The sequence below is a fragment of the Pongo abelii genome, chromosome 1, assembly GCF_028885655.2.
Source record: "Pongo abelii isolate AG06213 chromosome 1, NHGRI_mPonAbe1-v2.0_pri, whole genome shotgun sequence".
In the NCBI taxonomy this organism is placed as follows: Eukaryota; Metazoa; Chordata; class Mammalia; order Primates; family Hominidae; genus Pongo; species Pongo abelii.
In genome coordinates this window covers 186,699,632-186,839,035 of record NC_071985.2, presented here as the reverse complement: position 1 = coordinate 186,839,035, position 139,404 = coordinate 186,699,632, and the positions used below count along the sequence as shown (strand labels likewise).

Below are 139,404 nucleotides of genomic sequence, written 5' to 3'. Positions count from 1 at the left end.
TCCCAGTGTGTGCACAGGTGTATGTGTATGAGAGAGACACCACAGTCTGGTCTGTTCTCTCGGTGAGTCCTGACACGAGTGTTTCAGTGCTCCCTAACCCCACTTTTAAGGAAGGAGCTGAGCCTGAGTGTGAGGTCACAGCAACTGTGTGTGACACTGATGCCAATTAGGTGGAGTAGCCCTCTGGGGCCTGTGTTACCACCCTCTTTATCCTCAGTGCCTGCAAACTCACTATTAAAGTTTTTATCCTCAGGAAGGAAGGCACTGCCTCAGATTTGAATAATATAATTATTATATTACATTAATAATGTGATGGGACACCATGAGAACCCAATGTACTGGAGAGGACCCAGGAACCTGGACACAGAGGGTGGCAATGGAGACTTCCTGAAGAAGGCTGGACTTGATGGGGCGGGGTCTTTTAGATATCCCTGTGACTGCAGGCAGGAGGAACGGCCTGGTGCAGTCATTTTAGGTCCCATAAACACCTTTCTGGGCCTCCCATGATGCTGGGAACTGGAACTGAGATCCTCAGCGTAACATGCCACACCTCCCAAGCAGGCCATGGGAGGTTGGTAAATATCATAATCAGATTAGTGGAGCGGAGACAGCAGAAACTATGGTGGGAAAATGCTCTGGGCCAGCCTGGCCCCCACCTCTCTCCTGGGAATCCACCCTCTTGCCCTGCCCACCTCCTCCCCTGTGGGCCCCAGGGCCATCCTGGCTCCTCAGTGGCCCCTGCCAGCCTGGGTGACCCATCTGGCACCTGGCCCTCTCTAAGCCTAGTGGAGGTTTCTGCATCCTGGGTCTCCTCAGCTTAGGAGAGTGATAGGGCAGCAGAATGCCCAGCCCTGTTAACACCCTCTTCCCTAAGAAACTAGCCCTTTGGGCTGCTTTTCTCAAGCCGTGGAGCCCAGGAGAGACCCCTGCCCCTTCCTCTGGCAGTGATGCTGCTCACCTGTGAGACCGGAATGAAGCATCAGGAGTTCAAAGTGGTCATGGGTGGAGACAGTGTCTGGTACACGACACAGGTTTAATCAGGGTCGAGTCAGAATCACTTCCCTCCTCCATCTTCTCATGGCCAAACTGAGCACAGGTCTGGGTCCCTGGGGTACTGGGAAGCCTGGTCAGGTGGAATGGCATAGGGCAGAGTGAGCCAGATGCATCCCATGGAAAGGCAGGGGTGTCTGCCCAGCTCAGGAGGGGAAGGGCTGGGAGAACAGGGCTGGCATTCTGTGGAGCCTGGGGTGGGGAACTGGGGGAGAAAAGCTGGAAGGTTGTGAGATGGAGAGTTAAGGATTGTGGGCTGAGAATCAGGAGAGGTAGATATTGGGTGGCTGAGGGGCTGGGAGTCTGGGGTACTAAGGAATGGGATGATATTGGGAGGGGCTGAGGATTGTGGATATTGGGAAACTTAGGGGCTGAGAATTAAGAACTGGGGTCCTAGTGGGGGCTAGGGTGGTAGGGCCTGAGGAGACCAGGTTAAGGTGTGTGGAGGCTGAGGAACTAGCAGGCCAGTGTAGCTGACACAGGGGGAAAGGAAGTGGAGAAACATGCTCACGGACAGAGAAGGGTGTCCATGGGTGGATGGGAGGACGTGCCCAACAGTCCCAGGCCAGGCCTCCCTCAGCCCCTGTGGCTGTGCTGGGGCCATGGGGGCGGGCAGCGGGCCTCTCCTTGTCGGGCTGTCAGAGCGGGTTAGGCTTGGGGAATTGGTTCTCTGGATCATCTCCCGGGAGCCAGCCCCTCCTGGCAGCTTTGTTTGGCAAAAGCGCAGGGATTAGCAGGGCTGCCCCCACACCACCTCCCGGCCGCTAGCTCCTGGCGCTTTCATCCCTGAAGGTCGCTAAAGCCGAAGTGCTTTGAGATTAGGCCCCACAAAGGGGCCCCTTGTGCTCCAGCCAAGCCTTAGGGGCAGGGAGGGGAGGGGGTCCCGAGAGCTCAGTGCAGGCCGAGCCCCTGAGATAAATCCTTTTCTCTGTCCCTGTCGCATCCCAAAGGGTCCCCCAGGCCAAAGGCCAAAGACCCCTCTGACCCCCCTAGCCCCAGCTCAGAGACTGTGTCCCCAGTCGAACCTGGTAAGGGAGCATCCCAGGCCCAGCCAGCCTGGCCCAGCATATCAGTATCCACCTGTGGTCATTTCAAGGTGGAGGTGGATGAGGGAGTAGAGCAAGAAGGGCTGCAGGGCTCAGGGTAGCAGTTGGAGTGGGTCTAGATCACAAAGTGAGAAGGAACATCAGTCTGCACTGCTCACTGAGCAGATGGGGAGACCAACCAGGGCTCGGGATAAGAAGGGGCTTGCCTCAGGTCACACCAAGTTGCTGGCCAAGCTGAGGCAGGAATGTAGTGAGCTCCCCCTTTTCACCAGGTGTTTGAGCCCAGGCTAGAGGTCAGCAGGTGTTCTTGATGGGGAAGGGGCCGTTTTATGCTTTCTATGTAGAAGAGAATGGTGTTTCACATGTTTGCATTTCACGGGCCAGCAAAAAGTGTTTTAAATGAGTTCCAGAATAAAATTGCTAGCTATTAATTTTGCCATATAAGGGCACAGATGGAAAACTACTAACTGCTGTCAGCATCATTTTATAGAAAAGAGGATATTTTAGAATCAAAAAAGTGAAAAAGACATAATCCCAGAATAGAGAGGATAGACCTTCAAATTGAATAGATGTAGCTTTATGAAAATTTTCCTATAAAAACCTTATTTTTCTTATTTATTGGTATTTGGATGAAAATGTTTTGGGGATCCTAGACCAAGCAATCTTGGAGAGGTTCCCTGCCCCGGGGGGCTAAGGCTCCTAGGCCCTATGCACTCAGGTCTCCTAGATTAGAGCTCTGCCTACTCCTCTGTGTCAGGGGTGGAGTGGGGGAGGGGGTACTTGTTTCAGGTCTAGTGCTGGGAAGACTGGGAAAGGGGCTCCTGAGACTGGGCTGCTGCTTTGGGGGCTCTGCTGAGAGGACAGCCTTGGCCTTGGCCCTCTCATTGGCAAGGAGACTTATGGAGAGGAGGGGGAGGGAGCAACCCTGACTGTGGGTCGATAGAGGAAAATTTCTCCCTGTCCTCTTGCTCATAAAATGTTTGTGGCCAACATATTGCACAACATTCCCAGAGAGGCCACAAAAGGCAGTGCTGGGCTGGCAGGGTCAAATGGAGCTCATGGAGCCCAGCCCCTCTGCTTGGCCCCCTGGCTGGGTCAGGCTGTGGGGCTGGTCATAGGGAGGGGTCCAGAGTAATTGGGGAGGTGGTGGTGGGTATATGGGATTAGCCTGAGGAACATCAAAGGTGCTCAAGAAATCCCTTGTGAGAAAGTGTTCACAGGGAGGGGGTTGCCAATGACAGTGAAGAACTGATAGTATTAGCTGATACTTATGTGGCATTTCCCACATACCAGGCATGGTGCTAAGTGGTAACTCATTTAGCACAATCTTTATAACAAACCGAGGGGGTAAGCATGATTATTTCCCCCATTTTCCAAATAAGAAAACTGAGGCACAGAGGTTGACTTGCCCCAGGTCACAGCTAGTAAGTAGCAGAGCCTGGTGAGGGAGCATCCCTCCCTCATCCCCCTGAATTTGAACCCAGGCAGTCTGGCTCCAGAGTCCATGCATTTAATTACCATGCATGCTATAATGCTGTATCATGGTTCTAAGCAAGGGATACTTCAGAGTTCCCACCATTCCTTGGCCCTACCCTTCCAACTTCAAGAGAGCTCCATGGTTTTCCTGGGATTTGGAGACATCAAGAGGTGCTCATCATCTTGCAGACACTGGGTAAAATGGTAATGTCTCCTTGCCTAGTTGTGGCAGTTTAAAAAAAACACGCCCACAAATTCTTTGATACTTCTTCCTTTGAGAGGTGGAGCTTAATTCTCTTCTCCTTGAATGTGGGATGGACTTGGTGACTTGCTTATAATGAATAGAATATGACAAAGTGGCAGGATGTCACTTTTGAGATTAGCCTATAAAAGACTACAGCTTCTGTCCCCCCCGCCTCTGTCCCTCTCTCTCTCTCACTCTCTCTCTGTCTCTTTCTCTCTGATCCATCTCAGCCACCATATAAAGAAGTCCAGACTATACTCCTAGAGGCCACCTGCAAGAGAACTGAGGCATCCCAGCTGGCAGCCAGCACCAACTGCCAGCCATGTGAGTGAACTTTTCTAGAATAGGACCCTCCGGCTCCCATCAGTCAAGACTGAAGATGATACAGCCCTGGACAGTGCAGCTTGACTGCAGCCTCATGAGAAACCCAGAGTCAGACCACCCGGCTAAGCTGCTCCTGGATTTTTGACCCTCAGAAACTATGATACAATAAATATTTGTTGCAAGCCACTAAGTTTGGGGGTAATTTGTTATGCAGCAATGGATAACTGATAAATCTCACCAGTCTCACTATTGGGAATCTCATCATTAGAGTTTCACCCTGTGAGTGGGTAAAGTCACAATCTCCCCCATGACTCTCCCAACCCTGAGTTAAATAACAACTGGGCTAATGCAGATTATCTGAATCAGATAATGGCTAGAGGACACCTCCAATCCAGTTAGGAGATGCCATGCTGAGGATGGCATGTTGCTGCTTAATCATTCTTAATTCTTAATCTTAATCATTCTCAACTCACCCAGGGCTGGGCCAGGTGTCGGAAGCAGGTGTACAAGCAGCTTTGATAGAGTCGTACTTCATAGCTTTCCTATATGGCTGGTTCCTTCCAGGAAAAACCATCCCTTGCTTTAGTTGACAGTGAGAGGGGCAGGGCTGTCTTGGGGATGAGGAATTGAGGAGCACTGGGCTTTGGCCGTAGTAGGGCCCAGGCTCCACAGATCCCATGTTTTGGGCTGTCTCCATTCTCTGCTTGTGGTGGCCACAGCTGCATTTGTGGGACTCCTCAGCATCTTCCAACCTCCTTTCAGAGTCCCCACCCCTCGTTGGCCACTGACCCAGTGTTGGAAGTTAGCACAATGTGACTGTGCACATCTCAGTGTCACAGTGTGTATGTGTGAGTGTGTGCAGACATGGAATGGGAGTTATCTGTGTGTAGTGTGTGCCGGGGGCCTTCAAGTAGCATGCATTTGTGTGCAGGTGCATCTGATTTGTGGGTTTCTGGGTTGGAAGGAGTATGTGTGCAGCTATATTTCTATGTGTATCTGGAAGAGCGTATACGTGTATGAAATATGTGTATCTGCATGATGGCTTTATCAGGGTGGGGGCCCCGTGCACTTTGTGTTTGCGTCTGTGTTTGCTGCGTTTGCGATGTATATCTGTGTGTCTGTGTTTCCATCGCCAGGCAGCAGCCTGAGGTGTGCCTGAGCTGTGGTCCTCAAAGGGTTAAGGGAAACCGGCGCCACCATAACTCTTAATCATAGCTTTGCAAGCTTAGCCAGTGCCCCTGTTGAAAAATGTTTCAAAAAGCAAAATAAATGATCTTTTAGTTACAGAAGTATTGATTTTGCCCACATCTAGTAATAAAGAGCAAGTCACCTGTAGCTAAAACTCTTGTAAAATATATTTTATACTCTAATAGTCTGCAGATAGAGTCACCCGCTGAGCACAGATGACAAATCTCCCCAGCGCGGCCTGCGCCCCCATATTTCACGTCAGGGACGTGGTGGTGGCGCAGGCAGCGACAGAGCTGGGCCTCGCCTCGGGTGAAGACGTGGCCTGGTTGGCTGGAAGAAAAGAAAAAAGCCAGACTCCTGGCACATGGTACATCCCCTTGCTTCTACCCTGGGCCCTCAGCACCAACCTGGGTGGAGATTTAAGACCAGCCGCCCCGAAGATAGAGTGGGCCTCCTCTGTCTGGACCCCTCAGGAGCTCCCCCAGGCTCTCAGAGGGCCATGCCTCTCCCCAGCACTCTGTGGAGGCTGACAGTTTGGGAATGCTGAGGCTGGATTTGAGAGAAGAGTGAACAAGGAGGTGGGGGCTCTTTCCTGGTTTGAAGGCCAGTTACCCCAGGTGTACACAGGCATGTTCACACATGTGCCACACTCAGGCCTTCCCAGGCCTCCTTGTACACACAAGGGACACACTTAGTCCTCAGTGCACACAAACATAAGGCAATCTCTCAGCACACGTATGTAGGGGGACACACTTGACCCCCCTACCATGTGCGAATGTACACACATGTATGACACTTGGCTTTATGCAGACAGACACACCCTTGGGTGTTCCCCAAGTGAAGGGGTGCACATCCAGTCCCTTCACACAGACCTGTGTAGTACATCTAAAGCACCAGGCCACATCCTCTCTACCCAGAGAATTCCTTCAAAAAATTGACTTCCGTCTGAGACCATCAAATAGTCACTCTGCCTTTGGGGATGAGAATGTGTACCACACTCATATTACATATACAGATTCAGGCCGGGCATGGTGGCTCATGCCTGTAATCCCAGCACTTTGAGAGGCTGAGGCGGGTGGATCACCTGAGGTCATGAATTCGAGACCAGCTTGGCCAATATGGTGAAACCCCATCTCTACTAATACAGATCCAGCCAAAAGCCCTCTTACACATCTGCCTCTCCAGGTGGGAGGGGCATTGCTTAGTGGGAACTCCTTATCTCTTGGTCTCCTTTACTTCCCAGAGCAGGTGCAACCGGAGAGGAAGCCCAGGCCTTGGCCTTCCTGCAGGCAGCCTGCCTAGACGTGGGTTGCGGGGCTGGAACTATGCTCAGGAGCGCCTGAGCCATTGCCCCCTAGCTGGCATGGGGTGAGTGGGGTTGAAGGCCACCTTACCTGCCCTTCACAGTACAGTTACTTGTGGGCAAGAGTGGTCAGAAGAAACTCAGCATGCTCAAAGGCACTACAGGAGACCCCCAATTCAAAGCTGCGAATAAACAGGGTTTTCCAATCTCTGCTGGGGGTGGCTGGCGGGAGGAGGGTGGAGAGGGCAGAAATGGGGAGGTCCTCTGGGTGTCAGCAAGTTCTCGAGGTGAGGAGGAGATGGGTCAGGTAGCATTGGGGGAAAGGCTTGGAGTATTGGGGGAAAGGCTGGGAGCACGTGGGGTATTTGAAGAACCGGGATTGGAGGGTGGGAGTGGAGCAGGTAGCAGCTAGAGCAAGGGAAGGAAGGAACGTGCATGCAACTAACAGGGTGTGTGTGTGTGGTGGTGGGGGGTGACTTTTGGGTGGTCGGAGAGGGTCAGGAACAAGCGGGGGTACTCTGAGCGGTGAGGGGGAGTAGCCGTCGGAGGACGGGGACAGAGAGGTAGCTGCCCTGCGCTGGGATTGGGAGTGGGGGTGGGGGTGGGGAGGGCTCTTTAAGCGGCGGCCGCGCTAATAACCTGTCCAGGAGATGGCTCGTGGCAAATTGCTTTGTTAGTCTTGTCAGCGCGGCCGGGGCCGCCGTCAGCGCGCGCCATGGATCAAGATGATGAATCGCCGCGGACGGCGCAGATGCGGGCGGCCCGCGGCCGGGCCCCCGGGTAGGGGTGGGAGGTGGAGGGGGCCGCGGGGGGCCCGGCCGCCGCCATTAACTCCGGAATTAGCTCTAAGCCGCCCACCACCCAGCCACTGCCCCGGGGAGCGCCAGCCGTTGGGGCGGGAGCGGGCCCAGGATGGGGACTGAGACCCGCGTCCCCCATCCGAACCTGGACCTAGCATCCTCTGAACGCAGAGGGCAGTGGGCCGCCCGGAAGGGGCGGGGAGGGGCCCCGGCCCTCAAGCCCCACAGCCCGGTGTTGTTCCCGCTCCTCGAGGACATCCCCTGCCCGCCTGGAGGTTCTGAGAGGGCGGCCCCATGGGGCATTCGCCTACCCCTCTCACCCGCCCCAAACCCTCGCTGTGCGCTGCTAGGGAGCCTCCGTAAGGGTGGAGGGGGAAGCTAAGGAGAAACAGAGAGAGAGAGAGAGACAGACAGACAGAGTTGGGGTGTGAGTAGGGTGGTTGGGTTTGACATTGCTACTCTAAACTGAGCTCAGAGACCAGCGATGGTGGGGCTGGGGCCTGCCCTGGGACTTTAAGGGGACCTAGGCCCCTAAAGTGGTTCTGGGCAGACAGCTGGAACCCTGTGTTCTTTGCATTTCCAGACCAGTTGGAAACGGTGAGCACCGAGTTTTCCCAAGTTCCTAAATTAACTCACCTCTTACCTACTTCCCCCTTGGTCCCCCAAAACACACACACACCACACGCACACCTAGGAATTTACAAACTCACACAATCCACATAAGCACAGTCTACATTCACATGTAAACGTGTATACGCATATATTACACACAAATATAGGAGTATATACTTAAATGTATTCATATACTCATAGCACAGGAAAATGAATTCGAACAAGTATAAAACCACATCCAGAAATGCACCACTGCCTGCACTCCCAGTCCCAGCAGCCCAGGAAAGTCTACTGGGGATGGGTCCCCAGTTCCTCAGGGGATGCCTTTCTTTTAAGCCCTTTGAAGGCGTCAGCAACAGCCCTGGGCAGGCAGGTGGGGAGACTCCGGGAGGAAGGCCCTGAACTATTTCCACTTCTTAATCCCTGTGTAGACGGTGGCACTTTCAAAATGGTTTTGTGGAATCACTAAAACCCACCCACATTGTGGCACATCAAGCTTCCCATCACTCAGGCCTCCCTAAAGGACGTGTTCCCTTTCCCTGTTCAGTCCTGTTTCCCTCCGGACTTTCCATCTCAGCAAGAGAGCTTGCTAGGGATTTTTGTTTTTCCCTCAAACTTTGTCCGCACACCCAGGAATCTACGACCAGCCCTGAATGCAGCCCTTGGGCTGCAATGTCTGTGAAAGTGTGTGGGGGTAGGAAGTGAGTGAGTGACCGCAGCTCTTTTTGTCCGTGGTGTCCCCCTATATGGAGGTCTGTGTGTCTCTGTGAAGGTGGGTCTGGCCTGATAGTGTGGGCTTCTCCAGGTATCTAGGGATCTGAATCTGTGGAGGCCTGGTTGTATCATGAGGCTCAGGGCATACTGCCCACCCAGCCACACACCACTTCCAGACCTTGGGGACGGGGACAGCTGGCACAGGTGAGGGCCTTGGTAGCCTGGGATAGGAGGCAAGCAAGGATTTCCCCAGCTGGACTCAGAATCTGTGTGGCAGACAAGTTCCTTCCAAGAGTGGGTGCCTGGTTGAGCCCCATGCCCTACTGCCTCAGTAGTCCTCAGCCAACGAACAGAACTTGTGCTGTTCTCAGGCCCCCTTCCCCCAGCCTGGGCAGGTCTGGCCCACTCAGGCCCAGGCTGAGTTGAGGTCATCGTTCCTCCAGCCTGCCCAGCAGCTCCTATGCTATCTGAGGTGGGGACCTAGGGAGGAGGTAAGTTGGAGTTGAGTCTCTAGGCAAAGAAACATGATGCCCCTTCCTACTGAAAGGGGAGCCCCAGTTGGGGATGGGGGGCAGAGAGGACAAGGCCTACCTGAGCAAGCCTTCCTCATTTCACCAGTAGGGATGGCAGGGAGGGACTTTGGTGCCCCCTCGTTTGTTTCTCCGTATGTGACCCTTCCACATGTGCACCTGGGCCCGTGTCTGTGTGTGTGACTGAATGATGGTATGTGTGTGCAGGGGGTTATAGCTTTCTCCAGAATCATCTGTGTGCCTGTTTGTGTGTGGAGGGCAGCCAGGTGGGGGCGCATTGTCCTTCCCACCATCTCCTCAGCTTGTGTGGAGCTCTAGCGGCAGTCTCGATTATCTAAGCCAAAGAAACAGCCTTGGCTCCCCTTCCCTCCCCTCCTCTCCACTCCCCTCCCGCACAGGGCCAGGATCCCTGAAGAGAAATTAAAAGGTTATTTAAAGCCCCCGCCTCCGCCTTTCTTGTCCCTTTAAATCGAGCCTAAACGGTTTTGCTTTGGCAGAAGAAATCTTTTCTGGAGCTTTGGGGTGGGAGTGGAGGATCCTGGTGGGAGAGAAGGGTCTAAGCAGCCTAATCCTCTTACCGCCCCCTCCTCTCCTCTCCTCTCCTCTCCCTTCTGAGGCCCACTGCTCCCCCCACCCCCCCCAGGGGCACCCAGCCCCTAACTCTGACTGAAGATCGACCCCGACCCTCAACTCTGCCTGTGGCCCCTTCTGCCCCACCCAGCCCAAAATTCCTGACACCCTCAACCCAGGCTGGGGCTCTAAAATCTACTGGCAGTATTGGCCAGCCAGCACCAGCTCCTCCCGGTGCCTGAGCCCCTAAGCAAGCAGCCCAGCTCCCAAGAGGTAGACCTGAGAGCTTTGCTTATAGACCAGAGGGACTGCCAGAACCAGGGTCCTGCTGCTCTGGTCCCAAGACTGTGTGCCCATCCTGTGCGCAGCCACCTGGATTTGCAGCTACGTTTGAGCTGAAAATTGCACAAGGGCTCGCTACACACACACAAAGGAGTCACCACCATATGAAACCCCACAGCTGCAAATGGATTCGTGGTCACGGGAGCACCAGTCACAAGGGCACACTCAACATGTGAGTCACAGTTGCAGCCACTGAGGCCAAAGGCTGGTTGCACAGTGTCCCCTCCCTGCCCACCACACACACCCCCCACACACTTGGCCAAGGCCTCTCCAGCCACCTCCACACAGCCACATCCACAGAGCCTCCCAGAACCTCTATACAGCAACTTGCCACCCCTGCATCCACTGGCAGTGTGGGCATACACCAGCCCCCTGGCATACAGCTCAGACACACACCTTTTGGGAAGCCTCTGCCTAGTTGAGAGCCAGCCCCGGAACGTCCTCTTCCTATGAGCCGGTTCCCGCCTGGAGTGAGCAGAGCGCTGGTAAGAGCAGGACCACCTCAGGCCCAGGATTTTCCCAAAGTGGACCGGTCGCCAAGTGTGTTTGTTCCCCCAGTCCCGGCGACAGGTGCCTGTGCTGTGTGTGAAGCCGCGAGTTCCAGCCCGCGGCCTCCCGGCCCAGAGGCCAACATCCAGGTGCCAGACAGGTGAGCGGCTGCTAGGAGCGCCAACCAGCGCACCCGCGGGGTGTGTGGGCGGCGAGTTCAGAGTACTGGCTGTGGCGCTGCATGGTGGCGCGGGGGTGGCGCGGGGGTGGCAGCGTTGCAGGTGGTGTGGAACTGATGGGAAGAGATATGTGTGCGCGCGTGTGTGTGCGCGCAGCTCGAGACCAACCTTGAAGGGACAGTGGGGACGGGAGTCCGTCGGGGCTCCCCCAGGTCACCTCTACAGACTCCAGGTGCCAAGCGTCGGGGTGGGACCGGCGAGGGGGAAATTTCTCAAGACCTTTCAACACCCCAGGGATCGGCCTGCGACTTCCGCGGACCCGAGAGAGGCAGAGATCCCTGGACCGGGAGCCAGAGCTCGAGGAGCAGAGATTCGGGAGAGGTGACGGACGCGAGCCCGGCGCACAGACCCACCGACTGTCTGGCCACCTTGGTAGAGAGCTGGGCTGCGGCACCGGCGGGGCGGGGCGGGGCAGGGCGGGGCGGGAGCGACGCGTGATTGGCAGCCACCAGGGCCATTAGGAAGCGCCCGGGCCCGCGCCGGGCGCCCGGGAAACGCAGTTTAAAACTCCAGCCCAGGCCCCGTCGCGCGTAGATGGCAGCGGCGGCGGCGGCGGCGCGGGCCGGGGTGACCAGGTACGAGCGGGCGGGGCTGGCGGGCCGAGCCGGGAGTGGTGCGGGACAGTCGCTGCAGGGAGGACGCGGGCCGTGAGAACCCGGGGACAGCCTCCCCTCTTGCGGTCCTGCAGTCCCGGACCCACTGGGCGGATCAGAAAGTTTGCAGGGAGCCAGGGACTAGGAGACAGACAGCGCAGGGACAGAGAAAGCGGAGGGATGCCAGAAAGACCGAGTCGGGGACAGACAGAGAGACCCAGGGTGAGACAGAGGAAGAGATATCCGGGGCTGAAAACGGTGGCAGAAAGTGAGCAACTTAGGGAGACAGAAAGAGCGCAGAACTCGAAATTCCGAGGCAGAGAGAGCGGAGGGCAAGCCGTGGGTAGAAACGCGCCGAGGCGAAGACGAAGGCCTTGGCCCGCGGAGACGCAGGCACCCGCGGAGAAGGCTTCGGATCCGTCACGGTTTTGCCTCATTTGGAAGATATTACTTCGCCCCTGAAAAAAAAAAATACAAAAAAGGTTTGGATATTAAGCGGAGACAAATCCTTCTCAGTTTGGAAGGGGGCGGCGCGGGGAGGGAGGTGGCCGGCGTAATGCGGAGCAGATGCGGCCTGGGGAGTCGCGGAACCCTGGGCGGGGGCTGGGGAGGGGGCGCGGCCGGCAGCCCAGTTCCCAGCCTGCGGAGCGCAGAGGCCGCCCACACCCTCCCAGCTTCCTGGTCCACGCGAACCCCGCAGTGCTCCGGGCATTGCCCGGGTCTGGCTTTGGTCTCGCCCGCGCAGATCCCATTCAAACTCAGCTGCCACCAAGTGCGCCTTTTCTCTCTGGATTGCGATTCTGCACGAATTTTCCAGTTGAGGGTGGTTCGGCGCTCAGCCAGCCTCTGCCCTCGAAGACGCGGCCTTGGGCTAGGGCCCTCCAGGTGAGTGTTTGGGGGGCAATGGCCCTAGTTCCCTGGAATTCGTTTTGCCTCCCGCGGCCTCAGCCGACGTGGGTCAGGCGAGCTCCGGCGAGGAACGGCAGGCTGGGGCCATTCCCCGGAGCGGCTCTCGGGGCGCTTCTAGGGGAGCTGTCAAAGGGTTGCGAGGACTGCCAGGGTCTTTCCTCCCTGGGCTTCCCACACTGGATGGCCGTAACTCAGTCGTTGACGGCGACAGGCCAGGGGCCCTGATGGACTATGCAGGGTCCCGGGCACCACCGGCTGAACTTTCTGGCGGTCACAAATTCCCGGAACCTGCGCAGGGGCTTCGGTGGCACTGGTGGTGCACTTAAGGAGCTTGAGGGAAACCTCCTCTTCCCCAAATTCGCACCAAATCTAGGGCCTCGACTTTTCCTGGATTCCAGCCACACTCGGTTTGGGAGGCAGTGGGCTCCTCAGGCTTGTGATTTGCGGCAGGAAGGAGTCCCGGAATGGGAGAATGGGGAGGACGAGATCCGAGGCCTTTTCACCCTCTTTGCAAGCATGCAATTCACCAAAGCCGAGAACCCACCGGGCCTGGAGCGCAGCCTCAGCGCTGGTTCCGACCCGGGCCCCAGAAGGTCTTTTTCGTTTGAGAAAAGTCCGCGGAGGCCGGGGCAGAGTGGGCCGGTGTTGGTTTACTAAGGGCGCCTCCGGTTTGAGGGCGTTGGGGAAAGAGGAGGGCTTTATTGACTTGATGGACCTTGGAGGAAAGGGGCTGTCTGTACCGCAAGGGTTGTGTGCTCCACAGCCGAGGAAATTGCGCAAGTTCCTAGCTGGCTGTGGCGATGGCGGGGCGACCAGAGTCCTTTCCCCTCTCTAGTGCTGCGGATTCTGTGCGCTGCAGGCGGGTCAGCGCTGTCCAACCCCTTTCTAGAAAGTTCTATGGTCTATTAGTTTTAGGTGGGTGTAGTGGGGGTTGTTTTCAATTTTTCGGGGATTTGTGTTTCACTTACCCACATCCCTGGTTCTCCCCTCAAATGGAAAGGCACTCTGACCTAAGGACCAATGAATTTAGTTCTTACCTCCCCTTTCTGCAAACCAGCTGTGTTTATGTGTGTCTAGGTGTTCAGAAAAAAATCGAATTTGCTGCCTAGTGAGAGCAAATTATCTGGATAATTGGCTCAAATCTCTCTTCTGTATGGCTGGGGTAGACACACTCTTGGGAAAAGAAGCAGGGCATTGCTACTCAGGAGGGGGGTAAACACCTTACCCCACCCCTGCAGTCTTTGGGGCGCCTACTCCTGCAAGGAGGAGGGAATCTGGCAGCCCAGACCCCGAATGGAATGCAGAACGGAAAAGCAGAGGTGCAGAGGAGTGGATACCCGCCCCAGGCGAAGGCCACGGCGAATGACAAGCACTCGGGCCTGCCAGATAGCGGGCTTACGGGTCAGCTTCATGGGCATCGGGTGAGTGTCTGGAGGATCCCTGCACCCCTATCCTAGCCACTTTCACATGCACAACCCCAAGTGGTCAGGAAATTTGAGCTGTTTCTCTGTTCTCAAACATAACTTGCACTTGAAACCCTGCGGGCGCACACCCACTCACACACTGCGGATTTTGAGCAGGAAATAAAGTTTCCACCCTCTCCTGGGCGTCAGTGCTCTGGGAGTGTACAGTCTAGAATGAGGAGTCCACCATAGCCCTTAGTGCCAGCCTCTCGGAAGCCAGGGTTCTTCTGAGGAGCAACCAATCTGGTTTGACGATTGGAGCATGGGGACATTGCCCGTGGTTTTTGAGGGAAAGGGAGAAGCAGACCCAGAGGCGCAGTCCCCCATGTCTGAACGAATTCTGTGTGCACACACATATTTGCCAGCTGTCTAGATTGATGGTCACACACAGACACACATACAGAGGCTGACAGGCACACAGAGTGGGACTCCTGGGTTAGAGTCACCCGGGCTATGGGTATCACATTCAGACACACTTTGAGAAGTCACACAAGAGGCATGGGCAGATCCACTAACCACATAAAACCCCTCTGATAGACACAGTTCCATATTCACAGGTTAAACTCACGCAGACACTCATGCTCAACACATGCAGACATCCCGTAGGGCAACAGTCCCAAGCATCACAGCCCCACCTTGCGCAGAAGCCCCAGGCAGCCCTAGGGAGGCTGCGTCTACATTTTTGCTTGGCCTCTGCGCTCCCTATTCCCACCACTCTCTCCAGGCCTCGAAGTTACTCCTCCTCCTCCGGCCAGTCCCAGGTCCTCAAGGAGCCAGTCTTCACCTCCCCCACCCCTGCCTTCCCATTTCGCCCCCCACCCCGCCCCTTCCCCACAGTCCCGCTCGGCCGCCCCGCAGTGCCCATGTAAATGACAGCAATAAATATCTAATCAAGGCCCCGGGCGACGCCACTGCTGCCCGCCAAAGCCCATTACCGAATGAGTAGGGAGGGGCGCTGGGGTGGGTTGGTGAGCTTCCAGCGGGGTGTGTGTTCTGGTCTCCATATTCATCCTGCACTAAGTGCCTCTCTTGTCTGACCTTGAGCGAGTCTCGGTTTCCCCTTCTGTAAGAAGGGCACCGAGCTGGGCTCTCCATTGTCCAGCCCTCCTGCCGTTCAGTGGCCTCTCTTTCTATTTAGTCACCTGTCCGTTCTTCCAAGCTTATTTGACTCTGCCCCAGTGTTGCGTGATGGGTGGACATCCCAGCTTGGACAGACCACAGATCCCAGCTCTGGTGGCTCTGGCCCCAACTCTTCTTCTGACTTTAGCCATGTTTTTGCTGGCAAAGGGGAGTTCCCTGGATATGACAGCGGCAGGAGGGAGCACATTTCCCAGACGGGGTCACTCTTTCCCTCTGGTCTACAGCCACTGTGGGCACTGCTTCAATGAGCACCGAGGCCACTGGAGCCCACTGGGTTTCCTGGCCCCTTCCAGCCTCCACAGCTCTATCTCCAGGGTTTGTTTGTGCCCCGGATGAGTTGTACATCTGTCAGTGTGCAGAGCAGGAATCGTGCTTTCTGCGCCCGCAGGACAGACTCTCCTCTGAGTTCCTCCAGCCGTTTGGAGGCCCTAACTTGGGCCTGGAGCGGCTCTGCTCCACAGGGGACTCTGTAGTCCCTGTTTCCCAGCCCTGGCCTGGATCTGGATGGCCAAAAGTGGACCAGGTCGTCCCTGACGGACTTTGGGCCAAGGCTAACTGAGCAGGCAGGGCCACCACTTCTTTTTTTTTTTTTTTTTTTATTATACTTAAAGTTTTAGGGTACATGTGCACAATGTGCAGGTTAGTTACATATGTATACATGTGCCATGCTGGTGTGCTGCACCCATTAACTCACCATTTAGCATTAGCTATATCTCCTAATGCTATCCCTCCCCCCTCCCCCCACCCCACAACAGTCCCCAGAGTGTGATGTTCCCCTTCCTGTGTCCATGTGTTCTTATTGTTCAATTCCCATCTATGAGTGATAACATGCGGTGTTTGGTTTTTTGTCCTTGCGATAGTTTACTGAGAATGATGATTTCCAATTTCATCCATGTCCCTACAAAGGACATGAACTCATCATTTTTTATGGCTGCATAATATTCCATGGTATATATGTGCCACATTTTCTTAATCCAGTCTATCATTGATGGACATTTGGGTTGGTTCCAAGTCTTTGCTATTGTGAATAGTGCCACAATAAACATATGTGTGCATGTGTCTTTATAGCAGCATGATTTATAGTCCTTTGGGTATATACCCAGTAATGGGATGGCTGGGTCAAATGGTATTTCTAGTTCTAGATCCCTGAGGAATTGCCACACTGACTTCCACAATGGTTGAACTAGTTGACAGTCCCACCAACAGTGTAAAAGTGTTCCTATTTCTCCACATCCTCTCCAGCATCTGTTGTTTCCTGACTTTTTAATGATTGCCATTCTAACTGGAAAGGCACAACCGGTACCAGCTGCTGCAAAATCATGCCAAAATGTAAAGGGCCACCACTTCTGTACCCTGGAGAGGCCAGGAACATCCTGGGGTCTTAACCTATGCCCTGCTCCATCTCGGCTCCGCCCAAGTCTCCTCGATCTCCAGTGTGCTAGCTGTATCTCTGCCAGAAAGGAAGCAGAGAATCAAGCAATTACCCAGACAACTCTACTCTCAAATCTTGCAGTCAGGTCCTTTGGCCTACCCCGCCACCTGCCTGCTCTCAAAAGCTGATGGATGCTGGGCCAGATTCGAGAAAAAGCAACAAAAAAGTGGCCTCTCCCATCTTCTTTCCCTTTCCTGGCTGCGTTTTGCTGCCTTAAAAAACCAAAAAATTAACTCCAGCTGCCTGATTTCTCTGCACCCCCAACATTAAGGACCTCGGAAAACTGGAGGACTGTAGGCGGAGGGGCCTCCCTCAGTCTCGGCCCATTAGCCTGCGGGGGGCTAATTACCCCAATTAGTGGCTGATTTATAATTAATGGCTCGGACCAAGGGATAATTGGATGTTAATGGATAACAGTTTGTATAGGGAACTAACAGCCCCGACTCCTTCAAAGGGCCGCTGGCCGGTGGTTGGCCCTGAGACCCACCGGGACTCTGGAACTCTCCCAGTGGGTTCTTCTCCTATCCACTGGGCCCCCATCCCTAAGCCAAGAGGGGAGGTGAGAATCTCCTTTGAGAAATTTATGAGCTCTGTGTGCGCGTTATGAAGTCCAGCACCTCTTCCAATCTGACCCTTGCAAAGCCACATACTTCCAAGCCCACCTGCCTGCCACGCATGGCTCCAACTCCAGGTTCACTCTGGGGGCCCTCAGTGGAGATGAAAGGAGGATGAGCAGATTCTTTGACCCCCACAGTTCGTCCCCTTCCCATATGGATCAGGCAATGTGGGGTTAATGGTGGCGATGTGGGGGTCATGATACCTATGCCACTGGCTGGGGGAGGGAACATGGCCAAGGTGAGGGCAGTGACCAGAGCTCATGTAGGATGAGGTTAGAGCTTAGTCTGTGACAAGGTCAGGTCCACAGCTGTGGCCAGAAGGTGGCTTGGCTTCTGGTGAGGACATTGGATTTTCCCTGCTGGGGCAGGGCAGAGCAGGCAGGGTGAAGAGGAAACTTTGGACATTGGCCCACTCTCATCTCCCAGAGCTGGTTTCCTCTGCCCTAGGGCATGTGACCATCTGCAATTCTCCTAGAATCTGAGCCCTTCAAGCTGGAATTCATGACACCACCCCCAAAGTCCATCACTCAACAGGCAGTGGCTCCATCTTTATTTGTGGAATGAATGTCTGATGTCCCTTGCTCTGGGCACTGGGTCCTGAGTACTAGCTGGGGAAGCAGACTCTGCCCTGCATCAAGGTTAAGAGCTCTGGTGGGCACTGATTTCACAATTTGGAGTTAGACTTCCTCGATTCCATCCCGGCTAAGCTGCTTAGCTGTGTAGCTTTGGACAAGTGACTTGACTTCTCTGGGTCTCAGCTTCCTTATCAGTCAAATGGGGATTATGAGGTTGTGAAGATTAAATGAGATGCTGCCAGTCAGGTCTCTATGAGGATAGCTGGTAATAATAGTTATTTATTATAAAACTCTGGCAAAAGGTAGGCAAATGGGCAACTACAATTTGGTAAGGATAGGAATTTAAAGAAGTCACCGGACTCAACTGGTGACTTCTGGACCGAACCACTGCTAAAATTGGATGATTTTAGCAAATTATCCAATCTTTCTCACCTTCCATTTCTGAATCTGTAAGATGGGGATGGCAGGAGAGGCTTCCTGGAGAAAGGCGTGTCCAGGCTTAATGTGAGTCAGGAGTTCTCCAGGTCATGCTGGTGGAGGGACAACATTCCCGGAGTGGGAGGCAGCCACATAGTAGCTTTGGAGAGCCACGGCTCAGTGGTGGGTGGGAGTGTACAGGAGGGAAGGAAGGGGAGATGACAGATTTGGATATGGCTTTTAAGAATTATGGCTTTGAAGGTATCAGAGAGAACTGGTCTGAGAGATGGGTTCATTTGTTTCAAATGAGGCCTGGCCCACCCCACCCTTTGGTGGAGAGCCCTGGTTGGGAAGAATCTGGCCCCTGGCAGGGGGAGGAAGAGGCCGATCCCTGGGCTTTCTGCACCTTTGAGTGCCTGATACTGACAGGAGATTCGGGGAGCATGGAGGTTTCAGCATAACCCCAGAATGGATCTGGGGCTCTTGGAGGAGCCCCTGTAAAATAAGCAGCATGTGAGAGGTAGTAGCTGGGGATGTCCTCATGTCGAGCTTGCTCTCAAACCGTGTGCCTGCGGGGTCCTTGGTCAAGGTAGGACCGAGATCTCCACAGCCCTCACATCCTATCCTCCCACTGCAGATTCCTGGCAACTAACAACTAAGAACACATGTGGGAACAGGGTACTTACTGGGATTGGGGGCTCAGCTTTCCCCATTCCCAAGCAGGCCAGCCAAAGGGACTCACCTTCCTTGAGCCTCAACTCCTCATCTGCAATGTGGAGAGCGCCTCCCTCATAGACTTGGGGTAAGAAATTAATGAGGTGCTGAAGTTGAGTATCTGGCATGTGCCAGGGACAGAGCTTCTTTTAAAATCTTAGACCCAAAAGCTCAGAGTTGGAAGGCTTCTAGGTCATCTTGTTCAGCCAGCCCCACAACACCCACGCACTCATGCACACACACATGCATACACATGAACGAATCCCTCCTTTTTGGCCTCCCTCACATGTGGCTGGCCAGCCCTGGGTTACACACTTCTCATGACAAGGTCTCTTTCCCTCCTGGTTAGTGTCATATCAGAAGAGGTCAGAGATGGTAGGACACTAGCCAAGGTTACAAAGCAGCCTGGAGTTGGGGCAGGAGCCCTGGCTTGCTGCTTCTGGGTTCGTGTATTCATGATCTTCTACCTGCATGAGTAAAAGTCCTTTTGGACTTCAAACTGTAAAGCAGGAGGGACAGTTGCAGTGGCCTCTCCCCTCAGAGTATCACTGGAGAACCTCCAGAGATAAAGGGGCAGGAGCCTTTCTCAGGGAAGAGAGTCCATGGCAACAGGCTACTCTCGATCTCTCCCTCTGCCATTGACACCCAGGGCTAGTCCTCACCAGGGCCTATCTCTTGGTCACACTGTGAAAATAAATACCAGATAGCTCTTCAGAGACTCAGAGACCTGGATTCCCATCCTGCCTCCACCACTTACTAGCTGTGGGACCTTGGGCAGGAGACTTTATCTCCCTGAGTCTTAGTTTTCTCATCCGTATAATGGGGATAATTATACCTATCTGGAAGGGTTGTGTTGACGTTTATTAGGTGATATACCTAGAATGAGTGAAACAAGACTTGGCACGTGGTAGATATTCAAAGAGAGGTAGTTGTTGTTGTTGTTGTTAATGAGATGATGTGTCTCACCGTGCCTCACCGTGCCATTCTCTCAGAGAATGTTTGTTTCCTCTGCTTCTACTTTTCTTTCCTTTCCTTTAAGTAAAGTTTTTCTGCCTTGTTTCCATTGTGAGTGAGAATGAGAAGAAACAGAGGAAGAATTAAAAGTTCAGAGAAGGAAAGGGAGAGGCAAAGAGTGGTGGGGTAGGCCTGTGGGGTGGCTGAGCAGGGTGTGACCCAAGGAAAGGTCCACTTTCCTTTTAATCAAAGACGTCTTGCATGCATTTTCATGGCACTGCTGCTGTTAATTTATAAAAAATGCTCCCTAATAAAATTCTGCTTGATTCTTCGATTGGCTGGGCATTAGGCCGCAGCCAGCAGCGACGTGGGGACATAACGGATGCATTTGCAGATTTGGAAAATTAAAGCCATCTATATGGCGCCTGTGGCGGGAGATCCGCCGATCTGCTTGCTTAATGAAATATAAAGATTCTTTTAACCAATGTAAGCACAATTCGACAGCTTGTGAAACGCGGCCGCGCCATGATGGATGGCTCTCTTGGCTCGCCAGGAATTGCGGGGTGGCACCTTTTAAATATATAATTGATTCTGTTTGGAGGGTGCAGTGGACTGAGCCCATGCAGGGCCCAGCCTGGGGCCAGGAGTGCAGGGCCTCTGTTTAGAGGCTCCTGCAGGCCTTGTAGGGTTCCAGCCTGGGGGAGCCTCCCTATAGGGGCCACCAGGACTGGACTCAGAACTGGATGTGGAAGGGGTTCCTGCAGCTGGGCCTGGCTGAGGACCTCAGTAGTGCAGGTCCTGGATGCCCCTATTGCTGGGAAAGGGCCCACCCACTGGGCAGGGGTCACCCTCATGAGGCCTACGTCCTGGGACAGAGGAGGTAGTGGGCTAGGACTCTGGGTCTCCGTTTCCTCCCGTGGACCATCCTGGGCTGTGGTGGTCCTGCCTCCCTCACAATCTCTGGGTCTAAAATTCCTTCCCATTCATTCAACATTTACTATTTACTAAGCACCAACTGTATACCAGACTCTGTGCTAAATGTTGCAGAAACTAAAATGGCTAAGACGAATTATTTATTTTCTGTGTTGATCTCCTTGCTTTTTTTTTCTTTCTCTGTATTTTTCTCTTTTTCTCTCTCACACCTTGTTCAGGAGTGGAAGAGCCACAATAAACTGACCTAGCAGCAGGGGACAGGGCCACATGACTTTCCAGGGTACCATTTAGCATACCGTCCCCTGGTCACACACTTACAGACACATCATTCGCACACATGGGCTCACAGGCATGCACACCCACCAAGACACATAAAATAGCCAGATATACACATAAACAGAGACAGATGCACATACAATCATGTGGCCGATCCCAGTTGGGTTGTGTATACACATGGCCGCACATGGACACTGAGGTGAGCTTCAGACCTATGGCTGTGTAGTACCACAATGTGTGCAGCTCAGATGGTAAGTAGCATCCACTGACAAGGGTCCCTCTATGGCCTCAGAGGAGAGCAGGGGCCTTGATGTCCAGTTGTAGTGAGGAACGGGAGTATGAGGCTGGAGGGAGAGGAGCTTAGCAGGGAAGATTTAGGCTTCCACACAGCTTCATCTCACAGCACACACACAGGCACACAGTGTGCACACGAGCATGCATGCCAGAGGGAATGTGCTTTTTCTTTTCTTTCTTTTTTCTTTTCTTTTTTTTACCGAGTCTCACTCTGTCACCCAGGCTGCAGTGGTGCGATCTCTGCTCACTGCAACCTCCACCTCCCCGGTTCAAGCGATTCTCCTGCCTCAGCCTCCCAAGTAGCTGGGATTACAGGTGCCTGCCACCACGCCTGGGTAATTTTTGTATTTTTAACAGAGCTGGGGTTTCACCATGTTGGCCAGGATGGTCTCAAACTCTTGATCTCAGGTGATCTGCCCACTTTGGCCTCCCAAAGTGCTGGGATTACAGGCGTGAGCCCCGCGCCCAGCAGAATGTGCTTTTTCTTGCTGTCCTATTGCCTTAGACCAAATCAGAGATGATAGAAATCAGGGAATGGAATATGCTGGGGAAAGATCCTGTGCGACTGGGGCTGAGAAATACTAGCTAGTGGGAAGAACTTCACCTGTTGACACCTGTTTCACCACTTTCTACCTCCATGGCCTTTAGCAAATTATCCAATCTTTCTCGCCTCCATTTCTGAATCTGTAAGATGGGGATAACATTTTCTACCTCCTGTGGTGTTGGGAGAATTGATGGAGATGTCTGATGTATTAGAGGCATTTAATAAATAGTTGTGATTATTAATTCATCATCTGATCCTTATTTCCTAACCCTGCTTCTGCGTTAGACCCTGTGATCTGGGCTGGGGGTGGGGTGGGTGTCCAGAAATGCATGATATAGTTTCTGCCCTCAAGGAGCTCAGTCTAGTCTAGTTGGGGAGATAGAAGTGTCATCACAGCACTCTGCTGCAGGCACTAGAATTAAGAAAATACATGGAAGGTGCTGAGTGTGGTGTCTGGCACAGAGTGTGTTCTGTACATGATAGCTAGTATTGTTGTTGTTGTCATCATTGTGGTCATCCTCATTTCTATGATCTGAGCTACTTATCACAGCCTGGAGCAGGGAGAGATGCCTTGTCAGAGGCGAGTGGGGAAGGCCCTATTTCTGAAGAGGGCTCAGTTGAGCTAGGCGTTATGGAGAGGGAAGAATTTGTTAGGTGAAGGGAAAGAAGAGGAATGGTGGTTCAGGTAGAGGGCCCAGCAGAGTAAAGTCGTGGAGATGAGAAGGAGTGGCAGGTAGTCTGGTAGTGCTTGGTGCTGGGGAGGGGAGGGCATCAGGCCATACTGGGAAGATCTCAGAGACCTTCGGAGGGCCATGGGGATGGGGCAATTGTGGGGCCCAGAGAGGGATCTCTCTGGCTTCAGTTAATAAAGCTGCGTTGTGCATCAAAAACTGTGAGATCAGCGATAATTAAGTCAATTAAAATGTCACTTACCACATTAACAGCAGTGAGTTCCAAAGCAACAAAGCCCCTGAGTTTGGTGGGGGAGGGGCATTCCAAAAGCAGGAGCTGGGATGGATGAAATTGCTTCTAAACTCTGTTCCCCCTTCCCCACCTGGAGCTTGTGACACTCCGGAGCCTGGTTTCATCCTCATATTCAGCGAAAGACGTGGATACCTCCCCCTAGCCCCTACCCCCCTCCCCCAAAAAAGAAAGAAAGAAATAATATAAATGTGAAAATCACCTGTAATCCCATTTGCTATCTACCAGAGATAACCTCTGTTAACATTTCAGGGTATAACCTTCCAGACTTTTTTCTATGCATATTTATACATACATTACAAAAATGGGATCATATCATGCATACTGCTTTGTTACCTATTTCCCCCACTCATCAGTATATTGTGAACATCAGCACATACAGATACACATCATTGTTTTACATTGCAGTGCTGTAGTCCACTGTGGGACTACCTGTCCCCTCATTTGCTAAACTAATCCTCTCTCGATGGACAGTTAGGTTTTCAATTGTTTGCCATCACAGGCAGTGCTGTGATAAATATTCGCATACACATATCTCTGCATACTTGAAGGGTACATTTCTAGAAATGGAATTGTTGGGTCAAAGATGATATACTCTCTAAAGGCTTTTGATGTAAGGAGTAAATAGCTCTTCTGCCGTCAAGGTAGGAGAAGGACCATCTCCCACTCCCCTAGATAACCCCGTGTAATAATTTTTCTTTATATTTGCTAATCTGATTGGTAAACAATGACCTTTCTTTTCTTTTCCCTCCCCCTGTCCCTCCCTCTCTCTTTCTTTCTTTCTTTCTTTCTTTCTCTCTTTCTCTCTTTCTTTCTTTCTTTCTTTCTCTTTCTCTCTCTCTTTCTCTCTTTCTTTCCTTCCTTCCTTCTCTCTTTTTTTCTTTCTTTCTCTCTGTTGCCAAGACTGGAGTGCAGTGACATGATCTCAGGTCACTGCAACCTCCACCTTCCGGGTTCAAGTGATTCTCTTGCCCCAGCCTCCCGAGTAGCTGGGATTACAGGCGTGGGTCACCACACCTGGCTAATTTTTTGTATTTATTAGTAGAGGCGGGGTTTCACCATGTTGGCCAGGCTGGTCTCGAACACTGACCTTAAGTGATACCAAAGTGCTGGGATTACAGGCGTGAGCCACCACGCCTAGCCTTTTTCTTTCTTTGGTATAAATAAGGCTGAGCTTTTTGTCATGTCAGTTGGCTATTTGTATTTCTTCTTTAATGAGTTGTTTCTTCATTTACTTAGCCTATCTTTTACTAAGGTGACCATCTTTTTATTTATTTAGAGATGGGGTCTTGCTATGTTGCCCAGGCTGAATTCAAACTTCTGGGCTCAAGTGATCCCCTTACTTTAGCCTCCTGAGTAGCTGGGACTACAGGTGTGTGCCACCGCACCCAGCTTTATTTTTTTATTCCTAAGTAAGAGTTCTTTGTATATCATGGATATTCCCTTTTATTTGATTTGTGCTATTTATTTTTTATGAATTCCTCTATGACATATATAGTATATAACAGATATTTTTCCAAATTTGTTGTTTGCCTTTTAGCTTTGTTTATGGTATATTATGTTACACTGAGGTATAAATTCTTCATCTCACCATGTCTATCACTCTTTTCTCTTAGCTTTCTGCCTTGAGGTTATGGTTATGGTGTGTGGAGTGGGCTTCTGCAAGTGAATGTTGTTGGAGGAAGTTAATGTGTGAATGCTGACTCCGAAATCTGTAAATCTAGCCCTCAGCTCCAGACTCGTATATCCAGCAGCCAATTCAACATATGCTTATGTGGAAGTTGAATTCACATGTCAGTCATTCTTGCCATGTCCTCCAAAACCTTGGTTTCCATTCTCTCCCTCCCCAGATCTGCTTCTCCAACTCAGTGCTCTTCATTCAGGAAAAGACCCATCTTCACTCAGCTGTTGAGGATGGAAACCTGAGTTATCCTTTTTTTTTTTTTTTTGCCCTCTTTTCCTCACATCTTATAACTAAGCTATCAGCAATCATGCTGATTCTACCTTCAAACTACCAGAATCTGACCATTTTCAGCACCTCCTCCCACTCTAGTGAAGGCAGCATGGTCACTAGCCTGGACTTCTGCAGTGTCCTAGTGGCCTGGTCGCTCCACTTTTCTTCTTGCATCTCTGCAGTTTGTTCTCTATATAGCAGCCAAAATGAGCTTTTAAAAACAAATCATAGGCCAGGTGTGGTGGTTCAAGCCTGTAATTCCAGCACTTTGGGAGGCCAGGAGGATTGCTTGAGCCCAGGAGTTTGAGACCAGCCTGGGCAACATAGTGAGACCCTGTCTCTACAAAAAAAAAATAAATTATCCCAGCATGATGGTAGTCCCAGCACACCCAGGAGGCTGAGGTGGGAGGATTGCCTGAGCCCCAGAGATTGAGGCTGTGGTGAGTCAAGATTGCACCACTGCACTTCAGCCTGGGAGACACAGCGAGACCCTGTCTCAGAAATAAAAAAACAAAACAAAACAAAAAAAACCCAGATCATATTATGTTACCCACCTCAAGACCCTCCAGGGGCTTCCCATCACACTCAGGGTAAAATCCAGATGGGATTTCCATTGGGCTGTGGGATTAGTGGGATTACAATGGGCCGTGGAGCCCTCTGACTAGCGGCCCCTCTCCCTCTAACCTTACCTCCTTCACCTGCTCCCTCCACCTGTGCTCCAGCCACTCTGGTTTTCTTGTTGTTCTACACACACAAGCTTGTCCATGCCTGAGGGCCTTTGTCCTTGCTGTTCCTTCTGCCTGGAAAGCCCTTCCTGAGAGCTCCACATGGCTGACTTCAAGTTTCTGCTCAAATGTCGGAGAGCCCTTTCCTGACCACATGTTCTAAAACAATCTCTCCTTTCCCTCTTGTCATTCCCCTCCTCTGCCTTATTTTTCTTCAGAGCCCGTATTCCAGTCCGACATTAGTACATATATTTTTATTCGTTGTTATACGTCTCCCTATCTAGGAATGTAAATTCCATGAAGTTAGGGACTTTGCTATTTAGTAAGTGGGTGCTTAATAAATATGTGTTGGATGAATATGTGTAATATACGAATGGATGTGTGTGAGTGTAATGTTTGTGTGTAGATGTCTGTGCTGCATGAATAGATATCTGTGAGCATGTCTGTGTGTGGAACTGTGGGAAATGACATTCAGTTTGTGTCTGTGATTAAGGAGGCTTCTGTGAATGCCTTGCCAAGAATGTCTGCGTACGTATATTTTTGCATGAAACGTTCATGTGCTTGCCTGCAACTGTGTGTGTTTGTGTGTAAGCTGTGGATGTTTGATTATGTATAGCCTGTGTCTGTTTCAGTGAGGAGCTGAGATACCTGCATATGTCTTCCTTTTATCAAATGGACCTGCCATTGCCCCAGCCTTCCCTTTTCACCTCCCACACTTGGGAGATAGGAAACACCTTTGTGTTTTGGGGAGACTCCAGATGAGGAGTCAATTCCAAAAATGACATTTCACACTGCTGCAGAGTGGGTGAGGGTCCGGATGGGACCTTGGCAGCCTCTTGCTGAGGCTGGAGCCATCTCAGTACGATGGATGTCTTCTCTGATGAATGGAATATTTCCTTGGAACAATTGGCCATGAAAGAATAAGGCTGCAGGAATGTGGAGTGGGACAGGCCCTGGACTGGCTGTGTGGCCTCAACTTGTCACTGTTCTTTCTCTGAGCCTCAGTAGACTCAACTGCAAGTGGGGCTCGTCATTCTTGGCCTGCTTGCTTCTTGGAGTTATGGTGAGAATAAAGGGAGGTAATGGCGGTGATGTATGACAGTCATAACAACAGTATTCTTACGCTTGTGCAGGATCTTAGGGTTTATCTCATTTCTTTTTTTTTTTTTTTTTTTGGAGACAGGGTCTCGCTCTGTTGCTCAGGCTGGAGTGCAGTGGCACGATCTCCGCCTCCCAGGTTCAAGCAATTCTCCTGCCTCAGCCTCCCGAGTAGCTGGAATTACAGGCATGCGCCACCATGCCCAGCTAATTTTTGTATTTTTAGTAGAGACGAGGGTTCCCCATGTTGGCCAGGCTGGTCTCGAACTCCTGACCTCAGGTGATCCGCCCGCCTCGGCCTCCCAAAGTGCTGGGATTACAGCCGTGAGCCACCGCGCCCAGCCCTGGGTTTATCTCATTTCAAAGCAAATGCCTCAGTGGGGAATCTAGCTCTGGTCTTGGCTCCAAGTAGGCCTCAATGGGTATTGGTTGAATAAGTAAAAAGTGTGTGAGTGAATCAATGAAGGTAAAAATGAGTAACTGCCTGAGTAATTGAATGAAGAGATGATTGCACAAAGCAGCAAATGAATCTGTAAATCACAATGACTAACTTTTGAGCACATACTATGATCCAGTCCTTTGTAAAGGCTCCTCTTAATCCTTCCAGCAACCCTATAAGATAGGTACTATCATGAACCCCATGTTGCAGATAGAGAAACTATGGGTCAGATAAGTTAAAGCCACAAAGCTCCTGAGTGGTGGACTTGAGGTTGCAGCCTGCCCTGGGCAGTCTGACTCTAGAGCCCAGAGCCCTAAACCCACAATGGCCCTGCTGAGTGAATCAATGAATGAGTGGGTGAATGAAGGAGTGAATGCAGGAACCCCTACACGGTAAGCCACAGGCAAGACAGGCTCCCTTCCGATGGAGGGAGCTTCTGACCCATCAGAAGGTGGGCATCCAGGGTCTGGACTGGAGGTGGGTCTCCCTGAGGGCAGAGTCTGACGGGCCTGCCTCATGGCCCCTCTCCCTTTTCCGTCTGTAGGCGGATGCCGCCATGCAGCACTACGGGGTGAACGGCTACTCACTGCACGCCATGAACTCACTCAGCGCCATGTACAACCTGCACCAGCAGGCAGCCCAGCAGGCCCAGCACGCCCCTGACTACCGGCCTTCAGTGCATGCGCTTACATTGGCTGAGCGCCTGGCTGGTAAGGGCCCTGGGGATGGGACCGTGGGGACAGGACTGTGGGGGTTGGGGGAGAAGGCTCTGGAAGGCAAAGAGGAGAGGGAGCGCTGGCCAAGCTTGTTCTAGGCGGCTCAAAAAGACTCAGGTCACTTAGCAACACAGAGAGATGTCAATTCAAGACTATGCATGTATATCCAGAGCATCTTTTGTTTGCCAGCACTGTCCAGGGCGCTGGAGCTGCCCTATGCTTTCAAATTCTCGTAACAAGCCTGTGAGGGAGGCATTCATTAGCCCTATCTCACAGATGAAGAAATGAGGTAGGAGGGTAAGGGACTAGTCCAGAGTATCATGGCTGGGAAGTAGCTGGAAGAGCCTGGAATGCCCAGGCAAGGAGAGTTCAGGCACAGGGAATTGTAAATAATAGCTTCTATGTTCTGACACCAACTGTGAGTTAGGCGCTGTGGGAGTCTCTGTCTTTCTGTATGCATCAAATCATCCAATCCCCATGTGGAGAGGTTATCATTTCCATTTTATGGACAAGGAAACGGAGGCTCAGAGAGGCTAAATCTGGGCCAAGTGGGGTTGGAACATAACATGGCTAAAAATATGAGCTTTGGAGTCCTAGACTTGAAATCAGCACGGGGCTTTCCCACTCAGCTCTCTTCTCTGAGCCTCAGTTTCTCCTTTTATAAAAAGGAGACAATGGCCATGCCTATCCCCTAGGGTGGTTGGAAGGTGATTTGTGATAACATATGCAAAGTATGCAGCAGAGCCTGGTAGGTGCTCAGAGATCATTATTACCCAAAGCCCAAGGTAAGTACCCATATACGCCTATGAGGGACCGGCAGTCTGGTCCCCCCACACCTGGTTCTACTTACTGTTGCCCTGCCCTGCCAGCCTCTGGGTGGGTGAGAAAAGGATTCAGTGGCATGGATGGGGAGTTTGATTTCCTGGGAGGTGGTGCCACCCACCCCATCCTGTCCCAGGTCCAGCCTTGAGCAGCTGGTAAACCCACATGGGCCCAGCCCTGTGCCAGGCAGGCCTCAGAAAACTTCAGGGAACTCCTAGGGAGAACAGCTGCCCATGACCCATGAGAGGGCACAATAGGAGGGTGTCCAAGGTCAAATGCTGGGGTAGCTCAGAGCAGCAGGATCAGCTGGGGTAGTCAGGGAGAGCTTTCTGAAATCCACAGGGGCAGGAACCAGGCCTCAAAAAGGCCAACACGAGCAAAGGCACAGAAATGGGATGGGATCTCCTCCTGGGTAGCAGCACTGGCCTGGCAGGGAGGGCATGGCCAGTCTCACTCCTTTAGACCCTGCCAGGCCTCTGGGCAGAACTCAGTGGATAGAAGGTTCTCTGGACCAGTGTGGAGGCATTAGTTTCTAGTGTGGGGATGTTGGATACAGTCCTGTGCACAACCTGGTGGTGACATCAGTTCCTGACAGTATTCCAGGACCCAAGGACCAGAGCACAGAGAGGAGTCAGGGACAGGGGCTCATGTCCGCTGATGGAGGCAGAGGAACTGGGGTGTTCAGCCCACCCCCAACTCTCTAATTCTTAAGAAGGAAGGACATGAACTCCAAGTGAGCCTTTGTATGGAGGCCTTGCCTTCCAGCAGAGGCTCTGCCGGCGGTTTACAGAGCCTGGCTTCCCTGTGACACCTACACGCCCCCTACCCCCCACCACCCCTGCAGTCCCTGGAGCCAGAAGTAGGATGCTGAGCTGTTGCTCCTTCCCCAACCAGACTGGGGCTGACAGAGTGATCCCCACTCCTTCCCCTGCCCCAGGATGACCAGCATGAACTCAGGGCTGAGTCAGGCCTAGGATTAAGGTCAGTCTGTGAGGGGTTCAGGACTCCCTTTTTAAACTGAAGAAGAAGTATCTCAAAGTCTGGGGCTTCCTGGATACCCAGCTGCCTCTTCCTATTTTTTTTTTTTGTGGAGGGGGGATGGAATTTTGCTCTTGTTGCCTAGGCTGGAGTGCAATGGTGCCATCTTGGCTTACTGCAACCTCTGCCTCCTGGGTTCAAGTGGTTCTCCTGCCTCAGCCTCCCAAGTAGCTGGGATTACAGGGGCCCACCACGCTCAGCTAATTTTTTGTATTTTTAGTAGTGACAGTGTTTCATCATGTTGGCCAGGCTGGTCTCGAACTCCTGACCTCAGGTGATCCACCCGCCCAAAGTGCTGGGATTACAGGCATGAGCCACTGTGCTGGGCCGCCTCTTCCTACTTAGGGTGCTGTGGATGACTTCCCATTCCCTGGAGGGCGGGGGAAGGACTCTGGCACCCCTTTGCAGAGGCTGAGATGACTCAAGTTCCCTTCAGCACAGACAGGGCAGGATCCACTTATGACATGATGGGAGGCAGTGAGGAGAGAGGTTACTGTCTATCCTTCAGGGGCTAGTCAAGCGAAAGGGCTGAAGGCTATATCCCAGGATGGAGGCTAGACCCCGGCCCTAGGCAGACACCTATCCTGGGTGGTTATCATGTTACCAGACATGTGGACAGGACTTTGGAATCAATGGTCCTGTCTCCCCTACAAACCCACAGTGGTTGGAACCAGGTCTCTTTGTCCTTCTGTCCTTGGGGAGGCAGCCACAAGGGTCAAGACTGAGTGCAACAAGCCTTACCTGAGACATGAGCCCTGCCGCCCCCACACTCCCCGCTCCACTCTTACCCGCTAGCCAGGCTCTCTGTTCAGGAAACAGAAGAGCAGGAGCCTCAGGCCCTGCCATCAGAGACTCTAGGCCAGCTGGGATGAGGGGGTTTACATGCAGAGGACAGAGAATCAAGTGCTGGTGAATTCTGTCTGCCTAGTCAGTCCTCCCTTGACTAGACCTTGAGATGGGTACCAGCCCAGCCTGGCTTCTCATGGGCAGGGACCAGTACTCTGATGCTAAAGAAGTCTTAGTATTCCGAATCTAAGGGCTATAGGGTCTTAGAACTCTTGTGATATGGACTTACAGATTATTAGCATCATGGAGTCTCAAAGTATACTCATAGTATCCATGTTAGGGTAATACCCACCTATTCCCAATGCCAAATAACGAAGACCCCCCTCAATCATATGCCTGACAGCCATTTCTGGAGTTGAGTTAGACCTCTGCAGTCCTGATAGTGCATAATGGGGTGGAAAGACCTTGAAAGCCCACAGCCATATGGAGAGGGGATGGCTGATTTCTAAGGGTAAGGGACCAGGACCAGCTCTGGCAGCAGCCTGAGTGTCCACAGTGGGTCAGAGCAGGATAAGATTCAAAGCTATTTCCCATAATTAAATGGGCCCCCTCTCCTTGCCCTCCAACGGCTGTACATTTCAAGACATCATCTTGGAGGCCCGTTATGGTTCCCAGCACCGCAAACAACGTCGCAGCCGCACGGCGTTCACGGCTCAGCAGCTCGAGGCCCTGGAAAAGACCTTCCAGAAGACTCACTACCCAGATGTGGTGATGCGTGAGAGGCTGGCCATGTGCACCAACCTGCCTGAGGCCCGGGTGCAGGTAGGGCCCAACTCTCCCAACTAGGCCTTGCAGACAAACACCAGCCCATCAGTCTGGCCTCTTGTCCAGAAGCCAGCATGTCATCCCTGTGCCAAGGTCCAACTGATCTCTCCATCAAAGCCTTCAGTGATAGGAGGGGAGTTTGGGAAGGCACAGAGGGTGTGCGTTCCCTAGAGGGGTGGGGGGATGTTATCACATACATCCTCTCCCAGAGCACCCTGCTCCACATCAACCCCACTTTTTTCTTGCCCACCTCGGACTGCTCCTTTCCTGTCCCCAGGTGTGGTTCAAGAACCGCCGGGCCAAGTTCCGGAAGAAGCAGCGTACCCTGCAGAAGGAACAGCTCCAGAAGCAGAAGGAGGCTGAGGGCTCCCATGGGGAAGGCAAGGCCGAGGCCCCCACTCCAGATACCCAGCTGGACACTGACCAGCCCCCACGTCTGCCTGGCAGCGACCCCCCTGCTGAGCTTCACCTGAGTCTGTCTGAGCAGTCAGCCAGTGAGTCAGCCCCCGAGGATCAGCCAGACCGTGAGGAGGACCCCAGGGCAGGGGCTGAGGACCCCAAAGCTGAGAAGAGCCCTGGGGCTGAGAGCAAGAGGCTGGGCTGCAAGAGGGGCAGCCCCAAGGCAGGTGAGGTCTGAGGGGTACCATGGGAGGGCTGGGGTCTGGGGGCCCTGAGCGTGTGAAGCAAGTCAGAGGCGAGTAATCAAGTGCCCCTCAGGGGCATGGCGCATCAGAAAGGACTGACCACAGCAGGCCTGGGCCAGGTTTTCACCCTTTAGTTGCAGAGCTGTGGGAAGGTCCAGGGGTTTCTGAGGAACGGGCTGGGTAGCAGGGGTGGGATACTGCGGGAGCTCGGGGCAAAAATTTTTTATCAACCATTTGGAAGTATTCCAATATTTTAACAACCAGTTGGATGCCCCAGTGCATACTAGGCGAATACTGTATTAGTACCAGAGATTCCCACATGCAGCAGAGACTCCGAGCACATTTCTGAAGGAACAGAGCTCTGGCATGAGACATATCTCAGATACAAACTCTAAGCCCAGCAGGGAGGGGACAGGGGCTGTGAGCTGAAGGTTGGAGTGAAGGAATGGGAGCTCTGGGCAGGTTGGGGGAGGGGGAAGTTACAGCCCTTGAAAAGAAAAAGAGACAGACATGGGGGCCTTGGCAGGGTCCCTGGAGCTTTCCCGGGAAGCCTGGGCCCCTTTCTCCTAGGATTCTGAGCCTTGCTTCAGGGGATGCACTGGCTGAGATGGGATGAATGTGGTTTCAGCCGAAGCCTGTCTTGTCTGTAGTGCCAAGTGGGTGAGAAGGCTGAGTGCACCTCTCCTGGCAGACCAATGCCCTTGTCCTGAGGGCTTTGTTCTTGGGTTCTCTGCTTGCAGATTCCCCAGGCAGCCTGACCATCACTCCTGCGGCCCCAGGGGGTGGCCTCCTGGGCCCCTCCCACTCCTATTCCTCGTCCCCGCTGAGCCTCTTCCGTCTGCAAGAGCAATTCCGCCAGCACATGGCGGCCACCAACAACCTGGTGCACTACTCATCCTTCGAAGTAGGGGGTCCGGCCCCTGCTGCTGCCGCGGCGGCTGCTGCTGTGCCCTACCTGGGCGTCAACATGGCCCCGCTGGGCTCACTGCACTGCCAGTCCTACTACCAGTCCCTGTCAGCAGCCGCTGCTGCCCACCAGAGTGTGTGGGGCTCTCCTCTGCTGCCTGCACCCCCAGCAGGCCTGGCTCCTGCATCAGCTACCCTGAACAGTAAAACCACAAGCATCGAGAACCTGCGGCTCCGGGCCAAGCAGCACGCAGCCTCCCTGGGACTCGATACGATGCCCAACTGACTGTCTGGCCTCCAACCCAGCCAGGGGTCTTAGGTGTCCCCTCCTGGCCCTGTGGTTATCCCTAGGTGGCTCTCAAGGAGTTAACTCCATGAGCCCAGGGATCCTAGGGCCTGGGGTCCTATTCCTTGCTCCGCTTCCTCATACCCCAGCCCGAGGTGAAGCCCACACCTACACACCCTCTGCATGGCCCTGCCTGGACCCCATGGAGGCCAAATAGGGAGGAGGTGAGAGGCTGGGGTGCCCCAAGCTTCCCTGAGGGAAGTCAGAGGCTCTCCCTGGCTAGATCCTCATCTCAATAGCGCCTCCTCCCTTTTCGCCCTCTCCTTCTGCCCCCTAGTAAGTCTATGTGTGGAATGTGAGATATAAATATAAATATATAAAGCTATATTTTCAGGCTCCTGCCTGCCCCAGGCCCCCTGCCCCACTCCCATCTCTTCTTCCCTGCCACCCCTCCCTGCAGCCTCCGCGGCTCACTCCAGCCATCCTTTCTCTTTCTCTCTCCTTCCTTCTTACCTTTATCTCCCTCTTCCTGTGTCTGTCCTGGTCCCTGCCCCTGTCTTGGCCCAACCTCTGTATTCTCCACCCTGGATCTTTCTCCCTGTCTCTCCCGTTGCCCCTGGTTTCTTCCTTTGGTGCTGGCTGTATTGGTATCGTCAGTTCTTGAGCTATGTTTTGTTTGGGGTTGTGGCTGGTTTTGGTTTTAGTAATTTTGCGACTTCCCGTTGCTCTCCTTCTATTCCCTTCCTTCTGCCCTGCCTGCCTTCCTGCACCTGCGGCCTCTCTAGGAAGCTGTTCCTTTCCATGCCCAATAGAAGCAACAAGGCCCTAGCTGGAAACCCTGGGCATCTGGAGCTGCAGGCAGGAGGTGGCACTGGCTCCCACTCCCACCCTTGCCCAGGCTGACATCTAGAAGGCGTCATGAATTACTTTCTCTTCTCTCTTCTCAATTTTGAGGTCCTCATTCCCAAGATTGAGGAGGCAGTAGTTAGGCTGGGAAGGCAGTAGAATGGCCAGCATTCCTGCCTATAAGTCCTCCAAAGACAGACGCCTGGTGTCAGAGTTCAGCCAGGACTGACCACAGGGCTCTAGAGCTCTCTTTGGTGAGACTTCCCTGGATGGAGAGCGGCAGCAGGGGAAGAGGTGCTCTCAGAGACAGCAGGGCTGGTGCTCCTCTCCCACAAGCCCAGCCTCCATGTTCAGCAGATACTGTCCACGGCAGGGGTACGGCTGACCAGGAATGAAGGTTGAACTCTGCTCCTGAGCACAGTGCGTGCAAAGCATATAGCAGCACATAGGCTCAGGCTTCTGTAGGCTTCCTGTCCCAGAGCCAGTTACGGAAGTAAGGGCTTCCCTCCAGCTAGTCACTGGAATGGAAAAGTGTGTTCCTGTTCATAGCCAGGAAATCCAGCTCAGCAAACTCCCTTTCAAAGCTGTGTGACCGGCTGGGCATGGTGGCTCACACCTGTAATCCCAGCACTTTGGGAGGCCAAGGCAGGCAATCACCTGAGGTCAGGAGTTCAAGACCAGCCTGGCCAACATGTGAAACTAATAATAATACAAAAATTAGCCGGGCTTGGTGGCACATGCCTGTAATCCCAGCTACTTGGGAGGCTGAGTTGGGAGGATTGCTGCAACCTGGGAGGTGGAGGTTGCAGTGAGCCGAGATCATGCCACTGCAGTCCAACCTGGGCGACAGAGTGAGACTCCATCTCAAAAAAAAAAAAAAAAGCTGTGTGACCTTGGGCAAGCCTGTAGCCTCTCTGGGTCTGTTTCCCTGCCTGGGTTAGATGGCCTGTAAGGTCCTAGCCAGCTCTACATTCTGCATTTTTGCTCGCAAGCTTGTAACACAGAAGTTTTTAGTTAAATTGACAACAACAGAAGGTTCTCAAAAGCACAATATATGAAGTAGGAAGTTGCTATTGCCTTGCTGTGGAGCAAGGGGTGTTGTATACACAAGCCTTTCTGTAGACACTGCCTCAGTTTCCCCATAAGCATAATGGGTCCCCTCTAGTTCAGGCAATCTGGATTTGATCTTGAGTTCCAGTGCCAGCCTCTGGGGTCACCCCATTTTCATACCTTTCATGGTCTCAGGGGCTCTGGGCAGTGGGAGGGGATGGCTTGGACAGATTCTTGGTCATGCTCCCCAGCTCTTGGTGACTCACCATTGAACACTCCAAACCCTGCTTAAAGAAGTTGATCTATCTGAAAGCCAGGGTAAAGATTGCTAAGGCTTGTCTCCTCCCCCAGTGGGAAGAGAGAGGTTCTGTTGGTGTCCTGGTAGAATTGGTTTGCAGAGAAGTCAATGCCCCACCTTTGAGGGGTCAGCCCAGGCTGGGGCAGATGGAGAAGGCTTTGGACAGGAAAGAAGTGAGCGGGATGGTAGTCTAGGCCAGGAGAGGTGTCTGAACAAAGCAGCAGAGATGAGACTCAGTAGACCATGGGAAGGGGGTGGCTGGCTTCACGAGAGGTGGGGCTAAGGGGCCTGGAATCCAGGCTAAAGACCTCACCTACATGTGGTAAGCACCAAGACAGGCATTTGAGGGTTTCCAAATCCTCAGGTGTCTTGCTGGGGTCTGGAATTTGGAAGGGGAATCCACCAGCCATGGGGGCATCAGAGGAGAGACTTAGGCAGCGCTGTGGGAGGTTGGCAGATTCCAGGAGTGACAGAGGAGGTTTTTGGTTTGGGAGGGATTCTGTGGCCAGTAGCCCATCAACTGTCCTCTGGGATTAGCCCCAGGAAGTTCCGTTTCTAAAACAAAAAATAATAATCTGGATAGGTATGGGAAGCTTCCTAGCTGCTTTTAGGCTGAAGCTTTTTGTCAGTTCCTGGGCATGAGTGACTGTCACTAGGCCTTGGAATCCAACAGCCCTAGATATCACTACCTCCTCCAGGAAGCCTCCCCTGAACTCCTAAGGGGCAATGTTCTGTCATGGCCGGAGGCAGGCCCACCTTAGGAGCAGCCCAGCTTCCCTCAGATGTTTGTTAACACTTGTCCCATTCAATTGACCCAAATCTGCCAGAGAAGGCAGGGAAGGTACATGTGGTCCCTGCCCTCGGAGGGCTCTCAAGTTTAGGGCACCAGCCTCGGGTACTGAAAGCAGCTGGAGAGCAAGAGGAGAGCACATCTGTGTCTCCTCCAAGCACACTGGTAAGCGGCACCGTGCATCTCCTCCGAGCACGCTTATAAGCAGCACTGTGCATCCCTTCTTGTGGGCAGAGGGTACAGGCCCACCACACCTGATGCTGGAGCCCCTCCCAGGCCTGCTGGGCCAACTTGGGCCTGAAAGCCAGAGGCTCAAGCTCTGACTGTCCCTTCCAGGAATGCCTCATGCCTGGCCTCTCCCTGCTGTCTGAGTCTCCCTTTCCCTGCTTCCTCACTCCCCCAGAGCATGGTCCAGGGGCCCGGATCCCCACTCCAACTCCAAGGCTGGTGGGCTCTACAGACTGCTTTCCAAACCAGCTGTTTTGTGACCATTTGTGCTTAGAGGTCGTGCCAGCCCGTGGCAAAGACACTGTGTACTGTATTTATTTATTCTGTTGGTTGAAAAAAACAAGACTTAATTCACCCCTGCCTGTCCCCTCGCCTGCCCCCTGTGTAGTGCAGCATGACACTCTGTGTATCTGTCCTCCTGTCAGTCTCATTCCCTGTGATGTCGTGACCTGTTCTTTGTCTTACTTGAATAAAAGAGAACCCAGCAGCTTAGACCTCAGTCCATGTTCATTCCCAGAGATGCCTGCAGTGGCCTGAGCAGGCAGTGTCTCCAGGTCTGTTCACTGCCCCTCTGATGCCATGGCCAGTGGGGAGGGAGGCGGACCTACCGCACTATTGGCCATTGTCACGCTGACTGTGTAGCTCTCTCTGTGGCTCCTACTAATCTGCAGCCGGGATGCCACTCTGGAATGGCTGCAGGGGAGCAGATAATGGGGGAGAGTTCCATCTTCTCTAGGCTGTTTGGACCTCACCCAAACACAAGTGGCAGAGTAGCCTGGGACATGAGACACCCGAGACAAGCAATGCCTGGGAGTATTCAGTGTAGCCTGGGAGATGGATGGGTCTGCAGGACAGAGAGAGGCAGGGGATTCTGTGGAAAACTGCAAGTAAGCCAGGGCCAAAGGGGAGTGGTAAGAGACATTTGGATCTACAGCCAGAGCTGTTTTCCAATGGAAAGGGAGACCTTCAGAGGCTGTGAGCTCTGTCCTCAGAGGTGAGCAAGCAGAGGATGAAGGAGGGCTTTCTGCCACGGTGCGCTGTGGTGTGTCTGTGTTATTATAAGTCTATCTGCAGGTCTGAGAACCTGTGCTATGAATTCCTAAGTGTCTGCTTGCATCTGTGTGTGTATGAGCACATTCACGATGAGCAGGAGAGACAGCGCGAGATAGACGGCAAGACGGTACATACAGGCAATAAGTGCAGAAAAAATGCACAGCCAGGAAGTTCTTGCTGTGAAACCTGGTCCCTCCAGCTGCATTTCAAGAAAAAGAAGACAAGAGATGCAAGAGATCGCTGCTCAGTCCTGGCTGCTTTGGCTCCACCTTCTTCCCCGGTGCTCCAGAGTGCCTGCGCAGGGCCGAGAGCCAGAAGAGGTGGTGCATGCACCTGGCTGAGGTTTGGGGGAGGTGACAGTCTCCTCTTTCTGCGGATTTCCTGGTAGGAGAACCCAGCAGGCCTGAATGTATGCAGGGAGCTGTCTGCTAGGCTTCCCAGGGGGCGGGCCCTGACCTCCCCACTTCCCAGGTCCACCCCAGGAGACGCATTCCTCTCTCCCCAGTGGGCTGAGGATTAGGGCGGGGAGCGTCTCCCTTTCACCTTGTCCCCTGCCTCCCTAGGAGGGGCTGAGAGATCAAATATCTGCCTCAAATCTCCCACTGCTCCCTCCCCTGGCCTGAGCCATTGACTGCCTCCTACATACTTCAGCCCCAAGGGACACACCTTCCCTGGCATAAAGGGCACCCTGGTAACACTGCAGTTCAAATCACTCATGCACTTGGCATATACAGAGCACCTGCTGTATGCCTATGCCTGTGCTGGGAGCTGGCTACATAGAAACAAGTAAGGAAAACAATACAACACAGGGTGATATGGTGTTCAAAAAATGGAGACCTTGGGATGGGCACAGTGGCTCACGCCTGTAATCCTAGCATTTTGGGAGGCCAAGGTGGGCAGATCACCTGAGGTCAGGAGTTCGAGACCAGCCTGGCCAACATGGAGAAACCCTGTCTTTACTAAAAATAACAAACATTAGCCAGGCGTGATGGCGTGTGCCTGTAATCCCAGCTATTCAGCTACTCGGGAGGCTGAGGCACGAGAACTGCTTGAACCTGAACCTGGGAGGCGGAGGTTGCAGTGAGCCGCGGTACTACTGCACTCCAGCCTGGGCGACAGAGCGAGACTCTGTCTCAAAAAAAAAAAAAAAAAAAAAAGGATACCTGTGGGAGCACAGAAGAGGACCCCTAGCTCAGTCTAGGGAGATCAGAAAGGCCCCTTGGGAGGGAGACTTTTGATCTGAGTCTCATGGGTCCATTGTTCACCAGGAAGTCAAAGAGAAGGGTGCCCTGGGAGAGGCATAGCTCATAGAAAGCTGCAGGACTGAGCCAGCTTGCCAAAGCCCTGAGCCCTGAAAGAACAAGGGACTTGTCTGGGTGGGGCTTGAGGATGGTGGGGGTGGTGCCAGCCAGTGAGGATGAGGAGGGAAACAAGGACCTTGGACTGAAGCCCAAGGGCCAAGGGTGTGGGAGGCACTGGAAGCTATTCCCAGTGAGGGAGTGGGGTGATCTATGTGTATTTTAGTAACCCCCACTTTTGCTGCATGGTGGCTCATGAGAAGGAGCTGGGGGCAGGAGATCAGAGAGGAGGCCAGTATCTGTCACGTCCTGGTGAGAGGAGGGTGGCATCCATCTGGACTGGGGGAGGGAGTGCAGAGCAGGGGTCTGATTGATGAGAGATTTCGGAAGGAAAATTGTTGTGGTGATTTTAAGCAGGATGGGGAGGGTCAAGGGTACTTTCAAGTCTCTGGCCAGGCAATAGGGTAGATGGAGACCCCTACTCTGCTGGGATGGAGTGAGTGTCCGAAAATGATCCTGAGCTCAGGGTAGTCTTGTTTGCTGCATTTGAGGAGCCTTCTATTTATTCAAGGGAACATGTAGGGTCTGTCTCTGCTCCTGACACAGACTTTCTCTGTGCCTGGCACCTTACACATAAGAAGTCACTTGGCTGGGCATGGTGGCTCACTCCTGTAATCCCAGCACTTTGGGAGGCCGAGGTGGGCAGATCATGAGGTCAGGAGTTCGAGACCAGCCTGGCCAATATGGTGAAACCCTGACTCTACTAAAAATACAAAAATTAGCCGGGCGTGGTGGTGGGCACCTGTATTCACTGCTACTCAGGAGGCTGAGGCAGAAGAATTGCTTGAACCCGGGAGGTGGAGATTGCAGTGAGCCGAGATTGTACCACTGCACTCCAGCCTGGGCAACAGAGTGAGACTGTGTCTCAAAAAATAATTAATAATAATAATAATAATAATAAATAAAAGAAGTCACTTAATCCTTACACAACTCTATGAGGTAGGTGCTATTACTATCCTCATTTACAGATGGGAAAACTGAGGTACAGAGTGGTTAAATAACTTGCCGAGGGCCACATAGTTAGTCATGGGCCAACCAAGGGATGAACCTGGCTGGCCTCAGGATCCATGCTCTTAGCCTTGATGGTTGTCACAGGGAGATGGTGAATGAAGCCACGTTGCTAAATGAGATTACAGAGAGAGAAGCAGAGGATGGGACCTCAGGGAAACGCTGACCACGAAGAGAAGAGGAAGCTACTGGTGGAGCCAGGATGAGCTAAGCCTGGCTTGCTGTTTACTGAGGGCAAATAACTACCCCTCTCTGGTCTGCAGTTTCCTCTTCTGTTGAATAGTAATCTTTAACCAGGTCCAGCCTGCTTCCTGGGTGACTCAGAGGAGGTAAAAAGGAGAAGGCACTGGGGAGGCTGAGAAGCTGAGCAGTTCTGGGCCCAGTGTGCCGTTGGTGCTCAGATAGCCCATGGTGGGGGAAATGGGAAAGGTAGGGGGCTCCCCGAAGCTTCTCTCCAAATTCCGCATTTTCTCTCTTTCTTTTTTTTGAGATAGAGTTTTGCTCTTGTTGCCCAGGCTGGAGTGCAATGGTGCGGTCTTGGCTCACTGCAACCTCCACCTCCCGGGTTCAAGGGATTTTGCTGCCTCAGCCTCCCCAGTTGCTGGGACTACAGGCGCTGACCACCATTCCTGGCTAATTTTTTGTATTTTTAGTAGAGACAGGGTTTCACCATGTTGGCCAGGCTGGTCTCAGACTCTTGACCTCAGGTGATCCACCTGCCTTTGCTTCCCAAAATGCTGGGATTACAGGCGTGAGCCACCGCCTGGCTGAGCCACGGCGCCCGGTAATTCCCCCTTCTCTTAGGCCTTGGCCAGTGTTCTTGCAGCTCAGGGGTCTGGTTCCTTAGGGGCCCTCAGGGAAGGGGCCCCTGCTGAGAGGGTCTGGGGGATGGACCCCTTTAGGGCTGGGCACCTCCCTCATCTCTTTCCCACAGAGCTGCTCTGGGCTGGAGCCCTCCACCCCCATCACTCATTCAACTTTAGCTTCTGGGAAAGCCGATTAGGAGGTGGCCTTCTGCCCACCCCCCGACAAGTGTGTCTGAACTTCCAACAAAGGCCCTCAGAGGATTGCAGAGGGAGGGCTCAGCACTGGGAACCTGACACCACTGGCCCAGGATCACCCCAGCAGCCTAGGAGGCAGCTCTGTAGGGCTGCCCACCCCACGGCAGGCAGGAATGTCGCTCTGAGAGGGGACCTGGTCCCACAAAGGCCTGGGGGCTGGGCTGGGGCTGGCTGGAGAGGTCTTCACCTGGGAGCCCTCACAATAGGGAAGACAGCAGGGGCCAGCACCCAGGAAGGCACGTGGGAATAGGCATACACGCCCCCACACACTGACAGTCTCTCACACACATTCCCCACACATTCACAGCACGCACACACACACACACATATCCTCTCACACCCTTGGGACATGTTGACTTCTGCACTGGACCACACAATCCCAGGGTGTCTGTCTCCCTGTCTCTCATGCCTGGGTACACAGCCCCACTGCAAACCGGCAGACACACAGCCACGCTCTGTCGCCTGATACTCCACACACCCGCTCCACCCCCAGACATGCATTCTTCCCGGCTTGCTCACACTCCAGACAGCCCCTGAATGCTCAGTGGCACCAGCTACCCTGTACAGACAGCCTCTCGAGCCAAACTGCTGGCTTGGTGCCCACAGAGACTTGGTGGCGGCTGCCCTGTGCTTGTGGAAGATGCCACCCAAATGCCCACATAAGAGTCAGACACTGGTCCCAGCTGCCATGTGAACACCCATGTGCACCAACCCACACATCCACCCCAAGGGGCTGCCTTGAGCCTACCTCCTCACAGCATGCTCCCTCCTGCAGCTGCCTCATGGGCGCGTGACCCATGTGGTCACACAGGGCCCTGGGCTCAGAGGGCCCGCAATGTTCTGATGTCACCATCTTGAAATCTTTACATTTTAAGCAAGGGGCCCTGCATTTTCATTTTGCCCTGCACCCCATAAAATATATAGCTGGTCTCACTCCCACCCCATCTCTATTTATTTATGTATTTATTTATAAATACAAATGCAAAACATTTGCATTTGTTGCCCAGGCTGGAATGAAATGGTGTGATCTTAGCTCACTGCAACCTCTGCCTCCTGGGTTCAAGCAATTCTTCTGCCTCAGCCTCCCAAGTAGCTGGGATTACAGGCGCCTGCCACCACACCTGGCTAATTTTTTTGTATTTTTAGTAGAGACGGGGGTTTCACTATGTTGGCCAGGCTGGTCTCGAACTCCTGACCTCAGGTGATCCGCCTGCCTCAGCCTCCCCAAGTGCTGGGATTGCAGGTGTAAGCCACAGTGCCCGGCCCACCCCGTCTCTTTCAGCTAAGTCACTGGCCCTTCTGTGGCTTCAGAAACCCAAGGCCTCCAGAAAGCCCTCTGCTTCTCCCACCTGCCCAAGGGCCACCACTTCCTCTTCCAGCCACGGTTTCCTTCTCCACCCCATTCCTCATCAGGCAACTGAGTGTGAGGGGTGGAGGGAACTACCAAGAGCATCCTATACACGCCTCCTCCTAGTGTCACCTTGGGGCTCAGTATTCTCCTCGGTAAAGTGGGGCGAATGATAATGCCTACTTCAGAGTTCTTTGTTAGTAATAAAAGATAACATCTGTAAAACACTTAGCACAATTTTGGCATTTAGTAAATGCTCAATACTTGCTTGTTTTTTTTTAAAATTTGTTTTTATTTTTATTATTAGAGATGAGGTCTCACTGTTATGCCCAAGCTGGTCTCTAGCTCCTGAGCTCAAGTGATCCACCCACCTTGGCCTCCCAAAGTGCTGGGATTACAGGCATGAGCCACGACACCTGGCCAATACTTGCTTGTTATTATTGCACTTATTACATTATGATAAGTGCCACTAAACAAAAGTAGACTCAGTTCCCGGCCCTATATATAGTCTAGTGGATAAAATGGAGATTACTCAAATAATCACACATATATCCACGTAAAGGAGCAGGGGTGAATGAGAAGTGCACACGTCTCTGACCTCGAAGGGCTTACGGCTAACAGGAGGGGCAATCTGAGGCTAGATTCAGGATCAATCTAGGGCAAGACACAGCTCGATTAGAGGTCAGAGTTGGAGCTCAGAATGGGCCATGGCAGGACTCAGTTTGGGGCAGGGCCGGCTCAGTCTGTGACTGGTGCCAAGTCAGTCACAATTTCATTTCTAGCACTGACTCACTGTGGACCATTTAATAAGCTGCTAGGCTTCTGGGAACCTCTGTTTCATCATCTGTAAAATGGGGAGGTCTCTGTCTACCCCGAGGCTTGTGGGAATTGAGTGAGGTAATAATGGAAGTGAAGGATTAAGCTTCTGTTGCCACCACTAATGACTCCAAGCCCGGCGCCCTGGGGCTCTCCTCCCCCAACTCCTTCCAGGCCGGGGAGGCTGCGTGGCCCTCAGCCATGTCTCCCGCTGCGGGAAACTGCCACCTCAGCCTGGGATCCTTTCCAAGAAGAGTCTGGAGATTTCACAAAGCCCTCTGAACAACAAAAGTTGCAGAAGCGATATTTCCTCCTGGGGTTGACCGCCCCGTGGCTCCTTTATCTTGGCAGCCAGGCTTGAAGAGCTGTTCTTGGAAAGAGCCTGTGTGGGCGTGTGTGGGTGCACGTGGGTGTGAGTGTGTGTACAAGCTGCTCTTTGTTGTTGGTCTCACCTGAGCGGGGCGATAGACCCGCAGGCCTGGGTCCTTCCCAGGTCACCCTGCTCATCCCCTGGCCTCTGCACAGCATGTGCTGGGCAGCCAGGAGGGAGGGAACACATTCTTTTTTACCTTAGGATTCTCCTGAAGAGAACTCCAGGACACAGGAGCCCCGGTGCTTCAGGAAGAATCCAGGTTAGCTGAGGCGGAAGCTTCACGACAGGGGGCTGAGGCGGAAGCTTGACAACACGGGTGATTAAGGGGAGGTAAAGGCAGGTGCTCATCGGCCCGCCCCTCCCCGTCTCCTCAGCACGCACAGCCCCTGTGGAGGCAGGGCCCGCAAGACGTGTGAAAGGCTCACCTCCTTCAGGTTTACCTTCAGTCTGCCCTCGGTAAGCTGCCTAGAAAGGACCACACAGCCTGCAAGCCCCAACCTGCCTCTCGGACTGTGGGCTATTGGAAAAGCCCCTCTCTGGGCCCCAGTCCCTATTCGTTTTTTTAAAGACAGGGCCTCACTCTGTCACCCAGGCTGAAATGCAGCGGTATGATCACAGCTCACTGCAGCCTCATCTTCCTGGGCTCAAGCCATACTTCCACTTCAGCCTCCCAAGCAGCTGGGACTACAGGTACGCATCACCACGCCCAGCTAATTTTTGTATTTTTTGACAGAGGTGGGGTTTCACCATGTTGCCCAGCCTGGTCTTGAACTCCTGAGCTCAAGTGATCAGCCAGCCTTGGTCTCCCAAAGTGCTGGGATTACAGGTGTGAGCCACCACGGCCAGCCCTCAGTCCCTATTTTTTTTTAAGTGGTGCTTTGGACAACTTCTGAGCCTGATTTAAGTGCCCCACCCTGCCGGGTTGGGTGGAAGCCATAGATACATAGAAGAATAACTGAAAAAGCAGTCATTCTTCTGTCTGCCTTGTCACCTCCCTCTCCCACACTCCAGCCACCAGGGGCCTGCAGAGCCCAGGAGGATGGACAAGGTGTGGGGGCAGAGGTCGCCTACTGAAGAGCCAGGCCTGTTGAAGTCTGGCCATTTCTGCTTCAGGTTCTCAGAATAGACATCCTCATGGGTCTCTAGTTCGGCCTCTATCCGGGGAGGAATCACTGATACCCAGCTCCTATCCAAAAGCCTGAAGGGGTGGGCAGCTCACTACCTTCCAGGGCAGCCTACGCCAGGGCTGTTGGAAAGTTCTTCTTCATGTTGTCTGAAATCTGCCACCCAGTAGCCTCCTTGTCAGGCCTGCCTTGGCCTGGGAGCCACATAGAACATGTCTTTTCACGCTGTTGTGGAGTGTGTCACCCAACTGGTGTGGCGCCTCACACACTCACTGTATCCTCTCCCTGGGTACCTCTGCTCTGTCCGTCCCTCCTCCTGGGGAGAGGCTTCACTCTTCAGAGCCCAGCCACATGCCACCCGCTCCAGGAAGCCTTGCCAGATTATCACAGGGGAGGGAGATGCCCCTCCTTCTCTTGATGCCTCTGGCCACTATATACAGTTCTCAACCACTGCCAGATGGAGCTCCCTGGGCAGAAGCTGGCATGGCATACAGCCTGGTGCAGAGTTTGTGTTCAATCAGTACTGAACTTGTTAAATTAACTGGGAAGAGCATGTGAGGGACAAGCTCTGCTGAGGACCTCAGGGAACCAGGCTTCTGTCTGGGCCTTGCCATGGCTTTGCAGTATGGGCTTGGGCAAGCCCTGGCTTTTTCTGGGCCTCTGTCTCCTGTGTAGAGGTTGGTCACGGTGGTCCATACAGGTGCCTTTCTCAGGCAGCCTTGGTTTCCAAGAGTCTTGCTGCGTTTTGTCTTCCATGTAATATCATCCTGTTTCCTCAATTGTTCCATTCAGAGCTTCTTCCCATGCTGGGTCCTCCTGGCTGGGGGTGCAGATGGGGCTTAGAGGTCATCAGAGGGCAAAGGCACAGCAGCCTGGGGCAGTGGAGTGAGCGGATCTCCTCGGACAGCATCCAAGGACAGGTGGTCCCTCTGTCCTCGAAGGCCCTCTCGCTTTTCCTGGCTGCCTCCCTCATGCCATCCTTAAGAGATGAGGCTAGGTCCAAGGCAGTGGCCATGCCACAGCCTCCTCTCTCTTCCAGAGGACATGGCCCTGTCCTGGTACAGTCTCCTAGTTCTCGGCATCAACATCCAGAGTTTAGGGACCACGCCCCAGTCTTCGTGAGGTGCATGGGAAGTCAGCATTAGTTGACTGAGCACCATCTGCGTGGAAGATGCAGCCCCGTCACTGGGAATACGGTGCTGAGCAGGACAGCACCTGACGTGCGAGGGGGAAGACAGACAACAAATACATAAGCAATGGAAGGTACCTCCGGCAGGCCAATTAAAGGTTATGAAGACACTACGACCAGGAGTGAGGTGGGGGCTCAATGCATGGCTGGAGGAGACAGATGGAATGACTAGACCAAGAGTGAGGCCAAGATGACCAGGCAACACAACTGCTAGGTGGACAGATATGAGGAAAGAGCCTGGCCCAGGTCTGGAGGCAGGACTGAAGGCTCCTGGGGGAAGGGATGGGGTGGGGAGGTGCGATCTATTACGCTGATGACTCTGGGCCCTAATCCTGTGCCAGGCCCGGCGGGTAATGTGTGTGTAGGGGGAGGGGAGCACTCCTGCTGGGGTGTAATTTCACGCTGAAGGGCCTGATGGGGCGTCCCAGGGACTGATCCTTTCTGGATCAAAAAACCCACTTCCCTTTGTCGCATGCAGGGCGATTAGCGCCTTAACCCTTTGTGGGCTGGCCCAGGGCCAGCCCTGCCCCATCTCACCTCCAGCCCCTTGGGATCTTAGCCCAGAGCCCTTTGCCTTCAATCCAGCCAACTCCCTGACCTGGTCTTTTCTGCAGGGAGGGAGAAGCTGTTGACTGAGGAAAGCCAGGGGCTGGATTCTCAACTTCTGTCTGTGTCTGTGTCCCTGTTCCCTGGCACCTAGCTCCCCGAGGCCCTTGTGCCCCCAGAGAAGTGAGCTCACCATGCCATCTTTTCAGGTTCCTCTTACAGCTTGGATCAAGTCCAGTTGCCTTCAGCAAGCCTGGGATCTAGTCTAATCCACTGCCTTGTTTGGGGATACCCCAACTCACAGCATTCTCACATCCGCTGTGATGGGGAGCTCACTACCTGCTGGCAACACAGCCAGTACCTTCCATTCCCACTGACCTCTCATGGGGAATGAACATTGACCCCAGGAGGCCAGGACCATTTTTCCAGCAACATCTCAGAGACATCCCTGGCCACTTTGTCCAACAGCAGCATTCCAGGACTGGGTAGGTCATCACAGCCCCCTGCATCCATCCCCTCTTTTGCTCACGTACTCTGATTCTTTTCAAAGATTCACCAGGAAGTTGTCTCAGCTTCTTTGGCTCCAATGATGTTGTCCCCTTCCCTTGGGGAAGTCCCCTTGGTCCTCCCAAGGCTAACTGCAATGCATCCCTGGGGCGGCTCCTGCAAGTTCTCCCCTCGGGAGCTCCCCTAGGGTGGGGGAGAAGGCAGGGACCAGGCTGGGCCTCCCCTAAGCTCCCTGGGTCTCTAAAACCCCAGCCCCATTAAAAGAATGCCCCTAAATGTTATTTACACTTTGGAGTCTTAAAAACCATTAACAAAAGCCACTTAATTCAATTATCTTCCCGGCTGGCTCAGTTCTCAGCTCTGAGCGCCAGCCTCCCCTTGTCGCACCCCCACCCTGCCTGTCCCCCCACCACTGTCATTGTGTCGGGCTAATGAGGTAAACTGAAGCGAGCCCTGTCCCCCCTGACAGGTTTATGAGAATTTAATAAAGCGTGGCCGGGACCAAATGAGTTGCCTCAGCCTGGGAGAGCTCATTGTCTTTGGCGTCAGCGTTTTTTGACTCGAGCCGCCCCCCTCCCCCGCCCCAGCTCCTCCCTGGCTTGGCCCCCATCCCCGCCCTTGGTGCCTCCCTAGGTGAGCCTGGAGGCTGGTGGGCCCTGCAGCGGGAGGGCACCCAGGCTGAACCCTGGGGATGGCAGAAATTAAGTTGGTCAGTGTGCCCTGGGGAGGGACTGTGCTGTCCTTAGCCCTCACCTACCACACCTTCACACGGTGCAGACTCCAGGAACATACTGGGGCCTCGGGGACTTCCCAAGCAGCTGCCTCATGCTCCTATGTCTTGGCCGCTGTCAACCTGAGGCCCTGCTGGAGCCGCCTTGAGCCTGATTCACCTTTTCTCGCCTGTTTGGAGCAAGCAGCCAAAGTGAGCTCCCAGAGGGAGGGGCTTCTCTTCCGGCTAGGGCACGGGTTGGGGGCATGGGGCCCTCAGTCTGGCCTGGTTCCACCCCTCGCATGGAATGTCCCTCCTTATTTTCCTGGAAAGCTAGCAAGGGGTGGAGCCCAGACTGTGGAGCAGAAGGGAGTCGGAAGTGCAGATGAAGGGGCAGCCAGTCGGGAGGCTCCCCAGATGGACAGGCAGGCAGAAGAGGCCCCGCCCCCACAGCTGTGGGGATACCTTGAGAAGGTTCCTAGCTGCCCTTCTTCCCTCGTGTCCTGGGCAGCCTAGAACCGGCCTTTCTCTGCCTTTCCTCTCAGGGGTCCAAGGTCGAGGAGTTTCTGGACCATTTGGAGACCCAGAATTCCTTCTCTCCCCAACAAAAGTGGTTCCAGGAATTACTTCCTTCTCAGACTAAAGCTTGGCCTGACACAAGAGCCTCTTCTGGAAGGTCCTTAACTCATTGGGGTGTTGGAAGAGCAAGTCTTAGGGATCAAGGCCAGTTTGTGACCATGATAAAAGCTCAGTTGTTGTCCAGGGTCAGGATTCAATGCATATGGATCAGGGTCAGAGTTCAGGTTGGCACCAGATTCAGGGTCAGGCTCAGTGATCAGAGTCAGAGTTCAGTGTATGGACCAGGGTCAGCGCTATCTGTTCCCAGGGTCAGGGCTCAGTCTATGGCCAGAATAAGGGCTAATGTGTGTCCGTGATCAGTCTGTGTGCAGTCAGGGTTCACTATATGGTAATGGTCAGGGTTTAGTCTATGGACTGGGGTCAGAGCTCAGTCTGGGATCAAGGTCAGTGTTTGATGAATGGACAGGCAGGGTCAAAACTCAGAGTGTGACTAGGGTCAAGTTCAGTCTATGATTAAGGTCAGGACACAGTATGGACTGGGGTGAGGGCTCAGTCTAACATCAAGGTCAGGGTTTAGTCTATAAGCAGACTCAGAACTTATCTGTGACCTTGATAAAGGCTAACTAAGTTTCTGTCCAAGATCCAGGCGCTCTCTGTAATAAGGTCAGGTTCCAGGGTTGGATGGGTCACTTAGTAAATCTGAGTGACCTAACTGCCCCTCTTCCCCCATTTCTTAGGGCCTTGGACCTCAGAAGACGAAAAGGCAAAATTGTGCAGTCTGGTTGGGCTGAGTGGTGTCTATCTCCTGCCATGTGCCCGGGGTGCCCTCTGGTGGCAGTCCCCAACAGTGCCGATTTCCTCAGGCTTGGTCCCTCCATCTGGCCATATCCTGCTTTGGGGAGCCTGGCCCTTAGGCTGGTCCTTTGGCGCCGATCTAGTCAACCCTTCCTTCTTGTGCCATCCCACCTCCCCACAGAGAAATAGAAAACTGTGCAATTGGTTAGGGGAACTCCCAGACATATGAGATCTTCTCCCTTCCTGCCCAGACTTAGGCATCTTGACAAACCCGTATTACTGGGGACCTGGAATCTCAGCTGTGCGATGAGATCCACAACTTTTCCTTCCTCCTTCAGTCCAGACGTGCTTATTGAGCACCTACCTTGTGCCAGGTGGGCACCGAGGGTACAGCTGTGAACAAGTCAGAAGTTCTGGCCTCTTGGTGCTCACATTCCACTTCTCCCTAATCCCCCACTCCTAGTCCACAGCTCTCATCAGGAAGGCTCCTGGCATCACAGAAGGCCGAGTGGGATTCAGAAGTCAGCAGTGTGGGCTCCCTGCTCCCCCAGAGTCTGTGGTTAGACTATTCTAGCTTCTGGGTTCTCTGTCTTCCTGTCTCCTCGGAGTTTCACCACCACCCACATGCCGACAGCTTCTACGTCTCCATCCCAGTGCCTCCTCTTCCAGAACTCAGAGCTGTGGCTCCAGCTCCTGTGGGACAGTCCCTCTGGGCTAACAGGTCTTTTGCCTTACCAGGATGTCCCTTTTTTCCCAAAACCAGATCCTCCACCATACATTCTGGTGCTCAAACCAAAATTTTAGAACTTCCTCAGGATTATTCTCTTTCATGTCCCCAAAACACTCCCCCAGGAGGTGCAGAATCTGTCCACTCCAAGCAACCACCCTAGTCCCAGCGCCCGTATGTCTCACTGCCGTGACCTCCTAGCCTGCCCCTCCTAGCCTTGCTTTCCCTCTTTCCCCTTGCCACTCTGTTACTTCCACACAGCAGGTGGAGCAGTCTTTACCATCATAAATCAGATCATGTCACTTCCCTGCTTAAAACCCTCCAGTGGCTCCCATCTCACCAAGAATCAAATCCCAACTCCTCACCCGGGCTTACTAAGCCCTCCATGAGCTGAGCAATACCCCCTCCCCGCCTCTCCAGCTTCATCTTCCACCTCTGTCTCAACAGCCTTTATTTCTTGTTCTGACACACGAAGGCCAGTTCATTCTCACCTTTAGGGCTTTGCACTGGCTGTTTCCTGAGCTTGAAATGTTCCTGCTCTAGACCTTTGTATGGCTGACTCACCATTCAGAGCTCAGCTTAAATGCCACCTCTCAGAGAAGAACCCCCAACCATCCGACAAGTGCCCCTATCTATCACAACATCCTATTGTAATTTTCTGTGTAGTGCTGTTCACTAGCTAAGCTTTTTTGGTCTCATTTGCTCACTTATTTAATTCTTTATTGTCTGTCTCCTCCAAATAGAATGTGAGCTCCCTGAGAGCTTGTTCATCATTATATTCCCACATAGCAGGGAACATAGCAGGGCTCAGGAATTCTTAAATTAATTAGTAAAAAAAAAAAAAAAAAACGATTCTAAGGCCGGGCACAGTGGCTCACACTTATAATCCCAGCACTTTGGGAGGCCCAGGTGAGAGGACTGCTTGAGCCCAGGGGTTCAAGATCAGCCTGGGCAACATAGTGAGACCCTGTCTCTACAAAAAATACAAAAAATTAGCCGGGCATGGTGGGGTGTGCCGGTAGTCCCAGCTACTTGGGAGGCTGAGGTGGGAAGATCACTTGAGCCTGGGAGGTTGAGGCTGCAGTGAGCTGCGACTGTGCCACTGCACACCAGCCTTGGCAACAGAGAGAGATCCTATCTCAAGATAATAATAAAAAGAGGTTCTAAGTGGCTGCCCTCATTTCTCCTAGAGGGAGAAGCATGGGGGAAACCTCATTTCCCTTAATGAGCTCCCTTGTCCGGGCCAGCAGTAGTTTCCCCGGGGAGGCAGGGGCCACTCACCACGTGTAGCACCCTAGAGCCCCCCGACCCCCAGGCCCTGGGGAGTACCCCTCCTTTAGAAGGACCAGCTCTGTGTCCTCTACCACAGTCCCTGTGCCTCTGAGGATAGGCCCTAGTGCCTCAATTCTTAGGCTTTCAGGGCCTAGGGTGGGAGTGGAAGGTTTTACCCTCCTTCCAGGGCCGGTCTGCCGCATCCCTGCAGGAACTACTGGTCCCTGCTTAAATTCCCCAAGGTCAGGGAGCTTGATGCTTCTGTGCTGTCAGAATCGTGTCCTCTCCTCAACAGAAACCTGCCTCCCAGAGGCCCTTTCAGGGCCTGGAGCCTGCCTGGGAGGGGCCTGCAGAGGTGTGAGACAGAGCACACCCTCCAGCCTCACCATGTGTAGGAGAGTGGGGCTTCCCTAGGGCCTTGCTGGCCATATTGCCCTAGAGGGGCCTGTCCCTGGGTGTCACCCAGGGAAGGGGTGTGAAGTGAGGAGTCCCCATGGTGGCAGACTGGAGCTGATGGGAAGGTGAGCCCTGGGGCACTGGATGTGGAAAATCTCTTCTGGTGTGCCCGTGGAGGAAGCGGGGCAGAGAAAAGACAAATGATGACCTTCAGCTGGGTGTGTAAGTGGAAGGGACTCCGGGGAGCCAATGTCCCACATTCCCTGATCCATTCTACCCACACCATTGATCCATGTCCCACTGCCCTGAGTTCTTATCGTAGGCTCACTCTTCCTCTGCAGCAGCCAGGCTTGCAGAACAGGATCTGGAAGTCTTGTGGGGGAAGAGGAAAGAGAATTTAATTCCAGGCATCTAACAACAGGTGGGAGAGGGGTTTGGCTGAGGCTAGCATTGCAGGGCTAGAATCCTAAAGTGGTAGGAGATGGGTAGTTCCGACCACACCCCAAGGCTGCATCAGCGGTGGCCCCTCTCACCTACTGCTCTACCACAGCAGCAGGTGGCATCTGAAGCTGCAGACCAATGCACCAGAAGAGACAGGACTGGAGCCTGGGGAAGTAGCCTTCCTTACACACATACAGGGTAGGGTTGGGGAGCTCAGAGAATAGGTCATCAGCTGTAGGTACTGGGTGCTTCAAAGGTTAAGGCCCATTGACACGTGCAAATTAATAGAGGTGGCCTGCTCAGCACCTGCTCAGGCAGATTTGCTCTTCTCTAGGTCAGTGGGAGAGGGAGACAGCAGGAGAGGCAGAGGCGGAGATGGCGCCAGAGGAAGGAAGAGCCCAGGGCTGCTGGGAAGTGTCTGGGTCATGGCAGAGTAGTAGCAAAGCCTGTCTTGGAAAGAGAAAGGGAGGCTGGTGATGAAGCCAGGAGTGGCTGGGCAGGGAGTCATAGCCAGCCGGGGGCAGTGGGTCAGCATGTGCCCCAGTCACTGCTTGCCTACGTACCTGCATGGAGATGAAGGGCTGGCCCAGAGTTGCAGTGTCTCCTTCTCAGTCCCCTGACCCCTTTTCATTTTTGCAAGGCAGCCCCTATTCCTCTACTTGGCCCCCTCACCTACCCCCTCACCTGGACGAACCACAGGCTGGGCCCAAACTCGGCAAGTCCAGCTAGCCTGGGCAGTGTCTAGGCTTTGCACAGGCCCCTGGAGCGCTTCTCCCCTCACCCTGCTCAGTGACCATGCCCTCAACCACTACTGCTGCCCTCACACCTCCACATGCATGCGTGATGTCAGACTGTTACCCAAACGCTGCCACTCCCCACCTCTTACAGGAGCCAGGCAATCACACCCACAGTCACACTCCTATGTTCATCCAGTCCCCCAATCTGACACATCTGTTCCCACATTCATGGGCACACAGTCTTAGATACAGTCTTCTAGGTGTCCAGGAGGGGCTGGTACCAGGATGCTCGGGCACTCAGCCACAGGCTGGGAGGGCCCCAGAACCCAGGGTGCTTAGCCAGAGGCCCCACAGCCACCCCCCACTCCAGGCCTGCACTGTCACAGAGGACTGACTCCAAAGGTGCTTTATTGAGGAGTAAGGCACTGCAGGAATGCATGGTGTGGCACAGTCAGGGTGGCTGGGGACCAGCATTGCTGGCAGTGAAAGTCACACTAGGACTTTCAGGGCTGCAGAAGCCCCCTCACCACTCACCTCTGTCAGGGCCCCAGTCTCAACTACTCCTGCTCCTAGTCAGACAGAAAGGGTGGGGAGTGCTCACCCCGGCCCTACTTCTAGGGACCATCCTGGCTCAAGTCAGGGCCACGGCTTCTCAGCCAAATGAATCCCAAAGGTCATGCTGGGGTAGAAACAAGGAAGGTGGGGAGGGGTAGGAGAGGGGGGCTGGAAGCCTTTCACGGTGTGTGCAAGGACAGAGACAGCCCAGGCTGACATTCAACCCTTCTCCCTCTCTTCCTCCCACCTCACTGGGGGGACTGGCACTGCTGGTGGTTAGCCCCTTCAGGGTGGGTGCTCCTTGGTTCACAGTGCCCAAATGCCAGGGGGAGGGTGGCAGTGTCAGGGTTCCAGGGTCCAGGGGCCTACTTTCAGCAAGCTGGATGGATAAGGTTTACTAGGGACCAGAGACCCCACCTAAGGGGCCAAGGCTCTGCTGCTCCCTTCTTTGGGGTGTGACCCCTGACACCATCACCACATTCTACCCAGGAGTTTGGGAGATGGAAAAGATGAGGCCACCTGCGCCCAGCACCAGACCCTTGTAAAAAACAAAGGAAGGAAGGAAGACAAGGTTTTCTTTTTTCTTTCTTTCTTTTTCCCCCTTAAATGGCACTGAAGGAAGGGGAATGAATCTGGACAGCGGAGTCACGGCGGGGCCCTGATCCGCTAGGGGGCGGCCCGCTCCCGGGGTGGGTTGAGCTGGACTCCTTCTGAGTGCAGCGCGCAGACGGCCGCGGGCGCCGGGGCCTCCAAGGCGAGGGGGCTGGGGCCGGGGCTGGAGCGGCCGGAGGATGCGGCGGAGACGGCAGGGCTGAGCTGCACGGCCGTGGTGTCCTGTGCCGTGGGCTCGCTGCTTTCCATCTCCAGCGCCACGGGCCCGGCGCGGCCGCCACCCTGGCCCGGGCCCGCCGCGGCCGCCGAGCGCTCACGGGGCGCGGGGCCCCGGCGGCTACACACGCAGCAGGCCGCGAAGAAGCCGAGCGCCAGCACCAGCAGCGCCGGCCCCACGACGAGCAGCGCATTGTGCCCGGGCAGGAAGGAAGCGAAGGCGCCTGCCAGCGTCACGTTCACGCCCGCCAGCAGCGCGCACAGACCGCAGGCGCAGCACAGCGCCGGCGACGGCAGGCCCGGTCCCCGGCCCCGGGCGCGTTCCGCGGGCGCCGGGACCGGTGGCCCCTCGCTCTTTTCTGCCGGCGGCATCGGCCTGTGCACGCCAGGCACGCATCAAGCTCCCTTCTGCCGCCGGCTCAGAACAGCCCAACTGCCAGGAGCCTCCTCACGCTCGTCCTGTGGGCACACAGCAAGAGGGCGGCGTCAGCAGGGTATCTTGATCGCCAATCCTAGGCTCCGTCTGTAGCTACACTGAGCGCCTGAGTGGGCAGAGGTCATCTTGGCCAGCCCCCTGCCTCTGCCTCTGGGAAGCAACAAACCATCCCGTATGTGAAGAGTCGACTTGTTGTTTCCCCATCTAGTTCCGGGGGTCCCTCGTGGCCAATCTTGCCATCCTCCCTCTCTCTTCACTTTTTTGTCCTCCAAGCAGACGCTGCCCCTCCAACCCCTCTCCTCCAGGAAGCCTACCTGAACTCATTTGAGTGAGATAATGGCTGGAAAGTGCTCAGCACAGTGTCCAGTTCAGCTTAGGTGCTCATCACATGGTAATCATCGTCGTCAGTAGTCCTAACTAGAAGGCAAATGGCAGCTCTTGGGATTTAGGCAACTCACTCCCTCAAGTGGAAGAGGTCTTGGAAATCATCTGACCTTGCCCCCACCCCCACCCCCTTATTCAGATGAAGAAACCGAGGCTCCCAGAGGCCTAGCAGTTTCTCCAAGATCCAGAACCGGGACCCAAATGACCATGCCACTTGGCCTCAGCATCCCCACCCTAGGCTCCGGTAGGCATAGCAATGACACTGACTCTCCTGAACATCAGATGAGGCCCTGGAGTGAGTGGCCACGTGAGAGTGAGGATCTCCTGATGGTTCAGACGGTCAGTGAGAGGGCACAGTCCCCACATCGGCTGGCTTGGGCTGGAGCAGATCTAAGGCACCAGGGCCCTTTCTAGACTGGGCATTCTATTAAATTCCCATCCTACCTCCATTCCACTCCCCATTGTTCTACCGTTGAACCTGGATTCAAAAGCCTAATTGCTGGATGCTAGAATTCCTTTCTAGGATTCTCTAGATGTCTCTGGTTCTGGGATCTATCACTGGATTCTAGAATTCTGGAAATGCATGCAGAAACAAGAGTAATAAAATTAGAGTCTAGGGATTTATGATTTCTATTTGAGAATTCTGTTCTATAATGCATAAGATCATAGTTGGTACAAAGGCCCTCAAAGGACGAGATCTTAGCTAGTGAGCTGTGTTAGAATTGTGGGGAAAAAATGCCAGAAAAGGGTCTTGGATGGGGATGAAAGGGAAGTAATCAGATGGTACCGCGGGTCTGAGGGGAGCAGGCTGGGTGAGGAGCAGTGAGTGAGTGCGACCTTCACAGGGGGCGTGACTCTCCTGCTTCCGTCTTCTCTCCTGTAACGTGGGGCTAATTATAGAACCCACCTCATAGGGTACAGTGATAATTAAATACTTTAAGCTAAATAAAGCGCTTAGAACAGTGAGTATTTAATAAATGTTAACCATGCCCTTGTAGTGCTGGTTGACAGAGAAGGGAGCCATGAAGTCTCAAATCTGGGAGGTTGGTCATGTTGGTTTTGGAAACAGAAAAGTTGGGCTGTCTCCCAGGTGGAGGTACCTTTCTGAGTGTCCAAACCCTATACCCAGTGGAGTTGGAGAAAGCTTGATGACTGAGTGAAAATGAGGGCTAGTGTCAGATCCTTCACTTGCGACACACAGGATGCGCAGGTCAGAGGACTTGAAAGGCCACCTCCAGGCCTGTCCAGAGCTGATGACTCCAGGGCTTCCTCTCCTGGCACCATGCTGAGAGGTGGCAGCTCTACTGAGACTTCAGCCAGAATCACCTTGTTGCTGTACCAAGCTGGCAGGAAGTCAGAAATCCCCAAATCTTAGCAAAGAAAGCACATGTTGACCCTTGAGGGCATCTACAGACCACAGATTCCTGAGGAAGCTCCTCATCTGCATGAACATTTGCTCTCTAACCTGCTGCTGATGGTTCTGCCAGGCAGGGATAGCAACCACTAAAAGGGTACAGCAGTTTACAGTTTGCAAAGCACTTTTACATCTATGATATCACAATCTACTACTGCTTGATGCCTATTAATAGCTATATTTTGGCTGGGCGTGGTGGCTCACACCTGTAATCCCAGAACTTTGGGAGGCTGAGGCAGGCAGATCGGCTGAGCTTGGGAGTTTGTGACCAGCCTGGGCAACATGGCAAAACCCTGCATCTATTTATTTTTTTTTATGAATAAAAAGAATAAAAAAATTTTTTTAAATAGCCACATTTTGCAACTGAGGAGACTGAGGCTCAGAGAGGGAAGTGGATTGGGGCTCTGGTGGCTGGACTAAAAGGAAGAATAGACATTCTGAGACCAGAGTCAGAAAACAGATGAGCTGGCTCACACCCCACACAATCTTGCTTAATTTTAAAGAGAAGGATTTGATCCCCAGGAGGGGCTGTGAGATTCCCAAATCTTCCCCTTTCAAGCCTCTCCCGAACCTCATTCATCAACATCTGACATTATCTGAAAAAGGCAGGGGTTCCCTTCCTGTGGGGAGGGCTCAGTATGAGGGTGCCCCGATGGAGAGGAGAGAGTCTGGCTCACCTCACTTCACATCAGTCTCCTGGAAGCTGACATTGGATGAGGGTCAGGAAGGCCCTGCAGGCTGGAGAGTCCAGGGATCTTGCTTCTCTTTTATTTTTTTGAGATAGAGTCTTGCACTGTCACTTGGGCTGGAGTGCAGTGGCGCAGTCACAGCTCACTGCAACCTCCGACTCCTGGGTTCAAGTGATTCTCTTGCCTCAGCCTACTGAGTAGCTGGGATTACAGGCACCCAACACCACGGCCAGATAATTTTTTTTTTTTTTTTTTTTTTTAGTAGAGATGGGGTTTCACCATGTTGGCCAGGTTGGTCTCGAGCTCCTGACCTCGTGATCACCTGCCTCAGCCTCCCAAAGTGCTGGGATTACAGGTGTGAGCCACTGCACCCGGCCAAGATCTTGCTTCTTTTCCCATACAGGGAAGACTCTCCTTTGCCTTTGGGTTTTAGCAGTTTTACCGTGATGTGCCTAAGTGAGTTTTTCTTTGTATTTATCCTTCTTTGTAGATATTTGCTTTGTATGTATCCTTCCTGGTGCTTCTATAATCTGTGGCTGCATCATATTGCCCCACAGTTCAGAAAACATGTCAGCTCTTATCTTTTCCCCATTCTCTTTCTCCTCTCCTTCTGGGACCTTTATTGCTTGTATGTTCAGCCATTTGCTATTGTCCCACATGTCTCTTTTACACTTTATTCTATATTTTCTAGCCTTTTCCTTCCTTCATTCTCTCTGTTTCAGTCTGGATATTTTTCTACTATCTAGTTTACTAATCCTATTTTCACATGTGTCTTTTCTGCTGCTAAATTCATCAATGGGGTTATTGATTTCATTTGTTATAACTTTTCAGTTCTGGAATTTCCACTAGATCCTTTTTCATAGATTCCAGTTTTCTATTGAAAGATTCCCTTGTTATTAATTTTCTTGAACATATTAAACCTTCTAGAGTCCATATCTGAAAACTCCAACATCTGGATCTCCAGTGGGCTTGTTTCTATTGTCTGTTTTATTGCTCTTGTCTGTTTTATTGCTTTTGTTCATTTGGTCTTATCTCCTGAAATGCCAGATAATTTTTTATTGAATGTCCAACATTGTGTATAAAAAATTATAGAGCTAGCATGAGGCTCTGAATGATACTATCTTTCTCCAGAGGGGATTTGCTTTTGCTTCTGACAGGCACCTAAAGAAGGACAGGCCACTTTAACCCAATCTAGGATTATACTGATTGGAAACTTTGTTCCAGTCTTTCTGAGTCTAGTCTATATCTGGTTAGCCATTATTCCTAGTGTTGCTTTGGTCTTCCCAATAAAAACTGTAGGTGTTTAATAGTACTCTTTCCTTTTTTAGGCCCCAAATTCAAATTTGACTCCCCAGTCTCATGACCACTGCGTCCTACAAACTGGAAAATGCCTTTAGGGAAAAATCAAAATCTAGTATTACTTCTCTCCACAATCTTGGCCCCCTCAAGTCCTCACTGCCTTGGTAGCTCTCCCATGCCTTTAAACAGATTTCTTAAATGCTTAATCCAGCTTTTAAAGTTATCCTCAGCAGGTAAATTGGTCTGATAGAAGCTAGTCTACTTTAGCCAGAAACAGAAGTCTAGATGATAATCTGAAATTAGCACGTTTAGATCTACAACTAAGTTATGCTATGCTAAGCACTTACAATAATATCTAATTTAATTTTTACAACATAAGATTAAGTATTACTTTTACATCTCCATTTTGCAGATGAGGAAACTGAGACAGAGAAAGATTAAGTAAACTCACCCCAAACCACTCAATTGCAGTGGTGGTGCCAGGATTTGGAATCTGGTGTACTGATCCAAAGCCTGAGCTCTCAACCTAGCACAGTGCTAGATTTGCTAAATGTCTGTTGAATGACTGAGGCACAGGGCACAGGCTCTTCTGAGGCCCTGTAGATAAGCTCCTGTAATTAGAACTTACACTGCTCAAATGTCAACCACAGAGGAAGACAGGTTTTCTCTGGTTCAAGGAAGGTAAAAATCACTTTGCTTCTTCCTTGGTTTAGCAAACTAGGTTCAACAGAAAATAATTCCAGCCCAGGGGCTGAGCTTCTAAGTGCTAATTGCTAATGAATGATTGATTCTTATCTGCTCCTGGGAGGCAGAATGACTATAAGACAAAAGGACCTCTGCCCTAGGCACAACAAGGACTAAGAACATGTGGGTGTTGGGCTTATTCCTGAGGTTGCCCTCCACCCTGGTTAATTGGGATCTGGGAGTGTGCAGGGGTGAGGTGTTGAGGCTGCTCAGCTGTCGTAATTCAATTTGCACCACCATTTCATCTGGTGGACTGTGGCCTCCCGCGGCTGCTGTTGCAGTGTTGGTTCTGTTTTGTTGTGGGTGTTCTGGCTAGCTCTGTTGTGGGGTGTCCTTGGCACTGTTCACTAAATTTTTCTGGTTTTCCACTCTACTGAGCACATGTTAAGATTGCACTTTCTGGCTGATTTGTGATTAGGTGGCACTGTGTGACGTTCTGGCCAGGGAATTGAGACACGTGCCACTTCCAGGCTGGCCTATTGGATTATGGAAGCAGGACTCTGAGTTGATGCTATTGCTCTCCCCAGTCCTCTAAGCCCCTTCTATTTCATTCCAAGTCCAGCCTTCAACCCCAGTGCCTGAGCAGGAGGGAGGGACATTGCTCTGACTCTTGAGTTGCGAGGACTGGAAGACCTTCACTTTAGTGAGTACTCCAAGCTGCTGACCCCATGGAGATCGTCTAGTTCAATCCCTAAATCTTCAGAAGCAGGAAACTGAAGCTTGGGGTAGAGGAGGTCTGTGGCCAAGCCAGACCAGAACCAGGCCCTTTCCCACCAAGCCAGGGCTCTGAACACTGCCATTCAGCTGCCATGACCCTGGCCAAGCAGTTCACCCTCCCTGCTGCCCTGCCTCTGACTAGGGAGGCCTCATGATCTCTACGTGGGGAGTCCAGTTCACAAGCAGTTCACCCTCCCTGCTGCCCTGCCTCTGGCTAGGGAGGCCTCATGATCTCTACGTGGGGAGTCCAGTTCACAAGCAGTTTGGGGGAGGAGCAGACACTGGTTGGGCAGCCTAGGAGAGCTGGGGTCCCCCTCTCTGGGCCTTTGTTGTCTGAATGTGAAGGGAGGGGTATAATGAGGTTATTGTCCCCAAACTGAGGTCCCTCATCAATCAATCTGCTGCCCCACCCTCAACTACTTGAGGTTTGTAAAGGTGGAAATGAGGACCTGTTTAGAAATTACTGTCAGTGTATCAAAAGGTCTCATAAAATGGCACATTTATGTATATGTATACATATATGTACATATGGCACATTTATGTATAGGTATACATATAAATGTCTATGGCTGTACGTGCTCATTGTACCAGATTATTTGCTTTAGGCTGGGATTCCGTTATTTCCCTGGGAAATCAGCTGCTGCACAGGGGTTCTGGTTGAGGGGGAGGGGCACTCGAGCAGCAACTCTCTGCTAGGCACTTTCCCTACATTAGCACATTTAACCTTCACTACAACCCTGTGAGCTGTTGCAGTCCTGCCCCCAGTTCACAGTGAGGACACCGAGGCTAAGAGGTGAAGGGACTTACTCTGGTTTACTCAGCTGCAATAGGGAAAGCTGGGATTCAAACCCAGTTTTGTCAGATTGAAAAGCTCATGTTTTTTGGCTCATTAGAATTGCTGTTTACTGAAAGGTATAGAGATATTTGCTTATTTAAAAAATTTGGGCTCAAGGGGGTGGTCCTCAGTAGGTGAAGGCAAGAGCTCCTGGAGAGGGAGTCTCTGTCTGAAGTCCCTTCAGGTCAGCAGGTCAGCCTGTGCCCCCCTCTGCCCCCAACCCATGGTTCTGGGATGTTTGTGTTGCACAAGAGCAGTTGCTTGACTAGAGGTAGCTGCCAGGCCTCTTGGCTCCAGATTCCTGGTCCAAAGGCCCAAGAGCCTCCGGGTGTGGGGGCTTCAGTCCAGACATCAGCCAGGGACCCCAGCCCTCTGTCCTCCATGGGAGGCTGAGCCCCTCACTTGCTCAGTCTGAGCTCTTTACCGCTCACTATGAACTCCTCTGTTCCTTTTAGTCTTAGCCCTTCTGTTCCCTCTCAGTCCCTGGAAATCTGGGCCAGCCCTCTTCCCAGCACCCGCATCCTCAGGAACCTCCTACATCACTCTTACTCATTGCCGGCTGGGGCTTATTCACTACCTTGGGAGCTCTCAGCTTCTGCCAGCGGAATTCTGCATACCCAGAGCCCAAAGAGCTACCATCACCCTCACCCTAGCCAATCCATGGGCCTGTCCTCACCATAGACACATACATATACATGCATACTCACACATGTGTGCCTGTGCATGTGTGCACACGCACACACAAACAGTCTCCAAGCTGGAAACAAGGTTTGAGGATGAAGCCTGAAGGCGTGGCTTTCCAGCTCCTGTGTCTGATTCCTGGGATCTATCATCTTCCTCCCTGAGCCCATGTGCATGCACGAACACACACACACAGACACACACGCAGTGACCGGACATATCCAGAAATACAAACACAGATGCATAGATGCATTACACACAGAGAGTTGCAGACACAGGCCAACATATCACACACTGTCAGTTGCCTGCCTATCTGGTGGAGATGAGCTGCTGCCCTGGAGACTTCTCCTTGCCTGGAAGTGTGATGGTGGAGGGAAGGTACTTGAGAGCAGGAGCCCCTGGGAGAGGTGATGGGTGAACAGGAATTCCATTCTGGCTGCTCTGATGGCGCCTCCCCATTCACAATGGGTCTCCATGCTGGCAAAAGGCAAGCACTCACCATTCCCCTCACTGGGGCTCAGCTTTGCCATTGGTAAAGTGCGAGATTGATCTAGATGGTCTTTGCAGGCCCTGCAAGCTCTGGCTTCCAGCACAGCTGAGAGGCCCCAGTGGTGCAAGACTCTGAAGGCTTCTTTGAGTGATCACAGGTCTGTGTTGGTTAGACCAAGCCTTTGTAACAATCCAAAGATGCTCCCTTCCAGTCCTTCCTGGTGCTCTCGCACTTCCCCAACAGAATCCTCAGGCCACAGTCCCCAGCAGGGGTTATATAGGTGGCCAGACTGGGATCTCTAACCTCAGTCTGGGCCTCTGCCTCTACCCTAAGCAACTCAGCTGCCTGGATCCAGCCAGAGGGGTGGAGAGAGAGGACTTCACACTGGCAGGAGTGGAACTGCCCTTCCTGTCTGTCTCCTCCCCTCCAAGGCTCTGGAACTAGCTCCGCTTTCCTCTTCAGCCTGAGGAACTTCAGCATCTTTTGCCCAACGACCCAACCCCTCTGCCCTCTTAGTTTCTTGACTTCTCATCTCTAATGCTCAGTTCCTTCATTCCACTTCAGCTACACTTCCTCATACCTCATCACCTTCAGGACTTTATCACCCTTGTCATCACCCTGAGCTATTCCACCTCTGAGAAACCCTGACACCCTACTCTTGACTGTAACTCCACTGCTACCTCCATACAAACACGGGTACAGCACACTGTTCTAAGCCATATATATATACTTTTTTTTTTGGAGATGGAGTCTTGCTCTGTTGTGCAGACTGGAGTGCAGTGGTGCAATCGGCCCACTGCAACCTCCGCCTCCCGGATTCAAGCGATTCTTCTGCCTCAGCCTCCTGAGTACCTGGGACTACAGGTGCGCACCAACACACCTGGCTAATTTTTGTATTTTTAATAGAGATGGGGTTTCACCATGTTGGCCAGGATGGTCTCAATCTCCTGACCTCATGATCCACTGGCCTCAGCCTCCCAAAGTGCTGGGATTATTACAAGCATGAGCCACTGCGCCTGGCCGCCCTTTATATATATTAACTCATTTAAGCCCCATGACAACCCTTAGGTAGCACTTCCGCTGTTGCTAATTTATGGATTGGAAAACAGAGGCCTGAGAGGTTAGAAGAATCGCCTAAGGTCACAGACATCATGGTAATACAGGGCAGAGCTGTGATTCAAACCTAGGCTGTGTGTCTCCTAAATCTGTGCCCTTCATAACTCCACACTGCCTCTGGCTGTAACTGTTCTCTGATCTCATGCAATACCTGGAACTCTCCAGGTTTTCTCCACGATACTCTTGCTTCCACTTCTGTCTGCATCTATCCAAGAACCCAAACTGCCTTATTTCCATTACTCTCTTGTAACTTCATTTGTCCCTTTGTCCTTCTGCCAAAGCTGCCAGCAAAGCCTCAATTGCAACAGTCTGGCTTTCTGCCACCTCAAGTCTATGCCTAAACTGCTAAGCCTTGTAGGTGAAAAACCACAGCTGGGCGGCATGGGCCCTTTGTACATCCACATCCCTGGCATCACTGTGGTCCTTAAGGATTCTGGGAAACCTCCCACTTCCTAGTCTGAGCTCACTGGACTGTACCTCCCACTGGATGCACCTAAGAAGGCCTCTCCTATCTTGAAACAAAACCTTCCTTCAACCCCACAACTGCCTCCAGCTAACACTCTGTCCCTTTCTTGAAAGCACTGTCTACAGTACATATCTCACCTCCTTGTCAAGAGCCAATCCACTCCAGTCTGGTTTCTGCCCCATCACACCATAGACTCTGCTTTCACCAAGGCCACCAGCTGACTCCTTTTTGCTGAATTCCATGAACACTGTTCAACCCTTAGCTAACTTGACCTCTCCAGAGCTTGGGACCTACTGAAGCCTCCCTCCTGGAAACATACTCTTCCCCTGGGATACAGTTCTCTCAATTTCATCTTCGCCCACAGAGCCCACAGACCCAGCCAGAAAATCTGGGCTTCATCCTCAGCTCGTCTCCCGAGGCGTCCCTCCACACATTTGCCATCTATCACTAAGCCCTGCAGACTCTCCCTGCCAAGCATCCCAGAATCCATCCCTTCCTCTCTAGTCTCACCACTGCCCCATCTCTCCTCCTAGGATCTTCATGGCTGCTGCCCAGCCCTGCCCCCCTCCCCACCCCCGCCTTGATTTTGCTCTTGCAGGGCTGACCTCACCAGGTGTGTGAGCTCCCTGTGCCTGAGCCCTGAGCCTACTTTCTCTTCCCCTGGCTGACCCCAGCTCTACCTTCAGAGTGCAGCTGGGATGCTGCTTCCTTCCTTCCTTCTTTCAGATTTCCAAAACTCTGCAAATCAGGGCTCTTATAAACTCCGGATACCCTCATGGTGCCATGACTCCTGTGTCCAGGTCTGCAGGCCCCAGCCATCTTCCTTGAGGGCCAAGATTATGTCCACCTTGTTTGTTGCAGTATCCCCAGCGGGGGGCGGGGGGAGGGGCGGTGCCTGCCTCTCCCCAGGTGAATAATATTGGTTAAATAAATGGCCCAGTGAATATTGGTTAAGTAAATGGTGGGGGAGGCACTGGTCAGAGGGGCGTTTTCTGCCCTCCTGGCTTCCCCTGTCTCTTGGATTTGAAGTTGCTCTGTGCGCTCTTCTCTCCCATCCCCTCCTCACTTTGGGCCTTGGGGAGGATGTGGAGGGGGCAGGTGAGATTCTAGGGCAGAGTCCTACCCAGTTCAGAGCAGGGCAGGGTCAGAGTGGAGCAGAGGAAGCCCCCGAGCCAGCGGCCAGTGCCTGCGGAGTGTCTCCCCTTCTCCTGCTCCCTATCTTTCTCAACCCTGTCCTCTCACGGCTACAGGTTCTTGACCACTTGTCTGGGCACTACTCCTGTCTCCCGGAGCTCAGGCTGGATGGAGTCTCTTCCCCCAGTTCAGGTAAGCGTCCCCTCCTCAGCCCCCTCCCGCCAGCGTCCCCCAGCTCCTTCACTTGCCTGAGCCGGTCCGTGGACACTCTCCTGCGGGTCCGACCCGGCTGACCCTTGAGCACCTTGGGTCAGCAGGAAGGAAGGATCCCGCGAGCGCAGGACCGTCAGGAGAGAGGCCGGGCCACCTCCTCCGCCGTCCGCTGACTTCTAGGGGCTAGGCCGGCGCACAGCAAGGGGGTTGGAGGTGGGGTCGCCCTCTCCCACGCGGCTGGGTTTCCAGGCGGTGTCCTGGGCCGAGCCGCTTGGAGATCCTAGATCAGCAGGTGGGTGGAAAAGGGCGCCCCGTCCTGGGCCCCCCGCCCCTGCGCGCAGGGCAGAGACGCGCAGACCCGCTCCCACTCCGCTCGGCTCCCTTGAAGCAGCCCCGGCGGCGGCAGCGGTGGGCTGGGAGGAGCCAGCGCGCTGGCCTGCGCGGGTCCCCAGCCGCCTCCCGCCACCCGGAACCCCTCTCCTTCAAGCGTTGACCGCCGACCCACAGCTCCCCTTCAACCCGGGGCGAGCGGGGTTCTTACATACACCTCCCCTCTCCGCTCCGTTCCGTCCTTCTCCCGTTCTCCTCTAGGCTTCACGGTCTGCAAGCACCCTTGCAAATAACTCCTAGCCCACCCACACCGTCTCGTCCGCACTTTCGGAGAGCCAGGCACCGATATATTGCAACTCACTCTAGGGCAGGGGTACAAGTCGAACTGGCTCTGCCTTCAACTTCAAATGGATTCTTCTTTCTGGAGTGGGGCTGGAGCTGTGGGGCGGGGGAGGGGGGATTTTTCCAGGGATGGACTTGTTTTCAGCACCCCTTCCCTAATCAACCACCAATCCTGCACCCTAGAAAGGAGTGTGGACATGAGCCTGTCTAGGGAGTGACTCTCCTGGTGGTGTGTGTAGGAGCTTTTTGGGATGAAGGCTGGGGAGGAAGTGCTGGGCAGCAGGTCCATCTCAAGGCTGGGCTGTGTGGGAGGGAAGACAGGTGTGCTGACTTTTCAGACCCTGGAGGAGTTCAGCTGAAAGAGCATCTCTCCAACCTCTGCCTTCATTCGTTTACTCATCCATTCATAAACCCTACCTGATGTGACTGTGTGCCAGGCAGCCTTCATGCTGACAGTGGCCCTGTGGGGGAGGGCTACCATATCCTCTCTTTGCATCTGGGGAAAGCCAGGCTCAAGGCCCCACAGCCTCTTGCCCCAGCCCCTGGGAACCAGGATGTGAGTTTTATCTCCAGACTCCAGCCCCAGCCTGTGCAGTCAGTCCTTGTCCAGGTTGGCCCAGCAGGCATGTGACTTCAAGGAATCTGCTTGGACCAAGTACTCCCCACCTTTAGATCACTTGTGTGTTCTCAGCACCCAGCCCAGGGCCTGGCACAGTCACAGTCAGAGTCCTGGTGTGAGAATGGCTATTGGAAAGAACTAATTTCATTTCTTGAACAGACCACTGGAAGAGCTTGGTTCAGGGACCTGTCCCTGTCTACGCCCCTGTCCCATGCTGAAATATTGGAGGGTTCTACTTCTCCCTAACGCTACCTACCATACCACCCATGCCAGCTAGGCCTGACCTCACCTTTTCTCGAAGTGTGAGGGGGAGAAGCTGCATGTCTCCACATTGACTACTCCTGTGACCACGGGGAGGGAGTGGGGAGGTTGAGGTTGGGGATGTACTTGAGCAAGATGTATTGGGATATTCACCTGGGCTGGAGGGAAGATGTTTCACCATGGGACTCGATGAGTCCTTTTTCCAGTGGGGCCTCAGCTTTCCCATCTGAGATGGACTCTGCTGCTTCAGAAAACTGGTTTTCCAACATCCACTGGGCTGTCTTCTGGGTGCCTGGCCCTCTGCTCCCACTCTTAAGAGGAGAAATAGACAAAGGCCACTCAGAGTGGTCTACGAAGGAGGGAAACCCTGGGGCTGGGAAGCAGTGAAGTCAGGGGAGGCTTCTAAAAGGAAGTGCCATCTCCATTGATCCTGGAGGAAGGACGTGATTTCTAGCTTGTCTTCTACTCACTAAACCAGGCCAGAGGCCGTATGGAGAGGGTATCTCTGTAGAGGTCAAACAACTCTGCCTGGGGGGTGCAGGTGTGGAGGGAGGAGCAATGTTTTCTGTGAGGCCACACCTGGGCCTCCTTGCTCCAAACTTGCTCTACCCACAGTAGATAGGACTTTGAAGTGGCTTCCTGGGGAAAGCCTAGGGAATTGTTTTTCCATTAAATTGAATCCATTAACATTTATTAAGCACCTACTGGTCTGGTGCTAGACACTAGAGCAGGGGCAACGTTCAGTAGACTTAAGATGGCTTAATAATTGTTTTGTGAAAAGGAAGACTTCAACCCTGCCTGAAAGGTGGCAAGACAGAGGTTGGTGGAAGAGAATGAGGAGACCACGTGGGTAGGAGATTTTTTTGAACGAAGCCTTTAAAAGTGGGGAGTTTGATAGGCAGAGAGAAGCAGGGAGGGTCCTGGAGAACACAGGGCAAAGCTTGGAGACAGGAATGTGTTTTGCTTGTTCAGGGAGCAGTGAGAAGATGGGGGAAGAGAGAAATCAGATCGCGAAAAGCCTTGAGTGGTGGAGTTAGACACTAAGGGTCTGAGGCCCGGGCTCAGCTGAGAAGTCACCTCCTCTGACCCCCAGGCAAGGTTGTTTGTACCTGTCCCTTTGTGAGCCCCTCAGATTCCCCCCATCTGATTCACTGCAGCTCAGAGCCTGTCCCTGAGGAACTGCCAGGAGTTTTGATATTTGGAAAAGAATCTTGTCTAGCCCCTCTACTGGGCTTAGTGAGCTCTAGAGCCCTTGGGCTAGACCGTGGGGGTGGAGGGTCCCTGTCTATGGTTCTTGTGGGCCTGTGGTTCACTTCTGTAGCTGGGTTAGAGCAAGGGACTGGGGCATCCTGGTCATAGTCAGGGCCTTGGACCCCAAATTCCAGAGAAAAATCAGTAGATCGAACAGGCAACAAAGCTGAGCTGCAGTCCAGAAAGAAAGGCCAGGGCAGGAGCCTGAAACATGGGAACGCTGTTGGGGCGTCGGGCGATACCTTGCTCCAGGCCCCAGCCCACACCAGTGGAATCCATTTTGGAGAGGCTTGGCCAGGCGAGTGCAAAAGGCCCCATTCCAGACACTGTTTCCAGCCGCTCTGGGGTCTGCAGGGCCTGGCTTGTCTCCGGTTCGGGTCTTCTAACCCAGGAGGGCACTGAGATAGGGGCAGCAGGCAGCCCCTCAGACTTTGCCTCAGCATTCCTCAGCCCGCTGGGTCCCCGGCTTCAGGTTCTCCAGGGTCCTGCTCACGGTGGACAGGCTGCTGCGGGCTCCTGGGGGAGAGACCAGGGACGAGGACTGCCTCAGTTGACAGGTCCCCATGGAGTTGTCAGGGTCAGAGGAACTCAAAGGGACCCAAGGCTGGGGTGCCTGGTGACCCCAGGGCAGAGCTGGGATAGAATGGGGAGAGGGGAGCATCCCAGGGGACAGTTTCAGCCCAGTTTAAAGAGGTACCTCCAGTCAGGATGGCTTTCAAGAGGACAGCAGCATAGGCCGGGGGTAGAGGCGGGACCCCGGAGCCCACTGCCTGGTTTGAGCTTTGGCTGCCGCACTTCCTGGCTGTGTGGTCTCGGGCTTGTCACTAAATCTCCCTGTGCCTCGGTTGCCCCTTATGTAAAGTGAAACTAATGATGGTGCTGCCCTCATGTGGTTGTTATGAGACTTAAGAGAGTGAATAATAGATGAACAGGGCTCAGAACAGTGTCTGGAATGGGGCCTTTCACTGAGTATTAGGCATCCAACCCCTGGTGGCAGAGACTGGGCTGGGACCATCTTTGAGAAACTCCTGCCCTGGAATTTTCCAGGTGTGGGGTGGAGGAACAAGGAGATGCCCAGTTTGGGGTATGAACTTTAAACTGGGGTGGTTAAAGCTAGTACCCAAAGCTAGTACCCATGGGTGCCTCTTTAAACTTGGCTGAAACTGTCCCCTGACACGTCCCCCCCTCCCCATTCTATCCCAGCTCTGCCCTGGGCACTGGGAACCCCAGCCTTGGGTCCCTTTGAGTTCCTCTGACCCTGGGGGATATGGGAGTGGGAAAACAAACTGAGGCATAGGACCTGGGGGAGGGGAAAGGGAGGGAGGGGAAGGGGCAGGGAGGTGCCCTCATTCCAGTGTCCATGCTGGGCAAGACAGAAGCCCTCAGAGTAAGCAAGAGGAGATCAGTTCAGCTTGGAGCAGCAAGGGTCTGACTGTGCACATGGGGGAACTGCCAGCAGTACCGTCCCCCTGCACTGGGGAAGCCCCTTCGGCATGCCGCTCAAGCTCCCGGGCCCCACAGCTGCTCAGTCAGGGAGCGGAGATGAAAGACAGATTCAGGCTGGGCACGGTGGCTCACGCCTATAATCCCAGCACTTTGGGAGGCCGAGGCGGGTGGATCACCTGAGGTTGGGAGTTCGAGGCCACCCTGACCAACATGGAGAAACTCCATCTCTAATAAAAATACAAAAATTAGCCAGGCGTGGTGGCACATGTCTGTAATCCCAGCTACTCGGGAGGCTGAGGCAGGAGAACTGCTTGAACCTGGGAGGTGGAGGTTGCAGTGAGCCGAGATTGTGCCATTGCATTCCAGCCTGGGCAACAAGAGCAAAACTCTGTCTCAAAAAAAAAAAAAAAAAAAAGAAAGATGGACTCGGGAATTTCTGGAACTTACCTTCCTTGTTGCCGTTGGTGCTGGATCTTCCTTCCCCGTGGTCTGGCCCTGGATGGGGATGGATTCTTAGGCTCCCTGCAGGATGAGGCCACCCCAAGCCCCCTGATTACTGAGCCATTCCCCAAATCAAGCCCAGGTTGGGAAGGGAAGTCTTCTTGCTGTCTAGTCTCCATCCCTGATGCTGTCTTTGCTCCGCTGCATTCCTTTAGGTCTCACATAATCTGGGCTGATTTGGGCAGGAGAAAAAGAACTGGGCCCTTGAAGGAGAAAATGGCAGATCTTTTAGGGAGGTGAGGTCCCGGGGAGAACTGGGGCCATGAGAAGCCCCATAGGATTGGTGGAGATGGCAGCCTGTATGTGGGGAGCTGAGATGAGGTGGGAGCTATGCAGAGGCCATGGGGTCTTAGGGGAAATAGAGGGTCTTTCATGGGGGCTCAGGGATGGAGAGGGAGTTATTTAGAGATATTGGAGGCTTTGGGGAGTCATAAAATCCCTCAAGGGAGATGGACTTCCCAGCTCTGAGCTGGTTCAAGCACCTTTGCTGCAGGCACCGGGCTGGATTCTGCTGTGCTGTAGTCATGGCAACGCCTGCACAACACACACACACACAGCAGCTCTAACACAGACAGCTAGTGCGGTCTCACACATGGGCTCATCCCAGCTGCACAGTGGGTCACGGATGAATGCACAAAGGGTCTGGAACAGTCCTTGGCAGAGGGGTCTGCTGGGGTCAGGGAGAGTCCTCACCTATGGTAGGCAGGATGTGGTCCAGGTTGAACCGAGCCTTCAGAAAGGGGTAGGCCAAGATGAGGAACCCTGAGAAGAGACACAGGGGGTTCTGTGATGCGGGGGGGCCTGGTGAGCGTTGAGGCTGTGGGTGGGCTGGGAGCCTGAGGGGTGGTTTGTGAGATATGGGTGTGCATGGGAGGAGCACAGTGTGCAGACTTGGGACTGTGAGTGTGTAAATGTGAGCCCGTGGGTGTGTGCGTCTGGGTTGGTGGGGGCAGTGCCTGTTTGGGGAAGAGGCTACAGACTGTGAAGGCCCCAGCTGCCTGGCTCCACCGTTCCTAAGTGAAGAGCAGGTTGCTGGAATGAGCCTGGCTGACACCGCCACTGCGTCTCTGCTGTCCCCACGCTTCCCCAGGGCCCCCAGGGCCGGACTGGGCACTTGTCCTCAGCATGCTCCTCCCCACCCAGACCTGGGGAGCAGGAGCAGGAGCAGTGGAGCCAGTCCTGCCTTGCCTGCCCCCACTCCATCCCCCGATGAGCATCTGTGCCAGAACCCACAGGTGTAGATACCCAAAGCCCACTAGCCTGATGCTTCTGGTCCTGCTTTTGGCCTTGGGGTGGTGGGGTGGTGTGAGGGATGACATTCAGCGTCACTGCGGGGCAATCAGTGGGCCTGGCCCACACAGACAGACAGATGGACACAGCTGCTGTGGAGGCAAACAGGGAAAGAACACGAAACTCTTTTTCTGAGCTGGAGCCTGTCTTGGCTCACAGAGTCCTCAGGAGCTCTGTCCTTTTACTTGCCGCCATCAACCCCCTGTTCCGTCCAGATAGGCTGATGAATCCCACCACAAATCCAACAGCCTAGAACTTGGGGCTGGAGAGCCAGCGGGAGTAGCCAGAAAGGAGTGTGACAGCCAGCTCCCCTTGTTTTCTCCTCCCCGTGGCTGGAAGGAGCCCCAGCGTATCCCTCCTCTCCCGCCTGTGCCCCTGATGGCGGCCTTGCTCACACCTCTAGCTTCCATTCTCCCCAGCTGATTCCTGCTGACTCAGCCCTTCCCTGTTCCTTGTTCACCTGACCATGCCCCTGCCCGCACCTCCAGAATCTCCCTTCCCTATCCCAGCCCAACCCCTGCTCACCCAGAACAGCAGCGCCAATAAAGACACCGCCCATGGCAGCTGCAGCCTTGGATACGGAGATGCCGATAATGATGCTGCCAGCCACCAGCCCGAGAGCCACGCAGGCCAGCTGCAGGCAGCGGAAGTCTCTGCTGCTGATGGGGATGTCCATGCAGGCCCACCCGGGGCACTGCCTCCAACCGGTACAGTCTGGCCCCAGTAAAGTCCTGGAAGTTTCTGGGCTCTTGGATGTCTCCTTGTTGGCGCTCCAACTTCAGGGTGGGAGTTTCTGGGCAGTAAGATTATAGGTGGGGAACCCTGGGATTTATCTGCAGTCCTATCCCACTGCACCACTAGGGGCCCCCCAGTCCCACCTTGACCAGGGGTCTGTACGAGGTCACCCAGCTTACTCTTCCTCTCTTAAAGCCCTCTGAAGCTGAAGCCCACACTTGGCACTCCTGTCTGGCTACATTTCTGCTTTGGCTGCCAGAGTTCTAGGGAGCTGGGCCTGTTCCATGGGATCCTTCCCTGCCAGCCTCCACCAAGGAGAGTTCAAGCTCCCCTGCCCAGGACATCCTGCCCCAGCTTCCTAGAGCCACTCACTTGCCACTGAGCCTCAGCCTATGAAAATTTAAAGCAATGAGAGGCAGGGTGAGGGGGGAGTTGGTCCAGCGGCCACAGGCTCCTCGGAGATGTAGGCAGCAGGGAGGTGCTGAGTTATTCATGAGGTTGCAATGTGAGTGGCTGTCTGGGTCCCGGGGCCCAGCGGGCAGTCAGCCCAGGTTCCGCTGCTGGTTCCTGACGGGGAAGAATGAGCTGGTGGCTTTGCATGTCGTTCAGAAGCCAGGGATGTGAGGAGACTCCTGGTCACATGCTCAGGGCCCGCTGTGCTGTGCTCTGCCCTTTGGCCTGGAGGTGCACCTGGGGTCTCTGCTTGGAGTCTGAGATAGACACACGGCAGGAGGCTCAAGAGACAGGAACTGCACCTGGGACGGAAAGCGGACAGGGAGAGGCATCTCTCCAAGTCTGCTCCCTACCCCTGCCCATCCCATCCCCATCCTGTCCTCCTCTGGGCTCCCAGGTAGGGCTGAGGGTGTCCTGGTTTGAGGCTTGATCTCAGGGGACTCCCTTGTCCTCAGGTGGGCTTGGTACCCACCCACCTTTTAGTGGCCAGTGGAATGGAGAGTGAACCCTTCTAGCCACCTTGGGGATCCCGACTGGGAGTGACAGGGAAGAGCAGTGGTGGCGCTGGTGTGGGCAGGAGGAAAACACCTAAGGGGTAGGGTAGGGAAGAGGACTTGGTGTAGGGGCTGGGTGCCGGGAGTGGGAGGCTGGGTCATGGTTGGTGCCTTCCCATCCGCTGAAATGAGCACCTGCACCCAGCCTGTCTGAGTTACTTGCAGGATGCCCCACCCCAAGGCTGGGCAGCGGTCACCAACCCAGCCTAGCCCTGAGCCCTGCCCTGGCCCCCAGTTCCAGCCTTCATCATTCATTGCATTATTTGGCCCTTTATGGATCAGGGCCTCCCCAGTCCCAGAATATGGCCCTGGCCTGGCCCTGCATCTGGGCACAATTCCTGGGGTCCCATAATCCTGCTCAGAGTCCTGTCACCAGCCTCCCTGGCCTCTCTTTGGATGCCCCCTCTCTGCACCACATCTGCAGTCTCATTTCCAGGCTCAACTTCTTGTTCCTCCACCTGCCTCCATGGCTGCCCTGTTCTTGTTCTATCTCTTCTGTAGACTGAGAGCCCCTTGAGGGCAGGTTCCAGGAGTGAGCTCCCAAGAATGCTGTGGCTGGGAAGGACCTGAGCTAGGCTTCTGGACATGAGGACAGAGTTCAGGGAGAGGGCTTGGACTGCACAAGCACCTCCAGTTGTCAAAGAGGAGGGCTGTGGGCACAAGGGAACCTCTGTCTCTAACAAGAGGCATTCCTTGTATGTGGAGAAGGGGGCTTGAGAAGGCCCAGGGTCACCTGAATGGAGCTTCGGCTCACGATGAGTCTGTAGAGAGGAGTGACTGCAGCACACAGATGGGCCCTGGACTGTGTTCCTGTTCCCCACAGAGGGAAAGCCCCTGGAGCTGGGCACTCCCCAGCCACGGTGCTGCTGCCAGCATCCGCTGTGCCTCCTGCCTGGATGAGATCTGATTATTCCTCTAATTAGGCATCAAATCATAGCCCATGTCTCTGTCACACATAATTGATCCCCCACTGACTTAGTTTTAGAAGGAGCCGCCAAAATAATTGTCCATGAAACGTGTTCCTTGCTCCTGTCAAAGTCTAAGGCTGAGGGCGACTCTCTCACACCCTCAGCAAGACAGAAGCTCTTGGGGCCATGTTTTCCACCTCGCACTATGGGGCTCGGGCCAGCCATTCTGCCACCCTGAGCCCACTGCCTTGTCCGGTGATGGGGATGAGGGTGGCAGAGGCACCTGTGCACTGCTTCAGATCTCAGAAAACACTGTGATCTCAAAGGAGAGGCACGTTAAGCCTTTTTCAGTTCCAAGATCACAGAACCAGGGCCGTCCCAGCTCTTTATACAGGTGGGGAATCCAAGACATGGGGAGACAGAGGAATTGCCCTAGAGTCCTCGTGGATCCTGCCCCTCTGGGAAGTACTCTGGCCTATCTGCCTCTGAATTTCAACACTGTCTTAGTTGAGGTGGGAGGAACTGGCAGCCCCACCTTCAGAGGGAGACATTGTGTTAAAAAATTAGTCAAGGGACCACGCACTGTGGGATTACAATCCCAGCACTTTGGGAGGCTGAGGCGGGAGAATTGCTTGAGGCCAGGAGTTCAAGACCAGCCTGGGAAACATGGTGAAACCCTGTCTCTACAAAAAAATTATCCAGGCACAGTGGTGTGTGCTTGTAGTCCCAGCTATTTGGGAGGCTGAGGTGGGAGGATCGCTTGAGGAAGAGGTTGCAGTGAGCCGAGATCACACCACTGCACGCCAGCCTGGGCGATGGGTGTGAAATCCTGTCTCAAACAAAAAAAACAATGAAAATCAGTCAAGGCCTCCCTCTTTCCCTTAGGACCAGGAATGCATCATTAAAGGTTCCCAAAACAGTTGTGATGTAGAGAGGGAGGCCTGCCAATTCTTTCCTCAGTTTGGGATATATCATCTCTGAAAAAGAAAATGTATGTGTGTCCTTGAGTGATGTGCTCATAGCAATAGGTAAATGAGTTCAGGAACCTCTCTGTGAGCCATGCTGAGACGGAGGCCCAAGGCACCAGGGCTCCATCGCCCTACCAACCCTCCACCCCTCCCAAGCATCGGAGCCTCCCCGCTGAACCTGGGTGCTCTTGGAGGCCACAGTTCTCAGGCGTGACAAGGCCACGGGCACGTTGCTGAATTCCACCACCCAGTCTCTTCTGTCTCCTGCTGAGGCAAGGGCTGTAGAGCGTCTGCCCATGCTCGCTCCTTCTCAGTGCACCAAGTCCAAGTGTGGTGTGGGGGTGGGGAGGAACAGTGGGCGAAAAGGCCCCAGTTTGGTTTGGTTCTGTTTATTTTCATTGAGGGGTGAGAACCCTGGAAAAGAGAGTGATTAATTCACCAGTCCCCTGGGGGACGGGTAGCTTTCTTGGACCGTTTGGAAGCTGGAGTCAGGGAAGCGGCTTCCAAGGCAACTGCTACCATGGCAACAAGAGTGCCAGCCTCTGGGGGACCTTGCTCCTCAGCCCCTTCCAGACCTGAAGCGGCTGGAGTGCTGGCATGGGACCAAGGCACCACTATTCATGGAGCTGGGTGTGGGGGGGCAGTTGGCCAGGAGGGAGGAGGGGCCCCCAGAACCCAGGCAGGTAGACACACAGAGGGACAAAAACTGGATGGTCCCTGTGCCCAGAGGCTCTCAGGAGTCCTCTGCATCTAGCTGAATCAGGGCTGGGGCCAAGGCCTGATCACTAGGTTTGAGAAGAGAGACCTGAGGTTTGAGATGCTCCAGCTGGCTGGGACCAGCTCTCTCCGTCTAGGCCCCACCCATGCATAAACTCTGGAGCTGGGGAGCTGCCTTCCATTATCGCAGATCCCATGCCTGGAAGGGGCTCTGAGGTCTCAGAGCCTCCTCAGTGTGTCCGCTGGATCTGCCTCTGTCCAGCAGAGCCAGGACTTCCAAGGTCACCAGTGAATAGTGGCAGACGCGGTACTGGAACCCAGGGCTCCGGTTCCAACTTCAGGCTCTTCCTGTTGTGCCACAGCTGCCCCTCTGGGCCAGGGACTGCACCCCAGAGGGGCGGAGCAGCCTGTCCGCAGGAGGATCCCACAGAGGGACAGAGGCCTGGCTCATCTTAAGAGGCCCAGACCTATCTCCACAGCACACAGTGCTTCTGTAGAGTGCTCCCAGAGCCAAGGACCAGGGAGGGCTCGTCTCCAGCACTGGGACCATGAGTTGTGTAATTCTGCCCTGGTAGACAACAGTAAATACAGGAGTCCCCCATTATCCCTCAGGGACACGTTCTGAGGCCCTTGGTGGATGTCTCAAACTGTGGACAGTACCAAACTCTATATATACTATGATTTTTCCTATACATACATACCTGTGATAAAGTTTAATTTATAAATTAGGTATAGTAAGAGATTAACAAAATAGAACAATTGTAACAATATATTGTAATAAAAGTTATGTGGATGTGGGCTCTCTCAAAATATCCTATTGTGTTGTACTCACCTATTTTGACCACAGGTAACTGAAATTATGGAATTAAGCGAAACTGTGGATCAACGGGGACTACTCGATTAGCTAAAACTCTAATAGCTAACATTTATGGAGCACTTACTATGTGGGCCTGGAACTACTCTCAACACTTTGCATTTATTAATTTGTAACTTTCACAACACTACCATGAAGTAAGCACTATCATCCCCATTTATAGTTGAAGAAACTAGCTCTCAAAGATTAAGTAACTGGCCCAAGCCCCAGAGCTAGTAAGTGGCAGAGCTAGGATTTGAATGCAGGCAGCACAGCGCTGGGTCCCAAGCCTTCCTGGAGGGAATTCCAGTTCCACCATTCCTAGCTGTATAGCCCTGGGCAAGCTATTTTTCCTTTCTCTGCTTGGTTTTTCATGTCAAGTGGGATAAAATAATAGTACCTACCTCATAGGACTGCTGAGAATTAAATGCTAATGCCCGTAAACTTCTTAGAAAGTACCTGTTACTTAGTAAGTGCGTGACGATGCTGGCAAAACCAAGGTCATGGCGTTTAAGCACAGCCATGCAGGATGACAGGGGCCTTGCCAGGTGGGCTGGGAGAGGGCACAGCTTGAGCCAAGGCACAGGGGGGGAGTTGCAGCTGGGCAGGGTGTGGGCCGGGGTGGAGAGTGCCTGACCCAGGAAGCCCCCTTGAAGTCACGTTCCTGTTGGGCCTCCCACTAGGCTGGGCTGGAGTTCAGGGATAGAACTCACATCCTGGTCCTCGGTCTCCAGCGGCTGGGAGTCTGTGGGCCAAAAGGATCAGATTTTGCATGTCTGTTTTCCTCACCAAGCCCACTCCGGGTAGATGAAAAAGGGATGTGAGGGTGTCAGGGTTACTGTCAAGGGAAGACTGTTAACAGTATGTATCATCAGCGGGGAGCCTGGCCTGTCACCTGTCCCAAGTGAAGAGCCCCTAATTCCATCTCCCCTCTCTGCCATCCCGAGGGAAAGCAGCTGTCATCAGCACCCAGTCCACTGCCCACTCAGACCTCCCTTGCCACCTCCTTGGGAACTTATAAAGGTCCTTTCCACCCCAGTCCTCTCCTGTCTGGCTCTGATGATCACCTGGGACAATGGGCACTAAAGTCCTTTGCATGATGTACATGAGGGCTGTGGATAGGAGGTGCCATTTTTCTTTGTTGCATACTCCTGGGCACATGACACACCCTTGATAAAGGCTTAGTAATGCTTTAGACAGGAGAAATTTGTTTCCTGCTTGTGGGCTGCTGGGCACAGAGGACACCTATTAAAGTACATTCTGGTCTCCTGTGTCATGGTTGCTGACACCACCTCTACCACTTGATGGGGAGATCCTAGAACGCAGAGGCTGTTTCTTACTCATTTCTGGGTCCTGGCTCAGAAGAAGCAATTGATAAAAGTGTTATGAATTTCATTTCCTCACCTAGAAAAAGAAGGCAATTTCTCCTTCACCTTGTTTTTTGGGTCAAATACGGTTTTTATTCAGGGGTCCCGATAAGAGATACCTTCTCCCCACCTGGCTGGACTCAGCCCCAGTTTAGAAGGCCGGTCTCCTCCTCGGGTCTGCAGGTAAAAAAAAAGGACCACCAAATAGGCCACAGATAGAATTTCAGTTTTATTAAAATAAGCACAATGTATAAAAGCACCGTGGTGTTGTATAAACGTCTGCCTGACAAATGCAAATCTATTTTCTTTATGTAACTCAATAGTTCCACTTATCTGAATGGCTGTACCTTCATGCACTCGGGCAGCAGGCACTGCATCACTCAAACAGGGAAGTGAGGCTTCACCCTAGTGTGGCTTCACCTTAGGCACAGAGCTCTAACTGCCCAGATCTGTGCCACCCACACAAGACCTGGGGACACAGCAGCAGACACTGACGCTGTCTCTAAGTTTGTCACTGGAACAGCTTAAAATCAGAATAATAGGGAACTGCTGATTAAAACCCAAATGCATGGACATTCCAGAAGAGCAAGCCGTTCCACTCTCTGGGAAGTTCATGGGCTTGCAGTGGGAGTTTAAGGTATCATCTTTGCTGGAACAGCATGGTTAAAAAAAACGATACTACGACTTTAGCAGCAATCACAAAGGGGATGATAAACGAGGGACACATTTCGGTCACGGCAAAGAAAGATTATGTGCTTCTCCGTGCTGCAGACCGAAGACTAATCTGATTTCCTGAATGAGGAAGGCTCCTTGCCCTTCCTGAATTGAGGGGATGGCTTTGCTTAGCCAAGGGAGAAGACGGGCAAAGAGGACATCCGGAGGACAGAGGAAGGTGGAAGGACCTCCAGAGGAGGGTGACAGAGCAGAGAGGGAAGAAGCACGTGTCGGCAGCCTCTGTCAACTGATGCTTCTTGCTTCTCCCTGCAGGCTGCAGCCCCAGCCGCCACAGCTACAGCGGTGAGAGCAGGCCGGATCCCAGATCTGCAGGCGGGTGAGCAGGTGGAGCCCAGCGAAGAGATGTTCCTGCTGCAGGCAATTATGCAAAGTGAGAAGTGATTGCTTTCCTTTTCAAAGACAACCCCTTTGGAAAAAGCTTTTTCCTTCAGGACCCTAGGGAAATGGGGGGTTGATGGGAACTTCAGGGCCTTCGTAGATGAAAAAGCCTGAATGAAGCCACAGAGCAGAGGCTGCCGCCTGCTCAGCAGACTTTAGCCACACAGGTTTCCAGGGGGACAATGCCTGGCCAGGCCTAGGGCCTATAAGGTGTGACTGGAGCATTTCAGAGTGCTGTGGGCGGGCTCCTGTCTTCACCACGGCCTGCCTGGGCCAGGGCCCGTCTCCGGGCCAGGCGTGACTTGCAAGGAGGGGAAAGCTTCATGGAGCAGAGGCCATCAGCTAGTGCCTCTGGCTCCTCTGCTAGTTCGTTCTCTTCGTGCTGAGATAGCTGGCGGTTGAGGGCGATGGCCTCAGCTGCGAAGAGCGTCAGGTCCATTGTGCTGCTGTTCCTGCAGGGCCAGGGGAAAGCACAGAAAAGAGGGTCAGGACTCTAGGGTCAGCCAGGCCAGCTCCGGGACACTCTCACTCACTGCTGCGGCTCTACGCTCCCACCAGATTTCCCAGAGCCGGGATGGGCTGCTCTCTCCAAAGTAGTTCTTGCCTAGGTTTGGAATCTTGCTTGACTGAGGGATTGTAATTTGAGCCCCAAGTACCATCCCTGGATGGTAGAGGCAAGCTCCCCCTTCTCAGAGCACCCTCCTCTGAGCTCCCACAACTCTACATACAGGTCTACCAGAGGCAGAGACTGGGCACATTAAACGCACCTGTCCCTCCCTCTCCCGGCCCGCGTGAGGAAAAAGCTCCCAGAGCAAGGCCTGCGCCGCTTATGCCATGTCCCCAGAACCTAGGTCAGGGCTAGCATGGACAGGCACTTTGGGTTTGCAGAATAAATCTTCTAAGGCGGATCTGAGGTTTGGCATCTAAAGGCATCTGGAGGCTGCTCTAGAGAGTCAGGTAGGAACCCAAATTGGGCAATAGCAACTGGGTCACACAAATTGAGATTATAGAGGTGTATGACTTCCTTGTGTTGCTCCTAAAAGCTGGCCATGAGGCTAGTGCCAAAAAGGTTTCCCACACTGCTTAGCCCTGGCTCTTTGGGAACAGGGCAGTCCAGCTGTAAAAGGGCTCCAGAGTCAAACAGCCCAGGGCTGCTGTGTGGCCTTAAGCAAGTTAACTTGATCGCCACTTCTCACCTCCCTCATCTAGAACACCTCTCTTAAATTCATCGTGAAGATTATGGATAAAATTATATCCAGCCCTTAGCACGTCTGACATGTGGTAAGGACTTATTATTTTTTTCGAGACAGATGCTTGCTCTGTTGCCCAGGGTGGAGTGCAGTGGCGCGATCGCGGCTCACTGCAACCTCTGCCTCCTGGATTCAAGCGATTCTCCTGCCTCAGCCTCCCAAGTAGCTGGCGTTACAGGCACCTGCCACCATGCCTGGCCACGGTAAGGAGTTAATCCTGGTGGCCACTATTATCACCATCCGTCTAGTACTGTGCATGCCCCTCACTCCTGCTGCTTTCATTAAATACAAGGGCAGAGGGAAGCCTCATGTGAATAACCCACGGGTAAGGTCTGTCTTTGGGCTGTAAGTTACAGTTCAATAGGCAAAACAGGTTTTTTTTTTCCTGCCAACAGTGCTAGGAGGGGCCTTAAGGTGCTGGAGGGCAGAGGAACCAATCTAGGTGAAGGAAGGGAGGGGTGGGAGATAGATCCAGAGTAGAGGAAAAGAGAGTGAGGAGGGGAAATGGGCAGGGAGCCCCTTTGGAGAAAGCTACCTGAGCCTAGAGATGGGCTCCCCCGGCCCCCACCCCCATGGTGGCTGAGAGCTTGAGGAAGAGCAGGGCGTGGGGGTGGTCAGAGCATTTACCTCTGGAGGACTTGCGGCGTGGGGAGTCCCTTTTCTGGAGCTTCCTAGAATGGGAAGGACAGATGTGTAGGTAAAGCACTGCTCCCTCCTTTCAAGAACTGCCCCACCCAAGCCAGCAGTGGGTAGGTTACTATAGGCTGCTGGTGCAGCACAGGGACTTGGTTATGCTTGCTTGCAGGGTCAGGCCTTCCAAGCAGAGAGCACCAAAGGTACAATCTGCAGCCGCAGCCCCCAACATAGCTGCTTCTGCATGGAGAACCCCTCTTTCCCTTTGCCTGGCAAAGTCCTAATCATCCCCCAGGACCCAGCTCAAGGGTCACTTCCCCTGTGACGCACATTTCCCCTTCCCTGCCACCTTCCTGCCTCAGTCTCAGGCCCGGGGTGGGGAGTGGGGTCCTGCTCCCTTTGTGCCCCTAGCATTTTTTAGAAGCCTTTATCATGCTGTAACTTATCCCCTTGTCTACTTCTCTCCACTAGAGCACAGAGACAGGGATTGGGTCTCACTTGTCCCTCTGGCATGTGGTAGGTGCTCACTTATGGGTCTGGGAATGAGCCAGTTAGACACTCAAACTGGGTCCCCATCTATAACACAGGATGGCAATGCTTGCCTCCTTCCACTGGTAGGGTCACTGAGGCTGGCCAGGGCCTGGCACACCAAGGAGACCAGTAAGTCATGGGAGCATCTGGCAGACCCCTTGGAGGGCAGAGGTCAGGTCTTGTGAGTAGCCAAGGAGGATTTTAAAAAATGTTTCCTAGTGAAGACATGAATTCTAAGCTTAGGGGAAAAATACCATCATTTGCCTTTCAGGCCAGCTGTACCCAGACTCCCAGACCATGAGGAGAACCTATGTGCCCCAACTTGGCCACACAACAATCAGCGCAGCAAGGCCTTGCTCGCTTCTGGGTGCTCTCAGCTAATGATGCTTCTATATAAGGGAGGATGCTACAGACTTCAAATGACAATAGGATGCTTGCAGGGCTGGGTGCATGTACCAAATCCCCAGAGGACTCTGTTGGGGCTTAGTCTGCGGCCAAGGTTAGAGCCAAGTCTATGGCCTATAAGGGGCTCAGTCTGGGGTAACAGGAGTCGATTCACTCTACACACACAGGGATAGACGCTGTCCTCTTCAGCTGTACCAGCCACAAGGCTGGTGCTCAGCACTCGCTGGCATGACAGCTTCCTGTGGCCATGCCACAGGCCTGGAGTGGTGGAAAACAATCCTCCCTGGAGTCACTCACCCCCTGCACCCATGGGTGCTGCAGAACTTGGGCGGCGCTAAGTCTCTGCTTCGCATCTCGCACCAGGAGCTTGGAGATGAGGTCTTTGGCCTCACTGGAGATGTGTGCCCAGTCCTTGTCAGGAAACTCATACTTGCCTTCCTGGATGCTTTCAAACAGCTTGTTCTAGGTACAAAAGATTCCTCCTGAGGCCACACTGCCAGGGATGGGCAAGATGTGCCTGTCATTGTTTTTGATCAACCGGTTTTAATTGATCTCAGCTGTAGCTGCAGCTCATGGCTTGGGGATGCCACAGACTGGGGCCTCTTCCCAGACTCACCCCGCACTGTCCCCTAGATGATCAAACTATACAGAATGCCCTTGGCAGGCCAGGATGGCTATGCCCTTGGTGGGCTGGATGAGTGATGAGTGGAGATCGCCCATAGAACAAAGCCCAAATTCCTTGGCTCTTCCTAGAGGACTCTCTGTGAACCTCTCAGGCCTTATCTCCCACTACCACCAACCTACTACTCCACTCTTCCTTCCTAGACATTCCAGCTATTTCATGTGCCCACATCTATGCCTGTGCTGTTCCTTCTACTTGTGATTCTTGTCCCTCTTCCCCAGGGCAGGATGCACCTTTTAAGAGTCAGTTCAGGGCTGGGCACGGTGGCTCACGCTTGTAATCCCAGCATTTTGGGAGGCCGAGGCGGGAGGATCACAAGGTCAGGAGATTGAGACCATCCTGGCTAACACGATGAAACCCTGTTTCTACTGAAAATATAAAAAATCAGCCAGACGTGGTGGCCGGCGCCTGTAGTCCCAGCTACTCGGGAGGCTGAGGCAGGAGAATTGCTTGAACCCAGGAGGCAGAGGTTGCAGTGAGTTGAGATCGTAACATTGCACTCCAGCCTGGGTGACAGAGCAAGACTCCATCTCAAAAAAAAAAAAAGGCTTCAGGCATGATCTTCTCTAACAATCCTGCCCTTAACTCCCAGCTGGGCAGAGTGTCTGATTATCTCTATTTTACCTTGTGGCCACCGTGACAGGAGGGGGAGAGGGCACTATGAGCCCCATCCCGATCAGGAACGCTCTCCCAGCCCAGTACTGCTTGGCATCCCCCAACCACACTGACCCCTAGCAGGGTCTATGCAGTGCTCCCTGGGGCTGCACTCACCTGGCACACCCTGCAGACCTCGCCCCGGTCCCAGCCACAGTCGGCCCCGCAGTGACCCACGAAGGGTGGGTAGCCGCTCAGCATGATGTAGAGGACCACGCCTAGGCTCCACAGGTCACAGCGCTTGTCGTAGAACGTGGCCTGGTCTGTGAAGACCTCCACTACCTCAGGGGCCATGTATTCTGCAGAGCCACACTGTGGGGACCAGGGTTGGGGGAGGGGGAGATGGCAGAGAACAGAGAGGCTTAGTTACAGCAGAGGGGATGGCAGAGAGCAGACTGTGATGGGACTGGAGCAGGAGGCTGCAAGGATGGGATACAGAGCAGGAAGTCATCAGGAAGGCTAGCCAGTGAGCTGCCTGATGCCACCAAGGCACCTGCAGACCGAGCTCCATCATTCTCCATCATCCAGAGGAGCAGTTCAGGTCACCTTATCCTTCCAGTTCCTCCTCCAGTAGGCAAAGACCCTTGGCCAAGAAGTTCCAGGAATCTCCCCCTGCCTCGGCTTCCTATAAACAGATATTTCATGTAAAGGTACTTAAATGCACCAAGAATATGGCTCTGGGAGGGAGATCCAGTTCCACACAGCAAGATTTCTTAAAGTGAATCCTGTCAAGCTCCCCTGCTAGCTCAGAGCAGGAAGTGTAACAATTAAGAGACCATCAGAGCCAGAAAGCTCTTAGAACAAATCCAACCTTCCCACCTCTCCCACTTACAGATGGCAAAGGCAAGGCCAAGAATGGGACAGGGATTTGTTTGAGCACATCAATGGCAGACCTAGGACCAGAATCCAATATTCCTTTCTCTCACCCTTGTGCAGAAAATGGCTGATAGGAATAAAACACATTCTTTTTTGCTTCACTCCTCATTATTTCAGGCTCACCAAGAAACAGCCACCTCCCCCCTCCACATACCCTGCAAAACTAATTTGACTGAAAGACGGTAAGTGTTCTCAAGAAAGGATATTTTCTTTGTTATTGTCAATTAGAGTTAATGACTTTGAAAACAAGGTAGCCCAGTGTGTTAGAAGCTAATAAAGAAACATTCCTGATAATGTTGTTTAGAATAAGATACAACACAGGCATATTAAAGGGCACGTCTTAAAAGGGTTATTAGGGGCCAGGCGCGGTGGCTCACCCCTGTAATCCTAGCACTTTGGGATGCCGGGCGGGTAGATCACAAGGTCAGGAGATCGAGACCATCCTGGCTAACATGGTGAAACCCCGTCTCTACTAAAAATACAAAAAATTAGCCAGGCATGGTGGCGGGCAGCTACTCGGGAGGCTGAGGCAGGAGGATGGCGTGAACCCAGGAGGCGGAGCTTGCAGTGAGCCACTGCACTCCAGCCTGGGCAACAGAGCAAGACTCTGTCTCAAAAAAAAAAAAAAAAAAAGGGTTATTAGGAAAATTTACTTGTGAAGCATACAAATCTCAAAAGAATCATAATTATACTATATCAGTTATACAAGAGATGTCTTAGGAAGAAGTAGCTCCAAGCAGCACCATCTGGTCATGAAATGTAAAATCAGAGAAGCAAACAGGCTAACTTGGCCAAGCGATCCCATGTGCACATAGCCTGAGACCTCACAGTTCCCACCACAGAGAGACTATCCTGTCCAGTCAGGGAGGACAGCTCTCCATCCCCCATCACAAGGGGGCTGCATCAGCAGTGGGAACAGGACTTACAGAACTACCCAAATGCTCATATGCAAAAGGGCTGGCCTGGGAGTAGGTTCCATTTTCACCTGGGTCAGGAGTCAGGGCTCAGCCTGTGTTTTTTCTTTTTTGAGACAGAGTTCCGCTCTTGTTGCCCAGGCTGGAGTGCAATGGTGCGATCTCAGCTCACCGCAACCTCCGCCCCTCGGGTTCAAGTGATTCTCCTGCCTCAGCCTCCCAAGTAGCTGGGATTACAGGTGCGTGCCACCACGCCTGGCTAATGTTGTATTTTCAGTAGAATGGGGTTTCTCCATGTTGGTCAGGCTGGTCTCAAACTCCTGACCTCAGGTGATCCACCTGCCTCAGCCTCCTAAAGTGCTAGGATTACAGGCATGAGCCACTGCAAATGGCCAGCCTGTGCTTATAGATATAATTTATCTCTTCATCAGCAGAGAGGACCCACCCCAAACTAACAGTCCAAGTGTCAGTTTCATTAGCAACTAAGCGGTCAGGGGAGGCTTGAGAGCCACGAACACAGAGCCTGGCAAGCAAAATGACCACTCAGGCAGCAGGAAGATAGGTCCACTTGGTTTTCCATCCTTAACCCTCTGTTCTGGACCTCCCAGCTCTGGATCAGGGAAACACTCCAAATACTTAGGAGCCCAGAGGAAGCATACGTACTGGGGTGGTCAGCTCTGGTGTGGTTATGGGAGTACAGGAGTTGTTCAGTTTCACCCCACTGCCCAAGTCAAAGTCACAGATTTTCACTGGAGACACCTGAAAAGGAAAACAGAAGCCAGGGTCACAGATACAAGAAACTACAGGGCAAGAGGAGCCAGGCATGGCTGTATGGGTGCATGGCTCCATGGCTGTCACACCGCAGCTGGTTTTATCAGGTCATGTTTGCTCTCTGGAGGTTAACAAGAAGTCCCCTGAGGATTTCTTCCCAAGTGTCTTATTCTCTGTGCTCTCTTATTTCCCAACTAAGGGAAAAATGAGTGGACTATTTGGTGTCAGATTATTGTGAACTCAGACTAAAGAAAGTATGGAACTCTTGCTGGTAAATGATGGTACAGGTTGCAGCACAGCAGCTAGGGAAGTTACTATGTACTCCTGAGAGACAGACTTTTTGCAGCCCATTCAGTGGAGTGCAAAGGAGCTTGCAGTAAAACCTCTGACCGCCTCAGGTGGCTTAGGGTGACCAACTTGTCTTGGGTGGCTTGCTTGGGACTTGATCAGTTTAAACACGGAAAGTCCTGCATTCCAGGAAACCCCTCAAGCCTGGGAAAACTGGGATGGTTGGTCACCGTAGGTGGCATCAACACAGTAACCAAGTCCACCAGAACTGGATGCTGTGCCTGAGACCACAGATAGGTGCCTCATCTCTGGAGCCAACCAGGAGGGCAGTTTGGGTGCACACATGAGAATGGATGAGAATGGCCTACATGGCGTGTAAGCAGCACAGCGAGCGAACTAAATGCTGGTTCTCTGAGACCCATGTCCTCGCCGGGAAGCCTGGGCAAGTCCCTCGACTTCTTTCTCTCCTTCCTTCCTCCCTCCCCTTTTCTCTATTTTTTCTTCTTTTCTTTTTCATTTAGCCTCTTTCTCATTAGTGGTAAAATATAAAGCATAAAATATGAGATTTTAGCCATTTTTAAGTAGACAGTTTAGTAGCATTAATTAAGTACATTCACACGGTTGTGCAACCATCACCACGATCTGTTTCTAAAACTTTTCCATCACTCCAAACAGAAACTCTATATGCATTAAGCGATAACTCCCATTCTTTCTTCCCCTAGCCCTGGGTAACTTCCAATCTGACTTTATTAATTAATAAAGACTTTCTGTCTTTATTAATTTGCCCATTCCAGATATTTCATATAAGTAGATTTACACAATATTTGTCCTTTTATGTTTGGCTTATTTCACTTAGCATAATGTTTTCAAGGTCCATGCATGTTGCAGCATGTATCAAAACCTCATTCCATTTTATGGCTGACTAGTATTCCATTGAATGTATGTACCACATTTTGTTTATCTGTTCAGCTGCTGATGACCACTTGAGTTGTCTCTACCTTTTTGGCTGTTGTGAACAATGCTGTAATGAATACTTGTATACAAGTATCTGTTTTCAATTGTTCTGGGTAATACCTAGGAGTGGAATTGCTGGGTCATATGGTAATTCTGTGTTTAGCCTTTGAGGAACCGCCAAACTTTTCCACAGAAGCTGTACCATTATATAATCTCACCAGCAGTGTATGAGGGTTACGATTTCTCCATAACCTCAACAACACTTACTATTTTCCATTTTTTAAATTACAGCCTACCTAGTAGTATGTGATGGTATCTCATTGTGGTTTTGACTTGCATTTCCCTAATGACTAAGGATGTTGAGCATCTTTTCATGTACTTGTTGGACATTTGTGTACCTTATTTGGAGAAATGTCTGTTCAAGTCCCGTGTCCATTTTTAAATTGGTTTGTCTTTTTGTTGTAGAGTTTTAGGAATCCTTTATATATTTTGGATATTAAACCTTGACCAGATATATGATCTGCAAATATTTTCTCACATTCTGTAGATTGTCTTTTCACTTTCTTAATAGACAATGTCCTTTGAAACTTAACCTCTCTTTTTCTTAAGAGACAGGGGCCTCACTATATCACCCAGGCTGGCCTCAAACTCCAGGCTCAAGCAATTCTCCTACCTCAGCCTCCTGAGTAGCTGGGACTACAGGCATGCAACCACTGTGACCAGCTAATTTTAAATTTTTTATGGAGATGGGGTCTCACTTTGTTGCCCAGGCTTTTCTTAAGCTCCTGGCCTCAAGGGATCCTCCAACCTCAGCCTCCCAAAGTGTTGGGATTACAGGCGTGAGCCACTGCCTGGCCCCAATTATTCCTCTCTTTCTCCTTCCCCCCTTTTGCCTTGCCTTTCCTCACATTCTTGTTTTGAGACAGAGTCTCTGCTGCCCAGGCTGCAGTGCAGTGGTGCGATCATGGCTCACTGGCTATACATGTTCCCTAACTTGAGTTTCAGTTTCCTCGTCCATAAAATGAAGGTAATAATAGTATCTACCTCATGATATTTTGTAAACACTAAATAAATATAAGTGCCTGGCACAATGTAAGCACTCAAGAAGTGTTCACTGTAATTATTAGTAGTAATCATCATAATAATGATAAATTATAAAGGTCTACGCAGAGCCAGTGACAGGAAGTCACAAGATCTTATTTGAGTGAATCCATTATTATTCCCCATAAAAGAGTTGGGAGCAGCAGGCTGGCTCATTCATTCAAGGCCACCCCTTATTTACAAGCCATGGCTTCATCCAGACCACAATATATATGCTCTTGAATACACACATGTATATACACGCAGAGCTGTGAACATGGGCCCCAACACCACCAGGGCCTAAATCTCTCCTAATAAACACAGAATTTGTCAAATTCATACACTTCCGTTTACTTAAAGAGATCTGCTTCATATAAGATTAAGTTGTTTGGCTGGGCGTGGTGGCTCACGTTTGTAATCCCAGTACTTTGGAAAGCCGAGGCAGGTGGATTGCTTGAGCTCAGGAGTTTGAGACCAGCCTGGCCAACATGGTGAAACCCCTGTCTCTACTAAAAATACAAAAATTAGCCAGGGGTGGTGGCACATGCCTGTTGTCTCAGCTACTTGGGGGGCTGAGGCAGGAGGACCACTTGAGCCTGGGAAGTCGAGGCTGCAGTGAGCTGTGATCATGCCACTGTATTCCAGCCTGGGTGACAAAGTGAGACCCCGTCTCAAAAAAAAAAAAAAAAAAAAAAGGTCTTCATGACTTCCATCAACTGATATAAAGGTAGGTGCATTGGACTAGAAAATATTAATTTTGTGCAGGTCTCTTATATTTTCCAAACTCTCAGGCTTACATCAGTCACACTGATGATCAAGAGTGAAGAAAGGACGAGGATGGGCAGAAACATCACACAGTAAGTGTAACATTCTCACGTGTCCAAGACGATCAGTTCAAGTTGGTGTCTGAAGCCAACAGAACTGCTAACAATCCATCCTGAAAGCAAGGGTGGCTTCCTCGGTAAGTATAAACTATAACATTCCAAATCAGGCCCAAAGTACCTTTTCTGGAGATTCACACAATATATTTTCTGGTTTCAGATCACGATGAGCAATGCCTGACATGACAAAGAGCAAGAAAATGGTTAACATACGCACATAATTATCAAACATTCCATACACAATTAATTTTTTCCAAATGCTGTTGTTCGCAGATTAATTCCCAATTATGGTACATTAAAAAATCAACGAGCTGCAGGAGGCAGAACGTAACCAGAGACACAAACCAAAAGCACAGTTGATTCTGCGGGTTCTTTTGAAGAGGAGGCTTTAGAAGTCTGGCAGGGATAAGAAGGGCTAAATGAATCCCAGTCAGCCTACCCCTCAGTACCACAGTGACCACCAAGAAGAAGGCCTAATGCAGAGCAGAGCAGAGAGCTCTGCAAACGGCAATGCTTGGAACAGCAATGCAGAAATAATTAGTGCCTTGTTTAAGAGCATCTCAGGGGGCTTAACTGCTCTACCTCATTTCTTCTTGTGTGGCCGATTAAAAAAAAAAATCCCTTCAGTGCGACTCTCTGAATGTTGAGAGGAGCAAGTGTTAGTTACCAAATCTCTCAAAGTGACCGATTCCCTTCTCACCTGCTTTGCACGTCCAAGGCAGCCCTGCCAGCAGCACAGCAAAGACTGCTTTGGCACCAGGATGCTGTTATTTTTGTTTTTTAAAAATAGAGATGGGGTCTCGCTATAGCCCAGGCTGTTCTTGAAATCCTGGCCTTAAGCAATCCTCCTCCCTTGGCCTCCCTAAGCATGGGGATTACAGGTGTGAGCCACCTCGCCAGGCCCACCGAGGGTTGCTGGTTTTAAGAGAAAACCCCTGCACTTTGGCCAGGCCTCCTGAAGGAGACTGGAGATAGCAGCTTAGCCCATGAGGGGTTAACCTGCTGACCTGGCCAAGAAGGCACCTCAGGGAGAGCTCTCTTCTAACCAAAGAAAGGGACAAAGAACTAACTCAGGGCCATGGTGTTTTGGTGGAGGACGCAGAAACCTCCCTTTCCTCTTTCCTTCCACAGCACATGCAGCACAGAGACAGGGCTGGAAGGCTGAGCAAGAGTCAGAGCTACAGCTTGGAAGTACTGGAAAGCGGCAGCAGATTCTCGGGGTGATGGGAAAAGCAAAATCTGCTTCACTAAAACTCCCTCGGTGATCAACTTTTTCAGCAGTCCTCCAATTCCCGACTAGAAGGCAAAAGCCCGGCCCAGGCCACGGGAGGCACTTCACTAAAGAAGAAAAACCTGAGCTCCAGCAAGCTCAGTAACTTCATCAGTCACCTAATTGAACGAGAACCCAGAGCAACTCAGTCCAGGCTGCACAAATTGAGTAGCACTGCTTTGCAGCTCGCCGCACTAAAAGTGAAAGATATTTTCCATTACAGCAAGTGCTCCCACAGAAGGATCATGAGCCGCACATGGAGCCTTACTCTCCAAATAGGCGCCCATGGCCCAGTCGTCCCTTAGCCTGAGAACTCAAAGAGCCAGGCTGTAATAATGGGGCTGCCGTGTGAGCACAGCAGCCATCGAGCTGCTCCGGTTCATTTCCCAGAGGTTGAGCTGCAGTGTGTCCAGTATTTAAAAGTATGGAACTTGTTTCAGGGCTGACCCATTCTTGCCCAATTCATCTTCCCCGTGTGAAGTTATTTAGCAAACAGCCAAGTTCAGCTGGAAATCGTTTTTCATCCCCTCCAACTTCTAGTCACATGGGCAGCTGGCCAGCTACATGTTAACAAGCGCCTCAGAACTCCTAAGACACCATCGGCCTCTGTTCCCTTCAGTGCGTTCTTGTAAATAAATAAATAAATAATAAAACCTTCCTTTACCACCCCCTCCAAGGTGTGGATCTTGTAAAAAGCGTGACCCAGTTTTGCAATCTACAGAGGCAGCTTGGGGAGCAGTTGTAAATCTTTGTCAGGCAGGTGTTACCTCTATGCATCCCAGCTTTCAGAAACAGAGCTGATGCTATTCATCATGCTGTGGAAGGTACAGACACCCCCTTCTAGTTTTCATCCTAGGTGCAAGTCAGGGCCCCAACATGGGCACTGTCAGTATGCAGACCTCTTTCAGCCACTGGAGGAGGGAGGTGGGGTCAATGAACCTGAACCTCCTGGACACACGCCACACTGGTCTGCACCGAATTGTGGGCACCAGGTGGGATGTGTGAGTGGCATGCCTACCACTGGTCCCGGGCACCCACAACCAATGTGGCTGGCCAACATCTGCAACAGTAGAGGGGGCAGACCTAAGTCACAAGTTATTCATTTCACTCCCACCCCCACCCCCACCAGGCAGAATGCTTTAGGGGAATTAATATTAGGAATAAAAATGCTTTCTTCCTGGTGGGAGGTGAGGATGGAGGAAATCGTATTTATTGAAGAACTACGACATACCAGGAACTATGCTCCATCTATGCTGCACATATACAATACAAACACAAGATACACATTTTTCATCTATAAAAGGCTTAGAATAGTGCCTAGCACACACCAAGTGCTATATAGTGTTAACTACAGTCGATGATGTTATCTCAAATTCTCACCATAAGGTAGGCATTATTACTGAGAGAACACATAGCTAGAAGAAAGGCGAAACCAGAATTCATTTTTTCCAGGGTACTGCTGTTAGGCAAATTAAAAAAAAAGTATGTAATAGTCAAATAGATTTATGGAAATGTAAAAACAATTTGTGGAAAGATTTAATTCACTACAAAAGTTCCTGAATAATCAGTCATAGGAAAGGGACTGTAACCTGAAGTGTAAATCAAATACTAGTAACCTGTGAGTTACCAATGTGCTCTTCAACAGATACCTCAAATCTACATGTTAATAGAAAAGTATAAGCTGGGCACAGTGACTCACACCTGTAATCCCAGCACTTTGGGAGGTTGAGGCAGGAGGATCGCTTGAGCCCAGGAGTTTGAGACCAGCCTGGGCAACAGAGGGAGACCCCATCTCTACAAAAAAATACAAAAATTTCCAGGTGGTGGCACACACCTGTAGTCCCAGCTACTTGGGAGGCTGAGGTGGGAGGATCACTGGAGCCCAGGGAGGTTGGGGCTGCAGTGAGCCCTGATGGCGCCACAGCACTCCAGCCTAGGTGACAGAGAGAGACTTTGTCTAAAAAAGAAAAAAAGGAAAAAGAAAAATACATTTTTCATTTACTGTGAACAAGATATATTAAACTACATATATCCTATCATGCCAATTTTGAAAAGAGACAGAGGTGGTGTATTTTAAGACTAGAAGGAATAACATCAAGATATTCACACTAAGAAGGTTGTATTGTGTATGAGCTTTATATTCCTCACACGATAAGAATCTAAGAAAAGAAACATCATCCATACACAGTCACACATACCCTGTTCAATGTGAAATTTATTCTTTCTCCTCCCTGCTCTTTCTCCTGTATCCCTGTGCTGCTCAACAGCTCCACCACCCACCCACCCACCATCCGCAGCATAAGCCTAGGAGCCATCCTGGACTGTTTCTCCCCCAACTCCCATGCGTGAGCATGTTCACACCTCAAGCTGCCTTCCAGCCACACCATCTCCTGCACCAGCCCTCTGCCTGGCCTACCACCTCCTTTGGTACCCAGAGGCTGGCCAGCCCAACCCACCCACCAAGGCAAAGGCTGGGTTCACCTTTGGTATGCAGGAAGTCAAGGGCAGCAGCAACGTCCCGCACCACTCGGCTGGCTTCTCGCTCATTGAAGTGCTTTTGCTTCTGGATGTGGGCTAAGATGGAACCTGGGGAACAGAGGGGACACAGAAGAATGCCTTTTTGGGCTCTAGTAAGTATAAGTAAGTTTTTTTTTTTTTTTTAGCAAAGTCTCACTCTGTTACCCAGGCTGGAGAGTAGTGGCACGATCTTGGCTCACTGCAACCTCCGCCTCCCAGGTTCAAGCGATTCTCCTGTCTCAGCCTCCTGAGTAGCTGGGATTACAGGCAGGCACCACCATGTCCAGCTAATTATTTAATTTATTTTTTTAGTAGAGATGGGGTTTCACCATGTTGGTCAGGCTGGTCTTGAACTCCCGACCAAGTGATCCGCCTGCCTCGGCCTCCCAAACTGTTGGGATTACAGGTGTGAGCCACTGCGCCTGGCCGTATAACTTCTTAGAGGCCAAATTTTCCCAAGTTTGGAAAACTTGGGGTGGGGACATAGGGATTCATTGCTGACTCATCACTACCTGTCCAGCAACAAGTGTGGGGCCTGGCACGGAGGAGGTACCAGCTTGTATGTCTGTTAAACAAAACTGGACTGCTCTCTTCTGTACCTGTCTATGAGGACCTCAGAAGCGAGAGAGAACAACTATAAATAGGGCCAAAAAATACTTAACGACGCTGAGGCTGATTTGGCTTCTGCAATCAAAAGGAATAAAACTGAAGGCACTTGGAGCTGAGGGGGCCTTTCTGTAGCAACATTTTCTCCCCTGCATCTGATCTCTGATCCAAACAAGAGCACAAACTTTCAAATGGAAATGCCACACCCTTGCCAGACATGTAAAGGCCTGGGAAAAGGGGGAAAAATGGGTTTTCCTCCTGAGCTTTCCCATTCATTATTGTTTTGTTGGCAATGGCTAACATTTACTGAGTAGTTACTAGTGCCATGTGCTATGGAATACTCTTGAAATAAACTGTCTTATTCTCATCCCAATTGGACAAAATGGGTAGTATACTTATCCTCGTTTTACAGAGGGAGATCCTGAAGCCAAAAAGAAAAATGGTCGAGCAACTTGCCCAAGATTACGCACCAGTAAGGGGTGATGCCGGGACTTACTTAGGCCCAGGGCAGTCAGGCCTCCGAGTCTGTGCAGCCATCCCCCAGCAGGACTTGTGATCTGACTGCTGCAGGGATGGACTCTCTTGAGCCAACCACACTGGGTCTGGCCTCAATAAGCTACATTAAGTTTACTGATATGGCGACAGAGGATCCCATCTGCATGTAGCATTTCAAACATGTAATTAACAGTCAGTCATGTGTTGTTGGGTGGTGCAGGGGCAGACATAGGCAGGAACATGTGGCTTGGCTTCATGTGGTCTACGTTTACTACTAGAAGCCAGTATTTCTGGGCTGAAGGTATTATCTCTGTGTCCTAAAAATGGCACATGTCTACTGTTTTTTGGGGGGGATGGGGAGGGCACGAGAGAAGGGGAAGAACTGTCAAAGATTGTTCGCTTGCCAGATTAAACAACGGGTCCCAATGTGCTAGGGAACATTCCCAGAAAACCGGCTCATGACTAGGTCCTAGCTTGCTCTGCTGTAGTGAGCCTCGTTTCCAAATCTGTTAAAAGGAAAAGCAGAGAATAATGCTCTACATACTTTTTTTTTTTTTTTTGAGACAGAGTCTCGCTCTGTTGCCCAGGCTGGAGTGCAGTGGCGTGATCTCGGCTCACTGCAACCTCTGCCTCCTGAGTAGCTGGGATTACAGGCGTGTGCCAGCATGCCCAGCTAATTTTTGTATTTTTAGTAGAGCCGGGTTTCACCACGTTGGCCAGGCTGGTCTTGAACTCCTGATCTCAAGTGATCTGCCCACCTTGGCATCCCAAAGTGCTGGGATTATAGGCATGAGCCACTGTACCTGGTCTACTCTACATACTTCTAAGACATCCCCCAGCATACCAAATTGTTTTAATAATATTAGCAGCCAACATTTATTGGGCCCTTAGTGCCTACCAGACACCGTCCTAAGCATTTCACATGAATTATCTCATTTAATCTTCATAGAAACCCAGTGAGGTAGGTGCTATCAATATCTCTATTTTATAGAAGGGAATATTGTTTAGAAAAGGTTAAGTGACTTGCCCAAGATCACATGGCTAGTAAGTGATGGAGCTAGACATAAGCTTTAGCTGTGTTGGTTTCTAAAGCACGCTCCCTCAACCACCAAGCCCCTCCATGTGGCCCTCCATGCAGCTCCAGACATCCCTGCAAGTGTGTCCTAAGATTGGGGGAGCGATGGGAAGGGAAAGGGTTTCTCTACCCCACCTCATTATGTCAGAAAAGCAACTTCAGTATATACCCCAGTGATTATGTGTGTGGGTGATGGCATCTTTCCATCTGAAGGATGGCACATTCTCAGGCTTCCCCTCTATCCTGGGTCTGTGTCCCAAACAATAGGACCCTCCTCTCCTCTGTTTTAGCCTTTCTAGACTTCGCAATGTATTTGAGAGCTTCCACCCCATAATTAATGTAGTTAAACAGTGAACATGTCAAAACGGGATTGATAAATCGATGACTAAATGTATCTATATATGACTCCTATTATAATGAAAAGGCATTTATAAAATACCCACACAGGTGACATTCTAAGCTCTGCAAAATGCTAATTATCATCCTTCCCTCCGGCCTCCCTTCTCCCAAATCAAGGGCAGTTTTTAAGTCCTTCATCCTTTTTATTAGCTTGACTCGTTTTGGAAGTCTCTGGGATTCATGATGGATGATCACCACCCTGGGTCTTAATCAGAAGTCCACACACATACTCAACGGTAAGTACCTCCTTGCAATTTCTCAAAGACCAAGTAAAACCTTGTGTCATCTTCAAAGAACTCAATCAGCTCCAAAATGTTCCTTAAATAGGGAAAATAGGAGGAGAGGGAAAAGGGGGGAAATGGTATTATATATTAAAGTCTACTTACAAACATACAGTGAAAAAAATATAAAACACCTGGTAGTGGGGCAGAAACCAACTTGAAATCAGAATGCTTATTAAAGACCCACGTATGGAAGCAGCCAATGGTGTTAGCAAGATTCAGGTCACCTTATCTTTCCATAATGTTTAGTCTCTGGTGTTTTCACCAAGTCTGTGCTGTCAAACCCCAGCCCTAAAACCCACTAGGTAGAGTTATAAAAAAGTCCCGGTCACATTAAACTGAATAAAATCTGCAGCCGACTGGAAGCAATTGCAGCTAATAACACTGAATAGTAGGTGTGTGTCCTGGAGGCAAGCAGCAAATAATTACTTACCCTCCCTCTTGCCCATAAATCACGGGGCAGTATTTACATTGCCTGGAGAAAATGGAAACATCTGTCAAATAGACTTGGGGCCTAACGTGGGCACCGCTAGACCCTAACTGCTAAGCGCTGCTTAATGAAACGGCCGCGTTCCTGGCCACTGTAGCACTTGTGGCCTTCCCCGGTGAGCACTCTCTGTCTGCCCGAGTATTTCAGTGCTCCGCCAACAAGGTCGTCTTGTAACTCAGTAGGGAAGCCACCAGCCTGGATATTGGAGGTGTTGTGGGCTTTTTTTCTTTTACAGAATAAAATAAACCAAGTAGAGTCTCTAATGCTGAACTAAGAAGCTGCAGGGCTGAAAATAAAAATCTGTCCCTCATAAAAAAATGCTGACTACTTTGGGAGATGTGAGGCTTTTACTAGTGTGAAGGTGTCCAAATAAGATGGGCAAAATGGCCTAATTTGAAAGAAGATTGTGGAGGCAGTGCCTGGAGTTAAATCAACAGCAGCCCCTGTCCTCCAATCCTCCAAGCTTAATGACAAAGCCATCAATACCAGGCCACTGGCTCCCCGCTGACCCTGCCATGGAGGGAGAGAGGGGGAAGTGGAGTCTTAGAGGTGACCCTGATTTAAAGCCACAGTGGGAGAGCCACTCATTTGGAGCTGGTGGTGGGCAGAATGAACTGGGGCTAGAGATGACCCGGACCCAGCTATCTAGAAGGTTCCAGGATCTTAGTGGTATCTGCACATATGTAAATATTCCAGGAGCAGAAACAGCAGCAAATATTCTTAACAGTTCTCCTCATCTTGGTATTAAGGCAAGTCCTTAAAGATTTCTACCAGGCAACATTCAGTCAACCTAGTTTCCACAGGTACCGAAAGAAATAAAACCCCATTTCCCCCCAACCACTGATTCAGATCATTCATTCTTCTAACTTGCCTGAATTGATGATATTTACAGTATTTCAGAAGAGATAATAGCTCCTTTGCTGTTACTGCTGCTTTTCTTTTCTCTCCCTAACACTGAAAGGGGCGGAAGGCGGTACCTGCCTTGTGGGGACAGGAGTGAGAGCTAAATGCTGGAGTCAGGAGATGGTAAGAAATAGCCTCCTCTTCTGTGGCCAAGCGTCCCCCCAGAGAAGCAGCGAGAATCACATGATACTCACTTGTTTCCCTGACACTGATACAGCGTCTCCACCTCTCGAAACACCCTACTCCGACTGTGCCCTGCTTGTTTCTCGATGATCTGTGGGAAGAATAAAATCTGTCATGTACACCCACCTGACTTCAAAACAGCCCCTTGGCAGGAGTCCTCTGGGAGAATGCAAGGCCACACTCAGTCCAAATCCAGTGTCGAGCAGAAGTCTGGCCTAGGCCTTGGTGACACCGGCACTGTGGCTCTGTTGGCAAAGCAGCAGACTGGCCTCAGGGCTTTCCAGCCCAGCTGAGCTCGTTCCACTCTGGCCAAGCACAACACCAAGGAAGTGAATGAGGCTGTTGCCCCCAGCTGCCCAGGGGAGACTGAGGCAGCCGGCAAGACAAAGAGCTACCTTACTCAGCTCCTCCTCCCGTGGGCACCTCTTTCTGCCTTAAGGGTAAGAATTTACTGCATCTACTGAAGGATCTTCTCATGCTGGAGGGAGAGGCTGATGGAGGACACCATGGCGAGGAGCTAAAGCTTTGACACCCAGCTCAGAGGCTGCCTCCACGATCCCCCTGGCAGAAGTAGGCTCTTCCTCTTCTGAGAACTTACTCTCTGGCAGCTACTGTGTTACATGATTTATTTACGGCCGGGTGTGGTGGCTCACACCTGTAATCCCAGCGCTTCTGGAAGCTGAGGTGGGTGGATCACCTGAGGTCAGGAGTCCTAGACCAGCCTGGCCAACACGGTAAAACCCCGTCTCTACTAAAAATACAAAAATTAGCCGGGCGTGGTAGTGGGTGCTTGTAATCCCAGCTACTCAGGAGGCTGAGGCAGGATAATCACTTGAACTGGGGAGGCGGAGGCTGCAGTGAGCCGAGATTGTGCCATTGCACTCCAGCCTGAGTAACAGAGACTCCATCTCAAAAAATAAATAAATAAATAAACAAACAAACAAACAAACAATAATAATTTATTTACATAATCTCAGTTGACCTTTATAACAACATCGAAAGATAGGGAGGTATGAAACATTTCCCTGAAGTCCAGAGCTGACTCCTAAGCCCTTGCTATCCCACACCTGCTTAGATGCTCTAACTTCTTCGAGGATCTGGAGGCTTTGTCTCTCCTGTGATATGGTGGGCTGCTCCCCCTCCACACTTTTACCTGAGATGCTTGTCAAATGCTGACTGAAGGAACAGATAAGCCAACAGATGGGAGGGTGGTTTCCAAAGGGACTGGCTGCCTCTGCAAAGCTCTCTGGACCCATCCGGAGCCTCAAACCACTGCACAGCCTTACAGCTCCAACGTGCACAGTGGGCAGCACCATGACATCCTCTTCCTTCAGACTTTAAACTTCTCCGATATGATGTGGCACAGACATCCGTGACCAACTGTAATTTTCTAAGTAAGTCTGTGTCTGTTTGTAAACCACGGTGGGCCCATATCTGAGTAGAGAGGTGTAGTGCTGGGGAACAGAAGTGATTCAACTTCATTCCCCAAGCATTTCAGATCAAAGTCATGAAGAACTTTCTAGCAGGCAAGCTTTTCACAGCACAGTCTTCTCTGAGGAAGTAATGGGCTCTTGCTACTAGAGATGGGGGAGTGGAACATGGACAACTATCTGGGGAGTCATAGAGGAAATTCAGGATTATCTTGAAATTCCATCCCAACCTTGAGACTCTAGGATCGGTTGGGTGCCTATAGGAAAAGCTGTAATAAGCTAAGTATTGTGGGGCCATGCTGGGAGAAGTAGCCCATCTCTAGGGAGCTTTGAAAGAGTAGGGGAGAGAAGAAACATGGGCAGCACTGCTGAAACCAAGGAATTGCCAAGCCAGAGTCCAGTGTTTGCCTCAAAGATGCCAGGGGGGATGTGGAGGAAGGGCCAGGTTTTCCTATCCAACCTTGAAGAAATATACCTCTCATCCATAAATGTATTGAAACCTTTGAAAATCAGTTTATGTTTGTGGTTTTTACCACATTTAGGCAGATATATCAATTTTGTTTTGTTTTTTTTTTTTTGAGACAGAGTCTCCCTCTGTTGTCCAGGGTGGAGTACAGTGGCACAATCCTGGCTCACTGCAACCTTTGCCTCCTGGGCTCAAGTGATCCTCCCACTTCAGCCTACCAGGTAGCTGGAATTAGAAGCACATGCCACCACGCCAGGCTAACATTTTTTTTTTTTCTTTTTGTGACGGAGTCTTGCTCTGTCGCCCAGGCTGGAGTGCAGTGGTGTGATCTTGGCTCACTGTGCAACCTCTACCTCCCGGGTTCATGGGATTCTCCTGCCTCAGCCTCCCAGGTAGCCGGGATTACAGGAATGCACCATGCCCGGCTAATTTTTTTTGTATTTTTAGTAGAGATGGGTTTCACCATGTTGGCCAGGCTGGTCTTGAATTCCTGACCTCAGGTCATCAGCCCGCCTCAGCCTCCCAAAGTGCTGGGATTACAGGTGTGAGCCACCATACCCGGCCTAATTTTTCTATTTACACTTAGGTGTATGTTTTAAAAATCACTTGTAATTTATACTGATCTGTTTCCCAAAAGAAATTGAGATAGCTCTCTTGTTACCATGTGAAGCAATACTCTAGCTGAAAGGAACGTGGCTTAGCAGACTTGCTCAACCTTCTAACCCGCAGCTGGGACTGTGGAAAGTTGGTTCAAAGAAGAGAAAACATTTCCTTCAGGAGCCCATCGGGCTGAGATTGCCAGTGTGAGGTGGCATTTGACCTGGTGGCTCAGGTGGGTGATTTGAAATCAGCTTGGATTTAAAAAGACCCTTTCTCTTGGTCAGTAGTCCTCAAACTTTGGTGGCTACGAGACTCACGTGGGGAACCTGGTCAAGCCACAGAGATCCAGACCCTATCCTACATCTGGAAACTTGGATCTGTGTGTGCTTTGTTAGAGCTCTAAGGGCTTCTAATACACAGTAGCATTCACAACTGCCCTTCCTACATCAGTAGTCCTCAAGGATTAGTGAGTGTCAGAGTCACCGGGAGGGTTTGTTAACATTTGTATTGCTGGGCCCACCCCTGTTTCTGAGTTGGTACTTCTCAGGTAGGGCCGGGTAGCTTCTATTTCTAACAAGTTCCCAAGCGATGCTGAGGCTGGTCCAGGGCACACATTTTGAGAACCACTGCTCAAGATCCAGCTCTTCTTCCATGTGGAGAGGGCAAGTGGAGGCACAGAGGGGTGACATGAGCCACTCCAAGGCCTTGCAGCTAATTAAAGGCAGCAATGAGGCCAGAAGCCACTTCTCCTGCCCCAAAACTGAGCGCTCAGTCACTTTAGTTTTGTTTTTTTCTTTTAATTTTTTTTTTTTCTGAGACATCATTCAGATGTTACCAAATCAGTCACCTTGGTTTTTAATCCTCACTATCATGCTAACATCTAACACTTGGATAGCATTTTGTGATGTGTAAAGTGTTTTCACCTCTGCCAGGATATTTTAATTTTCATCTTCATAACTGCCTCAGGAGACTGAAGGGAAGGTATCATCATTTAGAGATGTAGGAACTGAGGCTTACGGACATTTGATGACTTGCCCAAAGTCAAACAGTTATAGTTTGTCAAAACAGAAATTCAGGTAGGCCTTCTAATTCCAAATCTGGTTGTCCACTCCCTGAAGCTGACTTCATTTGTCAGAATAATGAGAAACTTACTATGAGCCAGGCATTGTGCTAAGCACTTTACCTATATTAACAACAATTCTACATAGGTTCTCGTATTATACCCATTTTACAGATGAGAAAACTGAAGGACAGAGAGGTAAAGTAACTTGCCCAAGGTACACAGTAAGTAGAGAAACCAAGATTTGAATCCAGTGAATACAGCTTGAGAGCCCCCATTCTTAAGGAATGTAACATTTATTTGGTTCAGGATGAGCTAGGAATGACTATTTGCAAAGTAAAGCCTGGCATTCAGCTGAGACACTCACTTTGACGGCATACTCTTTGCCATTCTGTAGGCTCACGGCACCTTGAACTTTGGCATAGGCTCCCTCTCCAAGCAATTCAGAGGTCAGCTTGTACATATCTAGAGGTGAAATGGATGAGAGGAATAACAAGATGAGTCACCCTACTGCAAGCTCAGATGGGAAGAACTTTTGTGGCTCAGCTTCCCTGATCAGACGACACAGGCACCCGATGACTCTAGCACTCAGTGACAAGGAAGACAAGTAGCTTTCCCAGCCACCTCAGGACCCAGTTTCTCAACAACAAGACCACATACAAGGCATCCTGTTCCTCATTTTAGAGATGACGTTAGCAAAAGGGTCTCAATTCGGCACATACTTCCTGAACATCTACTATGTGCCAGACAGCATAACAGAGTAAGGAATAAAATAAAGGCCAGGTGCAGGGGCTTACACCTGTAATCCTAGCACTTTGGGAGGCCAAGCCAGGAGGACTGCTTGAGGCCAGGAGTTCAGAACCAATCTGGCCAACATAGCAAGACCCCATCTCTAAAATATATATATGTATGATCCCTCTCCTTTAAGGGCCACAGTCCAGTGGGGAAGACAGACACATACACAGGTGACCCTAGAATAAACCAGGCATTGGTAAATACTATCACAGAGGGACAAGGTACAGTTAAAAAAACAAAAAAAAGTTGGGGGAAGAAAGGGTTAAATCTGTTCAGAGAGGCTGGGCATGGTGGCTTACACATGTAATCCCAGCACTTTGGGAGGCCGAGGTGGGCGGATCAAGAGGTGAAGAAATCAAGACCATCCTGGCCAGTGTGGGAAACCCCATCTCTACTAAAAATACAAAAATTAGCTGGGTGTGGTGGCATGTGACTGAAGTTCCAGCTATCTGGGGGGCTGAGGCAGGAGAATCGCTTGCACCCGAGAGGCGGAGGTTGTAGTGAGCCAAGATCGTGCCACTGCACTCCAGCCTGGTGACAAAGTGAGACCCCGTCTCAAAAAAAAAAAAAAAAATTGTTCAGAGAATCTGGAGGATCCTCAGAGGAGAAGCGGTATGATTTGAATGAATACTCATTTACTCATTTACTGAGCACCTATTAACGTGCCAAGCTCTGTGTAAGCACTGGCTATACAAATGAGAATAAAACACTGTTCTATTTCATACCCCATATATGGAAGTCATTGGAGGCTTCTGAGAAGTCTCCAGAAGTCACCCACAGGAAACAGACAGAAGTAGGATGCAAAGGATGCCTTGAGGTTTTTAGGGTATTGAGTCATAGTTGTTCTAACAGAGTAATAGACCTGGGTTAAAGGAACATCTAGATGACCTGCCCAAGCTCACAAATAGCACAGCTCTTTGAGCCTCTTCCAAAGGACGCCACATCTCCATCACAGCACTAGCTGCCTGACCTCATCCCCACTCGGCCTCCATTCTTCAGCCTTTTCCTCTTGAGGCACCTAGCATTGAAACCCACAGCCTGAGCAGAAGACATTTCAACCATGAATTAGATTTTATCACTCTCAGTCAGGAGAAGTCCTGTCATTGCACAAGCTGTCCTTAAAAAACAGGAAGTACTCTCTTGTGTTAACTGAAAGAGCAAAAGAGCTGTTGATTAGGAAACTATTTGAAAACCTTGGGATCTTCGTCTCTCCCCCATCCCCATACGCTGACACACACACACACACCCCTGCTGTTTGAGTTAAAGGCAAACAAAAAAACCCTGCTGAAAGTACCTTCTTGGTTCCATCACAGTTTGGTCTTGTTTATAAGAGCAGATGGCACACTGTTATTTGTAAGTGTTTTAAATGATATGCTTCTCACAATGGACACGTTGGCATTAGCCCTTTACACAATTCAGGATAGGTGGGTGGCTGGAGGTCCCATATTCCCAACCCATAAAGTGCTTGTTATTGGAGCCACTCTACAGAACAGCCAATTCACTAGTGTGTCTGGAAGGCTGGAAGGAGGGATCAAGAGGCGAAGCTACTTCAGACCTCACAATGAAAGAAAACAAAACAGATGAAGTGGGGCACATCACTCCTAGGAGTAGCTACTGATCCTCTTGGTGCTTTGCACAAGTGTCCAATCACCCCATCACATGCCCAGTGATAAAAGGACCCACACTGAGCCTAGTGCCTCACACATAGAGAGTGTCAAAAAATGTCTGATGACCCAACATCATTTCTACTGAACACAACATGTACTCTTTAAAATGTAGTCAAACACATACAGCATAAGCAGCTACAATCTGAGAGACAAATTCTCTGCTTATAGGAGACTGAAGTTTCATTTGTGGCCATGGCCTTTGGTGTTTCTCTCTTCCTCTTATATAGTTCTATCTCTCAGCAGCCCCCTCCAGGAATAGCTGAGGGAAGAATCACATCTGAAAAAAGGGTGGAAGACCCCAGGCAACGCCACTGATAGATGGGTTTTCCTGCTCCCTGAAAAGGAAGCAGTACCTGAGCCATTTACAGGAGGCCAGCGCATCATCTGAGAGTTTTCCATCCCCGATCTCTTTCTGTAATGCCCTGTGTAAACTCCCTCATCCCCATCTTATCTCCCTACCACACAGATAACCACCATCTGGCTCTAACTTCACGCATTCTGTGATCTGGACCTGTGGCTCCTGGGATGCTCCTCCCATGCTTGGGAAGCTGCAGGCCCAGATATAGGGAAGTTGAGTGACCAACCTTCAAACTTTCCTGGCAAGGAGTCAGTGGCCCGGGCCCTCCGCTTCTTCTTCCTCCTCCTGTCACCATCTGCGATGGGAAGGGGTTCGCTACTGCCCATCTCTAGGAGATAAGAGGAGATGTAAGGGAAACATCACTGTACTGATCAAGCTGTAAATTTACCCAGAAGGGGGAAAAAAAAAGGTAGTGGGGGAGGACCCAAGAGGTTTACACTGACGGTTTTTAAATATCTGTGAAGACTATTGATTTGTTTTGACCTAGGAGGAAAAACTAAAGGCAAAGCCATTATGGGAGATCATTAACTGTGGAAAGGAGCTCAGACAGGCAGGCTAGATTAAAAGAGGCCAGCGGAAGCCTGCTTTAACCAAGCTCATTAGCGCATGGATTTAGATCTGCCACTGGTCAAACCATATTCCCCAAACAGAACAAGGACTCCATAGGCAGAACCCCACCTGTGACATCCTCCAGCCTCAGCATCAGAAAGGCAAAACTGGAAGATCTAGGCAAGAAGAGGGTTGGGAGTGGGGGACCACGCAGATGAGTCATAGGCTCAGCAACATCGCTATGGATGCACACAGGGCACAAATGGCCTGAAGTGGAGACAGCCTTTGTGAAGGCAGCAATAGGGCTGGGGTTCAAAATGGCCCCAAATTACTTCATGTCCAAGAGCATGGACTTGAGTGCCTATGGAGCCTACGGCATCCTCTCCTCCCACAGCTCCTCCATCAGAAGGGCTGCAGGTAGTGCCCATTCATAAGTCGGCAGTTGACAGGTCTGTGCCAGGCTGCTGGATGAGGTCACTTATTGCAAAAAACCTTATTATCTTTCACTGGCAAGCACCTGGCTCCCCATCTTAAAGGGAGGATTTGTGAGGCAGGCATTCAGACACTGCACAGATTGGGCAGAAAAAGGCTGGATGGAAAGAATAAGCAGGACACTGAGATGGGAAAGAGAAAAGGAGGAACAGTGAACCAGTGCCCAATCACAGTCCTGTTTCTAAGACACTCTAGTATGGGCCTTTCCTGTTAAAGATAAATTACTTATAGAACATGTCATGCCCCTGATCCAGAGTGGAGCCTTAATACTCTTTGCCTGCAGTTAGAAATAATAATATTTCTCTGAAGTCTCTGGGTCTAAATCCCCACCAGGGTGATTAAACCTTTACATCCTTCTAAAATAGAGGCACTCGAGTGCTGATGGGGCATACGACGTGAGAGACTTTTAGACCAACCTTCAATAAACACAGGCTCTCGGTTGTTGGTGTTTTTTTTTTTTTTTCTTTCTTTTTTTTCTGAGAGCTTTTAAAATGGAAGCTGGTTCTTTGCCCATTAAGGGGAAAGGCCCACTCTCTTCTCAGAGGATCTGGCGGCATACGACCAGAGAAAGAGCAAGTCTGCTAGGAAGACTGATTAGTGCTCATGCAGGTCCATACACTGTTCTCAGACGCAAGTACATGACAGCCATCCGGAGAGAGCACACAGGATGGCACTTTCAACACCACAATCCAGAAAGCATGGTTACGCAGCCAAGTGCCTGACAGCTCAATTTAGGCGCATTCTTCCGTCCATTTTGGGGATCTGATGACAGCACATTTTTAATTATAGTTTAGAATGGGGAACAGATAAACATACGGATAAAAGAAAGCCACAGAGCATCTCAAAATATAACTCTAGTCAAGAGCTTCAAACACAAGATATATCTGGGGACTGCAACACCCTATGAATTGAAAGAATTAAACATCTGGCTAGGCACCGTGGCTCACGCCTGTAATCCCAGCGCTTTGGGATGCTGAGGTAGGCAGATCACTTGAGGTCAGAAGTTCGAGACCATCGTGGCCAACATGGTGAAACCCGTCTCTACTAAAAATACAAAAATTAGCTGGGTGTGGTGGCGGGTGCCTGTAGTGCCAGCTACTCGGGAGGCTGAGGCAGGAGAATCGCTTGAACCTGGGAGGTGGAGGTTGCAGTGAGCCGAGATCACGCCATTGCACTCCAGCCTGGGTGACAGAGCAAGATTCCGTCTCAAAAAAAAAAAAAAAAAAAAAAAAAAATCTGCACCTCAACACCCACCCTCACCAAGGTAAATTAAAAGGAAAAAAGCTGCCCAAATGTATAACATGGTGAGAAATTCAGCAGAAATAAAACACAGGGTCACTCATCTTCAGGAGCTCAGGGAGGGGGTACTGGCCATCGGGGCAGCAGGCTGAGAAGGAGGAACCATTGTCTCTCTCTCTCTTGCGCTGACCTTGAGTGCAGTCCAGTGGCAACCCGTGTCCGCATCTATTTTCTCATCAGCACCGCAGGCCCAGTGCAGAGGAAACAGATTTGGGTTTCAGCTCTTTCTCCTTCCCCTGTCCACACTCTGATGGAGGGCCCCAGGACAAGCAAAACAGCCAAAAGGCAGGCAGAGCAGAGGAGCAGCAAGAGGGCTGGAGGCATTATAATTCACAGGGGACACTCAGGCACACGACTCTAACGAGAAAACCCTGTTAGCGACAATTTATACTTGGTCTTTACCACAGCAGGGCTGAGGGAGCCTCTTGTGCGAGAAGCATACCTCAGAGCACTGCCGCACACGTAATATTAGATTTTATGGCTTCACACACACACAAAGACAGAGTACCTGGTATATTCTGCATGGATTTCAATGAAAGAGGGTACGCCAGAAGGGAGAAATGGTTAAGACTTTCCTTGGAAATGGAACTTGGAGAGTTGTTTCTGAAACTAGGAAGGAAAAAATGTAGGAAGATGGGTGAAGTGAAAGAAACATGCTGAGCTTCCCTGGTTACACAGGGGGAGGTGAGAGGTGTCATAATCTCACCAAGGGGTCGCTAGTTGCCCATGTGGAGCCTGGCCACACACTGTTTTCATCACAGAGTCCACTAGCAGGTCTGTGGGGCCTTAATTCATCATGCACACACTCACGGGATAAATGCTGCCTCAGGGAGTGGAACCCCCGCAGTAAAGCTGCACCTCAGCTCACCTGCTTCCCTTGGCCTAGGAATTCTTCTTGGTCATCAAAAGCTGGCTCAATAGTCCCCACCCTTTTGCAGCTCCCTGATAACTCCAGATGAGTTAAGGTTTCTACAAAGACTCTGGAAGTCAGTTAGGTGCTCTGCAAATGGAGGGTGTTACTGAGCAGAACTAGTAGTTGGTGCTCCATCCTCTGCTCCCAAACACCCTGCGAGAAGCCCCATGAGGGCACTGATTTTATTTGGCCTTGAGTGCTCCCCTGTGTTCCTAAAGGCTGAGATTGTCCCCTGTTCACTTGTTTCTCCTACAGATCATGGCACAGTGTCAGACACATAGCAGCCGTCAGAAACTGCACTGAAATAGAAATGATATGAAATGACATGCATACTGTTAGGTGTGGGGTATGTCACACTGGCCCTTTAGGTACCAAATGCACATCCTGAAAGAAACATGGGTACAACTTTGCCCTGCAGACAATGCAGAGTAAGGCTACTTAGTTTTATGAATCCAGTTCAGGAATTCTATTAATTCCTGGATAAGCTCCCTTTCAAAAAACGGTCTAGGACACAAAACGTCCTTCACTTTTTTATCTTTTCTTTTCTTTTTGAGATGGAGTCTTGCTCTGTCACCCAAGCTGGAGTGCAGTGGCACAATCTCAGCTCAGTGCAACCTCTGCCTCCCGGGTTCAAGCGGTTCTTCTGCCTCAGCCTCCCGAGTAGCTGGGACTACAGGCACATGCCACCATGTCCAGCTAATTTTTTGTACTTTTTAGTAGAGACGGGGTTTCGCCATGTTGGCCAGGCTGGTCTTGAACTCCTGACCTCAGGTGATCTGCCTGCCTTGGCGTCCCAAAGTGCTGGGATTACAGACGTGAGCCACTGCGCCCAGCCAGGTCCTTCACTTTCTAAACAGAAGCCTGGTTCTTGTTATAGGACTGGGCAATGTGTCTGTTATTACAGAGGAAGAAGTGAGCACTTCTTTTCAGTTTCAGGCAGATCCCAGCTGGTCTGGAGGCTCCCAGCACTTCCGCTGCCTCCAGCCCTTGCCTTCCTCTTGGGAACGGCTCGGCAGTCCACCACGTGTCTATTAGTGGAGGTGGAAGTGGAACTGAAGAAGCAGCATGCTGCTTGCTGACAGGGAAGGCACACAGGCTTGGCATCAGGCGAGCAAGGCAGAAGCCCTGGTTCAGCTATTATAACAGAACCAAGGCCAAGTTACTGTGCCTCTTAGAGTCTCAGTTTCCTCATCTATCAAATAGGTTTAAAAACACATCCGCCCTGTCTACCTCACAGGTTGTTGTAAAGACCCAATGATGGCCAGGTGTGGTGGCTCACACCTGTAATCCCAGCACTTTGGGAGGCTGAGGCAGGTAGATCACCTGAGGTTGGGAGTTTGAGACCAGCCTGACCGACATGGAGAAACCCCCGTCTCTACTAACAGTACAAAATTAGCCAGGCATGGTGGTGCATGCCTGTAATTCCAGCTACTTGGGAGGCTGAGGCAGGAGAATCGCTTGAACCCTGGAGGCGGAGGTTGTGGTGAACTGAGATTGCACCATTGCACTCCAGCCTGCGCAACAAGAGCGAAACTCCATCTCAAAAAAAAAGCAAAAACAAACAAACAAAAAATACCCAGTGATATACTTCACATAAATATGTTTCCAAAAACATATGCATATGCACAGGTATGTATGCACACGTATGAACCCAACAGAGTAGAAAGACTAGACAGAAATACATAAAACTGCTAATATGCTACAATTTTAAAAAGTGCCAACTATATGGATATTTTGTACACATTATCTCTAATTCTTATCGTAATCTCAAAAGGTAAATATTTTTGCCATATTTCAGGTAAAGAAAGAAGCTCAGAGCAGGCAGCTGGTAGATTAAATAACCTATCCAATGCCAAACATCTAGTTAGTGGTTTAACCGGGATTCAGACTCAATGCTGCTCTTTCAAGTCCAGATCATTTCTAATCCATAAGAGTTTTCTCTATGTGATGGGGTGATTTTTATTTTCTTTTTTATATTTGCAGTATTCTCTAAATTGTATACAATGAAATTTATTTTTCCTGCTATTATTGTTTAACTCATGTTTTATTTTTAAATAAAGTATACCATAATCTTTCTCTAATACACATTGGAATTTAGTATCTGATTTTAGTTTTTAAAAATGTGTCTAGATTTCTCTGTATTAAAATTCAACATTCAGTGATGAAAGAAACATTTTAGGAATATTGGTGCCATGAAGATACTAATTTCACAATCATTCAAAACAACCAATGTTATTTTTATTTTTTTAAAAATGCTACTTCTTAAAAGTGAATATTTTATAAAAACAAATGAAAAAATGTGCTGAACATTGGAGCATGAGAGCTATGGCTCTCCTCCACTGCACGAACTGCAGCAAGCTGCTTAGCTTCTCTGAGGATCAGTTTCCTTGTATATGAAATGAGGTAAGCAGAGGGCCTGGGCTGCCCATGCCACAAGGCTGCTGTGAGGATCAAATAAGAGACTAGAAGTGAAAGCACCACTGACTTACTCTTCAATAATGCTATATTTATTAGGCACCTACTGATCGTCTGGTGCTAGACAGTGAGAATATAAGAGAAGACACAGTCTCTTCCCTGATGGCGTTTAAATCTGCTGCTGACACTTAAAACAATTTCAACATAGTAGGGCAAGTGCTGGGACACGGAGGCACCAGGTGCTGTGGAGCAGGAGAGAGGAAGCTAACCCAGTTGGGTAACTAGAGGAAGAGACAGCTAAGCCTCAATACCTGAGGGATGAGTGGGCTGGTCAGGCTGAGGCCTGGGAGAGAGTGTCCCAGAGCAAGGAAGGGCATAGGCTGAGGCCTGGAGGAGGGACAGAGGGCCGGTGGGGGCCACTGGTGATCGCTCAGGTTGGCAGGGGCACAGAGCACATGGGAGGAGGGATGATATTAGCTCACAAGCAGTCTCACTGTCATCGATGACAATAAATGTCTCCATTCCTAGGCATATGTTTATCTTGTTTTCTCCATTAAAATAGGAATGCACGTTTTGTCTCTTTGTAAAACCTGTGAGTGAACGAGCACTGATGGTACTGAAGGTATATTAAATGTTAAGGATACAGATCCAGGAATCATCCTGGTTCCTGCAGGGGAGAGGTACAGAGAACTCATAGAGCAGATGAGGAAGGGTTAGGGAGGCTCCCTAGAAGGACTACTACAGCACAGAGATTCCTGACATGCAAGCACCCATCCACCATTCTGCCCCAGAAGGTGAACTCGAGGCCCACCTTCTGGAAGAACTGTGTTACTTCTCCATAGTCTTACGAGCCACACTGTCCCCAAAGGAACCAGATCTGTACTCCAAATTTTGAAGAGCCTGCAGAGAACTCATCAGCTTTCATATCTGTGCATGAAACCAGAGACGATCCTCTCCCTACTAAGAACCCGACTTTGCTGGCTAGCTCAGCTCTGCAAACTTAGCTCACACTCCTCTCCCAACCACTTCAGAATTCTTTTCAAGGTCTCCCCAACCTTTAAGAGCGATTTCCCTCAGGCACAAGAGCTTTCTTGAGAAGAAATAGTGGTGAGAGCAAGCAGAGGAGTGTAATTACCGACCCAGCTGCCTTCTCGGGCATCAGCTAGCTGAGCATTCCAAAACAAATGGAGAACGGAGAAAATGATCAGGAACTGAGGGACTGAAAGGAAGTGTCATGGGCACTCTTAAGGAAGTGGCCAAGACTAAGAAATGTGAGACAGAGGAGGCAATGAGGGGGTGCCTGGGGAGACTGACCCCAGAACATTTACATCTTTGAAGTAGTAGCCGGAGCAATATTAGAGTTAGAGTCCACATGACTACTCCTAGTAGTGACATTACTCACACACACATGCTGCTTACTGTAGGCCAGGCAGCATTCTAAGCACTTTACCAACGCTACACTTTACATATACTAACTTATTTAATCATCACTACTTTATGAGCTAAGTATCCAGATTTTACAGACGAAGAAACTGAAGTACAAAGAGATTAAATGATTTGCTCAAGGTCGCATAGCTCGTAAGTGGCAGAGCTGAGATCTACATCTAGATAGTCAAGCTTTTAACCATTACACTGTATTTAAACCTTAATGCTGAAAGGCAGAAGGGGTAGCTAGTAAAAGTAGCCAGGCACCAATGAGAATGCTCTTGTTTATAAACCTTAGCACAGAGCTTCCCTGCTGATGTGCTGTGAATGAGGTATTGATCCCCTCATCTGGCCTCCAGTCACTCGCTGTTACTCAGGTGTGCAGAACAGTATCATTTTCAGCGTGTGCTATGATGTGAAAAGGTTGGGCAGCACTGCCCTAGCTTCTGGAAATATGAAAGCATTATTACCACATTATCATCATCCTATTAATCGAAAACTTCATTTATCAGAAGTTTCTTCTTCTTGCTCTGAGCTTGCCTTGTATTTTGTCGTCTTATGAAAGATGAGCTACCAACCAAAGTCCACCCACATTATTTCATGGCAGTTCTGGTGTCAGGGACAGGCTACGTTCTTCTGCCTGACCCATTAGTGGGAAGATTTGGTTTTGTGGCACCATCATTATGCGGGGACAAGGAAAGGGTACACTCAAACAGACACTAGTCAGATTTAACACATGACGGATAAAAGGAGCCACTTGTAAAGTCAGCTCAAGCAAAGGACCGTCTGTCCATAAGGATACTGCAAGCGGCTAAGGTATTCTTTCCCCAAGAGTCCGGTGTGAAGGGAGGCTGGGCTGCAGTATGCAGGTGGCAGCATCTCACTCCGCTGCAATGAAACTGGCAGGTGAGGCCTGCTAGGGTGCCAGCAAGGGATCCCCCACAGGCCTCAGACAGGACTGGGGGCCTGAGAGTCCTAGAGACAAAAGGTCACAACTCCAGTCCATCTTCTCCCTCTGTTCTGATTCTGGGATCACAGGCAGCCTTCAGAGCTGTCACTGCATCTCCTGGTGGAAGGAACAAGAGGAAGGATATGGAAGGGGAGAAGGAAGTGTGTGCTGAAGAAAGAGCAAGCAGGAGGAAAGGACTGCATGGGAGTGGGGAGCAGCGTGTAGAAAGCTGACAAAGGTGGGCTGCGCTCAAGGCCCCCAAGCACAAACGCAGCCCACGAGGCTCTCCAACCCCAAGCCCCTGTCTACCTTCCAGCCTCAGCACCCAACACAGCCATTGTTTCACGTAAAAATGAAACTAGTGGCTAGTTTTGCTTGCCATTCAAGGGATCCCACACGTGCTTTTCCTTGAGTCAAGTGCTATACTTCGGTTTGCCGCAGAAGTACTTTATGAGCATTTCTATTTTGTTACACAGAATATTAAAGAGATCTGTTCTCAGGGTTGAAATTCAATAAAACTGACAATTTTTGCTACTTCATCAAAGACATTCTTGTGTGAAAATGGCATTAAAAAAAAGCCGGGTGTGGTGGCTCATGCCTGTAATCCCAGCACTTTGCGAGGCTGAGGTGGGCAGACCACCTGAGGTCAGGAGTTCGAGACCAGCCTGGCGAACATGGCAAAACTCTGTCTCTATTAAAAATACAAAAATTAGCTGGTTATGGTGGCAGGTGTCTCTAATCTCAGTTACTCAGGAGACTGAAGCAGGAGAATCACTTGAACCCGGGAGGCGGAGGGTGCAGTGAGCCGAGGTCGTGCTGTTGCAGTCCAGCCTGGGCGACAAAGTGAGACTCCATCTCAAAATAAAAACAAAAACAAAAACCTGGGAGTACATAGCAGTGGAGAATATAGTGGCTACTGGCATAGTTCAGCATCACCACCTTGACGAAGGCACCAATAGTCTTACTCATTGTTGCTTTCTAGCAACAGATAGCATCTTAGTACTATTACAAAAATCATTTTGACTGTGCAGATTCCTAAAGGAGTTTTGGGGACCCCCATGGTCTGCAGTGTACGCTGCAAAACACTGGCCTAGGCGATGGGGAGGGACTGGGTGTGACTGGAGCTATGCCTGGGGGCCACGGAACTGACTGTGATACGAAGAACAAACTGGAGGCTAGAGCAAGAGTGAGGGCTGAAAGAGGCTGCTGGAACAGCCTGGGGCAGGGTGAGAAAGGCCTACAATGGAGACAGGGAGAGCAGGGAGAGCAAGCAAGAGGAGGTGAGGTATGTAACAGAGTGAGGGAATGAAGCTATCGACGCAGAACTGGTCCTAGTCTTACCAAATGACTGAAGAAGATGGGGGCAAAAACTACAGCCCTCCTTGAAGGAAGGGACAGTGTTTAATTCCTCTGTATCCCCACTGCCTAGCATGCAGCCAGGAAGAGGCGGGCCTCATATACTCATGATTACATGTTTATTAACCAAAGTCAGGTCACCATAAGAACAGCAGGACCATCAAAGACGGGGAGAATTCAGGAAGCGGAGCTGGCTGGGGATGGGGAGCAGGGAAAGACAATGGCACCACCGGGGACCTTCAGATGAAGAAGGGTGACACACGGCCACCAGGGACTATGAAAACTCACTCATCAGGCTAAAATCACTCTCACTCAGCCTTCATCTGACCCAAATCTGCAAATGAGGCATTATTCATAATGGCATGACAAAACCTCCGGTGACAGTGTAAAACAGAACACTTCAAAATGTCATCATATATATCATATATACGTTAAAAAACCTGAAAAGATACATCTCAAATTATTATTATGTTTTGAGCTAGGGTCTCGCTCTGTCACCCAGGCTGGAGTGCAGTGGCACAATCTCGGCTCACTGCAGCCTCCGCCTCCCGGGTTCAAGCAATCCTCTTGCCTCAGCCTTCCAAGTAGCTGGCACTACAGGCATGTACGACCATGCTTGGCCAGTTTTTAAATTCTTTGTAGAGATAGTCTTGCTATGTTGCCCAGGCTGGCCAAATTATTAGCAATGGTTATTTGGGGAGGGACAGTGTCTAATTACTCTCTATCCCCACTGCCTAGTATGGAGCCAGGCAAAGAGGGTCTTCATACACTTCTGCTGTATTTTATCTTGTTTTGTTATGAAGTAGTTGTTTTAATTTCATAATTAAATAGATCTGGCCAGGCGCAGTGGCTCATGCCTGTAATCCCAGCACTTTGAAAGGCCAAGGCAGGCAGATCACTTGAGGTCAGGAGTTTGAGGCCAGCCCGGCTAACATGGTGAAACCTGTCTCTACTAAAAACAAAAATTAGCTGGGTGTGGTGGTGCACGCCTGTAATCCCAGCTACTCAGGAAGCTGAGGCAGGAGAATCGCTTGAACCTGGGAGGCAGAGGTTGCCGTGAGCCGAGATTGCACCACTGCACTCCAGCCTGGGCGACAGAGGGAGACTCTATCTGAAAAAAAAAAGTAAATAAATACGTTTTAGTTACATGTTTTCCTTATGACCCTGCCATGTCATTCTGTAGAAATGTGTTCCTCCTACTAAGTGTTATCTGAGTCGTACCAGGGCAGCTCCGCTATTCCTAGCTAACCAACTAAGTGCTGAAAACCAAGGTCTCTTACCCGCCCCTTCCTCTGGATGTATCAGATCATTTCAATTTGAAGTAATCTAAAAGGATAACTAAAATGTACACCCAATCTTACCTATAGGTTTTTCCAAATTTTGAGAAGATACCGTCTGTAAACTTGAAATCCCAAATGAAATAAAGCCCCTGTCAGGGAATTGGTGTCTTCTAGCTACACGAAGTGTCTCAATGGCCTTTGTGCGTAGCTGGCAATCTTCAGTTCTCCATTAGCCTCTGACATGGAAACGCTGAAAAAGCAGAAATAGAAAGGAAATCAAAATGCTGACTTCTTTAAAAGGACCAGAAAAGAGAAAGATCAATCTGAACGTGCCCCAAACCTATGAGTTACCCCACTAAGTAGATATACACACAGCAATCACAGGTTTCCTGTCTTTAAAATCAGACATTTGAATTAAATTTTTTGTAGAGAGAGAGTCTTGTTATGTTGCCCAGGCTGGCCAAATTATTAGCAATGATTATTTGGGAAGGGGTGGCTTCTAATTCCTCTCTATCCCCACTGCCATTAAGCACTGGAAGATTTAACAAAGGTCTGATTCTGTTTCCATTATGGGATTCCAGACCCAAAAAGATATAACTGGACCTGGATGATAGAGATCGACACCTCTGCTCTGAGGAGTCTCAGGCAAAAGGTAAAAGTTGACAGGCCAGGCGTGGTGGCTCATGCCTGTAATCCCAGCACTTTGGGAGGCTGAGGCAGGTGGATTGACTGAGCTCAGAAGTTCGAGACCAGCCTGGGCAACATGGTGAAACCCAACCCTACAAAAATACTAAAATTAGCCAGGTGTGGTGGCACACACCTGTAGCTGCTTGGGAGGCTGAGGCGGGAGGATTGCTTGAGCCCAGGAGGTTGAGACTGCAATGAGCCAAGATCATGCCACTGCACTCCAGCCTGGGTGACAGAGCGAGGCACTCCTCTGCTATCCACATTTTTAGAGAAATGAGCTGGGCTCCCTCTCCTAGTGGTCAAGTCCAAGTCTCACAGGCAAGAGGTAACAGAGCCCGAAAGATAAAGTAGACGCTGAGAGTGGGAGGTGGCATGAATGGGAACAAGGTTTTTTGTCGAATACATAATTATTGCTAGTTTTCAATCTGATGACTTCATTTCCTCTATGTTCACTGTTATTTTAATACCATGGCTCTAGCTATACAAGTCAAAGTTGCTTTGTCAACTGCCCTATGAAATGAACATGCATTTCCCCTTTTCTCGGTGGAAAAGCTCTGAAAATGCAGTTTAACTCTGAATTCTGAGCCAAAATTTCTAAAAAGGCTTTCTAACTGGAAGTTGGGTGTGTTTCACCATGACCTCAAACCACATGTCCCAAGCGGGACTTGTGCCCAACCCCCACCCACTGCCTCCTTCCTCTGATTTCTCTTCTTCCCTATCAGATCACGTCATCCTGCCAGTTATTCCTCAAAGGCAAGCACTTATCTTTTTCATCTTTGCATTACCAGCATCTAACACAGTATCTGGCAAAAATGGGCTCTAGTGAATCTGAATGAATTACTTAATACACCAAATATCTCTTTAACATCCAATAAAGATGTTAGCACACTGGATAGTCCTTCCTACTATGCTCTTTATTCCCAAACAAATCTGAAACCCAGTGAAACTGTTTCCAGAGCCTAAGGAAACTCAGGGTATGCTCTCTTTCTTCACTTCTACTACCACACTTCCAGGGACAGGCTTGAACACCATTCAACGACAGGATCTGGCTCCATTAGCCAGGCTGGAGTGCAGTGGCATGATCTTGGCTCACTGCAGCCTCCACCTGCCAGGCTCAAGTGATCCTCCCACCTCAGCCTCCCAAGTAGCTGAGACTACAGGCACGAGCCACCACGCCTAATTTTTGTATTTTTTGTAGACACAGGGTCTCACCATGTTGCCCAGACTGGTATTGAGCTCCTGAGCTCAAGTGATTTGCCTCTCTCAGCCTCCCAAAGTGCTGGGATTATGGGCGTGAGCCACCGCGCCTGGCCTTGAGCTTTCATTGTGTCTTTAGTCTTGTCATAGGTTTAGACCCCCACCTGGTCCCTTCTTGTTACCTATGGTAGGAGTTGGCAATTTTTTTTCTGTAAAGTGCCAGATGGTAAGTATTTTAAGCTTTGTGTGTCACATGATCTTTGTTATGACTCAATTTTGCATTTGTAGAGAGAAAGCAGTAGACAATATGTAAATCAATGATTGTCGCTATATGTCAATAAAACTTTATTTTTGGACACTGAAATTTAAATTTCATATGATTTTCACATGTCATAAAATATTGATCTTTTCTTGACTTGTCCCCAACCACGTAAAAATGTAAAAAGTACTCTTAGTTTGCATCCACACAAAAACAGGCGGTGAGTCAAACATGGCCTGTGGGCCATAGTTTGCCAACCCTTGGCCTACAGTAGAAAAAAAAAACCCTCAGAATTCCTTATGGACTTTGGGTTATTTTGCCACATGGAGCCACCTTAGGCTGGGGAAGTAGAAAGCATAGGGCTTTTGGGCATTAGGTCCTAGGTTCCAGTTCTGGCCCTACCATCTACCAGCCGGGTAGCCTTGGACATAAAATTCAACCTCTCTGAGCTTTACTACCATCATCTATAAAATGGGGCAATAACATCTATGAGTTGTCATGGCAATTAAGTGAGCTAATGTATATAGAGCTCATGGCACCAGTATCTGGCATACAGTAGGCACTCAATAGTAACTCTTATTCCAGCTTCTGACATGGCTTCTCCAGATCAACTGCAGCTCTGGAAAGCAACCCAGCCACTCTGTGAACCACAATTGGCCACAGGAAGGAATAAACTGACAGCAAATACAAAGGCAGAGAGAGAATGTGGAGGTTTTCAGATACCTGCCACAGGATTCTAAGTGCCTGGTTAGCCCTAATTCCTTCTGGCACCATTTAAAATTCCTCTGGTCCCTTTTTCCTCCTCAAAAATTACTTCTGACTCTCACAGTTCTTAAAGATTCTTAGCATTCTTTACCAACTATCCAGATGGACCCTGGAGCCCTATCCTCATTCCTGTACCACCTGCTGGTATAGTGCTGCGGTGGGGAAGGGTGACCATGGCCAGACCAAACCTACACAGATCCATCGGCCTGCAGCTGGGTCTTATGTAGGCTGGGTCTGGCGAGGCACCCAATTCTCTCTCAACTGTTCATGAATTTCTTGCTGTACTGGGAATGAAATTTCTTCAGTGCTTAAGAACTAGACTTTCTACAGAAGTTTTAGAGCAAAAAAAAAAAAAAAAAATCACCATGTATACAAACAAAAGATCCATCACATTACTTTCAAGACAGAAAACATCAGTGAGGCACAGGTAAGGCTAAGGTTTATGGTATCTCTACCCTTGGTCCAAAAAGCCAGATCTCGACCTGTCACTTCCTTGCTCTAAAACTTCTAATGGGTGTCCACTGCCTCTGGAGTAACCAAGCTTCTGTGCTGTCACTCAGGGCCTCCATCACCTTGTCCCAGACCACCCCTCTATGGGAGTCTTAACCTGCAGTCTAGTCAAAAGGGACTGTATTTCCACCTGATTGCTCTAACCAATTCCCAGCTTCCCACACTTGTGCATAAGTAAATCACCTGTAACATTTTATTACACATCTTCCCCTAGACTGTGAGCTAGGGACAGGGTAGAGACTATGTCTCCTTCATCTCTGGGTCCCCTATACCTAGCAGAGGCTCTGGCATGGGGCAACCACTTCATAATTGTTAATGAATGGATGGAAACAGCTGAAGTTATTCTTCCCTTAAGCTGTTTTAGCTGGACTCTTATTAGAAGACCGAGTACAGTCTGGGTCACTGCCACAAGGCAGAAAAACCGAAGAGAAAGAAAAGAGGCATGACCAATGTGATCCAAGCAATGGAAAATAGGTTTTAAGAGTGAGGTTAAAGAGACCAAGGCTGTTTAGCCAGGAGAAGAGAAGATGAGGCCTAACTGGAAAAGGTTCTCATGAGAAAATCTTGATCTCATCCTCCCTTTAAAATCAGAAGAAACTTTTCCATATTCATGGAAAATGGAACAAGAAGAAATGGCTTACGTTAAGGCCCGAAGGGTTTAAGCTGGACAGAAAGAAGAACCAAATTAGGCATCACTTTTTCAGAGATATTGTTATTGTACTTTTGGCAAGTGAATTGGAGGGGTCTTGCTTGGCACTCTTGTTGAAGGCTGTGAAAAAAGTAATACATGTGCTGCTCTGTTCCTGTTTACTGTGGAGAGAGGTGAAAACACAAGTCAGGTAAGATTTTCTAACGAGCCACTGATTTTTATTGACCCATTTCCTACAGGCACTTGCTGCCATGTTATGCATTGCAACCATGTGCTGGAACAATCTAGTATCTCAAAGGTTCCTGACAGGGCAATGGAAAGAAAGAGAAGGTAACAATGTGGGGGAAGGGAAAATGGCCCTAATAAATATACTTTCTATAAAAACAGTACCAAACTGGGCATTCATATATTTATTAATATTATTACTATTAAAGCTCACATTCATTGAGCACCTACTATGTGACAGGCATTGTGCTGTTTTATCTCAATTCTCATAACAATCCCATGAGGTAAGTAATATTTGTATTCTCATTTTACAGAGGAAGAAACGGAAACTCAGGAAGATTAAATAACTTGCCCAAGTCACACAGGTAGCAAGTGACAGAGCCAGGACTCAAACCCAGGTAGTCTGACTCGAGAGTCCATATAGCTAACTACTGTCTCTCTGTAAGGATGAGAGGCTGGAATATAAACTCTAGTCTCTCTGAATCCTGTTCATATTCTCAGCTCTTCCTCATACAGTCCCAAGCCAGGACATTAGCAAGAGTTGAGGCCTCAGAAGTGAACCAAAATACTCCTCTGATTATCAGCATCTACAAAATGGGGGCAATTACACCCACATCATAGAGTTGTCAATGGGAATTAAGTGAGCTAATGTATATGGAGCTCATGGCATCAGTGCCTGGCATACAGTAGGCACCCAATAACTAGTAACTGTTATTCCAGCTTCTGATATGGCTTCCCCAGATCAGCTGTGGCTCTGGAAAGCAACCCAACCACTCTGTGAACCACAACTGGCTGCAGGAGGGAATAATCTGACAGCAAATACAAAGGAAAGAAACAGACTGAGGACTCTCAGATGAGCAGATGCAGGACTTGAATGCCAGCCTCTGGACTCCAAGTTAGTGTTCTTTCCTACTTACAGACTCTTGTTGAATTTGAGGGTGAGAAAATGAAGAGACAGGATGTGCCAAATGGGCTGCCTTCCCCGACAGACCCTTTTGTAATGAACTGTCAATCTCCCATCAGAACCCATGCCTGAAATACCAGGGTCCAGCAGCCTCTGTAAACTGGTTCTAAGATTCTACTAGCTAAGGATAGCAATGCGCTGATTTATGGCACTGAGGGTGCTGCCAAAATGCTCACCTATTAAACCTATCAAGCAGACCTAGTCCATGCAGCTTCCAAACTAGGCCAGTGATTCACCATTTAAGCCTCTTCACTGATGTCCCCATTCTGGGACCATCTTTGCTCCAGTCTAACCTCCGTCCTGCTGCCAGAGAAAACAGAGCGCCAGTCAGGGCATCTGGAGCCTCGTAGCATAAGGAAGATAACATGGGCCTCTGAACTCAGCACTGCTAGTTTTGAACCAACCTGTGCCCTTACTATCTATCTAACCTTGGGGAAGTCACTTTAATCTTTCTGAGGTCTGGTTTCTTCATCTTTAGATTGGAGATAAATAGGCCTATATTACAGGATTAAATATAGTATGTAAAACATCCAGCATACTGCAAGCCAGAAAGCAAAGGAGACACTTGATAAATGCTAGTGTTCTGCTCCCTACTCCACTCTCTACATTTTAGCCAAAATCTGCCACTTCGGCTTATTTCTTCTCCTCACCAACTCCTCTCCCCTCCTACAACACACACACACACACCCCTACACCTGTGCATTTCTGCCTCTCAACCGTTGCTCAAGCTGTTCCTTCTTCCAGGAATAAACTCCCTCCAAGGCCCAGCATAAATTCTCCACCTTCAGGAATCCTCTGGTCATGCTGGGATTGATTTCTCCTTCTCCCAAACTCCCACTTTGTTTACATTCCTTACTACATTTACCATAGTCAGACTGATTTCAGTTATTTATGTACTTATCTATCTTCCCAACTACACTGGAGGGAGAAGGTTCTGAGAAGACAATTATTTATGGGAGGGCAGGAAATGTGTTGTTTTCCTCTGTGTATATTTCTCAACACCAGGGTCTTGTACATAGCAAGAGCTCAATATGTGCTTACTGAATTGAATCTTTCCATCCTATACTGGGAATCTTTACAGAAAGATCCCGGACTGAGTTCATTCTAGAACTGCATTTACTGCCTAACTTGATAAATAGGCAATTTTTGAAGTACATGAATATTCCTAAACTAAGATCCACTAATACTCATGTGGGCTTGTTTCATTCCTTCATCCATTCTTCCAATACACTCTGGACTTTTCTTGGGATCTCTCTCCAACATACAAGGAGACATTGCTGGGACAACACTTCTCACTCACGGAGATCTGGGAGCAAGCTCTTTGGAGAACTGTTCCACCCCACTGGGTAGGAGGTGACTGCCATTAAAACCACACTAAAACCCAGAGTTGTGGAATTAAAAAATAGATATGAATGATCTGCCTTAGTTTCCAAGCTATAACATAGAGCTAAAAACACTAAAAACAGTGTCTGGAACACAGCAAGTGTGCAATAAATGTTAGATGTTGTATTAACAACGTAGTAGACTGGAAAAAACAGAGTCATGACATTTCACTTCTAGAACTATCTCCACTACTGACTGATTCCTTGTGTAATCTCTTTTTTTTGAGATGGAGTCTCACTCTTTCGCCCAGGCTGGAGTGCAATGGCACAATCTCAGCTCACTGCAACCTCTGCCTCCTGGGTTCAAGCGATTCTCCTGACTCAGCCTCCCAAATAGTTGGGATTACAGGCGCCCACCATGATGCACAGCTAATTTTTGTATTTTTAGTAGAGATGAGGTTTCACCATGTTGGTCAGGCTGGTCTCAAACTTCTGACCTCAGGTGATCCACCCGCCTCGGCCTCCCCAAGTGTTGGGATTACAGGCGTGAGCCACACACTGGCCTCCTTGCGTAATCTTGACCAAGTCCTTTCCCCATCTATAAAATGAAAGTGGCAGAACCAGATGGTTGGTTTCCAAGCTCCTTCTATCTTCAACCATGTAAACTTTTCTATGATCAAGAAATAACTTTCTCTTCCACATGCTGAGGCTGTTGGCAACGGAAAATGTGCATTTATAGCTGCTGGTCCCCAGATGGGAGGAACCACTGTTCCCAAGGCCAAGGGCAGAGTAACTGATTAGAAAACCACCTGTGAGCTTTCCCCTGTTTGAACTGTACTATTAATACACCCAGTGCAGGTCTCTGAACAGAGCATTACCTACCTTCCAACAAAACTCACAGTCAAGGCAAGACAAGAGCCTGAAAACAATGGCTGCAATGAAAAATCCTTGCTTGTGCAGAATTCTTGTACTTTCTTGTTTTTGATGCCTGTAATTAGGGCATCAATCTAAACTAGGGCCCTCCTTAGGCACAAAGAGAAGGAAAAACACAAAGTCCCATTCTGAACCTGACAGCTCATAAAACAAGGGCCAAAGCTAGTAAATAAAAAAGTCACTGACTCACTTAACCACAAACACTGAAGAGGCCTACTATGTGCTGGCCCTATGCTGGACAGAGGAGGAAGGAAAGAGACATGGTCCCTTGCCACCCACGTACTCAGAGTACATATGGAGTGTACATATCCCTAGGCAGACTATGATGAGAGCTATATTAGAGAGTCAGCCTTTGCTACAGAAGACAGAAAGGGGAACAACTAATCCAGCAGAAGGCTCAGAAAAGCTTCACCATGGAGGCCACATGAGATATAAGCCTTGAAAGATGAGGAGGAGGAGGGAAATCCAGGAAGAGAGAATATAAGCAAAGGCTTGAGCAGGAACATGCAGGGAGTGTTTGAGAAACAGAGATTTGGCCGGGCACGCTGGCTCACACCTGTAATCCCAGCACTTTGGGAGGCCGAGGCAGGCAGATCATCTGAGGTCAGAAGTTTGAATCCAGCCTGGCCAACAGGGCGAAACCCCGTCTCTACTAAAAACACAAAAATTAGCCGGGTGTGGTGGCTCATGCCTGTAATTCCAGCTACTCAGGAGGCTGAGGCAGGAGAATCACTTGAACCTGGGAAGTGGAGGTTGCAGTGAGCCGAGATTGCGCCACTGCACTCCAGCGTGGGTGACAAAGTGAGACTCCATCTCAAAAAACAGGAGAAACAGAGACAACTAGTTTATTTTGACTGGACCACAGATTGCAGGTTTGGGAAAACCAAGGGAAACAGGGAGGGGAGAGGTGTGGGAACAAATTGTGGAGGAACTTGTCTGAGGCGGGAGTCCAAACTCTACATCAAGCTTGTCCAACCCGCGGCCCTGGATGGCTCTGAATGTGGTCCAACACAAATTCATAAACGTTCTTAAAACACTGAGATTTTTTTGCAATTTTTTTTCAAGCTCATCAGCTATTGTTAGTGTTAGTGTATTTTATGTGTGGCCCAAGACGGTTCTTCTTCTTCCAATGTGGCCCAGGGAAGCCAAAAGATTGGACACCACTGCTCTATATAGTAGGCAATGATGTCCACCAAGGTTTCCGACCAGTGTCTCAGGAAGAGCACAGGGGTACCCATGAAGAGGATACAAAAGGAACCAAGTAATTCAATTACTCTGGGACCACATTACAAGAGACCACATGCACTTTCTAAGCATGTGCCGGGCTCTGACAGCTCCTGTTCACAGAGCTTCCCTCTCCCACGGCTTCGCTTCATGCAATCTGAGTTGCCATCCCCCACAACTGTCAATATCTGCAAAATACCAGAGTAACAGGACTCCTAACCAACTCTCTGGATTACAGAGAGAGAAGTGTTGAGGTGGGAGCAGAAGGGCAGAGGGGGCACCAAAGCCTCTAGCTGGCTCAGTTCCATATAAAACCCAACCCTGGATTTCCTCTTCACATCACTTCCAGCCCAGCCCTCTAATGAAGGGCTGAAGCTAAGGAGAGTGGGCTGAAAGCACCTGGCTGATGGGTGGTGATCCAGTGAGACACTACACCTACTGTCCAGCATGTATTCAGCTGAATACCATGTATTCAGCACCCATTACATGACAGGCACCATACTAGGTGACTTCCATACAATCCTATTCACCCTTCACAATGACCCTATTATGGCCATTTCCTAGGGAAGAAAGTGAAGCTCTGGGAGGGGAAGCAGACTTGCCCCAGGACACACAGCTAAGAGGTGGAAGAGATGAGATCTAAACCCAGGACTCCCTGACCCTGAAGTTGAGCACTTCTAACAACACTTCATTCCTGTGAGCCTGCCTGCCTCTGATCTGCCACTGACAGGGAGCTTGGAGCTCTCTAGGAAGACAGGGTGCACCCGACACTCTTATTACCTTTCCCTGTGGACAGCCACCCACACAGGCAGGTGCCTTTAAATACTGAAAATAAATGAAAACCATTAACTTAAAAATAACTCAGTACACAGATTTCACAAATTCCTCACGTGAAAAACTATTCATGACACTGGACTGCCTGAGCCCTGCGCGCAGCCATAGCCTCGGTCCTGATCCCTGGGACAGACTGAGTCTCAAACGGGCCACAGAATAAGCGCCATCTCGGACACCGGCCGCGCCCCGACCCCAGGCACAGACGGAGCCCCGACAGGTCGTAGACAGCTCGGGACAGTCCTGAAAAGCGTCCCCTTAGGCTGTCCCTCCGCAGCTGAATCGGGTCGTGACCTCGGGCCGCCGTGAAGGCCCTGACTGCCCCCTTCCGGGCACACGAGCTCACTCACAGACCCCGGCCCCATTTAGCTCGGAGGAATACCTCGCAGGTCTTGCTTTTACCTTCGCTGGCTCCCGCCGGGGAGCAGTCGCGCGCACCTCTACCTGCAGATCGCTCCTCCGAGAACGCGGAAGAGGCGGTGCTAGATCCAGGGGGTGGGCCCGACCAGAGAGGAGGGTGAGGGGGCGGAGCTGCGCCTGCGCCCTGATGGCTAGCCAGGGCCGCCTGGGGGCAGGGGGCTCGAGCTGAGCGAACTGCGCAGGCGTGACAGGGAAGAGGCGGGGAGAGGGGAGATTGCTGGCAAGGGGGTGGGGCTTAGCTCCTCCGGCGCTTTCTTTTCCGAATGGAGGGTGGAGAAGCCCGGGAAGGGAGGAGGCCGGGCGCGACAGGTGTAATTAACATGTACTGAGAGCTTCTGCAGGCCAGGAAGGAATTTTAAAATGCCTTTTATATGTGGGGAAATGCTGCTAGTCTTTTCTAAAAAGGGGGCCAATTCTATACAATTTCTTTAAAAGTCTGAGTGCCTAGAATTTCACCATAAGAGTTTCTCCTTGAGTACCCCCAGTCGTTCAAAATTTTTAAAACTTTTAAAAGTTCATTTCTTGGGGAAAAACAATTGTAAATAGGTTAATGCTTCAACCAGTCTCCCCACATCCCCTTCCCAAGTCTGCAGCTGCGATGAGAAAGGATGAGAGTGTGGACTGGGATTTAATTCAGGTGCTGACTCTGAGTGATGGAGGTAAACATCCCTTCCCTGCCTGTCTCAGGATTATCGTGAGGATTTGGTAAGCAAAGCTAGTTAAAGAGCCCCAGGGACTTGCTTCCCATCATCCACCTGACAAACATTTGTTCCCTGTCTTGTCGGGGCTGTCTTTTCATCTGAATGATGGAAGGAGATTGGGAATATTAGTGAACATTCAGGACTTTGCTAGATTTCCCAATCTGGGTGAAGGCTGGAGAGGCGGAAGATCAAGCTTCTGTGTTCATTCCCTTCTGGAATCCTGTGGTCCAACCTGAGGGCCCCTATGTATCCTGACTTCTCCCACTCATTATCTTCCGTGGAGGCCCACCCAAGCTTCAAGTCTTCAGAGGCCCTGCTGGCCTGTTCCCTTCCCTGTTCCCTGTCTCAATAGCTCAAGAGACTCAGGACTTATGTTCCAGGTTCTCAAAGTTGCTACATCCCTCACATGGCCATCAAATTAAGTTAACGTCTTTGAGGGCTATGGGGGTGCTCAGAGGAAAGAGGGCTCCCCCAAAGTAGGTGGAGCCCTAGTCATGCCTGTGGCTCATTTCACCACATATTCCACAGCTTGCTGTGGGGTAGGGAGGAGAGTGGCAACAGGAAAACTCAGAGGCTGCAGTGTTTATGGGAGCCGAGGGTGATGCGGCATCCTTTACTCAATAGGTGGATGCTCTGCGCCAGGCTGGAGAGGGTGGCTTACCACCTAGGTCCCTGCTCCAAATATTGTTTTGGAATTATTTTTCTTTTTTTTTTTGAGACGGGGTCTCGCTGTGTTCCCCAGGCTGGAGTGCAGTGGCACCGTCTTTGCTCACTGCAACCTCTGCTTCTTGGGCTCAAGTGATCCTCCTGCTTCAGCCTCCCAAGTAGCTGGGATTACAGGCATGCATTACCATGACTGGCTAATTTTTGAATTTTTTTTAGAGGCAGGGTTTTGCCATGTTGCCCAGGCTGGTCTCAAACTCCTGAGCTCAATGATCCTCCCACCTTAGCCTCCCAAAGTGCTGGGATTACAGGCAAGAGCCACTATGCCCAGCTTTGTTATGGATCTTGAGCCAACAGGAAAACAAAGCCCAGCCTGACTTCTCAACCAAGCTGCCACTCTGCCTCCCAGGACCCTTTGTTACTAGGTTTTGCCCCATGGGAGTGTGCTCTTTTATCTGCATCATTAAGGCTCTATCTCTTTCTTTTCCCCCTCTCTTCCTTTCTATTCTTTAAGCATCCTTCTGTGAATCTCTCAAAGCAATTTTGTGTCAGCTTCCTAATGTATTTACAGATATTCCCATGTAAGGTGCAGGTCTTGGGTCACACAGTTCTAAGATAAATCTACTCTCACTGCCATGGTCATATTTCAAAATGACCGTGAACCCAAAGCATGAGACTTGTAACATTCTGAGCTGTCCAATGACAGAGGAGGTAGTGAGCAATCTGTCATAGGAGGTGTAGAAATAGCACCCTTTTAGAATGCTGGGATTGGGTCTCCTGTGGTGAGCCAGAGGAAGAGGCAGCAGAATGGAGGGCCTTCCAGATTCTAGAGGAGTGAATAAAGGGAGGGATATTGGGGGCTGGAAGGGAAGCAAGGCAGCTGGCCAAAGACACACTTGATTCAACAAGCTATTATATGTCAAGCACTTAGAAATGTACCTGACACATAATGAACATTAGCTGTTATGATGACTGTGAATGATTCATAGACTATATAATGAAGGAGCTGAAATCAATCAGTCCTTCACTCCCATCACTGATAACAAAATAGATGAAGGAATGGGGACTAGACGGGGAATGGGCTTGCAATGGAACTTCAGGAGCTGGGCTGGGACTACAACCTATGCCTCTGCCTCCCAGGAGAGCCTCTGCACAAAGCCAGGCTGGCTCCTTTGCAGGAAGAAGGAAGAGCTCTAGGTGGGCCTTTGTTGACTCTTAAGAACCAAGCTGCTTTTTAATTCCTGTCCAGGCAGCTTGTGAGTTAGGGGCAGTGGAATGACAGCAAGACCTGAGCCAATAGATGCAGATGTCTACTGGGGAGTAAGCTCAGGAGTCAGGCCCATGTCCTGCCACCCCCACTGTAGCTCCAGCCAGCAACAAGTATCTTCCTCTTCAGGATGGCCTCCTGTCCTGTAATTAGTGTTGGGATTGTATTTCCACTCTGTCCTTTTATCCACTACCTCAAAAAAAAAAAACACCTAGATTAAGGGGGTGGAGTGAGAATAGCCAATGCCAGGCCGGGCGCGGTGGCTCACGCCTGTAATCCCAGCACTTTGGGAGGTCAAGGCGGGTGGATCACAAGGTCAGGAGATTGAGACCATCCTGGCTAACGCGGTGAAACCCCGTTTCTACTAAAAATACAAAAAAATTAGCCGGGCGTGGTGGCGGGCGCCTGTAGTCCCAGCTACTCCGGAGGCTGAGGCAGGAGAATGGCGGGAACCCAGGAGGCGGAGCTTGCAGTGAGCCAAGATCACGCCACTGCACTCCAGCCTGGGCAACAGAGCAAGACTCCATCTCAAAAACAAAAAAAACAAAAAAAAGAGAATAGCCAATGCCAGGCAACCTGAGATGAAACAAGGAACGATTCCTATCAGACTGAGTTCCCGGAAGGCAAAGAAAGGCCAGCCTTCTCCACCCCAAGCGTCCTAGCCTAGCCCGGTCTAGAATTTCCAGAGCCCCAGGAGAATCTTGGTGTCCCCACCCTACAGAGCTGGGCCAGACATGACCACACCAGCCAGCCCTCCACATGGTCCAGTACCTCAGGACAAAAAGCCTTCCCAGCCCCATTCTGGCTCAGTTCCTTCCATGGTCTGCCAAGAGCCATGTGGCACCCAGATCACCGCTTCCCACCAGTGGCTGCTTTAGTTTGCCTTTTATTTTACCAAAAATAACAACAATAAAGTCTTCCCTCTGTTTCATAAAAATAAATTTTCCCACCCTCCCCCCATCCCAGAAGTCAGCCCTTGCCACAGCCTAGAATCCATCATGCAAGTCACAGCACTCTGGGGAAAGCTCCTACTACCCTCGCTCTACAGCCTCTGGCAAAGCTGCCAGGCCACTCTGGAGGCGGCAGAGGCAGAAGTCCCAGGCCAAGCTGGCTGGGCCCAAGAGCTCCATCTGTTTCCCCAAAGTACAGGCAGCTTCTAGGCCACTGAGTGGGGCATGATATTGGATGCTTGGCTCAGGAAACAACCCCAGCCAACCCAAGGGGCAGTGGGACATGTTGGCCTCAGGTTAGAAATTATTGCTCAAAGCAAAACAGTTGTGTCCTAGAGAGGGTCTGTTAAACCCTCTTTCCATGTGTATCTCTGTGTAGCAATTGATGGGCCCTGTGGTCAGGATCCCTGGTTTCTCCAGCTCCATGAACGCCTCCCTATGAGGCCCTGGACAGTTTCTCCCTCTTCTTCTCCTGGCTTCAGTTTCCTCGTATGTACATTGAGACAGTAAGACTGGATGATTCTCAGGTTCCCTCTGGCTTTCCATTCTGGCCTCCCAGAGTGGAGGCTCTGGGAAGGCAGAACCCTGTTCCTGCCTCAGTTTCCCCACCTGTGGGTCTGCGTATAGGGCTGGGTATGGAGGTACTGAGTAATGGAGTGCTGAGTGAACATCCCAGTCTCCCTGTGGATAGCTGTGCCATGAGATCCAACTGGCTGGAATGCATCAGGGATGGCTGGGAAGGAGGCAGGTACTTTTAGGATGGAGGATCTCCATGCCTGGAAGAGTCCATTCACCAACTACATCCTCAATGTGCTGGGATGGGAGACAAGACCCCAAAGTTCCCAATTCAAGTTCCACAAGCTCCTTGGACTGGGGGATTATTTTGTGCTGGGCTTCAGATCCAAGGAGCCAGGTCTGTAGATTCTGGGAGCTAGAGTGGAGTATATGATTCCCAGATGAAGGGCCAGGGGACCTTTGCGTACTTGAGGGATCATCTCCAACCCCCAGGAGGACACCTATAATACAGGCCTTCTTGGAGGCAGAGGGATGAGTAAAATGTCAGCTCATGGGCATCTCTGGGTAAGAGAATCAGAGCCTGTGTCTGCAGTGGGTCGGTTTAGGAACTCAAGGCAAGGCTCCTCTTCCTACCTTCCCCCAGCTCTCCAGGACTCGTGCTGACGGAAGAGTGTAGCCTGGAAGGTTTGAATGTAGACCAACATCTACAACCACATTTTGTGCACTTACACACATGGTCAGATACACTGAGTGGGGACGCTGAGCTGTCATCACTCCTACAGTGGTCATGGTCTGATGGTCCCAATCTATTTATCCATCCATCCAACATTTATGGAAGGCCTACTATGTGCCAAGGAGGGGTAAGGCAGCTAGCTCTCACAGACACACCCCACAGTGAAAATCACACACACACACACCCCCCCCCCCCCCAGCATCTGTGCTCACTCACAGGCAGACTGCTCACTCTCTTGCACCTTTCTTGCCACCACCTCGGCCACACCCACGTTCCTTCAATAGGCTTGGGAAACAGCATGGAAGGGTCAAGTGTCACAGAAGAAACCCCCTAGCCTACCCTACTCCCAGACTTCATGCCAGAGGTTTAACTCCACTTCCCTTCTGTTTGCCTGCCTAGATGCTCTCTCCTTCTCCATCCACAAGCGGTCAGGGCGACAGGTAGGCAGACTCCTGAGAACCAGAAGTCCAGAGGCTTTGGGTGTGTGGAGTGATTCCAGTGCCTTCAGATTCCTTCAGGCTCCTGGGGGTCCCCTCTGCCAGCCACCCTATGTTCAGATCGTCCATCTGATGGCCAAAAAAGTCCAGACCTGGGCTCAGTGGCAGATCCGCTCTGTCATCTCCCTCTGTAGAGACACAAGGTAGGGAGGGGTCAATTAGAGCTCGGCCTACTAGGCAATCCCTTCCCAAACCATAGGGCCTAGCTGCTTTTCTGTCTGAGCCTGGCCCCTTCCCCCAGCAACCCCAACTCTTAGGCTGCAGATCTGTGTTTGTAAACCGACACTTGAATGAATTCTCTATTGAAGTACAGAATTCACTGTTAAATGAATTGCCTTCCCCTAATTTATCTACTTGGGCATTGGAGTTACTTAAAGCAGGCAGCTTTTGGATGTGAAAACTCAGAGGCTAGCCTTGGTAGGGGAGGGTGGTAGGGCTTGGCCTCACCAGTGGCTCCAGCTCCCGCTGGTCCACCAGACTGAACTCGCGGATGAAGTAGTAGAAGTGCTTGTAGCAGGTGTTGACGTGCGCCTCTGCCCCCATGCTGAGGATACTATCGAAGTGGTGGATGTAGACATGGACAAAGACTCGGAAGAGGCGGGTCAGGATCTTGGTGCAGACCTGCTGGAAGTTCTTAGGGAAGGGAACTCCTAGAGGGCAGGGGAGGGCAGAAGGGGATCAGTATCCTGGTGCCAAAGCTCTGCTCAACTTTTCCCTCCCACACACAGGCAACCAGGATGGCTTTTTCCCCAGCACACTTTTTAGTACACTTCCCTTTGGAAAATAGAGAGTGGTTTGACTTTCTCCCATACTTTCTTTCTTTCCTTCCTTCCTTCCTTCCTTCCTTCCTTCCTTCCTTCCTTCCTTTCCTTTCCTTTCCTTTCCTTTCTTTTTTTCTTTCTTTTTTGAGACAGAGTTTCACTCTTGCCCAGGCTGAAGTGCAATGGCGTGATCTTGGCTCACTGCAACCTCCACCTCCCGGGTTCAAGCTATTCTCCTGCCTTAGCCTCCCAAGTAGCTGAGATTACAGGCATGTGCCATCATGCCCAGCCAATTTTGTATTTTTAGTAGAGACAGGGTTTCTCCATGTTGGTCAGGCTGGTCTTGAACTCCTGACCTCAGGTGATCCACCCGCCTCGGCCTTCTAAATGCTGGGATTACAGGCATGAGCCACTGTGCCTGGCCATACTTTTCTTTTTAATGAAGCACAAATCTGACTGTGGCTCTCCCCTGCTGGAATATACATCATCTTCCACATTTTCCCATCACCTAAAGCAGGGCTTTGCAAACTTGTGGGGGTCACTGACCAAAACTTTTTAGACTATGATAAAAGTTATGACCTAAACTCTCCCCAGAAATATGTGCAATTGCAGAGATGCTCACATCACACTCTTGTATACAACTCCAAGGAGTGTTCAACAACTGGGTCCATTTAAAAAATCCCTGGGCCTTCAGGATTAAGTCCTAACTTCCCAGCAGGACGCTGCTCAAGGCCTTTCATGATCGTATCCTGACCTCCCTCTCTAGCCCCACCCTGTGTCCCTCCTCTTTTCAACATTCACACAGAAGTCCTCAGACCCCCAATCCTGGAAATTATGAATTCTGCAAGAATTAGTTCAGACAGCCCTCATTCCTTCAAATATTCAACAACACGAAGAACCTTCCATTTATGAGCAAGGCCCTGTGCTGGGCCCTTCACACCTTTTGCCTCTAATCCTTAGAACAATTCGCCTGATGTGTCTGATCGTCATTTTAGATACCATAAAACAGAAGTGCTTATAAAGGTGAAGCTGCTAGCCCAAGGCCACATAACTATTAATCAGTGCAGAATGGAGACTGGATTCAAACCCTCTTTGCAGTGCACTGCAGCGACCCTCACAGATATTGGGACCCATGAAAAAGGCCCCGCTTCTGCATAGTCCCCCATGCTCAAGGCAGAGATCTTGGTGGCTTATGCCCTCTTCTCTGTGTGGCAGTCACCCAGGGTTTTAGGCATCTATACCTGGAGTCCCACAGGCCCAGGGAGGTATGGCCAGCAGGGACTATGAATCTACATTCAGGTCCACAGCTGGCCCACCCGGCTCCGTAGACCCCCTCCTCTTCCTCACCATTCCCAGGTGGGGTCCAGCCTTCCCTCCCTCTGAGCCCTTCCAGCCCAGCTCAGATTCCTCAGACATATCCGGCCCATCGAGACTTGGGGTCCTGGGCTCCCACAGATCTGGGCCCCAGTTCGGAATTCCTCCCAGTTCAGTGCACTTTCCCTCAGTAGCCTCAGTTTCCTCCTATGTAAAATGAAGGTGCTCCTTGTTGGGCATGACAGTACAAGAAACAGCAGGCCACTGGCTGGGGAGGAGCTGTGGGCATTGAATTGTGACTCAGTGCCCAGCTTCCTTCAGCATTCAGACTTCTCCCCTCAGGGCTTGACCACCCTGCCCCACCCACCGCTGATCCACACAGCCTCTGCAGAGATGAGCTCCAGGCCAGGTGGGGGCTGGGCCCAGCTACAGGTGCGGCTGGTGTGATGAACACAGTGTCATGCCTGCTCAGCTCCTGGACCAACAACCCCCTCCTGCTGCCCTTGAGTGGGTAAGCAGTGCCTGGGTAACATCACTCATCTCCCCTCCCTACCCTCACCCGCCGAGGCTGCCCAGCTGAGATAAGAAAAGGCCCCACAGCCTGTGCCTGGCAAGGGAAAATTCTGCCCTCAGAGCCCCAATCTGAGGTGATGATACCCTCAGGGCCCACCCAACCACCAACTCCTTCCTTTTCCTGAGGCCAGGAGTCAGAGAGAACCCCGGGAGGCTGGAGGTCAAATCAGCTATGAACACCCCGGGGCAACTGTTCTGGAAGGTTCTGAGAATCACAGCATCTGTGGTCTTGCCAGGGTGGTCCTTGGTGGGACCACTTATGCTTTAGAAAAGAAAAGCCCTCTGAGGTGGGTGGATCACCTGAGGTCAGGTGTTCGAGATCAGCCTGGCCAATGTGGTGAAACCCTGTCTCTACTAAAAATACAAAAATTAGCCAGGCATGGTGGTGGGTGCCTATAATCCCAGCTACTCAGAAGGCTGAGGCAGGAGAATCGCTTGAACCCGGGGGGCAGAGGTTGCAGTAAGCTGAGATCACACCACTGGGTGAAAGAGCGAAACTCCGTCTCAGAAAAGAAAAAAAAAAAAAAAGAAAACGAAAAAGAAAAGAAAGAAAAGCCCCAAATTGGGAGTCAGGAAGTCCTAGCAAATGCTTGACCTTGAGCAAGACACTTAACCTGTTTCAACCTCGCTTTCCTCTTCCGCAAAATGGGGATGAAAATCACCTCCCAACCCTGCAGAGGGTCTATATCAAACTAAATCCTCATCTGTGGAATGGGCTCCCAGTGGCTCCCTCCCCGCCAGGTGACACTCACCAACACGCGTGGGAAAGACCTCTTCGTCGTTGATGAGGCCTTCGATCCAGTCCATGAGCAACGCCATATAGCGCGGCGCAGAGAGCTTGGCCGGCCGCCGGTACTGGCGCTCGTCCTGCCAGCGGTACTCGTAGCGGGGCCCGCCGGCCATGACCGGGCAGCTGGTCTCACTGCAGCGCTCGGCCATAGTGCCGTAGATGAGGTTGATGCGGTTGAAGAAGTCCACCACGTGCACGGCGATCCAGTCGTCGATGTTCTCCCCGGGTGGCAGCCTCACCACACTGCGCAGGTCCAGGCCCGACTTGAGAGAGGCCTGTGCCTTCTTGTACAGCTCAAAGCGCTGTGTGCCCGGCTCAAAGCGCTTCCGCGGCCGGAACGTCTTGTCCTTGGCAAACACCTGCTTCAGGCACAGGGCCATGGCCAGCTGGGCCTGGGGCTGCTGTCCAGGGGCTCCGACCTGAGGATACCCTGCCAGGGACAAGGGCATAGGGGAGCTGGCGGTCAGGGCCTTATCATCTGGGCTCTGACTTCCCAATTCATCATTTCCCTGTCACCTCTCAGCTTTTGCTCAACCTCTGCATCCTCTGCCTGGAATCTAAGTCCTCAGCCCCTAGGTCCAGTGCCCCGCCCTCTTTCCAGGCTATGTTAGTCCACCTTGCTAAGCCCCCACAGTCCTCCCATCTTGTTTTGTCTCTTTTCTGCTTTCATTGCAGAGCTGGGCCTGGGCTCTAAACAGGTGCCCCTCAGACTTGCTGTTGGTCACAAGAGAGGTCACAGAGGCTCCCTGCAGGCCCACCAGCAGACAGGGGCTTGGACGAGATGACCTCTGGGAGCCCCCTTGGCCAGCTGGTGCAGCGTGGGAGAGCCTCGCAGCATTGTGCTGGGGGCAGGGTGAAGGGGGGTCGGGGGTGGCTTTCGGCTTCCTCTGGGATATCCCGTAGTCCATCCGGCCACCGGGGATTCCCAGGGAGCAGCAGGGAACTTTTCTACCAAAAATGTCCTTTCCTTTTTTTCACCCTGAAAGAGGAAAGGGCCCTCCCACTGCCAGCTGGGCGGCTTCTGAGTGTGGCTGCAAGCACTGGAGGAGGGGGAGGGCGGCAGGCCAATGAGGGCATCGCTTCCTCTGACAACAGCTGGAGATCCTTCCCCTCAAGCCAGCCTCCTCCAGCCCCAAATCTGAACAAGCCACTGGCTCCTCCCCTTGCACCTGACACTCAGTAGACATTCCTCTAGCAACTACTATGTGCCTGGCACTGGGAGGTAGAAGAGTGTAGTCAGATGCACCCAGGAGGGCCCATCTAGAGCTCAGGCAAATTTACTTTGCCTCCTAGAATTTAAGGATCCCAGATTCAGAACAGACTTTGGGAGACAGTGATCAGGGCCCTAGGCTCAGAGGCAGGAGTCCTGGGTTCTAGTCCCAGCTCTGCCACTGGCTTACTGGGTGACCCCTGTATCATCATGGATTTGGCCTATCCAGGTCCTGGGTCACTCTGCTATAGCTAGGTTTCTAAGACCTGAGTCATCTCATCTCAACTGTGAGTGTGTGAGCTACTGGGAAATGCAGACCCATGTACCTACCAAAACTAGAATTTAGCCACACACTAAGCACTGCCCCTGCCCCTAGACTGAGCACTAAGGCTGAGTATAAGCTAAGAATTGCATTTTGGTTCCACGCTGACCTCTGACCTGGGCTCTGGCAAGTGTGAGCCCTGACTCTAGCCTTTAGCCCTACCCTGAGGCTTGCTTATGGCCAGACAAAGCCTGGGCTTGACCTCTGACTGATGCTGGAGCACTGTCCTTTCTCACATCTCTGGTAACCCTGGGACAGGATTGGGGAAGGGAGGGTGGGAACCAGGTGACAACTGGGTAAAAGCAAAGGGATGGCACATATTTCGGGGAGGGGTATTACTTCTGGCAAGAAGTCAAACTAGCTGGGGAACTGTTTGAGACAAAGGTCCTTCCTTGAACCCACAAAGGCAGGCCAGGATGGGGGCAGTCTGGTAAAATGAGAGCAGCTTGGAGAGTAGAAACAGGCCATTCAGCAGGAACTTGTTCTCTTGAAAAAAACTCACAGATGTGAAAGGTCATCTCATCCATCCTGACTCTTCAACTTCTCACCCAAAGAAGTCCCCAGGGTGGGACCCCAGTTTCCAGAGCAAAGAGGAGATTTCTGCACTTCATTTGCCATCTCCATTTTAAACTCTGCTTGGGGCAAGTTCTTCCAAAATCCCTCACACTGCAATTAGGCGGGGCTCCTGGGCTCCCCACATTGCATGGCCCCCTTTATGACAGTTAGAAATAGGCCCCCACCCTGGCATTCAGCACCTTGTCCTACCTTTCCTGCCCCACTTCCCACCTCCCCACACCAACCACCTTGGGCTTCTTCTTGATTCCTGAACATGCCTCCACTCTCTCGCCTCTGCATGTTTTCTTATCCCTTCACCTGCCTGACCACACATCCTCAGATTGGCTGCTACCTCCTCCCACAGCCTCCTCTCCTGAACTCAGATCTCCTTCTCCTTGGGTAGAGGCTGCTTTTGGTCATTGCAGTCTCCACTCCATCCCCAACCCACCCCCAGCTTAGGACAAGGCCTGGCACAAAGTCAGTGTTCAGGCTTTAAGGAAAGCTTAGACTAGAATCTTAGAGTTAAAATAGCCCTGATAGATCAGCTGGCCCAACTCATTTGTATAGATGGGGAAACTGAGGCCCAGATGAGAAAACTGAGGCCTAAAAAGAGGACTTGAGGAGCCTGTGTCCACATAGCAAGTTACAAGCAGAACTGGGAACTGGGATAAGGTGGGGCTCAGCTCATGACCAAGAGTAAAAGACCATTTTCCTGCACTGGCTCATCAATGGAATGGTGGAGACAGAGAAGAGGAGGGGAGTGGAGGACATCTTCTCCACCAAACAGCCCAACCTGTTTCCTGTCCCCAACACACTGACTCCGCACAGCAGCTGGGGTGTCCTGACCAGTGAGCTAGAGTTCCACCTTACTCCGGTGGAACTTCAAGGCCTGGGTCTCTTTCCAGGAAAATGTAAGCTCAGGGGGTGGGTGCAGGGCAGGTGCTCTTCTAGCCACAGGGTTAACTCCCTTCACTCCCCACCCCCGTGCCCTCACTGAGTTTCTATCTGTCACAGAACCTCTGTCTCTCCCTGAACCACTGCCGTTCCCCCTCCTAGCCCCCATTTCCCAGTGCTGGCTATCCTTTCACTCCTGGAGTGGCAGTGGCTTGCTCATTCCCTGGGTGCGGATCTGGGCTTCTCAAATGAAGACGGCAGGGTGACCCTGCCTGTTTCTGATATTTAGCCCCCTGCTAGGCTACATCTACCACTCCTTGGGCCTGGCTCAGGATCTGGGCCAGAGGATGGCCCCAGTTTGAACCCAGAATCCAGCCTGGGACGCTCTGCAGGACAGAGGTCGAAGAGAAAAAGTAGAGGCGAAGACTCCACGCTCTCCTCGCGGCGCGCAGCCACCCACGCCCACCCCCGGCTTCCCTGCACCCTCAAACCAGCTCCCAGGGCCAGGCAGGTCGTAGGACCCAGAGGAGCCCGCCTGACATTTCCTCTCCCCGAAAACACGCCCCCAACCCCTGCCCTCTGCCCCGTACCCCCGTCACAATCCCCCCTGCAACTTTCGAAGCTCTGAGCCTCGGACGCCAGCCCCAGGACAGCGGCCAGCCTGCCTTCGGGCGAGACTCTCCTCCGGACTGTGCCACGCCAGGACGGCCGAAGAAATGAAAGTGGAAGTCAGGCGGGCGGGGTGCGCGGCGAGGCCGCAGGGGCACGGCGCACACTCACGGGTCCTCCTCTGGCCGTGGGGTCACATTCCCAGCCACAGGATCGCCTTTCTCCTGCCGGTCCCGCAGTGCCTGTTCTCTCGCCTGTCAGCCTGTCCGTCTGCCTGTCCTGCCGGCCGCGGCCGCCCTCCTGCCCGGGGCGACGCCAGCTCCGCCCCGGCCCCGCCACGCCGCGGCCACGGGGCGGGGAGGGGCGGAGAAAGGGGACTCCCCTCCACTCCAGTACACAGACGCACTCGCCCCCACCTTCCCGGAAAGTCCATATGGGGCTCCCAGCTTCCCCTTGGACAAAGGACTAACTGAGCTGCCCGCCCTCTCGGTGCTTCCTTGGACCTCCACCAAGGAGGCAGCCTCAGGTTCCCAGACAGTAAAATGGGAAAATGCTCGGCTTCTTCTGGAGCAGAAACAAGAGCTGCTAGATAAGGGTGGTTTCTTTGCCCTCCTAGAATCGTCTGCGTCACACTTGTCTCGGGACCCAATAAGGGATCGGACTGTCCTATCCACTTATGTGTCCATATCCTCAGCTCCTGGCACATAACAGGAACTCAAACCCACTTGATGAATGAATGAATGAGTGAGTGAAGGAATGAATGAACGCCTTGGGAATCATGAGCTGAGTCCTTCCACCCCTGAGGGACAGGCCCAGAAGAGCGCTCAAATCACAAACTTCATCTCCTCACCAGGGAGGCAGCCTGGCTCAGGTTGGGCTGATTGTCCTTGCTCCTCACCCAGAGTCACCCCATTTCTTATCTCCAGACCCTTATCCCAGCTGTTCCATTTTACAATACCTTCTCTCCCTCCTTCCTTCCGACAAATCCAAACCACTCAAGATCTGATCTGCTCTCCCTACCACCTGGGTTCCTTCGAGGACAGACAGATATCCCACCAGCAGTCAATGCACCCTGTGGCCCCCAGGCCCAGGGACCAGTTGGCCGCTCTGTCTGGGATGGGAGGGAAGATTGGAGGCCTTCCAGGGTAGGAAGCCCAAAGCAGAGAGCTTAGCCGTAGAAGCCACTCTGGAGGGGTGGGAGGTGAGTAGATGCAGGTGGGGGAGAGTTGGAGGCCAGAGGTGGGCATTTACCATGGCACACTGGACCTCCCTTGTGTCTGGACCTTCTGTTTGCTGGATGACATGAGAACACGCTAGATCCTTAACCCAGATCATATCCTTTGCAGCAACATGGGCTGGAGTTGGAGGCCATTATCCTAAGCAGACTAACACAGGAATAGAAAACCGATTACTGCATATTCTCACTTATAAGTAGGAGCGAAACAATGAGAATACATAGATACTAGGAGGGGAACAGCAGACACTGGGGCCTGCTTGGGGGTGGAGGGCGGGAGGAGGGAGGATGAGACAAAAATACCCACCAGGTACTATGTTGCTTACCTGGGTGATGAAATTATCTGTACACCAAATCCCCATGACACAGAGTTTACTTATATAACAAACCTACACATGTACCCTTGAACCTAAAATAAAAGAAAGAATCCCAGCTCATAGAACTGTGGATATGTTCTTTTGTTGAGCACCAATTTTTGCCCCAGTCTAAAGTTCTCTGTATTTTTATGTCTGACTCTTAACTCTCTGCCCTGAATCCCCTATAAACAAACACTTGCTTATGAAGCAAATTAAACTACGCTTCTTTATTTATTTGATATCCTAATCAATATCTTTATTGAGTATAACTCTCCACTCATATCAGATCAGGGGACTGGGTGATAAAGCTGACCTGGTTGCCGACCTCAGGTGCTGACAGGTCAGTAAAGGGGACAACACACAGAGATACACAAGGTCAGAGCTCAGTCATCCAGAAGTGAGAATGTGGTTGTGGATTGACAGACTTTGTAAGAGTCGGGGTATTTGCAGGAAGCACATGGAACACCCAGAATGGGTATGTTTAATGAAGACATTATTTACAGGTATGGTCAAGGTGTAGGGAAACCACACAGTGTATCACCAAAAGGCTCACAAGAGCAGAGGCTGTCAACCCTAGGCTGCAGGAGTGTGGGGAAGGAGTGGTGAAAGTGGGAGCTCTGAGGAGGGGGCTGCTGTGGCCTAAGGTGGAGGGGCATACCCAGCTCACAGCAATCATACAGGCAAGGACAGGGGGCAAGTAAGAGGCCTCACTCTCCTCCCTCTCTCCCTCCCTTTGATCTCTGGCCAGGTTTCCCCCACTAGCTGAATCCTCCCAGAAGCTAAGAACAAGGGAACCTGTTGCTGCAGCCCATAGACGTCAGCCTCCTAGGGCGTAGAAGTGGGTGGAGGGTGGAGAGCCATCTGAGGAGCCATGTGGGGTCAGGGCTGACTTCATAGGGGAAATGATTTGGAAACTGCTTGTGTTTTCCTTATCATTCAGTTCTAAATAGTTCATAAATTTCAATGTAATTTCCTCTTTAACTCTTGAATGATTTCAAAGTGTGTTTTTCAGTTTTTCAGCCTATGGGAGGTTTATGTTTTTCTTGTTGAGTTCTAATTATATTGCATTGTGGTCAGAGATCATGGTCTGGAAGATTCTTCAGAATTTGATGTGCCTTCCTCTGCGGCTTTGTGCAGGGTCATTTTCTGGACCTCTGAGCTGGGTTTTATAGGATAGGCAGGAGTTTTTCTGGTGAAGAGTGAACAGCACAGAACCTTACACTGTGGGAAATAGAGATGATTCATTTTGAAGGAACATCAGAAATTCCCAGCTCATCTTCAGAGTCCCTGGATGTCTGTGGGATGGGAGGCAGGTGGAAGGGTTGGGGGAAGCAAGAGAGCCCAGATCTCTCAACTACCTGTACCCTCTTCCAGCCCTTCTCAGTCTTGGTTAGACAGACTAGCTCTTCTAAGAGGCTCTGCTGGGGCTGAAAAGACCCAGACCTTGGAGAACAGTGTCCTGGCTTTACCGTAATTTAGCTGTGTGGCCTTGGGATGGTTCTGCCCTCTCTGATGAGACACTGTAACCCTACAGCACTGGAGCCCTACACAAGATGGGCTCTGTTCCCTGCCACTGTGTCCTGAGTATGATAAATGGCTCCAGAAGAATTCAAACAAGTCTCATCTCTGAAGCTTGGCATGAGCCAGTGAGGACCTAGGAGAGGATGTGCCCTTTTCCACTACTCAGCCTGGGCACATGCCCCCCTCGCAGTGGGAACTCTGAGTGGCAGCAGGGTGGTGTCTACCCGCTGTGTGCCTTTGGGAAAGCCCTTGCCCCTCTCTGGGCCTCAGTTTCTACACTTCTACCATGAAAGCATCTTCTAGCCATACCAAGTACCACTCCAAGTGCCTTATCAGAACCAGTTTCCTGTGCCTTCTCGCTGTAGGCCTGTATCCAGTGACTCCACTGATACAGAGTAGCCACTTCCTGGGGACTCCCCAGCCCTTCCTATGCCAAGAAAGTTCCCCCCCTCCCTCCCTGCCCCCCAGAATGAGCTACTGCACCCTCAGTTCACCTTACCAGATGTCTGGCAGCTACTATAGCCTGATAGGGCCCACCCTCTACTCACTCTCTCCCAAGAAAGAGTTTCCATTTCAGCTTCTGCCCCTCCCTGCCCAGGAGGCAGGATCATCCATCCTGGATTTTCCATCCTGGCCCATTGAGGAGAATGCCATGGGCACCCTTATGGCAGTCAGAGGAATTGAGTTTAGACTTCCTTTCATTTGAAGCAGACAAGGTTCAAGGGAAGATGGCAGGGGAAGACAAGGTTGACAAGGATATGCACTAAAATTCTGTGTGACCATGGACAAGGC

At 51.1% G+C, this 139,404-nt stretch overlaps 5 protein-coding genes and 1 long non-coding RNA gene across 21 annotated transcripts; 2 read left to right on the top strand and 4 right to left on the bottom strand.

The window, feature by feature from the left end:
• Window positions 1-11,457: 11,457 nt before the first annotated feature.
• DMBX1 (diencephalon/mesencephalon homeobox 1) lies at window positions 11,458-37,217 on the top strand. Of its 3 annotated transcripts, none has more exons than XM_054535272.2 (5): window positions 11,458-11,502; window positions 27,530-27,695; window positions 30,991-31,169; window positions 31,450-31,798; window positions 32,557-37,217. In XM_054535272.2, exons 2-5 carry the CDS (start codon window positions 27,542-27,544, stop codon window positions 33,006-33,008), a joined length of 1,134 nt encoding a protein of 377 aa, XP_054391247.1. In that variant the 5' UTR covers window positions 11,458-11,502; window positions 27,530-27,541; the 3' UTR covers window positions 33,009-37,217. The 3 variants fall into 3 exon arrangements, with proteins under 3 accessions (XP_054391247.1, XP_002810927.3, XP_063568676.1); XM_002810881.5 differs by lacking the exon at window positions 11,458-11,502 and adding an exon at window positions 12,092-12,405; XM_063712606.1 differs by lacking the exon at window positions 11,458-11,502 and adding an exon at window positions 12,312-13,850 and having other exon boundaries at window positions 32,557-36,703.
• Window positions 37,218-42,940: 5,723 nt separating this feature from the next.
• LOC129050989 (uncharacterized) lies at window positions 42,941-47,135 on the top strand. 6 transcript variants are annotated; one of them, XR_008514935.1, is made up of 5 exons: window positions 42,941-43,276; window positions 43,439-43,693; window positions 43,830-43,927; window positions 45,154-45,796; window positions 46,306-47,111. It is a non-coding gene; the product is annotated as an uncharacterized LOC129050989 (long non-coding RNA). The 6 variants fall into 6 exon arrangements; XR_008514930.1 differs by having other exon boundaries at window positions 42,941-43,496; window positions 43,612-43,693; window positions 45,401-45,796; XR_010135876.1 differs by having other exon boundaries at window positions 42,941-43,693; window positions 43,830-45,796; window positions 46,306-46,581; window positions 47,073-47,135.
• A 6,282-nt stretch (window positions 47,136-53,417) lies between these two features.
• TMEM275 (transmembrane protein 275) lies at window positions 53,418-55,981 on the bottom strand. Its single transcript, XM_024243412.2, has 3 exons — window positions 54,907-55,981; window positions 54,393-54,495; window positions 53,418-54,101 (listed from the first exon to the last, which is right to left on the bottom strand). The coding sequence occupies exon 3, from the start codon at window positions 54,012-54,014 to the stop codon at window positions 53,481-53,483; it is 534 nt and encodes a 177-aa protein (XP_024099180.2). The 5' UTR covers window positions 54,015-54,101; window positions 54,393-54,495; window positions 54,907-55,981; the 3' UTR covers window positions 53,418-53,480.
• A 9,999-nt stretch (window positions 55,982-65,980) lies between these two features.
• KNCN (kinocilin) lies at window positions 65,981-71,235 on the bottom strand. The gene is made up of 4 exons (XM_024232804.2): window positions 70,826-71,235; window positions 69,704-69,772; window positions 68,957-69,031; window positions 65,981-67,579 (listed from the first exon to the last, which is right to left on the bottom strand). Exons 1-4 carry the CDS (start codon window positions 70,974-70,976, stop codon window positions 67,500-67,502), a joined length of 375 nt encoding a protein of 124 aa, XP_024088572.2. The 5' UTR covers window positions 70,977-71,235; the 3' UTR covers window positions 65,981-67,499.
• A 5,836-nt stretch (window positions 71,236-77,071) lies between these two features.
• Window positions 77,072-124,569, bottom strand: MKNK1 (MAPK interacting serine/threonine kinase 1). Of its 8 annotated transcripts, XM_054535210.2 has the most exons (14): window positions 123,129-124,569; window positions 113,242-113,410; window positions 112,918-112,991; window positions 102,709-102,810; window positions 100,030-100,127; window positions 96,118-96,197; window positions 94,494-94,567; window positions 91,639-91,743; window positions 88,009-88,064; window positions 84,577-84,672; window positions 82,241-82,435; window positions 81,085-81,249; window positions 79,846-79,889; window positions 77,072-78,420 (listed from the first exon to the last, which is right to left on the bottom strand). In XM_054535210.2, exons 4-14 carry the CDS (start codon window positions 102,806-102,808, stop codon window positions 78,195-78,197), a joined length of 1,239 nt encoding a protein of 412 aa, XP_054391185.1. In that variant the 5' UTR covers window positions 102,809-102,810; window positions 112,918-112,991; window positions 113,242-113,410; window positions 123,129-124,569; the 3' UTR covers window positions 77,072-78,194. The 8 variants fall into 8 exon arrangements, with proteins under 8 accessions (XP_054391185.1, XP_054391194.1, XP_002810926.1 ...); XM_054535219.2 differs by lacking the exon at window positions 100,030-100,127; XM_002810880.6 differs by lacking the exon at window positions 112,918-112,991 and having other exon boundaries at window positions 123,129-124,433.
• Window positions 124,570-126,647: 2,078 nt separating this feature from the next.
• On the bottom strand, window positions 126,648-135,845 carry MOB3C (MOB kinase activator 3C). Of its 2 annotated transcripts, none has more exons than XM_002810878.6 (4): window positions 135,673-135,845; window positions 131,874-132,341; window positions 128,921-129,123; window positions 126,648-128,601 (listed from the first exon to the last, which is right to left on the bottom strand). In XM_002810878.6, exons 2-4 carry the CDS (start codon window positions 132,289-132,291, stop codon window positions 128,572-128,574), a joined length of 651 nt encoding a protein of 216 aa, XP_002810924.1. In that variant the 5' UTR covers window positions 132,292-132,341; window positions 135,673-135,845; the 3' UTR covers window positions 126,648-128,571. The 2 variants fall into 2 exon arrangements, with proteins under 2 accessions (XP_002810924.1, XP_054391204.1); XM_054535229.2 differs by lacking the exon at window positions 135,673-135,845 and adding an exon at window positions 133,946-134,708.
• Window positions 135,846-139,404: the final 3,559 nt, after the last annotated feature.

Excerpts from the sequence above, each read along its gene's own strand:
- DMBX1 (XM_063712606.1), top strand. The coding sequence starts at position 13,728 with ATGCAGAACGGAAAAGCAGAGGTGCAGAGGAGTGGATACCCGCCCCAG. Across the intron at positions 31,170-31,449 it reads TGCCTGAGGCCCGGGTGCAG|GTGTGGTTCAAGAACCGCCG; the intron begins GTAGGGCCCAAC and ends TCCTGTCCCCAG. Across the intron at positions 31,799-32,556 it reads GAGGGGCAGCCCCAAGGCAG|ATTCCCCAGGCAGCCTGACC; the intron begins GTGAGGTCTGAG and ends CTCTGCTTGCAG.
- TMEM275 (XM_024243412.2), bottom strand. The coding sequence starts at position 54,014 with ATGCCGCCGGCAGAAAAGAGCGAGGGGCCACCGGTCCCGGCGCCCGCG.
- KNCN (XM_024232804.2), bottom strand. The coding sequence starts at position 70,976 with ATGGACATCCCCATCAGCAGCAGAGACTTCCGCTGCCTGCAGCTGGCC. Across the intron at positions 69,773-70,825 it reads TATTGGCGCTGCTGTTCTGG|GGTTCCTCATCTTGGCCTAC; the intron begins GTGAGCAGGGGT and ends GTCTCTTCTCAG. Across the intron at positions 67,580-68,956 it reads CACCAACGGCAACAAGGAAG|GAGCCCGCAGCAGCCTGTCC; the intron begins GTAAGTTCCAGA and ends TCTCTCCCCCAG.
- MKNK1 (XM_054535193.2), bottom strand. The coding sequence starts at position 105,520 with ATGACACCTCTCACCTCCCCCTGTGTAACCAGGGAAGCTCAGCATGTT. Across the intron at positions 91,744-94,493 it reads CTTTGAGAAATTGCAAGGAG|GTTCCATCTTAGCCCACATC; the intron begins GTACTTACCGTT and ends TCTGTTCCCCAG. Across the intron at positions 82,436-84,576 it reads CACCAGAGCTGACCACCCCA|TGTGGCTCTGCAGAATACAT; the intron begins GTACGTATGCTT and ends TGGTCCCCACAG.
- MOB3C (XM_054535229.2), bottom strand. The coding sequence starts at position 133,970 with ATGGATGAGATGACCTTTCACATCT. Across the intron at positions 129,124-131,873 it reads GGTCTTTCCCACGCGTGTTG|GAGTTCCCTTCCCTAAGAAC; the intron begins GTGAGTGTCACC and ends CCTGCCCTCTAG. Across the intron at positions 128,602-128,920 it reads AGCGGGAGCTGGAGCCACTG|AGGGAGATGACAGAGCGGAT; the intron begins GTGAGGCCAAGC and ends GTGTCTCTACAG.